Source organism: Dama dama, chromosome 5 (genome assembly GCF_033118175.1).
Source record: "Dama dama isolate Ldn47 chromosome 5, ASM3311817v1, whole genome shotgun sequence".
Taxonomy (NCBI): Eukaryota; Metazoa; Chordata; class Mammalia; order Artiodactyla; family Cervidae; genus Dama; species Dama dama.
In genome coordinates, this window is record NC_083685.1 from 12501 (window position 1) to 146953 (window position 134453).

A 134453-nucleotide genomic window follows, 5' to 3' on the forward strand; every position below is an offset into this window, starting at 1 on the left:
CTGGAGTGGGTTGCCACGCTCTCCTTCAGGAGATCTTCCTGCCCCAGGGATCGAACCCATATCTCTTATGTCTCCTGCTTTGGCAGGTGGGTTCTTTACCACTAGCACCACCTGGGAAGCCCCAAGACACATGAACATCAGTGGATTTGGGGATCCACGTGGTATATACAGAACCATTCCTCAAAGAAAACTGAAGAATGACTTTAAAATCTTAAACAAAACATGACTATACGTGTTTACAACCTTCGTGTAGCAAGGGTTTCTTCAACCTGACAAGTGCCATGGGCCGATGAAAGACTATGTGAAGAATCCTTCAAAGTCGATTTGGCAAACACAGCCTAAGTGGGCTATATTCAGTCCTCAAATGAATGAGAATGTCATTAGTAGTGGTCGTTTCAAATAAGTAGCATATGAAGCTATTTACACTTATTGTGATTCGCGGTATACCACATTCACAAATTTCAGTAACATTTGTGCAAAAACTATACATCTCACTGGAACCTTCTACATGAACTGTTGAGATCAGAGCTCTAACTCATACAGGCAGACTTTTACTTTTTAAATGATCCTGCGTGATAATCAAACAAAACACTGCATTAAGACCTAGACAGTGTTTGAGCTCTGTACTAAATGATTTTAAAGCTAGTAGATGGAATGAGCTGATGAGGAAGACTACGAACGAGTCATCTTCTTCAACTTCGTCAAACTGCTGACAGTCATACAAGTTAATGAAAAGTTAAGCCTGTTCTCATTAAATCAGTTTAAAAGAAATAGAATAATAAAACAAATTAGTAAATCTTGCTTTCTTCATAAACACTGTATTATTTCTGCACAGCTGTGTTACTGGCATTAATAGAATATCTTCAATAATAACTTGTCACAGTGAAATGGATTCACATTCTATATCTATTCACATCTATAATTGATGCCATAGCTGTTTGATACTATTGCTTGAATGAATACAACTTATGTGACTTCACAAACTACAAACTACTACTAACATAATAGGCATTAAAATGCCTTGAGTGACATAAGCGTTAGGACTTAGTAGAGTTGCTCTCATGAATAATGACAGTATTATTCACTGCAGCCATAGTACTGGAATCTGTACATTAACACCCCTGCAAAGGAAACTGAAAGGATAGAACAATACTAAAGGAACTTCATAACTATAAATTTAATCCTACCATAATCATTCAACATTGTATGTTTTCTTTTAAACTAACTTTCGTATTTGGTCTACTCTAACTTCTTCTGCGTTCACTTTATGCTATACTTATTGCTAACAGTAAAATTACCATAGGAGCTCTAATTATTTTTTGTTACTTGTAATGCTAGTGATAGAACCAAAGGCCGATATCTACATCAAACAGGAGAAATGTAATGGAAACTGTAAACAATTTTATGTAATAACATTGCCGTGCTCCTATACAGTCAAATGGACATTCAAAAGGACGTGATTTTTCTGAATGTTTATTTCAGAAAGTTAGAATTGGATGACTGCAAACAATAAAACTAATAATATATTAATACATAATATTAATACTATACAGTTGGTCATTCTTTTTCCTATTCTACCACAGCTAACTGACTGGAAGTCAGTTTAAGTAACTACTACTAACATAAGACCCTCACCAATAAGTGAAGATATATAGGAAAATCCATAATAGATCTAAAAACCATCAAAGATAAAATGATGATAAAAAAAAATACAGTAACATTTTAGTTGGTATAAGAAACAGGATGATTATGAAAGCAAAACCAACAATCATGTACAGGCCTTGGAAACCTGTGTCTGTCACAACTGTTGACTTTTATCCTTCATCTGAGGTTGTAAAAAGTGCTTTGTAAAATCCTGAGGTTTGCAGCAGTTGTAACCTCCTGAAAAGACTGCAATAAAAACGGTTTCCAGAATGTCCTGACGATTTCCATCTACTAGGCTGTGGCAAGCTGAAGGAATACATACTCCAGAGGATAGAAGACAGACAGGTTGGGAAGACTTCTACTGCACTTAGGGAGAAAGGGCATGTTGCTACTCACCCTAGTACAAGTGTAGAAGCAACACCTCAGTGATTAAACCTTTAAGGACTCGACAAATATGAGAATGACTGGTATGAATAAACCTTCAGAAGTGCCTTCTCAGACCTCCCGTCATAAGCACGACCATAATAAAACACTGAGTTTTCATGGTCTCACACAAAATTAGACTCACTTATGACTTTGCTTTGAGAGGACTTGAACTACTCATTGTTAAAGAAAAATGATCCTTTCTTCTCTGAATATTTGTTAATCATTCAGTTGGGTGTGGTGAATAAAATACTTAACGATCTAAAACATAACAATGCAATAGGCAAACCACATAGAATTTTTGTTCCCTTTCTCAAAGGACAGAATATTTTGTATTTGCACTGCTTTTATGTCTTGACTCCATGTACAATTATATATTGATATCTTCAGTTGAAATACAATAGGACTAAAAATATTGATATAATACTAATAAATCATGTTCATATGTGTGATTGTCACATATGATTCACAGGAAATTTAAATTCACAGTTGTCAACATAAAGAATTATTGTTATTTAGCTTCTTCATTAATCTATACCATGAATGAAGAGCTTTTCTCAAAATATTTCACTGAGGGAACTACAAGGATGATAGGCATAATACTATGCTTCAACTCATGGATTTCTAAGTATTGCTCACAATACAGATCTGATTTTCAACATGAGGGTTCTCTCAGTGTCCTTAAACAGCATTTGTTTTTCTGTATACAGAAGGAAAAAACTCATGAGTATCCAACTTGTTCACGTAAAACAAGTGTATGAATTGTTATCTTCCTGATGCAGGGATCAAACCCACATCACTCCCATCTCCTGCACTGGTAGGCAGATTATTTACCAACTGGACCACCTAGGAATCAATATACATTTCAGTAACCGCTGCCATCAACTTCTACTGTTCATGACCGAAGTAGGAGAAAGAACATTGGAAGAAGTACTCATAAGTCAAGGAACTGTTATACTGGGTACTCCAGTTATTACTGGGACAAGTCACTTCCTCTAATGATGATGGGTATAACTGAAAAATTATTACAAATTCATAGGATGCGAGGTCTACATGATAAACGTGTTCCTCTTATGCTACTGCTTCAGGTATGCCTACTTCAGCATGAAAGACTGAACTTAAAGAGATGCCTGCTATTCCAGCTCAAGCAACAGATAGTGAAGTGCAGATCATTGTCCTTTGTTGGAAATAATCAGCAGTTTGTCAACATGTAACATGCCAGAGCAAGCCTTGGGGTGGAACTCTAAACACAGGTTAGGCTCTCTTTTTGCCAAGCCCTGCAATAAAATACAAATCAAAAAAAGAAAAAGAGCAACAATTCTGTCAGGACTTCCTCACCTTTTCTTTCTGGATAGCAGGAAGCAGACACTGAGGCCAGATGACTGCAGGATTTAATTGTGAACTAAAACTGGGTGGGGTGGAAGCTCATCACTCTAGTAAGAATGTGGCTCAATTAAACTACTTGACTTACATTCACTTCATGTACATAGAGTTCTATAATCCTTCGTTAAGGAATTAAATAAGTTATACTTCCTTACACCTTCACAATCTCTTGGTTTACCCTAATGTGAATTCCTAGTCCAGCATTTATACAATGAGTGTTACAGGTAGGAATAGTGCATAAATGATGATGAGCAATAACAGGAAGTTTATTCTCTGTTTGAATTCTCAATTTTTTATATAATCAATCAGTGAAATATACTTACAGATGTGAATATTTTAGTGGAATGTACAAATATACATTGAGTAGCGCTATGATAACTCATAGTGCTGGCACAATAATTATCAGGACTATTATGTCTTTTTCATATATTCCTTTTGAGATTCTATTCCATTATACATTATCATAAGATATGCAATACAGTTTCCTAAACTGTACAGTAGGTCCTTGTGGTTTCTTTCATATATAGTACTATGTATTTGTGAATAATTCAAACAAAAACTGGTACACAAATATTCATAGTGACATTATTCACAATAGCCCAAAGGTAGAACCCATTCAAGTGTCCATCGGTGGGTGAATGAATACGCAGCACAGGGTATATTCAAAAGCTTGAACAGTATTCTACCGTACAAAAAAGTAAACTGAAATGGCTCGGCCACTGTGCAAGACATTACAGAAACTACTCCAAAACTAACACATGGAATAAATACATAGTTCAAGTCTAATTCATGCTATGTACCCAAAAGGTTTGGAAAAGGGGGCTGAAAAAATACATATTTCTGCAGTCATAGTCACAACAGCATGATTCACACTGGCCAAGAAACAGAAGCAATCTAAGTGTCCATGGCAGCCAATTCCATAAACAAACTGTGGTATACACACAATGGAATATGATTCCACCCTTAGAAGTTGGTAATTCGGACAATGCTACAATGTGGACAAAACTTATCATCATTATATTAAGTGAAATAAACCAGACCAAAAAAGAACAAACATTCTGTAATTCCACTAGTATGAGATATCCAAACAAGTCAAATCCAAGCCCAGAAAAAGCAGACAGTGATTCCCAGGGATCGAAGACTGTTCATGTTTCATGGACCCCATCCAGTTTCCCTTGGGGAAACTGACTTCCCATGACATTTCCAAAACCAATTATACAAATAATTGGAAGCCATATCCAATCAAATGAATGTAGACATAATTTTACAATTTACACCAACCTCACTCAAACTTCTCAATAGACAAAAAGCAAAACTGTATCTATGATACCTCAGCTTTGCTTAAAACTGTATCTAGAATACTTCAGTTTTGCTTATGAAATTTAACAACAAGGAATCGGGTGGAGAGGGAGGTGGGAGGGGGGATCGGGATTGGGAATACATGTAAATCCATGGCTGATTCATATCAATGTATGACAAAACCCACTGGAAAAAAATAATAATAATAATAAAAATAAATAAATAAATAAATAAAAGAAATTTAACAACAACAACAAAAAGAAAAAACACTAAAGTCTATCCAAAAAAGGATATAAAACATATATAACATGAACCTTATAAAATTAGAAATTTAAACTGTGAAAAACCTTATTCACAAAACTTAAACACAAGCCACAGAAAAATATATTTCCAAAATACCTATCTGATAAAGGATTGTACTCCAACTATACCAAAAAATCAGGAACAATCTCATTAAAAATCTATAAATCTGAACACCTGGCCAAAGGAAATATACAGATAGTAAATAACCATATCAAAAATACTCAAAATCATATGTCATTAGGAAATTACAAACTAAAACAACAGTGAGGTAGCACTGCACACCTATTAGATCCAGTAAACTCAAAAAAGGGGGGGGGGCACTTTTCTGGTGACTCAGGGGTAGAGACTCTGCCTGACAATGCAAGAGACTTCAGTTTAATCCCTTACCCAGGAAGATTCCCACATGCCAGAGAAACTTGGCTGGATTTTTCCAGAGCTAAACAAGGCTCACCTGTGACCTGAACACTCCACGTCTAGTACTTGGTAAACAGCTTTGAAAAACTCACACAGACAAAAACTATCACACAATTACACACAACAGCGCTACTTGTAACAGCTGAAACCTTTCAAATACCAGGATGTCTTCGGTAGATGACTGTGTAAACAAATTGGGATACAGCCAAACTGAAGGGGAGCAAATGCTACCCCAATACATGCTGCTTCAGCATGAGAATTTGTTGGACCTAAGTAACTTTTTTTCTAAGAGGACACATAATCATCTCTGAAACCCAAGTTCAAGACGGCTCTTCTGTGACTCATATTTACCAGAGAAATCTCATTTCAAAGGAATCCTGGGTATATACCAGGCAAAAGGATGACAGTCTTGCGAAACTCTTTTTTTTATCAATATGAAAAGCTAAGACGTAAATCTGTACAACAACCATACCCTTCCTTTCCTTTGGTTTTACTTTTTTTTAATATTTGTTTTTTTATTTGGCTGTGCCAGGTCGACCTTCGTTGAGGCAAGCCAGATATTTAGCTACAGCATGCAAACTCTTCGTTGTGGCATGGGAGATCTAGTTCTCTGATCAGGGATTGAACCTGGGCCTCCTTCTTTGGGAGTGTCCAGTCTTAGCCACTGGACCACCAGGAAGGCCCTGTTTTGTTTTTAGAAGATGGTATCTAAGGTGATATCTTGGGCCATTTCAGTCACTGACTCAGTTTCCTGAGTTTCTCCAAAGCACGTACACATTATTAAACTGGTTTGCAAAACAAGTAAAGGTTGTTTGCTACAACATTGTATGCTTACAAATATCTAAATGGTAAATAGCATGTTATTTATTTTTAATTACTATGAAAGAAAAAAAGAATGCAGTATTCATACATGTTACAGCATGAATAAACATTAAAACCATCTTTAGTGAATAAAAATACATATAGAAAAGGCCACCCAGATCCCATATTCACCATGTGTGCTTTAAATCCATCAAGTGTATCCAAAGAACTGAAAATCTCAGTAACACTCTAAAAAAGAAAAAAGGATGAAGATGGAAAAAAGATATATTCATACAATTGAACAATTGCTGAAAGAGGAAGTGGTGCTGTGGATTACATTATAATATAGAAACCACATGATTTCCTGATTTTGGAGGTTATGTGCTGGTTCTGCAGGAGAATGCACCCATTTTGGATAAAACACATAGAGTATTTTAGATGATGTGGAAAATGTGAGTGCTTTTTCCCATTCCTAGGAGTATGCTGTCTGTACATTTTAAATTACTGGAAGTAAATTCTGTTTCAAAACAATCATGTCAATACCACAAAAGAAAATCACATTAGACAGGCATGAAACCTTCTTATACAGGCCAAGACTTACCCAGACGAAGTTCAAGGGAAGCTGTGATGCTCACCGCCCTTGAAGGAGTCCACATGGAATGATGAAGTACTGTGGGAAGTCTACTAGTAACCACCATGTCTTGGTGGTACAACAAGGACCATGTCTTGAGTCCTCTGGATGACCTATTGCAGGAGAAACAGATTTTACAAATAAAAATTTCCACATCACTTCACAAAAAGTTTTTAGACTACATTCAGTAAAACTGAATCATTTCAGATCAATTTACAATCATATAAAATACTACAATCTACAATCCCAATCAATATACAAAAATCAGTTGCATTTCTATACACTAATAACAATCAGAAACAAAAATTAAGAAAATCCCACTTATAATTGCATCAAAAAGAATAAAGCATCTAGCAACAAACTTAACCAAGGACATAAAAGACCAGTAGTCAGAAAACTAGAAAGCACTGATAAAGAAACCAAACAAAACACAAATAAACAGAAAACTATTCCACGCTCATACCCTGGAACAATGAGGAATTAAAATGTCCACTCCATCCAAAGCCATCAACAAATACACTGACTGCAATCACAGAATAACATTCAATGGCATTTTTCACAGAAATAGAAATACTCCTAATATTAGGCTGCTAATATTGAGCAGGCCCTTAAACAGCCAAAAAGACTCTGAGAAAGAAGAACACAGCTGGACGCATCTTCCTCTCCGACTTCAAACTACATCACGGAGCGGTAGGAAGCACCACAGTGAGGAACTGGCACGAACACAGACACGTGGACTCGCGGAAGGCATAGAGAGCCCAGGAGTGAAGCCACATGTACGCGGTCAGTTCATGAACATCAAACCGGGAACGAGCGAAGACGAAAGGACAGTCTTCTCAAGAAACAGTGACAGGAAAACTGGCCACCTGCACTGAAGAACATCACTGGTCATCCTCCAGATCATCTAACAGAAATCTAACTGAAAACCCGCCGTTCTGCACATGGAGCTCTCCCCCCGCGCCCCGAGTCCTCTGAGATGGCCCTCCGGTCAGCGCTCAGCTGGACACAGGAAACGTCTACTTCGTCCTCGTTTTTCCCTCCTGCAGCGCCTCCCTGCTGCGGCACTGAGGCGAGCCCGCTCCTCTGAGCCTGGACGCAGCCCCGTTTACAGAAGCCCGAGCCCTGACGGCCCTGAGGAGAGAAAGCTCCCGCCAGCTGGTCACCGAGCCCAGTCTGAGGGCAGAGCGTCCTGCGCCCGCGGGTCAGAGGGGGCTTTGGCGCCCCCTGCGGGCCGCCGGACAAGAGCGGGCAGCCCCGCGCTCACACAGCCCAGCGGGCTCCCCCAGAAGCAGCTCTGCGGGAGTGCTCAGACTGGAAGCCCAAACCCAAATGGAGCCGAATAGCTCCATGACCCCCCTCAAAACACGGTAAGGAACAGTCAGAGCCTGTATGGAATGCGGCCACAAAAAGGATCACATTTGAGGCACTTCTAATGAAGTGGAAGAACCTAGAGCGTATTAAACAGGGAAGTCAGTCACAAAGAGAAAAACCTGGAATCTAGGAGGATGGTCCTGACGAATCTGTTCACGTAGCAGCAATTAAGATGCAGACATACAGAACAGACTTATGGACAAGGGTGGGGAACAACAGGGAGAGGGTGAGATGAACGGGGAGAGCAGCACGGATGCGTGGACACCAACCTTGGCAACTAGACAACCACTGGGAATTCGCTGTCTGCCTCAGGGAACTCAACCTGGGGCGCTCTGATAGCCTGGAGAGGTGGGAATCGGCGGGACGTGGGAGGGAGATTCAAGAGCGAGGGGCCACACGCACCCCTACGGTTAATGCATGTGATGTATGACCATCAAACCAATATTGTAAAGCAATGATCAATCAACTAAAAATAAATGTTTAAAAAAATATGGAATAAAATGAACATAAATACAAACTTTGCAACACCGTAATTCAATTTAAAAAGCTATAAAAATATTAGAAAACAACAAAAGATCTACATGACCTTTGGTCTGGTGATCAGTTCCAACACACAACAAAAAAGCCAACTTACCAATTATTAATATAAATTATTTAAAACATTGACTTTTATAATTTTATACATTTACTCTGTGGAGGACCTTACTCGAGAGAACCAAAAGACAAACTGTTAAATGAACCACTGACCACCCACCCTTGCCAAGCAACAGAGAAGAGAAAACACTTGCAGTAATCATCTTACAAAAGGAGGTCCTGGTAAGGAACAAGGAACTAACAAGCTACCACCACCAACCAGAATTCTGGAGAGGTCAAAAGGAGATGGGAGACTCCAGTCCAGAGGTCCTACCAACCTCCCAGGATGCTCCTTGCTGGAATCCATCTCCACTAAGTGATGTATGTGCCCCCAGGAAGGATCCCAATTCAGAATGACTGGCAAGAGACAAGCCAAAAACGAGTCCAATGACCATAAACCCTGAGACTATGAGGCACGTGGCAGAGCAGTTCTCTCCGTTTCCCTCACCCTCCTGCCCTCCGCCCCGGCAGCCCTTCCCAGTAAAGCCTCTCACTTGGACAGCACTCCTCTCCTCGGACAATTCATTTCCAAGTGTCAGACAAGAACCCACTCTCAAGCCCTGGAAGGGATCCCCTTTCCTTCATCAAAACCACAATCCAGGAGAAAATACCTTCAAAATGCTATCTTGTAGAGAAGGAAATGGCACCCCCTGCAGTATTCTGTCCTCAGAAATCCCAGGGACAGAAGAGCTTGGTGGGCTACAGTCCCACAGCAGGGCATTTCTGAGGGGAGGAAACAGTCCCAGGGAAGTTGAGGCGCTCGCCAAAGGCCCCAGAGCTTTTGATAGCACAGCCAGAACTGTGGCTGAGGATTCCCAGGTGCCAGGCCTGTTGATCCCGGCCTCTTTCACCAGATACATGTGTGGAAAACTAGAATCTAAAATATGCCCTGGTGGCTCCGTCGTAAAGAATCCACCTGCCAGTGCTGGAGATGCAGGTGTGATCCCTGGGGTGGGAAGATCCCACATGCTATGGAGCCCGTGTGCCACAACTGCGGAGCCTGTGCGCTAGAGCCTGGAAGCCACAACGCCGAGCTGACACACTGCAACTCCTGAAGCCCTGAGCTTGTGCCCCACAACGAGAGGAGCCGCTGCAGTGAGAAGCCCGCACACCACTAGTTATGGCCCACGTTCACCCAAACTAGGGAAAAGCCCACACACGAAGCCCCAACACAGCCAAAAATAAATACAATTGTTTTCCTAAAAAAAAAAAAAAAAATGCATGTCTGACAAAGAATCTACACTCAAATTGTCCAAGAACGCTAGAGCAAACAAGTCCATTCATAACTGGTAAAGATTGAAATAGACACCGGGCCACGGAGGGTATACTGATAGTAAACTCTCCTACAGAAACACACTCAAGATACTGGTGGGATGCATGCACAGCCCACTTTGGAAGACAGTCTGACACTTTTTTCAGTAACCACATGGGACAAGCACTGAATTCTATACATGACAAGTGGTGGAAGCCAGGTATCTTACCATTGAAATGGGAAGTTACAGAAAAACAAAAGGAAAGGTTACAATATCAATGGAGATATCATCACAAATTACCTTTAACTGAATATGTTCAAAGGTAAACTGGAATACATGTATATATTTCCATGTATTGTCAGCCGAGCATATTTACCTCCTACATGTATGTTTTAAATATCATTCTCTAATAAAAGGGAACAGGAAACGTCCCTGGTGGCCCAGTGGTAAAGAATCTGCCTACCAGTGCAAGGAACATGGGTTCAATCCCTGGTCCTAGAAGATTCCACATGCCAGGGAGCAACTAAGCCCCCATACAACTATTGAGGCTTGCATGCTCCAGAGCCCAAGTTCTGCAACCAGAGAACGTGCTGCAATGAGAAGCCATGGCACAGCACCTAGAGGGTAGCCTCTGCTCACTACAACTAGACAAACTAGCAATAAAGTCCCAGCATAGTCAAAAATAATTCAATGTTTAAAAAAATGGACAGAAGTTCTTTGAAGAAATGACTGAGACTAGGGGTGAGACAGTAAATATATGAGCCAGGGTAATCTTAAATTATAAGAAAGTAAAGACAACTATCAAGCTGTCCAAACTGATAAAAATGAATGATTACACAGTTTTTATCTGTATACACTAGCAAATAACAATCTGAAAAGGAATTTAAAAAAACAATTCCCTTTCAATAGTGTCAACATTAATAAAATACTTTGCCATAGATGTAAGGAGGATGACAAGACTGGCACACTGGAAATTATACACGATTGCTGAAAAATATCCTAAATACATGTACACATATTCCATAGCAATGGAAAAACTTAAGATGTCAATACCATGGAATGCATCTTCAATCTGAAATGAAGATTCAATGTGAATTACAAAAGGCTGAAAGTTTGTTGCTAGACCATGAATGATGACAGGATTCTTGGCCTCTAGAGGAGAAAAATTCAATCCAGGGCCAGTGACGAAGCTTGATCGCTCACAGCTTTTGTGTCATAAAGTTTTATTAAAGTATAAAAGATACAGAGAAAGCTGCTGACATAGACTACCCTCTGCTAGTCTTTAGCCAGATGTAATACAGCCACTAGCAGGCTGCTAATTAAAGGCAGTGTCTCAGAGAATGGCACCAGGCCGCTCACCCACACATGCATTGAGATAATATTGGTGGCAGGTGAGTCATCCTGGGCCATAAAAGGATTGACATGAATATTGAAAAAAGGCAGATTTCCAGAGCAAATACATAGTTTCATTAACATAGATTAGGAGAACAAGGCATGCGTAAAACATACTGGTTTGTCAAGTCGGTTCTGAGCCTTTAGGAGGAACTGACTTGAGGACAGAGTCTAGGATAAATACATAGTACATTAACATAGCTTAAGACAAACATTTCCATAAGAAAAATGCATTGCTTAGCTCAAGGTTTGAGAAAAGTTAAATTGAGGTGGAACCAGGAGTCATCACGGCAACACAGAATTTTAAGAGAAACTTCCTTTTAAATTTGTATCGAGAAGGGGAAAAAATGTAACACTAGTTTGTTTCCTCCTGCCTCTTAAGAGAGAGATTTAAAAAAAAAAGTCTCACACTTGCAGCCTATTTTCTCTGTCTGGAGACCCCTGGCCTTCCTGCCTATTACCCTCTCCAGGCCTTTAGGAAGCAATACACAAGCTGACCCTCACACACACGTGTCATGACAACGGACTCCAAGGAGCCAAAACAATCACACGAGTCTGCAGTTCAAAGGTCCTCTGGTAACCTGTGCTAAGTCACTTCAGTCACATCTGACCGTCAGAGCCTGCCAGGCTCCTCTGTCCATGGGAATTTTCCAGGCAAGAATACTGGAGTGGGTTGCTGTGCCCTCCTCCAGGGGATCTTCCCAATCCAGGGATCGAATTCCTGCATTGGCAGGTAGGTTCTTTACCACTAGCACCACCTGGGGCAAAAGTGCCTAAATGGAGATCAGGGAAACCCAGTTAGAAGGAACTCAGAGGAAAGGAAGTGAGGAAAGGAGACTCTTAGTCACACACAGAGAAGCAGGTCGTTCTGCAGGTGGAAGAGGAGGAGGAAGCAGGCTGGAGCTGTGTAGCAGATGAAAGACGGTACTAGAGCAGGGGCCCCCAACCTCTAGGATCTAATGCCTGATGATCTGAGGTGGAGCTGATGAAATAATAATAGAAATAAGTGTTTGGTCACTCAGCCATGTCCAACGCTTTCTGACCCTATGGACAGTAGCCCACAAGACTCCTCAGTCCATTGAATTCTTCAGGCAAGAACACTGGAGTGGGCTGTCATTTCCTTCTCCAGGAGATCTTCCAGACCCAGGGATTGAACCTGGGTCTCCCGCACTGCAGGCAGACTCTTTACCAACTGAGCCACCAGGGAACAGAAAGAGAAATAGAGTGCATAATAAATGGACTGCACTTGAAACATCCCAAAACCTTCCCCACCCCTGTCTGTCAAAAAACTGTCTTCCAAAAAGCTCCCAAGGTCAAGGAAGGAACTTCAACTGTACTCGGCTGTCCCAGGTTGCTGGCTTAGGGAGATGCTGAAGCAGGGGTGTCCCAGGAGGTAGAACCTCCCTTGCGTGGGGTCCTCAACAGACCTCCGATAGCCTTGGTGATGATTGGAGAGATTTGTTTCATTTTTTTAAAATATCCTTGTGGGATAAACTTAAAACTTAGCAATTCTTTTACAGTCTTCCTAAGAAAAAGTTTTCTTTCTTTACTGATCTGTGAAGTACCGTGATGATCACTCTTCTAATATACCTCATAGTGTTGCTGACACTATGGATATAATTGTGTGAAATTGAACTTATTCAATAAAAATGATGAATCATCTGCCCTGTGCCCAGCACTTTCCAAGGGTTAGGGAGTACAATGAAAATACTCCATAAGATGCACAGCTGGTAGGCACATTCTTTAAAAAAGCCTTTTACACTTCCACCAATAGTTTATTCTCAATGTCAACACTTGCCAATTAATGACCATGATGGGTAGGAAGCTCATTAAAAACCCACGAGCCAGGGTTTCTGGAAGGATATCCCATTCTCCCTTGGACAGTCCTCCACCCTCTCTGGCTCTCAGTTTCCTCATCTATAAAATCATGGATAACTGACGATAATTCATTCCTGGAACCCAAGCCTATTGAGAGGGATGGGAAATATTACTCCAAGGCCTGGATGATAGACCAGATTGAAAGAAAAATGTCATTGCTGCTTTTCAGTCAAACAGACAAAAACATTGAAGGAAGGAATTCCTGACCCTAAGGTATTTGCCTAGGTAGGGGTCTAGTCTGGGAAATTCTTACACATCAGGAGATGGCCCCGAGCTGGATTTCCACAAACAAGAACATCCATGCAGAGGACAAGCCTGCAGAGCTCTGTGCCCATCAGCCACAGGAAGAGACTGCCTCCCGACAGCCAGCAGCATTTACAAGTGACCTCCTAAGGCCTTCACCAAACTACAGCGGCACCTCTGGGTTTTCTGTTTCCCTCACTTTTCTGACTCTTTTCTTAAAAAAACACATTTCTTCACAGAATGCCACAGTGGAAGGAAAATAGGCCTTCAATTTTTAGACTTCAATTTGGAAAAAACTTGGAGCTTTTTTTTTTTTAATTAAAGCACCACATAATTTAAAATTTTTACATTCTAATTATTCAGTTCCAAAACACCACACTTATTGCACAGGGTCCCCATGGAAAGGCCCCCTCTCAGCAGGACAGCCACAGATTCCCCCACAAAAGGGCAGCAAGGTGCCCTCCTCCCTTCTTTTCTGCCTGGGTGGCCACCAGGTTTTTAAATCCATGCACCCTACTAAGTTTCTAGGGTGCAATTCGTGGACCCTTCCCTTTCTCATCCCAGCAGGTGGTCAAGGACCCGCTGGCCTGCAAACTGCCAGTAGCAGGGATGGGCCAGCCGGCAAGAGGCCAGAGTATTGGTTGTGGAGTCCCAGCAGGTGAAAGAAATCACCAGGCAGGATAAATCCCTTGGACTTCCTGGGGACCTCGCTGCAGGCTCTAGGCTGCTTGGGAAAATCGCCCAGGTCTGAGCTTTATGCGAAGGGGTAAAGCGGTAAACGCCTTGACCCCAATGGCGAGGCCTTTCTGCGACCACCAGGTTAGGGGGCTCCGAGACTGTGCCAACAGAGAGGGCGGCATACGTGGTTCCCCGCTCCACCCTGCGCCACCGAGCCCCAGTTCCCTTACCTGTGGTCCGCACCCCTCTGTCCACTCACTGGAAGCCGATGGATGTGGAACCAGGAGCCCACGAAATGGGCGTTCCCAGCCGCAATGGCGACCACTGAGACCTGGGACCCACTGCCTAGGAGCTCGGAGGAGGCGCGCTCCGCGCGCGGGGCAGGTGTGCTCCGCCCACGCCCACTTCCAGGAGGCCCCGGGCCTCGCTACTGCCGCCAGGTGAAATCCATCCAGGAGCAAGTCCACCCCACCGAGACAACCCAAGCTTTTTATCAGCTGTGAAGTGAAGTCGCTCAGTCGTGTCTGACTCTTTGTGACCCCATAGCCTACCAGGCTCCTCCTTCCATGGAATTTTCCAGGCACGAGTACTGGAGTGGGTTGCCATTTCCTTCTCCAACCCTTCCCAACCCAGGGATCCCTTCCCAACCCAGGGATCGAACCCGGGTCTCCGCTCAGCAAGCAGACGCTTTACCATTTGAGCCACCAGGGAAGCCCCACGCTAGGTACCTGGAAAGTGGGAGGAGGGCAAGGCGCACAGCGCGCCCCACGGGCCACCACCCCGACTTCAACCACCACCGCGTCCCCGCCAGCGGCCGCCCGCGGGCCTCTGCTCTGCCGGCCTGTGACGCATGGGGGGCCCCCCCACAGTGCGCCGGTCGACCGCCGCCCGGAGGTCCCCGCTGACGCCAGACGACCACCCCCACATCCCCCTGAAACGGGGCAGAGCCCTCCCCCACCACATAGCACACCTGTAGGGCCGCCCCCCGGGACCCCCTTCCTCTCCCCTCAACCACCGGGGCCCCTACCCGGTCACGCGTCCCAGGCACCCTTCTCCCCCCACCACCAAGGGCAGAGGGAAGGGGCTCCGACGGGAAGCGTGGCGCCAAGCGGGCAGGGGACACGATAGAGGTGAGAGGGCGAGAGAACCGGACAAGACAGCCGCGGGAGGGGTTGGGAGCAAGCCCTGAGGCTCGGAGGGCGTGGGGACGCGCCTGGCGACCGCGCCGCAGGCCCAGAGCAGCGGACGACCGACGACCGGGCGACGCAGACCGGTCCAGGGCCAGCGGCGGGAGGCGACGGGCAGGCAAGCGGCCCCGCGGCGGGGAGCCGCCACCCATCACACCGCACAGCCCGCGAGACGCGACCGGAGGATCCGCACCATGCGGTCCGTGGCCGGGAGGAAGGCAGTAGTGGCCGGCGCCACGGGCAAAGGCGCGTGGGGTGGGGGCCCCCTGAGCACCCCCCACCCCCAACCCTCGGACCCAACCTCGAGGAAACGTGGCGGGGAGGTCGGGCGGAAGAGGGACACCGGAGACGACGCCACCGGGAGCGGGGCAAGAGTGGCGGGGCGCCCCGGCCGGCGATGGAGGGGCGGGTGGGAAGGCGGAGGAGAGCCGCCTTTCCCACCCGACCCCCACTCTGCACGCCGCTCCGCCCCCCCCCCCCCCCCCTCGCCCCTTTTCTCGCAGCTCCTCATCGCCTACCACCAGAGAGGCCAGCGGACCCAACTGCCCGCCTGGGGCCCGCCGCCTTCCAGACGTCCTTCCCTCTCTTCTTCCCATACCGCGCCGCACGGTGGAGGAGAGGCTCAGGAGCTGGGCTGGGCGAGGCGAGGCCACCGTGCCGCCCTCGGAACCGACCACGTTAATGAGCCTTTCGCAGGTTCACCTACGGAAACCTTGTCAGCTGATCTGTCTATAATTCAGACATAAAACTATGATTACAGAAAGGAAAGATGACCTGACCTAGGATGGCCATGATATTCTATAGAACCAGAGAAAATTGGTTAAAATAAAAAAAAATTTTTCTTGGAAACTGTAAAGCTGGTTCTTTTGCATATGCAATTAAAAACAATTAGTCTGTTAAAAAGGCCTGCCTAGGGCAAAGCTTGAAGTTAACCCTTTCCTTGAAAAACACTGCCCACTTTGCCTGACACCTCAGCCTTGGGCAAATGACAACTTCACCGACCCCCCCCCCCCCAAAAAAAAGGAGGTCAAAGAGATATTTTAAATCTTAGGCGGAAAACTAGAAGATCTCTGTCTGTCTGTGTGGATTTATATATGTCTCAGTGTGAGTCTTCTGTTTTTTGATAATACTGCTGAATTTGTAAGTGAGTTCTTATTTAAATAATCTAAAGAAAAGGAAGCCCTTACAAATCAAACAGTTCTAAAAACAAACAAACAAAAAAATTGACCTAAATGAATCTTGGATTCATGTGAACTGGGAAATAGTCAATATTAAATAGCTAGTATTTATTTTTTTTTTTTTTACTATTCTAATATAGACATGTCTAAGAGTCATTAACATTAACCATAAAATGTTCATAGTACCTAGGTTTATTATAAGTTAAACATTGCTATATCGTTATATCTGTCACAAGCTTGTCAACAAAGAAAGTACCTCTAAAAATAAACCAAAAAAAAACTCCTAAAAAAATGTAAATGCGATATGAGCTTTTAGATAAACTATTAAAAATAATTATACTTTAAAATATCTGTCTATAATAGTCTCGATTGAAGGCAGAGGAGAAGGGGACAACAGAGGATAAGATGGCTGGATGGCATCACTGACTCGATGGAAATGAGTTTGAGCAAGCCCCAGGAATTGGTGATGGACAGGGAAGCCTGGCAGCCTGCAGTCCATGGGGTCGCAAAGAGTCAGACATGACCGAGCAACTGAACGGAACTGACAACAGTTTCTCCAGATTTTGGTTACCTGAGTTTCTATCGTTGTGCTAAACTAAGTGATGACAGTGTATTGAATACCTAGGTCATTTCCAAATAAATTAAGGTTCTGAAACATTCGCTACTTGACAGGACCTTCCTCTTACACAGAAACTAAAGAGATTTTTGACTATCCATGAATAGTGCTTGGTGCCATCCTAAGATGTTCACTATAAGCAAATTTATTTATTTTTTTTTAGATAGAATCACTGATACATATGTTCACCAATCTATAGAATGCCAATATAAAAGTCAGTTCTTGGTTGCTTAAGGAAAATGTACGACTTGTTATTAAAGAAGGTGTGAGGAATGAAATCACATTTTATGAAGGGAAAAGAAGTAGTTCTGACTTACAGGTGGACGTTTCAGGATGGGAGAAGCAAAGGAATGGGTACAGAACAGGATAAGGAGGTTTTATGCAAAGTGGACCCCCAGGAAAGAGTTTTGTGCCTAGTACAAGCTTGCTTGAGATGTTGAACTGCCTTTGCTAATGGATTTTAAGTTTCTTTACCTCTTAAGTGATCTGTTCTAGGTTTACCTTTGAAATCTTTTGTTAACTTTAGCTAGGTGGATAAATATTGTTTCACAGTAACTTATGTGATCCTACCTGACTGTTATAAACCCTTTTGATATTTATGAACAAACCTTCCTAAATAATTGACTTCTAGCTAACTTTGGGATGCTTCAGAGGGCCCCTGAGACCTCCCAAAGAGAGATATTAAACAACCTGAGTTCATTTGGAACGTTAAACTACATGGGAAGTGTTGTCAGAAGGAGTGATGAATCTTCTCAACTTATATTGTATGGTTGATGATACTAATATAGATATCCTAGAAATTATGTGACATTCATGAAAATCTGATATGTTCTGGTAAAATGCCATCAGTTATAATTCTAGTCATCATATTAAGGTGTTTCAAGTCACAGCAATGACCAGATTACTTTGTCAATTTCAATTTAATCAGATTTTAAACATGCCTTCTATGGTTTCACACTGATGCCTTTGCAAAAATACTGCTACTTCAAGATATATGAGAAAGACTTTTGTAAGCTTACCCATAAACAATTTTTTTGTTTGTTTGTTATCTGGTAAGCTGGTACCAGACTGGAATTTAGTCTACTCTCTAGGTTAAGAGAACACAGTTTTCTTAGAATGCAGCTTTCGATCACAGATTATTAATTTCTTTACCTTTCAGTGATTTATGTTTGTTTTTATAATCTTTTGGGTTTTTTTTTTTAACTTCGGTAAAGTTAATAAACATTATTTAAGATTATGGTGCATGTAGGATGGACCAAGCTTTCCCCACTCCTGCAAATTCTCTTAATCCCTCATATTCTTCTGATGGGACCAAGGTGTCAATTCCCTCTAGAGGGACAATCCAAGCTTTTTGTCAGCTGATCTGCCCCTGATATCAGAGTCAATTTGAGCACTAGTTGGTCTATTTAGGCATGAAACTATGACTATATAAAGGAAAGATGACTTTTTGATGCAGGATGGCCATGGTATTCTTTGGACTTCAGAGAAAACTGGTTAAAATGAAACTTTTTTTTCCCCCTTGGAAACTGCCAAGCTGGTTCTTTTAGCATATGCAATTGAAAACATCTAGGTTGTTAGGTCCGTTTTCATTCCAGTCCCAAAGAAAGGCAATGACAAAGAATGTTCAAACTGCCGCACAGTTGCACTCATCTCACACGCTAGTAAAGTAATGCTCAAAATTCTCCAAGCCAGGCTTCAACAATACGTGAACCATGAACTTCCAGATGTTCAAGCTGGATTTAGAAAAGGCAGAGGAACCAGACATCAAATTGCCAACATCCACTGGATCAAGGAAAAAGCAACAGAGTTCCATAGAAACATCTATTTCTGCTTTATTGACTATGCCAAAGCCTTTGACTGTGTGGATCACAATAAACTGGGGAAAATTCTGAAAGAGATGGGAATACCAGACCACCTGACCTGCCTCTTGAGAAATCTGTATGCATGTCAGGAAGAAACACCTATAACTGGACCTGGAACAACAGACTGGTTCCAAACAGGAAAAGTAATATGTCAAAGCTGTATGTTGTCACCCTGCTTATTTAACTTATATGCAGAGTACATCGTGAGAAACGCTGGGCTGGATGAAGCACAAGCTGGAATCAAAATTACCAGGAGAAATATCAATAAGCCTCAGATATACAGATGACACCACCCTTATGGCAGAAAGGGAAGAAGAACTGAAGAGCGTCTTGATGACAGTGAAAGAGGAGAGTGTAAACACTACCTTAAAGCTCAACATTCAGAAAACTAAGATCATTGCATCTGGCCTCATCACTTCATGGCAAATAGATGAGAAAACAGTGGAAACAGTGGCAGACTTTATTTTTGGGGGCTTGGAACTCACTGCAGATGGTGACTGAAGCCATGAAATTAAAAGACGCTTGCTACTGCTGCTACTAAGTCACTTCAGTCATGTCCGACTCTGTGTGACCCCATAGATGGCAGCCCACCAGGTTCCCCCATCCCTGGGATTCTCCAGGCAAGAACACTGGAGTGGGTTGCCATTTCCTTCTCCAATGCATGAAAGTGAAAAGTGAAAGTGAAGTCACTCAGTCATGTCCGACTCTTAGTGACCCCATGGACTGCAATCTATCAGGCTAGTCTGTCCATGGGATTGTCCAGGCAAGAGTACTGGAGTGGGTTGGCATTGACTTCTCTGAAAAGACGCTTACGACTTGTGCCTTAGCCAGACTACTCTGGGTTAGAGGGTGTTTTTGAGGAGATCTAGTGGGGAGCAAATCAGAAGGCTGTTGTAGGTGTCCTGGTATGTGATCTCAGGAACTGAACAAGGATGGCAGTGGGGATGGAGAGAAGGAGCTGCAACGGAGAAAGATATTACTGGATATGACTTCACAACTCGGTAGTTAATTACAGACAGGGGAAATGTGAGCAAGAGGCAAAGAATGACGGCAGGCTTCTAGTCTAAGGAACTGACAGCAAAGCCTGGAACCACACTTGCATGGTTGAGACTCAATCAATGAGTAACTTGTGTTCAGGCAACTTTCTCCAAGGGGATTAATTCTACCATTAAATTATAGAAATGCTGTTCCTGGGCCAAGCTCTGTCTTCATATATGCGAGTCCCTGAGCACTTTGCATTTCATGAGAATGACAATCGCTCTTTATCTGGTCATCCAGGAAGGGTGTGGGTTTAGGACCTAGGATGTGCTTGTTTTGAAAGGTGTTTAGAGCCTTGCAGGATCTTGGGCAATCAAATACCTTCCTGAGCACTGACATTTATTTCATAATTTTTAAATTTACAGTTCATCCAAATCTTGCAGCCAAAAAAAGCATGTAAAAACATCACAGAAAAATAATATCTGAAAATATCTGATTGCCTTGTGATTCACAGGGGAGAAGCCTATGAGATCTCTGAAAACTGAATTCTACATTACAAAAAAATTCTAACATTTCTGCCTGAAAAATCAGAGTATATGGAGCTATGGTAGACATTAGGAATATTCATAAATATTCACCCCATGGAGGACTGCACTTCCCCACTCCCTTGGAAATTAAGTGTGATCACTGACTATCTTTAGTCAACAAAATATGAGTCTAAGTGTCTCTGTCACTTCTGTTACAAGCTTCAAGGGCCAGCGTGTAAGTCACATATTCCCCTCCTTGCTACTGTACTTATTATGCAAAACGTGTGTGCAAATACAGCCTCCCTCAGACTGGGTCTCTGAGACATGCTGACCCAAACTGACCAAGTAGCATGAGTTAAAAGTTATCTTTAGTTGTTTTAAGCTCAGAGGTTTTTTTTTTTGGGGGGGGGTGCTTATTACAGAAGGAAAACCTAGCCTGTATGATATTGGAATTCGATTTAACCATTAATGGACATAGTAAGGTCATTAACATCATGGTGTTGTTTGAAACTGGACACTTCACATTAAAATCTAGATTTCTGGCACCTGTTGACAAAAATCTGACATGTTTATACATGGTTGATCCCTTGAGCACATCAACAAGCACGTATATATTCTCCAGCTCATGACAGCCCTCGTGACTCACCATGACCATACCTGAGCAGTCTTCCTCCCTGAGAAGGGGTGTAGATATTTGAGCTTCAACCTCTATCCTTAACTGAACCCGAATCTGAACCCCTAACCCCGAACCCAAACCCTTAACCCTAAACCCGAACCCAGACCAGAACCCTAAACCCGAACCAGAACCCTAAACCCTAACCCTAACCCCTCACCTTAACTCTCTCAGCACCTCCCATCCCATGCCTAACCCCTCCTCAGCCACTAAGACTTACAAGATACAATGCTTATACTTTTTGTAAATGTAGTATTTACATTTACTTTCCTCTCAGTTTGCCTCTCTGCCATCCCGAAGAATTTTACTTTTGTCCTTGCAGTCTGAGCAGATGAAACATTGGTTTGACTATTTTAGCTATTTGGTAAATATATGTTGTGTGAAATACTAAGGAAGTTTAACATTATTAAAACATTTCATTTGTCTAATAATGAAGACTTGTATTTTATAAGAGGTGATTAGCTGTGTACCTCAAAGGATCTTTAATCTCTCTTTACGGAGATGTGCTTAATTCATTTTGACTGGGTACTGACTCTGAGCCTGGACCCAGGGCAGCATGAGAGCAGGACACACAGGCTTCTGCCCTCTGCAGCTGCCCTACTAGTGGGGTGACAGGAGCAAACAGAAGTAGAGACGCTCAAGCCCAAGCATCTCCTCTCGTGAGAAGAGTCCAGCCATTAAGGATTAGGAAACTGGGATAGTGAGAGGCCCCTCTGAGACTACATTTGAGCTGAGTCCAGGGGAGAAGAGATGGAAGTAGAGTCTAGAGGCTGGCACTCTGGGCCTGCATGGTTGCTCACGGTGAGCATGCGGCAGAGTCGCAGGAAAGGCAGAGTCATAGCACGACAGGCTGGAAACCATCGAAGGTCTGATGTGACCTATTTTTCACCATCACTCTGGCTTCTGCACAAGACGGAAATGCTGGGCTCTGCTTAGAGGCTCTGCTGTCCTCGGAGAAGGTGGCTGGAGGAGCGCAGCAGAGTCCGGTTGTGTTCTGGAGGTCAAACTGACAGGACTGGCTGAGGACTGAGCATCGGGGTGAGACAGCAGAAAGGATCGTGGCCTCCAGGAGCTCAACTTGAGCAGGTCACTGCTTTATGGCACCTTGGCTGAGATGGGGAAGAAACAGCATTGAGGGGAATCACAGTTGGTGGTATAACACAAGTGAATTTGAGAAAAGCCAAAGGAGGAATCAAACTAGAAATTATTTATGGAACCCAACTTCCTCCCCCTCCCACCTCTTTAACACTTCTTCTTAATGCCCTTGTGCTGGACCTTTCCTTCTGGGCAGTTGTTGAATATCTGCCTGCTGGTCACACACAAATACACACAGTCACGCTGAGTCCAGCCATCCTCCTGCAGAGAAGAAACCAGTGTTCCTCTGCATTCCCAGTGCCTCTCCCAGTGCTTGATGCTTAGGAGATGGAGTGTAACAATTAATTGAATGAATAAATGTGACTTCAAATCCACTAGCCCAGACAAGCCTACAGAACTTTGTTTCTATGATTCTTGTTTCTGCCTATTTAAATGTAAACTTAATCTGGAAACTCATGGGAAATGCCTTTTTCTTTTCTTAGATTTTGACCTTTGGTGGATTTTAATGCTCAAGTCTGAGCTGTGTGTGTTAAATGCAAATATTAGTTCACTCTGAAGTGGCAGGTCACTTCACACATCAGGGTCTTTAGAGCAGACAGAGCTGGGCTCGGGTTCCAGTTCTGAGACTTAGCAGCAATGGGACCTGCTTCCTCATAGGTGGTTGTGGCCAAGCCTAGTAAGCGGGGACTGTTCTACTGTTGGTTAAATCAGGGGTACATGGTTATGTGTCTTCTCTTTAGTAAATGATACACCTTTATGGTTTGTCAAGCACTTTCTTTGGGGCTTCCCTGATGGCTCAGCAATAAAGAATTCACTTGCAAACAGGAGACGCAGATTCGATCCCTGGGTGGGTAAGATTTTCTTGAGGCGGAAAAGGCAACCTACTCCAGCATTCTTGCCTAAAAAATGCACGGACAGAGGGGCCTTGTGAGCTACAGTCCAAAGGGTCACAAAGAGTTGGACATGACTGAGCACGCACATAAAATTAGCCAAGAAAATCAGGGAAGTGGGAAGAAAACCATTTCTGGCAGAGAGAGGATCATGCACAAAGTGGAAATTCTATACAAATCAAAACTTAAATTTTCATTATCTATGTATCTGTAGCTTTAGTATCATTGCTGGCCTATAGCTTCTATGGTTGGGAGAGGGAAATGGCAACCCACTCCAGTATTCTTGCCTGGAGAATCCTGTCGACAGAGGAGCCTGGAGGACTGCTGTCCATGGGGTCACACAGAGTCTGACACAACTTAAGTGACTTAGCATGCATGCATGTATTAGAGAGGGAAATGACAACACACTCCAGTATTCTTGCCTGGAGAATCCCAGGGACAGAGGAGCCTGGTAAGCTGCTGTCTATGCGGTCGCACAGAGTCGGACACGACTGAAGCAACTTAGCAGCAGCAGCAGCTTCTGTGGTTAGGGAAGACTTATTAATTCCATTTATTATGTAAAAAATTCAAAGTGATGTTAGGTCAGTGAAAAATACAATGATGTCCCATAGAATGATTTAAATTGTGTGCTTCTTATGCAGACATATGTGCATGAGTGATTTTGCTTGTCAATATTAATGAAATAATGTAGAACTAGAAAATTTGTCAATAAAAGGATTATGAATGGGTGATCATGAAACTGTATAAGTTCTTTCATAACACAAGATGTCATATTGGAAGCCTAGCTGAAATGGTATGCCACACAGATATGCACAATTTTCACCTCTGATTTAACGTTAACAAACTTTATTTTCAACTAACGTCTCATATATTGAGAAAGACATAATGGTTATGATCTTGGGTTTGTTCTGCCCGTAGTCCCCGGTCGGGAAAGAAGTCTCCTCGAAACAATGCAACTTGCTATAGGGGAATTTATTACTGACTCGAGCCAGGGCCTCCCGCCCTCACCAAGTGTGTGAGGACGAAAGGCCCCGAGCCCCAGTTCTCTCGGGTATTTATTAGGTCAAAAAAAGCAGCAGGTAGTTGGCGCAAGCGGATTGGTTACACAGTAGGTAGTTGGGGCAAGCGGATTGGTTACACAGTTGCAAGGTAATTTTTGTTGGCCCAACGTGGGGCTTTCACCTTTCCCCTGATAGGTTCCCTTTTTCTTGCTAGGCATATGTTGATTGGCTGGCTCCAGGAGGCCTGATAATTATGTTACCCCGGGAAACCAGGCCTACTCCTAATCTAGGCTGCCTGTCATGGCGTTAGCCGTGACAGCCTCACATTTCCCCCCGTCTTTGTACTTTTCTAGAAGAATCTTTCTCTTCACCCTGTGAAATTGACTGATATTGTTGTCTCAATACCATAATTTGGATGGTATTTAGGCGCTCCCTAATAAATGAGACCAGACGGTTTAAAATGCATGGACCAAAGGTCAGTAACAATATTAATATTATGAGTGGACCCAGGAGGGTGGAAATCAAAGTGGTCAACCAGGGGGAGCGCTGAAACCAAGATTCAAACCAGCCTTGTTGGGCTTCTCGTTCTCTCTTCCGCTGGGCTAGACCCTCTCTTACTTTCTGGAGAGATTTTTTTGTACCACCCCTGAATGGTCGATATAGAAACAGCATTCTTCTCCCAGTGCTGCGCATAATCCTCCTTGTTGCAGAAACAATAAATCTAAACCTCTCCTATTCTCTAACACTACTTCAGCCAAGGAGCTCAAGGATTCTTGGAGGTGCGAAATGGACTGTTCCCGTGGTTTCGCAACCCCAAGCGGCGCAATAAAAAGAGTCAACTCCCCCACATTTTTCATTTTGGTTCCGATCTCTTCTTCCCCCCGGGCAGACATAGACAGGCACCTGTTCGTAGTACTGTGGGCCTTTCTGCTCACAGTTACAGGTGAACAGACTGAAAGAGCCATGGGCAAAGAACTTGGTCAGTTGGTGGGGACCAAACCCATTACCGTCAGCCGCCAGCACGCACAAATCAAAGGTCAGTACTGGCCACCATGTCCCTTTGGGGGCCACGTTGGAGCTCGAATTAAGCACTTCTCCAGTCTCAGGATTGTAGATCACCCAAGTCAGGTTAGCTGGCTGATGGGGGTTGTGGCTGGTTGCTCTTGGGCCGATGAAAACTGTTATCAGCAGGAGAGTTAAGAGGGCTCCCGTCGTACGAGTTTCAGTTTCAAAGGATTTGACGGGTGAGGTCTTGCCTCCCATTCTGCTTGCATCGTCTCCTGTTCTTCCGGGGTGGCTTGCCGCACGTGATTGCAGTGAACCCAGGGCCCGATCTCATCGACCTTAACAGCAGTAGGAGTGGTAAGGAGAACAACATAAGGGCCTTTCCATCTAGGTTCTAATGCTTTAGATTGGTGTCGTTTTACCCAAACCCAATCACCCGGGCCAATATTATGTGAGGGGATGGTCCCCTTGCTTGGACCCTCGTGTATCTCTCGAATTAATTTCCAAACATGGCTATGTACCTTACTTAATGCCATCAGTGTTTGCTGAAATTGTCCCAAGGTAGGGGGTGGTAGGCATTTTCTCTCAAATATAGGACACACAGGAGGGGGTCTTCCATACGGAATCTCAAAAGGGGTAAGATTCAACTTATAAGGGGTGTTACGCGCTCGAAAGAGCACAAAGGGAAGGAGGGTCACCCAGTCCCCGCCAGTCTCTATTGCCAACTTTGTCAGAGTTTCTTTTAGGGTCCAATTCATTCTCTCAACCTGTCCTGAGCTCTGGGGATTATATTCACAATGTAACTTCTATTTTGTCCCCAGAGCTTGGGCCAGCCCTTGTACAACGTGGCTCACAAAGGCAGGTCCGTTATCAGAGCCCATAGTCACTGGCAGCCTGTACCTAGGCACTATCTCTTCTAAGATCTTTTTAGCAACCACTGTTGCTGTCTCTCCCTTAGTGGGGAAGGCTTCTACCCACCCCGAGAAGGTATCTACCAGAACCAACAGATAGCGATACCCGTACTTGCCTGGCCTTACCTCAGTGAAATCTATTTCCCAGTGTTGCCCTGGCTCTTCCCCTCGGTACCTCGTTCCAGTGCGCTGCCTTTTCCCTGTCCTCATCAGCTGGCACGCTTTGCAAGCCTGGATTATCTCTCGTACAGTTGCATTTTGTCGAGGGAACCTCAGGCAGGCCGTCTGGAGAAGTGTCAAGGTCTTTTTTTCTCGCAAGTGTGTAGTTGTGTGCAGGTGTTCACATAGGTGACGACCCAGGATGGCAGGCAATATCAGGTTGTTGTTTTGATCTCGGTACCATCCATCTTTGTCATCCTTCTGGAGGGTGGTATCCTCGTTGATCCAAACGAAGTCAGGGAGGGAATAGTCGGGGACTGGCGGCAGAGTCCCCATACCAGGAGGTGGAAGTCCCACGGCTAATATGGGGGCGGCGTAGTCCCGGCTGGCCGCTTTTAGTAGGGCCCGTCTGAGTGTCTGGAAAGCCTGTTTCATTGGCTCAGTCCAAGTCCAGTTTGGGGTCTCTTTACTTTCCTCATATAAGGGCCGGGCCTTCTCAGCAAACCCCATGATCCACAGTCTACAATATCTAACAGTCCCTAAAAACTCTCTCACCTGGCAGGGGGTCTTGGGCTCTGGTATCTGCAATATTGTTTCCTTCATGGCCTGAGTTAGCCACCTTTGCCCCTGCCTGATCTTATACCCCAAATAGGTGACCTCTTGCCAGGATATTTGCGCCTTCTTTGCACTAACACGATGTCCCAAGGTGCCTAGAGTCTGTACAAGGTCACCGGTGGCACGGCTGCATGCCTCCTCTGTGGTTCCAGCCAACATAACGTCATCCACATATTGCAACAGGAAGACCTCTGGGTGGCTGAGTCCGATATTTACAGAGGTCTTCACTCAAAGCCTCATTAAACAAGGTACGGGAGTTTTTGAACCCTTGTGAGAGGCGGGTCCAAGTTAGTTGTACTACCGGTTGGCCTTCCCCCTCAGTCCACTCAAAGGCAAATATTTCCTGGCTCTGGGCCGCCAGGGGTAGGCTGAAAAAAGCATCTTTCAAGTCCAACACAGTGTACCAAGTGTACTCAGGCAGCAGACTGTTCAGGAGGGTATATGGGTTGGGGACAGTAGGGTGTATGTCACTCACCCGCTTGTTGACTTCTCGTAGGTCCTGGTCAGGTCTGTAATCCGTACTCCCTGGCTTCTTCACCGGTAGTAAGGGGGTGTTCCAAGGGGATTGGCACCGCTTGAGAATTCCGGCATCCATGAGCCGTCGAATGTGGGGAGTGATCCCCCGCCGAGCCTCTTGGCTCATAGGGTATTGCCTCACCCTCACAGGAGTCGCCTCGGCTTTTAGTTCGATGACGACTGGATGTCTCTGTTTAGCCAATCCCATTCCTGCTGTTTCTGCCCATACCAACGGGTATTTGTGGACCCACGGTTGTATATCTGGTGTTATAACCTCTGAGGGCTTAGGCACAAAAAGTCTGTATTCATCTCTTAAAGCTAGAGACAAGACATATATCGGCTGTCCAAGTCCATCCGTGACTGACATTCCCCCAGGGTCAAATGGATCTGAGCATTAACTTTAGTCAACAAGTCCCATCCAAGTAGAGGGGCTGGGCATTCTGGTATCACCAAAAACGAATGGGACACCTGGTGGGTCCCCAGATTTACTTTCTATTCCGTGGTCCAACAATATCTTTTTTGTCCCCGTGGCTCCCTGCACCAAGCTGGTTTTTTTTAGACATTGGTCCCAGTTTTTTATTTAAAACAGAGTGTTGGGCGCCAGTGTCCACCATGAAGCCAACGGGTTTCTCTTTCACATGTATGGTTACCCAGGACTCGGGGAGGGGTACCAAGTCTTGACTCCCCTAGTCACTGTCTTCCCCCGCATATAGAACTCGAGTTCCAGGGGAAATTCTCTCTCTCTGGGTTGTTCCTCTCTTCGGGTCCCTCTTAGGGCACTCATTTTTCCAGTGCCCCCGTTCTTTGCAGTAAGCACACTGATCTTTCTTTAGGGCCTGCCTTTTTGGTCTCTCTTTTTCTCCCGACGAAGTCGTTCCTCCCTTTCCTTTGGGGTCTCTCTATTATTAAATACCTTTTCAGCTGCTTTCAGTAAGTCTTGTATTGTCTGTTCTCCTAACCCCTCTATCTTTTGTCATTTCCTCCTAATATCCGGGTCTGCCTGATTCACAAACGCTAGCAGAACTGCAGCACGTGATTCCTCAGCCTGGGGGTGCATAGGTGTATATTGCCTAAAGGCTTTCACTACCCTCTCTAGGAAGGCTGACGGGCTCTCAGTGGGCTCTTGCCTTACTAAATTTACCTTCGCCAAATTTGTTGGCTTCCTAGCTGCGGCCCGCAGGCCAGCCATTAGAGTCTGGCGGTACACTCGGAGACGCTCCCTACCTTCCACTCGCTCAAAATCCCAGTTAGGCTGCAACAAAGGGAACCCCTCGTCCACGAGATGAGGCTGGGCGGTTGGTCTCCCGTCGACCCCCGGGACCCGTTTCTGTGCCTCTGCCAGGATTCGCTCCCGTTCTTCCGTGGTGAAGAGCACCTGAACAGCTGCTGACAGTCATCTCAGGTGGGGTTATGAGTGAACAAAATGGAATCTAAGAGGTTAATGAGGCCTTGGGGGTTCTCCAAAAAAGGAGGATTTTGGGTTTTCCAATTATACAGATCACTCGTGGAAAAGGGCCAGTACTGATAGGTTCGCTCTCCGTCCGGGTTAGCTGGTCCCACTCGGACGGGGAGTGCCTGTACAGTAGATGAAGGTAACTCTGGGTCCCCATGATCCTGCTCACCCCTATTTCCTCTATTCCTTCTCTGGGGTCGGGGTTCCCTTATCCCTTCTGATTCATTGGGGCGGGGGGGGGGCTCTTCCCCCCGGGGGAACCTGCGATGGAGGAGGGGCATATGGCGGGGGCCTAATTTCCGTCTCCAAGTCAATCAGGTTCCGGTACGAGGATCCCTGCAAGACCGGTTTTGGGCCCTTATTCTTCTTGGCTTCCTCTGGGGCAGTGGGGGTTTCCATAACCAGGGCTTGTACATTAGAAGAATCAGGGAGTTTGTGAACAAAAGGTTTTAACCATTCGGGTGGATCTTCTACTAGATCTTGCCAGACCATAACATATGGGACTTGGCTCGGGTGGCCCCAGGGATCAGGAGCCATAACTTTCTCTTTCACCGCCCAAATAATAGAAGGTTGAAAAGTTCCCTCTGGAGGCCATCCAACTTGGAAGGCGGGCCACTCTGCAGAGCTAAAGGTTATTAATTTACTATTTGTAACCAGTAGCGACAGATCATACGTTCTAGCCCTGACATTCGAGAAATGATCAGTCATGAGAGAGAGTGGGGTGGATTTTCCTTGCCCCATAGCGAGAGTCAGAAGAAAGTCACCAAGAATTACCACCAATAAATCCTATCGGGAGTGGTGGCAGCCAGGAGGTTGGACTTGTGGTATGCTTCGTGGAACTATTTGAGTGCCTTAGTCGTTGCACGGAAGTTTTCTTGCTGGGGGCAGGCACCCTAAGGGTTTCTAGCCCATTCCCTGACCCCCGTATCCTTTCACGGGAGTCTTCCAGTGGCAGGCGCCCTATCGGCTCTTAAGTGCCTGTCCCGTGCCCACACAGAAGGGTTTTTATTTGGCCAGATTCTCGGTTTAGAATACAAGAAAAAAGAAAAGAGTTTCACCCTCTCAGGCTCCCGTTACTGGGGCTGACTTGTTGGGAGGCCTTCAGAATCCACCAGGGAGTAGCCCTGGCCGGGACTCGTCAGTTGCCCCGACAACTGTCTGCCTGTTCACTGAAACTCTCAGAAACAGAAGTGAGGCTCCAACGCTTTATAGGAGGAAGTAGACAACGACACACCAGAGAACAATGAGACAGGAGACAATGCCAGTAGTTATACAGATGCAGAAAAACACATAGACAGACACACATCGGCTGACAACACAGAACTGGGGGGCAGGACCCCCTAAGTTTCCCTATCCTCTGGAACAAGGGTCACCTTACTGAATGGTGTCCACTGTTCCCCAGATCCGGGCTTAGGAGAGGAGGTCTCCTTCCCGCAGAGCTGGCTGCCTTCCAGCAAGCTCGCTGGCCTCGGCCTCACGCCAGCCGGAACGGCCAATCCGTTCCCTCATGAAAGCTTTCCCTCACACCAGACACCTTCCTGCTTCACAGCAGGGCCTCGGATTTACACTGGGCTTCCTGCGCCAGATACTTTCCTGCTTCACAGCAGGGCCTCGGATTTACACTGGGCTTCCTGCACCAGATACCTTCCTGCTTCACAGTAGGGCCTCGGATTTACACTGGGCTTTTCCAGACCTGCCTGAGCACTGGTGCTATTACCTGTCCTTTTTCCCCTTTGTTCCAAAGAGCGTTCTTCCCCGGTCAAGGGATCCTGGACGAGCCCCCAAATGTTCTGCCCGTAGTCCGAGTCCCCGGTCAGGAAAGAAGACTCCTTGAAACAATGCCTTGGCCCTGGCTCGAGTCAGTAATAAATTCCCCTATTGCAAGTTGCATTGTCTCGAGGAGTCTTCTTTCCTGACTGGGGACTCAGACTACGGGCAGAACAGGTTAAAACCAGTTGAATAGGTTTTGATCCCTTTTTTTTTTTTTTTTTTTTCTTGTATTAAATTTGCATATGTACACCCTTTAAACAGAATATGGTTGACGGCATCCAGTAAATTATTCTAAATGACTGGTAGCTAGCTGTACTATGGAGCATCTTCTTTGGATGCAAATGTTTCTAGAATTAAGAAAAGTGATACCATGACCACAATTACTTATGTGAATGAAATTATAAATACAATGAAATTAGACTTTGTGTATGCATCAGAGTGGTTGGAAACAATATCAGGGAATCCATGAAATGCCAACAAACTGCTCTGAGAAGGAAGCTATATTTACTCTTGCAAATATAACTGGAACTTGTATTCATGTTGCATTGTCTATAACCTCAGGATAGTTGGAATCAATATACACTTCAAGAACTGTTGCTATCAGCTTCTATTCATGACAGGAGTAGTAAGAACATGGGAAGAAGAACTCAAAAGCTTCTATTATTTAGTCAAGGAAATGTCAAACTAGATACTCCAAGTATTACTAAGTCAGTTTCCAAGTCTTCCGATGCCTATAACTAACAAATTATTACAAATTCATGGGATGTTATGGCTACATTATAAATGTGTTCATCTTATGGTACTGATTCAGGTACCCCCTACTTCAGCATGGAATACTGGATATCAGCACCAAATAGTAAATATATAGAGTGCTGATCACTGTCATTAGGAGAAAATGATCAGCATTTTGTGAACATTTGTAATGTTATGTTTAACTCTAACCCAAGCATGGCGCCCTGAAGTCTTTCCTCTCTAGGACCTGACTCCGCTTCTCACTGCTCCCTGAGGTCTTTCCTCTCTAGAACCTGACAGGGCCTCTCACTGCTCCCTGAGGTCTTTCCTCTCTAGGACTGATGCCACCTCTCACGGCTCCCTGGCGTCTTTCCTCTCTAGAACCTGACGCCACCTCTCACGGTTCCCTGACGTATTGCCTCTCTAGGACCTGACATTTTTCCTCTCTAGGACCTGACACCACCTCTCACTGCTCCCTGAGGTCTTTCCTCTCTAGAACCTGACGCTGCCTGTGACCGGCCCTGACTTCTTTCCTCTCTCTGTGCTCTGAGACTGCCCCCTTCAGGTCCTCTCCACAGACCCCCGTGCACCGCCACTCGTCCACTTACGACTCCCCACCCCAGGTCGGCTTGACTGCTCCCCTCAGGGTCCTCTCTGCGGACCACCACCGCCCCCAGGTTCTCTCCGTGGGCCCCCCCAGGTCCTCTTATTGGCCGTAATCGGGTCCCCACGTCCTCTCGACAGCCTGCCACCGGTCCCCTCTTGTCACCTGCCACTGGTCCTCGCCTTGGCCCACTGCTGGTCCTCACTACATCCTGACCTTGGTCCTCACTGCGCCATGTCTGTGGACCTCACTACGACCTGACTCTCTTCCTCACTATGCCCTTACTCTGGACCTGAATACACTTTGATTCTGGTTCTGTGTCCCGACACTTTTCCATTTAGTTCCTGACACTGCTTCTCACTTTGCGCTGACACTGGTCTCACTACATCCTGACTTAGTTTACTCTAACTCCAGATTTGGGCCCCACAGCGGCCCTAACTCTTTGCCTCACTTGGACGTGACTCTGATCCACACTCAGCCTGTCTCTGGTCCACAATTGGGCCTGACTCTAAAATAGCTGTTGAAATATGCCATACAATACCAACATAAACAGGGTGAAGTTATTTCAAACAAATACAGATCTCTTAAAAGCAAAGGAATTCAGAAGCACCTTCCAGATAAGATTTGCCAGAATGAACAACCACCAAAATGGGAACCAATCACCCTAAGCCTACAGAACCACAGAGTGCATGCCAGCGAGTTATCACACACTATCTGATTTTTGCAACACTACAAGTGCTACTTTCCAGGTTTCCCAGATTAACTCCTTGGAGCAGGACATTTGGAAAAGTCCAGTCAGGATGAAGAGAGGATCGTCCTAAGGACAGAGTTGGACTTGGCAGCGGCGAGGGCAGTCTCTCTTCCCTAACCCTAACATGACCCTGACCCTAACCCAACCCTACCGTAACCCTAACCTAACCCTAACTCTCACCCTCACAGTCACCCTCACCCTCTAACACTCATGCTAACACTCTAACCCTCACACTCACCTTCATCCTAAATCTCTAACTGGAATCTGAACCAGAACGACTACCCTAACCCTAACCCCTAACTCTAACCTTACCCCCTAACCCTAACCCCGAACCCTAACCCTAACTCCTAACCCCTAAACCCTAACCCCTAACACTAAACCCTAACCCCAACCCTACCCTAACCCCACACCCAAACCCAACCCCAACCATAACCATAACCCTAACCCCTAACCCTAACCCTAAAACCCTGACCTCTCTACCCTAACCCTTAACCCTGACCCTGAACCCTGATTCTGACCCTGACCCTGAACCCTAACCCTGACCCTCCCTGACCCTAACCTTAGAAGGTCAAATGAGACTACTAATAAAATTTGTCAGACTATTAATAAAACAAAGCAACAGATGATCCTTAACTTTGTAGCATGGATGAAATGAGATTTTGCTATAGCTGGATGGGTTCCTGTGGATTACTGTTGGGATCCTGTCCATGGGGTCACAAGAGTCAGACACATGTACTGACTAAGCCACCACCACCATTTTCATGTAACAAATAATCCATAGATTGTTTACATACTGGCGCATGTGACTTACAAATGAGAAGATAGTTAGTGAACTGTAGCCTGCCAGGCTCCTCTGTCCGTGGGATTTTCCGGTCAAGAGGACTGGAGTGCCATTTCCTCCTCCAGCAGAAAACCTTCATAAAGCTTTCGTTTCCAGCGTTACCACATTTGGGCGTGTGACAATCCTGCCTCTTTGTGACCATTCCGTGCAATAGCAACCTTAAAATTTTTGCTTATCAGTACCTAATGTGCACAAAAAATGCTGTGTTCTAAATGACACAAGCTCAAGAAACCTCCTGAGTAAAACAATAAAAACATGCAATGCAAGGCAAATTATCATAAGAAAATATCAAGAGGTAAATAAAATCTTCAAGGTTTTAAAATAAAACTACATGAAAAGTCATTCAGGTGAGTAGACACAGGAAAATCAATCTGACGATGATGAATCACCTTGGAGAAGTGAAAAAGACCAATCTCAAAAAAGTCTACAGACAAGAAATGCTAGAATGAGGTGAAGAAAAAAGACCCTAATGTGGTGCTGGTAAAATATCATTGTTAACAGTTGTCATGAGGATTTCCATAGATGAGCCCTTTTTAAAAAAGAAATAGATCTCCTATATAATCTGACAGTCCAACTCCTGGGAGTGTATGTGGAGAATATCAGATTTTGTAAAACGCATCACTGAAGTCTGCCCTGCAGCAGTACCTACAGTAGCCATGACATAGAAGTTAGCAGGCTATACAGGGACAGGTATGACTCATTTGAAAAGCCCCTGATGCTGGGAAAGATTGAAGGCAGGAGGAGAAGGGGACGACAGAGGATGAGATGCTTGGATGGCATCACTGACTCGATGAACATGAGTCCAAGTAAACTCCGGGAGTTGGTGATGGACAGGGAGGCCTGCCGTGCTGCAGTCCATGGGGTCGCAAAGAGTCAGACACTACTGAGCACCTGAACTGAACTGAATAGGGACAGGTGAATGGATAAAGAAAAAGTGGGATACAATGAAGCATGACTCTGACTTAAAGAAATGAAGTAATGCCATTCAAAGGGATAGATAAATCTAGAGGTAATCTTAGAAGGTAAAGTGAGTCAGATTGAGACAGGGAAACATAGTTTGATATCATGTACAGGTGCGAAAGAGGTACTCACAGGGAATGAACTTATTGACATGTGAAACAATCATACAGTCTTAGGCAACAAACTTATGGTCATCAATGGGGAATGGTGGGGAAAAGTGGTAAATTAGGAAGAAGGGATTAACTCATACCCACAAATACGTAAAAAATAAATGATCAGCACAGACCAACTTTTAAAAGGGCGTTAGACTAAGCACACTTTAATAACCTATGTGTTTGAAAAAAGATGAATAGATAAGTATGAACAAGATTTTGTACACCTAAAACAAACACAACACTTCTAAGTCATTTTTACTCCAATAAAAGTTACATATGATTATGAGAAGCAAAATAATTAAAGAGACAAAGCTTTCAATGGCTTCTTCTCACTTATTCTAGTTTACAGCCAGGCACTGCCACCACAACTCAGGCATGAACGCCACGTTAACAAGCAAACTAAGTGAACAGAAACACATGAATGGACAAAGAATAGGGTTTATCACAATGCAATATTACTCACCCACATAGACTGAGCAGATAATGCCAAGTCCAGTCAAGGGAAGGAAATAGACAAGATTGTAATAAGTAAAGGAGGAAGTTATGCCAAGTCCAGTCACAAGGAAGGAAGTAGGGAAGAGCATACCAAGTGAAATAAAGGAGACAGGGAGACACGTATGTCATATGAAGTCACTTCAGGTGAAATCTAAAAATGAATACAAATGAGCTTCCTGACCAAAAAGACACAGGTCAACATACATGAGGAAAAAGCCTATGTCCCCAGAAAATTAAAGAGTGGGGCAGTGAGAAATGAGCTGATTCAGACTGACAGACTACTATTTATAGAATAAGCACCAAGGACCCACTGTGAAACACAAGGATCCCTACTTAACACATAAGCTCTTGGGAAAAACCAAAAAAAGAACACATATAGATCTCTGTCTAAGCGAACCTTGTTGCTACCAGTCAAAAAGGGAAAAATAAACCCCACCCACAATATTGAAATTCCCCTATATACTCCAGCAAAAATTACAGAAGCAAACCCACCCTCAAACAAAAAAAGGAAAAGCAAAAGCTGACTCTATGCCCTTCATGCCCTGGTGACCTGGGCTGGGGTCACATTTATGGAGGCTGAGCAGACTTGGGTCCCAAGGCTCCACTGTTGTGAAGCTCGGGGAGCCGGCAGAGCTTGGCAGGCAGTGTGCCCCGCCCCCATAGTCTTTCCCCTTGATGCCACTTTGTGGCCGTTTTCCATAACAACTTGAAAAACTGAAATGATGGACACTAATGCATTGGAGAAGGAAATGGCAGCCCACTCCAGTATTCTTGCCTGGAGAATCCCAGGGATGGTGGAGCCTGGTGGGCTGCCATCTAAGGGGTCGCACAGAGTCGGACACGACTGAAGCGACTTAGCAGCAGCATCAGCAGCGATGTTCAGAAGGTCTGAGGCACTGTAAGTAACATCACCTTTCCTCAAGAGATATCCTAGCAGTGGTCACCAAAAACAATTCAAAACAGAGCAGGCATTTAAGAAGCCATATCAAGAAGCAAGTTTATCTAAGTGTGAAAGTGTTAGTAGCTCAGTTGTGTCCAAATCTTCGCAACAACATGGGCTGTAGTAGCCCACCAGGCTCCTCTGTCCATGGGATTCTCCAGGCAAGAATATTGGATTGGATTGCCATTTCCTTCTCTAGGAGGATCTCCAGGGACTGAACCTGGGTCTCCTGCATTGCAGGCAGATTCTTTACCACTGAGCCACAAGCAAAGCCCCTAAAGTTTATCTGAAAGTGAAAGATGCTCAGTCGGTTACTGACTCTTTGTGACCCCATGGACTATATAGTCCATAAAATTCTCCAGGCCAGAACACTGGAGTGGGTAGCCTTTCCCTTCTCCAGGGGATCTTCCCAACCCAGGGTTCGAACCCAGGTCTCCACACTGCAGGCAGATTCTTTACCAGCTGAGCCATCAGGGGAGCCCGAGAATACTGGAGCCAGTAGGCTTTCCCTTCTCCAGGGGATCTTCCGGACCCAGGAACCGAACCGGGGTCTCCTGCATTGCAGGCGGATTCTTTACCAACTGAGCTATCAGGGAAGCACCTAAAGTTTATTTAAGCCATGTGATTTTTTTTAAGTTTATCTAACAACCCTTAAAAAAAAGTCAAGATGTCAATATTGCAAAAAATTAGAAAAATGCAAATCAAAACAACAGCAAGGTATAACCTCGCACCAGTCAAAATGGCCATTGTCATAAACTGTGCAAACCGTAAGGGCTGGTACATCCCTTCACTGATGCTAGAAATATAAACTGGTAAAAGACACTGTGAAGGACAGTGTGGAGGTTACTGAAACAAAAAAATGAGAATGAGGTTGGAATACCCCCCTCTCACCGTACACAAACTCCAAATAATATAAAGATCTAAATGTCAGAATGGATACTATGAAATTCTTGAGGAAAATATAGGCAGGACAGGATTTAATGTAAATCACGGCAAGTTCTTCTTGGGTCCACCACTTAGAGTAATGAAAACTAAACCAAAAATAATAAAAAGGAATCTAATTAACCTTAAAACTATTTGAACAGCAACAGAAACCCTAAACAAACGACAAAGACAACCCTCAGAAAAGGGAAAAAATAATTGTAAACAAAGATCAGTTCAGCTCAGTTGCTCAGCCGTGTCCGACTCTTTGTGGCCCCATGGACTGCAGCACACCAGGCTTCCCTGTCCATCACCAACTCCTGGAGCATACTCAAACTCATGCCCGTTGAGCCGGTGATGCCATCCAATCATCTCATCCTCTGTCATCCCCTTCTCCTCCCACCTTCAAACTTTCCCAGCATCAGAATCTTTTCAAGTGAGACAGTTCTTCGCATCAGGTGGCCAAAGTATTGGAGTTTCAGCTTAAGCATCAGTCCTTCCAATGAATATTCAGGACTGATTTCCTTTAGGATGGACTGGTTGGATCTCCTTGCAGTCCAAGGGACTCTCAAGAGTTTTCTCCAACACCACAGTTCAAAAGCATCAATTCTTCGGCACTCAACTTTCATTACAGTCCAATTCTCACATCCATACATGACTACTGGAAAAGCCATATCTTTGACTAGATGGACCTTTGTTGGCAAAGTAATGTCTGCTTTTTAATATGCTGTCTAGATTGGTCATACCTTTTTTTCCAAGGAGCAAGTGTCTTTTAATTTCATGGCTGCAGTCACCATCTGCAGTGATTTTGGAGCCCCCAAAAATAAAGTCTGTCACTGTTTCCATTGTTTCCCCATCTATTTGCCACGAAGTGATGGGACCAGATGCCATGATCTTAGTTTTCTGAATGTTGAGTTTTAAGCCAACTTTTTCGCTCTCCTCTTTCAATTTCATCAAGAGGCTCTTTAGTTCTTCTTCACTTTCTGCCATAAGGGTGGTGTCATCTGCATATCTGTGGTTATTGATATTTCCCCCAGAAATCTTGATTCCAGCTTGTGCTTTATCCGGCCCAGCGTTTCACATGATGTACTCTGTATATAAGTTAAATAAACAGGGTGACAATATACAACCTTGGTGTACTCCTTTCCCTATTTGGAACCAGTCTGTTGCTCCATGTTCTAACTGTTGCTTCCTGACCTGCATACAGGTTTCTCAAGAGGCAGGTCAGGTGGTCTGGTATTCCCATCTTTTTAGGAATTTTCCACAATTTGTTGTGATCCACACAGTCAAAGGCTTTGGCATAGTCAATGAAGCAGAAGTAGATGTTTTTCTAGAACTCTCTTGCTTTTTTGATACTCCAACAGATGTTGGCAATTTGATCTCTTGTTCCTCTGCGTTTTCCAAATCCAGCTTGAACATCTGAGAGTTCACAGTTCATATACTTTTGAAGCTTGGCTTGAAGAATTTTGAGCATTACTTTGCTAGCGTGTGAGATGAGTGTAACTGTATGGTAGTTTGAGCATCCTTTGGCATTGCCTTTCTTTGGGATTGGAATGAAAACTGAATTTTTCCAGTCCTGGGCCACTGCTGAGTTTTCCAAATTTGCTGTCATATTGATTGCAGCACTTTCACAGCATCATCTTTAGTATTTGAAATAGCTCAACTGGAATTCCATCACTTCCACTAGTTTTGTTTTTACTGATGCTTCCTAAGTTCCACTTGACTTCACATTCCAGGATGTCTGGCTCTAGGTGAGTGATCACACCATCGTGGTTATCTGGGTCATGAAGATCTTTTTTGTATAGTTCTTCTGTATATCCTTGCCACCTCTTTTTAGTATCGTCTGCTTCTGTTAAATAAAGATACCCATAAGGAAATCATCTCCAGAAAATATAGTCCACTCATGCAGTTCAATATCAAAAATACAAACAACTCAAGAAAAATATGTGCCTAAGATCAAAAAAGGATATATCTGTGCTGGAGTCATACAAATTGCCGTTACGCACATGAAAAGATGCTCCCAGCATCACTGATTATTGGAGAAAGGCAAATCAAAAGTTCAATGAGGTATCACCTCACACTGGTCACAATGACCATCTCCAAACATCTCCAACAATAAACGCTGGAGCGGGTGTGGAGAGAAGGGAGCCCTCCTGTCCTGTTGTTGAGAATGCATGTTGGCACCTCCACTAGGGAGGAGAGTATTCAGGTTCTTGAAAAAGCTAAACACAGAAGTACCTTAGAACCCAGCAGTCCCAAACCTGGGCAGAGACCTGGACAAAACTAACCTTTTAAGATACAAGGGTAGCCCTGTGATCACAGCTGCACTAGGTGCCCTAGCCAAGACACGGAACCACCTAAGCGTAGAAAGACTGTTGAACAGATACCGAAGATGGGTACACACAGCGCAATACTTCTCACCGTAAAGAGGGAGGAGAGCATGTCACGTCGAGCCACAGGGGAGAAAGAAGAGACGGTCCCACCAAGGGGACTGAGGGAGACAGGGAGAGACAAGGGTCATTCACTTCCAGTTAAATCTATAAATATACACAAATGAACTTCTTTACCAAAGAGAAAGTCTCATACACTCCAAAGAGAAACTTACAGTCACCAAAAACAAAAGGTGTGGGGCAGGGAGAAATGAGCTGTTTCAAACTAACATATGCACACTACCATTTGTAAAACAAGGCACAAGGACCCACAATGTAACACAAGCAACCTCAATCAACACTCTCCAATAACCTATGTGGGAAAAGAACCTGAAAAAGAATGTAAATACGCTATATATAAATGACTCAAGTTGCTGTAGATTGAAAAAAGAAAGGAAAAAAAAAACCCACAACATTGTAATCCACCTATATGTGCTCAGATGCTCAGTCGTGTCTGACTCTTTATGACCCCATGGACTGTTGCCAGCCAGGATACACTCCAATTAAAATTATCGGATAAAAACAAAAAAAAAAAAAGTAAAGAAAAAAGTGCTGATTCTATTTACCTCAGGCCATGGTGACCTGGGCTGGATGGGAGCCACCCCCTGGAGCCTGGGCAGGCCTGGGTCCCCAGTCTGCAGTGTTGGCGGCTGAGGGAGCTGCCAAATAACAAGGCGAATATCCTGATTCGCCTTTACCCCGCAGCGAATCCCCAGGTGCCAAAGCACCACCCAGGAGCCCTGAACCTACACTGCAGCCCTCACCCCTCCGCTTGGAGACGGGATGCAGCTAGGGTGCCAGGGGCCCATCCCACGTTCACTCTGGGCCCCACCCACAGGGGCCGCAGCTGCCTTTGGGTGAACCGCGGAACAAAACTCCTGTGCATCCGCGAGGCCTGGTCTCAGCGCTACAGGCAGCGGCGGGTCAGGGAGGCGGGCTCGGCCTTCCCCAGGTGAGAAATGGAATATTTCCGGCCATATATCTGGAAATAAGGATGTCACAGTCATCAGAGATTGCAGCCCTCCAAGGTGAGCTAGTGAGCCCTTAGGGCACTCAGGAGGGAGAAGAGTACCCGCGATCTAGCAGGAGATAGACCAGTCAACCAGTAGTCTTGTATGGATGTGAGAGTTGGGCTCCAAAGAAAGCTGAGCACCAAAGAATTGATGCCTTTGAACTGTGGTGTTGGAGAAGACTCTTGAGAGTCCCTTGGACTGCAAGGAGATCCAACCAGTCCATCCTAAAGGAAATCAGTCCTGAATATTCACTGGAAGGACTGATGCTGAAGCTGAAGCTCCAATATTTTGGCCACCTAATGCAAAGAACTGACACATTGGAAAAGACTGATGCTGGGGAAAATTGAAGGCAGAAGGAGAAGGGGACAACAGGGGATGAGAAGGTTGGATGGCATCACCGGCTCAATGGACATGAGTTTGAGTAAACTCAGGGAGTTGTTGATGGACAGACAGGCTTGGTGTGCTGCAATCCATGGGGTCACAAAGAGTGGGACACAACTGAGCAACTGAACTGAACTAAACTGAAAACCACTCAATCCTAAGGGAAATCAACCCTGAATACTCATTGGAAGGACTGATGCTGAAGCTGAAGCTCCGATACTTTGGCCACCTGATGCAAAAAGCCAACTCATTAGAAAAGACCCTGATGCTGGGAAAGACTGAGGGCAGGAGGAGACAGGGGTGACAGAATAAGATGGTTGGATGGCATCGCTGACTCAGTGGACATGAGTTTGAGCAAACTCCAGGAGATAGTGACGGACAGGGAAGCCTGGCATGCTACAGTCCATGGGGTCGAAGAGAGTCAGACACGACTGACAGACTGAACAACAAGAACAAAACAGCCGTCAAGCTGCAGCCACTTTTAAGGTGAGCCCAAGGGACCTCAGGATGTGAAAAACACAGGATACTGGGCTCAGGATAGCTGAGATGTAAATGAGAGAAACTATTTCAATGAGTCCAGACTCTTGCCTCTTCCCATACATAGAGAAATACTACATTCCTTAACTTGGGATATCTGCTTCTCTTTAATTAACAGTCATCTTTTGATGTTAGACTACCTTCCCTTTGTTGCAAAACTTCTATGTAACCTGGCTCCCCTCCTCAAAGCAGGTCTCTCAGTGTCACTTGAGATGCTGTCTCCTGGGCTTTGAGTCCTAAAAGTTTCTGCTGAATAAAACAACTCTCAACTTTTGGGTTGTGAATATTGTTTTAAGTCAACGCTGCCATCCAGTGGAAGAATCCAGACCAAGCTGCCCTCTCAGGTCAGCAGAAATCCCAGGCCCTCAAAACACTTCTGCTGCCTCCATTAAACTAAGGAAATTCAAACTAAATTCAAGCCAGATATACCATGACTCCTCCAAAATGGTTATGGGACAATTAGCTGGAAACTATATGAAATGAAATTACTGTAAATACAAACTTGAAAAATTTACACCAAATTCACTCAAACTGATTAAGACATTTATAATACAAAATCATCAAAATTACAAAGAAAGAGAAGAAAATCTACATGATGCGGGGTTTGATCCGTACATCATAAGCTTTGAGTTTTAATACACAAAAAGCCAGTCCATGTGAGAAAAAACAATGTGGGCTTTATAAACTTAAAGGTGTCTACTAAGAAAGGTATTGACTTTAAAAAAAAAAAAAAAAAATGCATGGCCTGAGAGTTGCGAGTCAAATTTTATTTGGGGCAAAATGAGGACTGCAGTCCAAGAGACAGCACCTCAGGTAAGTCTGAGAAACTGCTCCAAAGAGAGGGGTGGGGGGGAGGGAGACAAGGAGGTCAGTAGATATATGTGATTTGGGTGAAGGGGAGATATGAGCAATCAAGCACATATTTTTTCAAATATGTGGTTTCTACTAGGTTTCTGCTGGTCTCATGAAGCCTTTGCTAGTCATGAGGAACAGTCACCACCATGAAGGATTTTACTGCTTTTCTAGAGATGAGGAGATACAAGAAATGGGCTCATAAGATCAGCTCCTGAGAATGTCTATCTGAAGGCTTATCCTGTTAGGTTCGCTCCCCCCACCCCACCCCAGCTCTGAGGGCCTCATTCCTGCTCTCCACCCTGAACGCCTTTCACAGAGGGTTAAAGGTCAGCAGCTGCAGCAGCACATGATTTACTCCTCGTGCAGGTAGATGGCAAGCACCCACGGCAGGTGCCACTTTGTAGTCGGCAAAGACATTATTCAGAAAGTCAAAAGACAAGACACAAACTGTGAGGAAAATATTTCTAAACCACAAGTCCAAGAAAGGATTTGGGTTCAAAATGTTGCCGAAAGAAGTGTGGTGGGGTCCAGCTACTCACCACCCAAAAGCCCCATAAATAGCCCAGGTTGGTGGAAAGGAAAGTTTGCTTTATTTCAGGTGCCAACAACTGGGGCGGGGAAGGGTGGTGGACATCTGTCCAAAGGCCCCTCTACCCCTGACAAGCAAGGGATGAGAGCTTTTATGGACAGAACTGGGGTGGGGGTGGGGAGGGCTACATGCAGAAACAGCACAGTCATCTCTAATGGTCACCTTCAACTGGTCATCAGTGGTCTGACAAGTGTCATCTTGGTTGTTTTAGGTACTTCATCTTCAGGCCCAGGGTCCATTTGTTCCCATTTCTTTGCAGTCAATTCTCAGAATTGTGGCAGCTCATGTTCTGGATTCAGCCTGATCATCATGTAGTGAACTTCTCTTCCTGGGGTTTCAGTATCTGTAAGACAGCTCATAGGATATGGCAAAGAATATTATCTATAGCCCTTGAGAAATAAGTAAAGGTCCTTGACTATGCGTAATGCCTACGTTACTATTATTTAGTCTCCTTTGACTGTTTTCCTTTGTTTCAGCATTTCTCATTTCTCTGGTGAAACTTATTCTTTGACTAAAGTTTTCCACAGACTAAAGGGAGTCAGGGGACATGGTGGGGACGAGCAAGGACCATACGGCCCTGCTACATTTCAGAAATAGACAAAAACCTCTAAAACAAACCCATGCTAAAAAAAAAAAAATGGGTACGGATCAAACAGACACCTGGCCAAAAAAAGACTTACACATAGTAAAAATCATACAAAAATTATACAAAAATATCATACTACTAGGGAATTACAAATTAAAATCATGAGATATCACAGCACACCTATTAGGACTGCTAAACTTCAAATATATGACCATATCCACCGCTGGAGGGTGAGGAACAACAGGAATCCCCCTCAATGCTGGTCGGATATAGGTACAGCCACTTCATAAGACAGCTGGGCGGTGTTTTCTAAAGCTAAACGAGACCCAACAATCATGCTTTCAGTTTTTAGTTAACTGCTTTGAAAATCTATCTCCAAATTCAAACAAGAATGCAATTACACCCAGCAGCACTATTCATGATAGACAGGGTACAGAGCCGGGCCGCAGGGTAAGGGACGGGGCGGAGGGTAAAGGGCGGGGCGACAGAGTAAGGGGTGGGGCGGCAGGGTAAGGGGCGGGGCGGAGGGTAAGGGGCGGGGCGGAGGGTAAAGGGCAGGGAGGCAGGGTAAGGGGCGGGGCGGCAGAGTAAATAGTGGGGCGGAGTAAGGGGCGGGGCGGGGTAAAGGGAGGGGCGGGGTAAGGGGCGGGGCAGAGGGTAAGGGGCGGGGCGGCAGGGTAGGGGCGGGGTGTGAGCGGAGCGGCAGGGTCTGAGCAGGGCGTAGAATAAGGGACGGGGCCCCTGGTAGGGGCGGGGCCAATGCGGGCTGCTCCTCGGAGCCTCCTCCAGGGCAGAGCCGGCCTCCTTCCGGTGAGGCGAGAGCTGGCCGGGGTTTGTCTGGAACTGTCGTGAAAGGGGGCGTGGCGCGCCGCGGTGTGCTCTGACGTGACAGGAGCGCGACGCTTGCGCGGCGGCCGGCGGCGCGGGCGCTATGGAGCGCTGTTCTGGCTCCTTGGAGGAGGCGGCGGACGGGGCCCGGCAGCAGGAGCGGCACTACCAGTTGCTATCGGCGCTGCAGGGCCTGGTCAAGGAGCTGCCCAGGTGCGCGGCCGCTGGGGCGGGCAGGCTGGGGGTCCGGGCGAGCGGGCCGCGGGCTCACCGCGCTCCGCCCGCAGCTCCTTCCAGCAGCGCCTGTCCTACACCACGCTCAGCGACCTGGCCCTGGCGCTGCTCGACGGCACCGTGTTCGAGATCGTGCAGGGGCTGCTGGAGATCCAGCACCTCACCGAGAAGAGCCTGTACAACCAGCGCCTACGGCTGCAGAACGAGCACCGAGGTGCGCGGGGGCGGGGGCGGCCTGCCCGGGCTGCTTGGTCTCGGGCGGAGCCCTTACCCGGGTTCCGTTCGGCAGCAGCCCCTGAAATCGACCTCATTGAGGGAGCGGGGCTTGATGGCATATGGGGTCCAGTCAGCTCCACGTTGTCAGTTGCAGTGTCACCTTCGCGCGGGACCCCCAGAGATGCTCTCACCCACTCCCAGGCGGGATCCGTCAGCCCGTGAGCAGCTCTGGCTGCGCGTAGCCCCGCAGCGCCCGATAGGGCCCGTTCCCTCTCCAAGGTGCATCAGGTTCCCATGCACGGAGCCCCGAGGCACCCTCTGGGCCCTGAAAACTCGTCCCTTGGAGCCACACGCTGGGCAAAACCTCCTGAGCCTTGGCCCCTCCCAGGCATCCCTACAGGGGTGGGAGGGGCCTCCGGAGCCCCTTCCAGCGGGGTGTGCCGGGCCGCTTTTCTGGCCCCCTCAGATTTCTCACCTTTGTCGTTTTATTTTTACCCAACTTTATTTTTAAAATAAACAGGAAAGTTGAAAGTACACTATAATGAATACCCATACGTTCTCCAGCTCCACTCAGTAATTAAAGTTTTGACAAGATTCTTTTTGTCCATCAATGTATGCAACACCGCCGACTTCCCCAGAAGCCCTCAGCATTCCTCTAGAGCAAAGTTTTTAATAGCAGCGATGCTGGAATCTGTGGCTGGACAGGTCTTCATGGTTCTTTGCAAAACATTAAACAGCATCCCTGGCTTCTATACTAGACGAGAGTGGCACCTTCCCCCAGAGCCAACAGCCAAGAATGTCTCCGGACATCCTTGGGGTCAGCCTTGGTCCAATGTTAGAACCAGCGATCTAGAACAAGAACACAGCTGTGTAACCACAATGGATAGAAATCAGTCATTCCAGGGTGCGTTCTGATGTTCAGACACACCAACACTTGTCTCTGATTATCCACTGACAAGGATCCAGTGTGTGGTTGTGCATTGCGGTTTGGCCTCTGCTTCTGAAAGAATTCCCACCATTCACTGTGGTGCTGACTTTTTGAAGAGTCCGGGGCATTCTGCCTTAGAACATCCCCACTCTGGATCTGATGGACTGCCTCATGCTGACATCCTCCCTCCCTGTCCACCTTCTGTGCTCCCTGTGACCTGGACAGCGTGACGATATGTGCTAAACGTTTGTGGCAAAAGTGCCTCCTGGTGATGTGAGGTCCCTTCCCTGTGGGGCGGGTTTGATGGACGTCTGTCCCCGGATGAGTGTATCTGTCAGGAATGGATGTTGGGTTTTGTCAAAGCTTTTTTTCTGCATCTTTTGAAATGATCAAGTGACTTTTTGGTGACTAGAGTGAATTAACAGTATTTTTTAAATTCCTGGGATAAACGGTGCATTTTTTAAATTCTTAGGATAAACGGCATTCCTGGGATAAATCCTACTTGGTCATCATATCCTTGGGCCCCCTATGGTCTGTGCCACCCTATTCCCTTGGGAGCTGTAGACAGGGTGTGCAGGGTGGCTCCGCCCCTCCGCCAACCAAGGACAGCAGAGGAGTGACTGCTGTACCCTGGAGCAGAGGTCATCCTGCTTGTCCTCCTTTCCTGGGCCTTTGCCTGCGTGGTCTCTGGGACATCTCAGTGGATATCCCACAGATGATAGGCCTGTCACGCCGGATTCCTGGCCTGTAGCCATGTGGGCCTAGAAACCTCCAGCCCGCAGTCTCCCCCATCCCCCATCTTCCAATTCCCTGCGCTCAGGCTGTGGCCCTGGCTCCACCCTCACCCCACATGCCTGGCCTCCCCCTCCTCTAGGAGTCTGGAGCCCTGCTGCTGCAGACCACCATACCCTGGGTGAGAGCAGGCCCGAGTGGGCTGGGGGCTGCGTGTCCGGAGCTCCGCCCAGCATCCGGTGCAGGCCTCTACCACATCCCCACCACTGGCCTGCTGCCTGTGGTGCTGGGACAGCCAGAACATGCCTTCACCTCACCCCTCCTCACCCTTCGCCACCTGACGGTGCCTCTCTGGTCTCGTCCTCTCCCAGTGCTCAGGCAGGCGCTGCGACAGAAGCATCAGGAAGCCCAGCAGGCCTGCCGGCCCCACAACCTGCCTGTGCTCCAGGCGGCCCAGCAGCGTGAGCTCGAGGTAGGGGTGTGGGCATGGGAGGGGCCCACCTGCACTCCGCTGACAGGGCCATGTGGAGGGGATCGGAGTGGTGTGGGAGCCGACCTGGGCTGGGCCGCAAGGGCCTGATGTGCCTGCGTGTTACTGTTTGGATGGGTGTGCTAAGCATGGGTACCACAAAGGCCTGACGTGCCCATGTATTGCTCTTTGCTGGGGGGTGTACACTTGGCATGAGTGAAGAGTGTGTGGTGCCCCCACCCCTCCACGTGCTCCCCCAGACCACAGCTCCTCAGCCTGGGCCTTTGCAGGGCAGGTGTGAGTGGGGGCCACTGTGCCCCACGTCCTTGGGGATGCGAGGACAGTGGTGGGAGGATGGAGCCACCAAGTCCTATTCCCAGATGGACAGGAACAACCCAGAGGCCCACCCACAACCAAGAACCCCCAGGGGAGGGTGCATGCCCAGACCTGCACAGGGTCCCGAGGCAGCCCCAAGCCAGGGCATGCAGGAAGGAGGTGCTGAGTGGGGCGGTGGCAGCTCTAGTGGGAGGAGACATGCAGAGGCTAAGAGACGGTGGTCAGCTGGACAGCCAGCAGAGGTGGGGCCAGCATCTGGCCGTTCATGGGGGTCAGTGCCAGGTGGCACCCGGCAGATCAAAGGGAGGACACCTGGCAGGAGGTGGGAAGAAGGGTGTTGGGAACAGGGCTCTGTGTGGGAGGGTCATAGTTGCAGGTGCAGTGCATACACCATCCTTACTTTTGAAGCTGGAGCAACTGGGGAGGGAAGAGGGACCGGAGGTGGCAGGCCAGGAGTGTGTCTGTGACATCGGTGGGCGGGCAGGAGGCTGAGCCCTGAGCCGCCCTCTCCATGGCAGGCAGTGGAACACCGGATCCGTGAGGAGCAGCGGGCCATGGACCAGAAGATCGTGCTGGAGCTGGACCGGAAGGTGGCAGACCAGCAGAGCACACTGGAGAAGGCAGGGGTAGCCGGCTTCTACGTGACCACCAACCCACAGGTCAGTGCCGTGGGCCTCGCCTGGCACAGCCCAGGGGCTACTGGTCCCCAAAGGCCACATCGCCTCTGGGGGTCTAGCTGGTCACTGGGGGGGGCCTCTGCCACCGGAGGACAAGCCAGCTGCCTGCAGGGCATCGCCCACCTTGCTCGGAGGCCCACTGTGTGCCACATGGCCCTCATCTGCGGTTCCCTGCATCCCTGCGCACCTCTGTGTGTGCCAAGCCAGGGCTGCTGCAGACCCTGCTGCGGGCCGAGTCCCAGCTTCAGCCCCTTTCTGGCAGGCAGCGGCCAGACTTCCCACAGGCTCCCTGCCCGGTGCCCCCTCGGCCCTGATGGTCGCCTCGAGTGCCTGGGGAAAGGAGGCTGCTTCCCTGGGTTCTGCCAGGGCTGAGGAGGACCCCCTGGGCCCATCTGCACCCCAGGAGCTCACCCTGCAGATGAACCTCCTGGAGCTCATCCGGAAGCTGCAGCAGAGGGGCCGCCAGGCAGGGAAAGCAGCCCTGTGAGCCTGGCCGCCCGCAACCACTACCCGTCCCAGCTGGGAGTACCACCCCGCCCCGCAGTGACCACAGGCAGCAGATAACCCCATGGCACTGGTCTTCCTGAAGCCTGGCCACCACCCTCCCAGCAGCCTGCAGGAGGGGCACCCTGTGAGGAGAACCCAGGTGGACCACGCTGCCCCTGCCCCCCACCCTCACCCCAGCTGGTGAGGGCGGGCAGGCAAAGGGCACAGCACGCCCAGCTATCTGGCTGCCTAGCCTGGCCTCCCTCTCGGCCCCTCCCTTGGTAGGTGCAGCCCGAGAGGGACAGGTTTCCAAACTGTGTGTGACCCCGAGAAATAAAGCTGCCTCAGCATGGCCTGCACATGGCTTGTGTGACACTCTGTGGAGCCTGTCGTGACCAGGCCCACACAGCCCTCATCTGGGGGCTCCGTGGTCTACAGAAGTTAGAAGATGCCCCCACCCCCCACGTCACAGGGACCCCTCACCAGCCAAGTCCCAGGGCACTTGGGCCACAGCCAGCCTGCTCCGTGAGTTGTCAGAGCAACAGGAGTCTGGTATGGGTCACTGGGGGGCAGGGGTGAAGGGCATGGGGCAGGGAGGGTCTCAGGGGAAAGACCAAGGCCCGGCAAGCATGAAACCTGCCCATTGGAGGTGCTATCTATCTGCATTGCTCTGAGCCCAGCTCTGGGGCTGGGGTCGGGGGTGTCCAATGCCCTGCCTGGCCGGGTCTGCATGGGGTGCCTGAGGCTGGAGTGGCTGCGCCTGACCCTAAGGCCTCTCAGGCCATCAGAGCCACTCCCTCAGCCGCAAGCGAGGGCTCGATGCCGTAGAAAAGTGGTTTATTGACAGGCCAGCTTCCACAGCCAGCCGCTGCCCAGCATGGGGCTCACGGCGCCAGGGTTGGACTCTGGGGAAGGTGGTTCTTAAGATCCAAGGTCGTGGGGGTGGGCAGGCAGTTCTTGACGGCTCCTAGCTCCTCTGGCAAGTGTGGGCCTCAGCCTGCACCTGGCTGCCCACGAGCAGAGCAGGGATCTGCAGGCTCTCCCAGCTCAGGGTGTAAAAGGTGATCGGGGTGAGGCTGGAGTTGGCCGGAACCCCGGGACGTCGCCGCCTGGGTGTGGGTACAGGAAGCCTAGGCCGGCTGGTGGAAGAGGCTGCCGGTGCAGAGCCTCCGCTTGAGCTCCTGCCACAGCAGCTGCCGCTCCCGCTGAGCCCCCTTCATGACCCCGCTGTTCTCTAGGGCGCGGCGGGACAAGTAGGGCAGCACCTCCATCACAGGCCCGTAAGGGACATACTTGTACACCGGGAAGCCTGCCTGGCCTGCACGCAGGGGAGGGATTGGTGAGGCCCCGCCCCTGGGGAGACCCAGCCCCACCCCCGAGGCTACCCCCGCGCCCGCACCCAGTCCCACCCCTGAGGACATCCAGCCACGCACCTCGACTCCACCCCCAGAGGCCCAGCTCCGCCCCTTGCGCTACAGCCCCGCCCCGTGCCATACAGCTCCGCCCCTGCACCCTGGAAACCCAGCCCCACCCCTGTACCTCGCCCCGTCACCAAAGAAGCCCAGCCCCACCCCCGGGAGGCCCAGCTCCTCCCCTCTGCGTTACAGCCCCGTTCCCAGAGAGACCCAGTCCCGACCCCGGGGAGGCCCGACTCCGCTCCTCTGCACCCGGCCCCACCCCCAAGGAGGCCCAGCTCCGAGCCCGCTCCCCAGCCCTGCACGCGGGAGGCCCAGCTTCAGCCCCACCCCAGGGAGGCCCCTCACCCAGCGGGAAGCTGATCTGGTCGCACATGCCCAGAAGCTGTCCAAAGTACACCTGGCGGTCGGCGGGGTGCAGGCCCAGCTCCTCCATCCTGTAAACGGGCAGAGTGCGGGCTGAGCCCCTCTCCCCTCACCCTGAGACCCCTACCTGCAGGGTAGGGTGAAGGGCATAGGCTCTGTCCTGCCTACTGCAGGCCTCCACCCAGCTGCTCCTGCCGCGGGCCAAGGCCACCAAGTGTCCCCTTCCCCAGCCAGCCTCCCCTCCTGCTGTGCTTGCCCCCAGCTGCCCAGAGAGGCAGACTCACCCAGCGGCTGGCCCTCTGTATGGCCTGGGAGGCCCTCAGCCCTCCCACCACACCCTCCTCAAATCCTCGGTACCAATACTGTGTTCCCAGCCCCGCAACCCTGCCACCAGCCCCTCACCCTCCCCTCGCTGGCTGCTCTGTGCACAGTGCAGTCACCAGCCACTGGTGGCCACTGAGTCTCTGGAGGATAGATGGTCTGAGTTGAGATGCACTGCACACATCAAACACACATGGGCCTCTGAAGACAGTGTGCAAACAGAATGCAGAGTATCTCACTGCTTTTCTGAAAAGGTGTTTAAGTGGTGCTATTTTGGGTATGTGAGGTTAACTGAAATGTATCAAATTCAACTTCTGTTTTTTAAGTTGACTGCAAAGCATTTGGGATTAATGCCTGTGGTTCACATTTGTCCTAGTGCCGCTCAGACACAGGTGGGGGCCCCAAGCTTGGTCCACACCCTCCCTACTCTCACTTCTGGTCATAGGATCTTAAAAAAATCCCGAGTTCGAAATACCTATGCACTGGTGATGCCCACACTGTACCTCTGGCTCCTGACCAGGCAGATCTGCAGCTACCACCCTCCCTCCACCTGGGTCCTCACACTCACCCAGGCTGGGCCTGTCATGGGACCCCCATCCCATCCCTGGAGCCCACCACCCTTCTCACCAGAGCACCCAGCGCACCTCACCCTGGACATCCACACAAGGGGCATCCCACAGACACTTCTCTCCCTCCTCTGGGGCTGGGCTCCGAGGTCGGGCCCCAGTCTGGGAACACGCACGTGGCATCCTGTGAGATCTGCCCCTCCCAACCCCCCCGCTGCAGCCCCTTCTGTGCCAGCCCATGCCCACAGCTGTGTGACTGCAGCTGCCCCAGCACAGGAGAGGCTCTCCATCCGCCCGGCGACACCTGAGCTGGGCCTGACTCCCTCTGGCCCACAGAACCATAGCAAACATCACACGGGCAAAGGCCTGCTATCTCCAGGGCTTCCGGAAGCCTGAGACCACCTGTGGAGAAGCCTGAGCTAGCCTGCTGGACATCCGACCTGGGAGCCAGTGTCCTTCGCTGCCCCGGCCACAGATGAAGCTGTTCAGGGCCAATGGGACCCCAGCTGACCACAGATGCAGGACAACCCCAGGCCAGGCCCGCTCACCCTGCTGGCTCACAAAACACTGTGCACAGGCCCCCGAGCTGTGGGTGGGCTCATGACTTGGCCAAACCTAACCCAGGCTCTCTGACAGGGTCCCTAACATGTGGCACCAGAGGCCACAGCACTTCCCCGGGAAGACCAGCCCAAACTCTTCCGGGCCCAGGGCCTCTGGAGCAGGACGCAAGACCCCAGCCTGCTGCAGGGCAGAGGCTCCCCCAGAACGGCCTGGCCAGGCTGCAGGGCCTGGGACGGCAGGGCACTCGGGTCAGGGAAGCCACGTCTAGGGTCTCAGGACCGGGCCAAGATGGGAGGCCAGACCAGCTCCTGTGGAACGATCCTGAAGTTAGGAGAAAGGAGGCCTTCTGTGGACAGTTACACCTTGAGCAGTCTCATGGTCCTTGCCTAGTCAGGCTGAGAGGACCGGCCTGGGACCAAAAGCTGAAGTGCAAAAGGGCAGCCACAGGTGGCTGAGACTGCAATGGGACCTAAGGATGTGGGCGCCAACAGGGCCTCTGTGAACGCTGTCAGGGGGGACCATGAGCACAGAGGGACTAGTCTCAATCAAGGCTCCAGCACAAAATTGTTTTAAGCCTAAACAAAAACCAGCTTTTAAAATTTGCAACTCAATCCTGTGTTCCTTCCAAAGTCAAGGAAGCCAGAACTCATCTCCTCTGAGCACAGAAGGGTGCCCCTGGCCACCTCACATCCAAGGACAGGGCGGGGTGTCCAAGGAGGCTCCAGGGAGGGAGAGAAGAAGGCAGAACAGCCCACCCGGCCAGGATGCCAGTCGGACCGCCCCACACCAAGGAAACACCTGACCTCCCCCACAGGACTCCAGAGGCTGCCCTGGCCACCCCGTGGCCTCCACGCTCCTGTTCCCAGTCAGGCAGTTTCAAGGGCAGGCATCAGAAACCGTGGCTCTGAGCTGCAGATTCAGGCTGCAGAAAAGCAGCCCTTGGCAGGAGAAGGCCAAGCAGGACATTGCTGAACCGCTCAGGGCAACCAGTCACCCCAGGCAGCACCAGCAAGTGCCCCGGGCACACCTCGGCCCCTCCAGTACCCAGGCCTTGGCTAGGGGTGCCCGCTGTGGGAGAGGGGCCCGCCTTGCTCCTGGGGAAGGCGCGGGCCAGCCAGGCCACCACGCACCCAGCTTCCTGTGGGGGGAGGGGAGGAGCCAGAACCCCTGGTGGGGTCCAGGTTCGGTTGAGATATGAGATAAAAGAACATAGGACGAGGAATCTCCCATGGTTAAGACTCAGCACCTTTACTGCTGGGGGGACAGCTGTGATCCCTGTTAGGGAACGAAGGAGTTTCCCCAATGGCTCAGCGGGTAAAGAACCCACCTGCAACGCTGGAGACACAGGAGACTGGGGCTCAATCCCTGGGTTGGGAAGATCCCCTGGAAGAGGAAATGGCAACCCACTCTAGTATCCTTGCCTGGAGAATCCCATGGACAGAGGGGCCTGGCGGCCCACAGTCCATGGGGGTCACAAAGAGTCGGACACAACTTAGCGACTGAGCACTGCACTGAGGAACTAAGATCCCACAAGTCACGAATCAATGCCCAAAATAAAAAGGAATGTATTTCACCTCATTCCTATCTGTGACTTACAAGGCTACCCCATGGGGACACAGACCACGTTAAATCCCAAGCTCAGTTTAAAGTGCTGCGGAGCTGTCTATAAATGAGGTGACACGTCTCAGGTCGCCAACATTTCACGCTGTGTGAATCACCTGATGACATTTATTTTTAATCAGAAACCTGAGGAAGTTGGGTTTTAATGCTAAAAGCCACAGGAACTACAGGCAGCCTTTCTGCTACTGCAGCGAGATGCCCAGCCAGGCCCAGGAGGTCCAGTGGCCACAGATGTCCCCCGAAATCCCCACCTGCCTCATGCTTCCAGCACAGCCCAGGGCATGGGGGGGGGGGCAGGACCCACCTGCGCAGAGTAAAGCGCACGGTGTCCTCGTTGTGCGAGGCCACCATCACTGCGGCCCTGGCGTTGTGCTTCAGCTCCTCCAGGACATAGTCCAGGCACCTGGAGGGGGACGCGTGAGCCAGGCCGCACAGCCCCCCGGGGGCAGAGGCCACGGGCCAGCCCGGGGTTCCGGGACCATGGGGAGAAGCAAGTGTCCCACTCACCTGGGGTCGTGCGTCCAAGACCACGGAGGCTGGCCCCCCGAGACGCCCGGCCCGCCCCTCACGCCCAGAGCCCTGCCCCCTGGGAGCCGGGCGCCACCCACCTGTGGTACACAATGCTGGTGGCCTCGTACGTGGGGTTGATGGGGTCCTCGTAGCCCACCTCCAGCGCACGGGCGCGCTCCTGAGTCATGTACGCACCACGCACCAGCTTCGCCCCGAAACACCAGCCCTCCCGGCGAGCCAGCTCCACGTCCAGGGTGACGTTGTCATAGGCATCCTGTGGGCCGCGCCGGAGGTCAAGGACGACTGGGATGAGACTCCCTCCGGCCTGTGTCCCCCAGCGGAGCCTCCCTGGGGCCTGGTGCCCCCAGCGTGTAGCCAGCAGCTGTGGTCACTTGGCGGGGGCTCTGCAAGCTGTCAGCGCCTGCCGGGACCCCACCCACCCACTCGCCCTGTCCCCGAAGCCCCGACGCTGACCCCTGGCCCCTCCAAACACCCAGCTGGGCCCCGAGCGGCCACCCAGGGTTTGCACTCAGGGTCCCTGAAGCACATGCACAAGTCTGGGCGGGGGCCCAGAGCCTGCGTTAGACTAGACGCTTGGAGAGAACCAGGATGCAAAGGGCCGGAGAAGACAGCCACTCAAAACCTGGGGGTTGAGGCACTTTAAGTGGACTCAGAAAGCTGCCCCATCCATGTTCCTGCAGCCCCTCATCCCCAGCGTGGGGCAGGAGCACACCCTGAGGTAGCACTGGAACGTGTTGAAGATGAGCGGCCTCTCCACGTTGAATCTGCGCTGCATCTCCAGCGTCAGGCGGCTGATGGCTGGCTGGAAGTAGGTCTGCTCCGCATCCACCATCAGCCGCACACCCGCCTGGCTGGCTTTCTGAAGGACGCAGGGGAGGAGGTCTGTGTGGGCACAGGTGAACGAGCACCCCCCTGACCCTACCGCGTCCCGGGCGCCCCCCCAACCCCAGCACGTCCGGGGCACCCTCCCGACCCCAGCACGTCCTGGGTGCCCCCCCAACCCCAGCATATCTGGGGAGCCCCCATCCCAACCCCAGCGCATCCAGGGCACCCCCTGACCCCAGTGCATCCAGGGCACCCCCCGACCTCAGCGCATCCAGGGCACCCCCATCCCGACCCCAGCGCATCCAGGGCACCCCCCCGACCCCAGCACATCCCGGGCGCCCCACCTTGGCCAGCACGTCCATCCTTTGCAGCATGCGTGTCATCTGCCGCTCCTCCTCCTCTGTGAACCGTGACAGCAGGGGCTCCAGTTGTCCCGTCTGGGGGGCAGGGCCATCTGGTCAAGGCGGGCTCCATGCCTGGGCCCCTAGGCCAGCACGGCCCACTCCCACGGGCACCCTATGCCCTGTGCCCCAACGTCCCGGGCCTGGTACCCTGGCCCCGCTCCCCACCCTGCCGTGTCCAAATGTGAAGGCCAGTGGCCCACCCAGGGTCCCCAGCCACCAGAACTGTGCTGCCCCTGGGAAGCTGGCTCCTGTGCAGGCCCAGCCTGCATCCAAGGAGTCTGACCCCACACGAGGTGACACCTGCGCCTCCCCGAGGAAGCCCCAGCTCTGTGCATGGGGCTCCCCACAACGACACTGTGGGAACCGTGAGGCGGGGACTGGCTGGCCGGGGCACGTCACCTGCATGTTGGGGACCACCAGGTGCCTGGAGAGCTCGGTCCTGCTGTCGATGAGGCTGCACCAGTCCAGCAGGTCCAGCGTGCTGGAGGAAGAGGTATGCCCGTGCCCGCCACACACCCAGGCCCCACACCAGCCCCCTCCCTGCGGGAGCGCCCCCACACCAACCCCCTCGGAGCCTGCCTTGAAATACAGATACAAATGCAAATAGTACATCCTCTGGTTATGAAACAGAAGTGAGACACAAGACCCTTCAGAGGATCTCAGCTGCCCTCACACTCCACCCGCCTGCCCGGCAGGTCCGGGACAGTGGGGTGTAGCACCCCCACTCAAGAACCCAGACAATTCCCTGGGAAGCTCTGGGGTTCGGGGTTCCCATGACCTAGTGGAGAGTTAGCAAGAAGATTGGGAGAGGCCGTTGAGGCTCAGCCAGAACCCCGCCTGGATGCAGGCAGCCACCCCTGGGGGACCTCAGCAGGGCTCCGCCTACCCAGACACGCCCAGTGTCTCCGCAGTGAACCAGTCCTCAATCTCCGCCCGGGACGCGATGCCCATCTTGACCACGCTTTCCTGCAGAAGCAGGGAGCATCAGTCCTCCCCGCCCTGCTCCTGGCCCCGCTCACAAGCACCTCCTGCCCTGCTTGCTGGCCTGCAATGATGCCAAGCTGACCTCCTCACACCAGCACAAGACCCGGCTACCTTCTGCCTCAGGTCTCTGCTCCACAGACAGCCTCTCCCTGCTGCCCACCACCCCCCAAGGCTCCCCACATGCCTGCCCCACCCCTGCGGGGCCCCCCTCCCACCCAGCGCCCCGCCTGCCCTAAGTCCCTCCCTGCCTGCACACAGGCCCTGGAGAAGTGGTAGGGCTCAGACACAGCTGGGCCTCCTGGGCAGGGTGCCTCGCGGCCCACCTGCCCACAACCACCAGGGAGGGGCGCCCACCTGCAGCGCGGCCACCTCCAGCTTCGTGTCCACGGCGGCCAGCCCGGCCTTGCCCTGCTCAGCAGCCACATGGTGGAAGAAGCATCTCCACTTAGTCAGCACGTCCGAGAACTGCAGCTGTGAACACCAACCCTGAGCTTCCACCCAGGCGCCCGTGAGCCCCTCCCGGGACCCCCTGCAGCCCAAGCCCCCAACCCCACCTGTGCTCCAGGCTCCCAGCCTGAGCCCCCTGAGTCTGCCTGGGTGCGCCCAGAGCCCAGGCACCCACACGTGAGTGAAGGCACCTTCACTTAATGCTTGCAGTGCCCCGCGTTCATACCAACCCTCTGCGGGTGGGCGGGGGGTTCTGACACTCACCAGAAACTGCGGTCTCCCCAGCGCCGTGAGCTTAATGGCTGAGAAGCCATCCTCGCTGGCTCCGCCTGTGAGAAGCCACAGGAAGAGCCATCAGGCCTTGGGGGCTGGGGGGACCCTGAGCCCAGAATCTGTGCCACTCCAGTCAGGACATGTCTCAGCAACATGCAGGAGGCTGCAGGTGGCGGGCGGGGGCCACACCTTCTATGGGTTACCCACGACACCCAGCCCTGAGACTCCCAGAAAGCGCTAATGATCTCATTCAAATGATCCACCCAGTGAGATGGTCGGTGGTACCAGCACACCCCTCCTCCCAGGAGGACACCTATCCGCCCTCACACCCAGGCCCTCGGAATCAGCTCTGGTGGCTGCCTGGCAATTTCAGGTTGCGGGAGCGGCAGTGGGAGGGGAGGGCCCTTCGAGGACCCAGACACCTAGGCCGGGTGACCAGCCAGGGCAGAAGGACACCAATCCCGCATGGCCTGTGAACGCCCTGCACACAGCTGCCCCTGACGCCACCACAGGCAGGCAGGCCACTCAGCGGGCTTGGAGCTGGCCATGTGCGGTCAGGAAGGCGGGGGGCCAGGGAGCGAGGGAGACCTGCCCACGCTCGCCCGCCCAGTTCCTCTCCGGTGGCCTCAGCACCCAGGGCTGCCCGAGGGCACACAGAGCACAGACTTGCCCTCAGAGCACCGGCGGGAGGCAGATGGCACTCCACCGCCTCTGTCCATCTCGTCTGGCTGCTGGAAGCCCACGATCACACCTCTGTTCGTCCGCCCCCAGGCCAGAACCAAGGAGACGCCCTGAGCCCTGGACACCAGGCAGCTGCTGTCTGTGCAACCAATCAGGCGCCCGATGCTGACCCCGGCAGGCTGCCTCTGGGTGGTCCTCACTCCTGTCCCTAAAGTGTTCACAAAGTGTCAGGGCCCTAACAGGAGAGCTGCTGGGGACCCACTGGATTTCCGAGACTAAAGTACACTGAGGCCTGTGTGTCTTCCGGCTGAGCTCACCTTGTGAGCGGGTGGTCCTGCCCCGGGGCCACACAGGGCAGCATCTCCATCCCGGAGGGGGCAGCCGCAGCCCCTGGGACGGTGCTGCCCTCGGCAAAGCCAAACGCCATGTGACGAGATCCAAGCCCCCCGACAGGTCCGCATCTGGGCACCTGGGGCCAGCCAGGCTTCTCAGGAAGCAAGGGGCTGGACTAGGTGTGTGAGCCCAGGCCGCCTCCCGACCTCGGCCACCGAGACACGGACCGAAGCCTGGGTGAGCACTCCAGCCCCCTCCTCGAGCTCGCCCCCCAGCGTCCCTGGAGCGGGGGCCAAGCAGGCCTCACCTGAGGCCTCGATGCAGCGCAGGAAGATCTCCATGTGGCTGTCACACTTGGCCTCACTGGCGTAGAAGTAGGTGCGGGCACTGGTGACCCCGTCCCTGCGGTCCCCGAAGGCCCGGTGTGCCTGGAACTGCTTCTCCCTCTTACTGACACCTGGGGGCAGGGGCGCCAGCCTGAGTACCCCGCCCCCACCGCCCTACACATGACCCCTGCCGCCGAAGCTGCACCTGCTTTACCTCCAAAGCGGCCCATGCCTGCTCCCTGACTCAGCCCGGGTCACACCCAGGCCAGGAAGGCAGAGCCCAGACCCCCAGGAGGGCCAGGAGGGCATGTCACCCATCCAGGTACCTGGGGACATGGGCTGGAGCTGCAGCAGCAGCCCTGGGCCCCAAGCCAAGGGGTGTGTGCGGGGGGGAGAGAGCTCACTCCTGACTGGCTCCCCTAACTCACCATGGCCGTCACGCTCCAAGGCTGAGGAACAGGACCTGCAGGTGGAAGGGGACGGGGAGGGTCAGGCCTCCACTGAGGAGGGCAGGCGGGGGGCAGCTCGCCTGCCAGGTGGGAACGCCCTGCCCCACCCACCCCACCCTCCAAGGTCACCTCCTCCGAGCCTGGCAGACCTGGCTATGCCGACCAGCCCCGCGCCCCACAGTCTCCACCCCCCACCCCGGGGAGCCCCTCCCTACAGCGGAAGAGGGGCAAGCGAAGCAACACACAGCCCAAGGCCTGGGTGGGTCCTTCCCGAGAGGAAAAGGCCGGGCCCCAACCAGAGAGAGGGTGGCCGCCAGCTTCCAAGCAAGGCCACACAGCCCTTCCCCCAAGGCTCTCACCCACCCACGCAACGCAGGGTTGCTTTCAAACCTGCAACCCGAAGGCGTGTTTCCAGCGCACACCCTCTCTTGGCCGCCCCGGCCATCACACCTGAACACCCAGGTCCTCCCGAGGGCAGGACCCTAGGCCACCCTGGAGGAGGCACCGCAGCTGTGGCCCAGCAGGGTGGAGGGACGCCACGGCCCCCATCCACACCGAAGCTGCGGGGGCTCAGGCCTGCTCCATCAGCGCCCAGTCCAGAGTCCACCTCTCAGGCGACCGCCTGCCACAGAGGGGACACCATCGCTCAGAGGGCCCCAGGGCCGGGGCCGGTGACATTCCCAGGTAGTGGCCGGCCGTCTGCCCTCCAAGCCCCAGCCAGGCTCCAAAACCACAGGGAGCAACCAGCCACACGGCTGCATGTGGGGCCAGGGCCCAGCCTGAGCAGACAGCACTGGGGGGACAGGGCTGTGGTTCTGGAGCAGGCAGGCGAGGGGGTGGGGCCTCCGGAAGACAAAAGGGGCAGTTGACAGGCTGGGGGGAGGGGTGTCATCTCAGCATGGGGAGAAGGGGGAGCACACTCTGTGCATGCACACACATGCACACACATACACGTGCACACACATGCAGCCATGCGTGCACACACATGCAGACACACATGCACACACATACATGTGCAGACATGCATGCACACGTGCAGACACACACATGCAGACACGTGCACATACACGTGCAAACAGCCATGCACCACATGCACACACAACACACAAGTGCAGCAGTGTGCACATGTGTGTGAACACATGCAGACATGTGTGCCCACATGTGCAGACACACATGCAGACACGCACACATGGGTGTGCAGGCACACACATACATGCATGGCCCAAGATGTGGATGTTAGGTAGTTAGAATAGGGAAAAGGAGTCCAGAATGGCAGTGGCTAAAAGATCTGGAATGGAAAAGCCCAAAAAAATAGAACAAAGAAAGGTCCGAGGACTGGAGTGAGAACCTCAGGTAAAACAAACAGCACTCCTGGCTGGCCCAATTTACACAGGACAGGCCCAGGGAGAGAAAAACATAAAAAGAGGAGCCAAAGCTAGCTCTCTTGCTCTCTCGCGCTCTCTCCCTCTCTCTCCCTCCCTCCTCCTCTCTCTCCCTCCCTCCTCCTCTCTCTCCCTCCCTCCTCCTCTCTCTCCCTCCCTCCTCCTCTCTCTCCCTCCCTCCTCCTCTCTCTCCCTCCCTCCCTCCCTCCTGTGTGCTGGGGTGCTGGGGTGCTCTTCTTGTCTTTGGATCGACGCGCCCTCATACCTTGAAGATGGATTTTCCTGTTATCTTCTAAATAAAATACAGCTGTAACACTGAGCTGTAACACTGATTTGTCTAAGAGCTATAACACAGTCCGTTTGAGACCTCAGAGTTATAGCACGGTCTGTCCAAGACCCTAGAGCTGTGACACGCCCGAGGGGGCTTTAATGTCCGTCACCCCAAATCTTTGTTGTGACGAGACAAACACCGAGGAACATACACTCGCCTGACCTCTATGGTGCCGTGACTCACATTTAACCTGGCTATAACAACCTCAGTGAAACTCCTTCAGTAGAAGCCAAACACGAAGAAAACCCAGCGCAGGGGAAGGCCCATCGTGCTGGAAACTGGGACAGCGGAAAAACAAATTCAGCAGAAAGCTCACGCGGCTCAGTCTCAGATTCCAGAAGACCTCTGGTTAAGGTAGGAGGTCCTCACTCCTATGGCTGGAGGGACATGCCTAACAAAATCTTAATTCCTTTACAATCTCTCATTTCTTGTTTCCTTGAACCCCACCCCCACCCCACCCCCCTCGAACAGGCGGGCAGCAATGGGTGCAATTGAGGGACTCTGGAGAATACTCTCTGGTATGTCCCAAAGGCACTATCTGCTGGGCCCCAGTAGCTGTTACCCAAGCCAGTGGGGGTTCTTCTGTCCTTACTCTTCTTTGTGCCAAGGATCAGACCAATGAAAACTGTGAGCGCCGGTCAGATATTTAGCAAGTTTTCCAGCAGGCTATGAAGGGGATTCCTTGGCACATTTTTCCCACTGTTTTTTCCTCCTGTCCATCCAGCTCTCTCTCCCGGGACTCGAGCCCGACCAAAACCCAGGATGCCCGGCTTCAGGACCTAATGAAGCTTAGGCTCTAGTGTCTCATTGCAAAAATTCAGTGAGAGACAAAGCGATAGGTAAGAGGTAGATTTGTTAAGATTCAGAGACAGAAGTGCTGCGCTTTACAGGGTACAGGCCCTGGAAAGTGGCCTGGCTAGGTTTTGCGAGCGGGGTGAATTCATATGCTAATGAGCGGGAGGATCATCCCAGCCATAGGGGAACCACCCACTCCTCTGTCTTTTGACAGTGACTTGGAGCTGTTCTGCCACCTCTGGGTGTGTCTTTGGCTTACAGATTGGGGATTAAGGTTTACTTGAATTTGACTTGTTATCTTGGACCCAACTGATTTTAATTGGTTTACATTGTGCCCTTGTGCTAAGTCACTCTTTCCAGGGTTGTGCTCTGCCCCCTTTCCCTCCTGTTTCACGCTCCTTCCCTCAGCCCCATCCAGGCCCACAGTGTCGCCTCTACAATCTTCTAGAGGGACCACCAGAAAATAGCTGGCCTTGGGAAGGAAGTACTGTATAACATCCAACCCCTTAATCCTACCTAGTACTGGTCACGCTGGAGACCTTGGGGATGCCCAAACTCCAGTCCGGGGGTCCCAGGAGGTCATCACGCCTTGACCTGCCTAGGGATCTGGTCCTCGAAAGGTTGTCATGCCTCAACCTGCTTGGGGATCCGCCAGTCCCAGGGGTCCCAGGAGGTCATCACGCCTCGACCTGCCCAGGGACCAATTCTCGGGAGGCCGTCATGCCTCGACCTGCCTGGTGATTCGATCTCTAGGAGGCTGTCATGCCTCAGCCTGCCTAGGGATCGGCACCCTGACCTGGGGACATCTGGCTCTCAGGTTGCAACAGTTCTGGGTAGGATAAGCTTCAGAAAAACTCACCCCTAAGGAAGTCCACCCATGGAAACAGAAGGAAGCCTATTACTTGTGAGACTGTGCCCAGTCTCTCCTGAGCCCAGTGAGAACCCCATTGCCTTTCCGGAAAGGCTAAAAGAGGCCCCCCAAAAGTTTACCAACCTGGACTTAGACTCTTACGAGGGACAAGTGATTTTAAAGGACAAATTCCTGTCCCAGTGTGCATCAGATGTCAGAATTAAGTTACAACAGCTACAGCAGCAGGACCCTGCTTCCTCTTTAGATGAGATGGTCCAGACAGCCACCGATACCTTTTATAACAGGGAACAGGAGAAGGAGGCCAAGGCCCAGGAGAGGGAGAGAAGGAAAGAGACAAGACATGCCCAGATGCTGGCCACCCTCCAGGGAAGCCCTATGGCACACCCTGATTCCTTGAAGGACAAGGCACGAGGCAAATGCCTAATCTGTAGACAGGCGGGGCAATGGGCCAAAGAGTGTCTGAACCATGACAAGTCTCCTAGAACAGCTTGCCACAAATGCCATCAATTGGGACACTGGGCGGCACTCTGCCCTCGGGACCCAAGAGCCTCAAGGTCAAGTGCCAAGCCTTCCCTCACAATGGTTCAAGAGGACTGAAGCAGCCCGCTCCAGCCAGCCCACCTGTCATAGATAACCATCACGGCTGGAGCCAAGGGTGCAACTGGATGTGGCAGGTAGGTCCGAAAATTTCTTGGTTGACATGGGGGCTCCCTACTCTGTCTTGATCTCCTACTCCGGAGCCTTCGCCTCCCAAACCTGTACCATTTTGGGTGCTACAGGAAAAACAACTACTAAAAGATTCACCCAAGCACTTCTTTGTTGCTGGGATGGACAGATATTTTCCCACCAGTTTCTGGTGGTCCCTGAGTGTCCTACTCCCTTATTGGGAAAAGATATACTCACTAAACTGGGGACCACCCTTGTGATGGGAAGCTTTTCAGCCCCTAGGGCCCTACAGCTTCTGGTTACTACTGAAGAACCCATTACACCTTCTCCAATAGACAGGGACCAAAAACTATGGGAAGACAAAATTAACCCCCAGGTGTGGGACCAGGGGATTCCTAGACAAGCCCACCAAGCTGAACCGGTCATCATTGTCCTCCGAGATCCCACTCGGTTTCCTAACCGGAACAAAATCCTCTCAAAAGAGAAGCTCAGGAGGGACTACAGCCTTTAATAAATAAATTCCTTGCTTGTGGGCTATTGGTCCCCACCAGTTCACCATGTAACACCCCAATCCTCTCAGTAAAGAAAAAGGACGGAACCTGGCAAATGGTTCAAGATCTCCGGATCATAAATGAAGCTGTAGTCCCCCTCCATCTCACAGTACCCAATCCCTATGTAATCTTGGGAGAAATCCCACCCAGTGCGAAGTGGTTTACAGTCTTGGATATCAAAGATGCATTTTTTTGCATACCACTGGCTAAAGAATCCCAATATCTTTTTGCCTTTGAGTGGGAGGTCCCAGGAGAAAAACACCAACAGATGACTTGGATAGTATTACCTCAGGGGTTCAGAGATAGCCCCCACCTGTTTGGACAGGCCCTTAGCCGGGATCTCCTAGATCTGGACCTGGGGCCTAATGGGAAAATATTACAATACGTAGATGACCTACTGATCTGCTCTCCAGATGAGAAAAGTGCCCAACAACATGCAATTCAGGTTCTAAACTTTTTGGCAGAAAGCGGATATAAAGTCTCCCGTGCTAAGGTACAGATGGTCGAGACAAAGGTCACTTACCTGGGATACCAGATTACACATGGGTCTAGAAGGCTGTCCTCTGATCAGGTACAAGGAATCCTCCAGTTGCCCCTCCCCCACAACTCAAAAACAATTGCAAGCTTTCCTGGAGCTAACTGGATATTGCAGAATCTGGATACCCAACAATGGTCTAATTGTCCAGCCCTTATATGAAAGCTTGAAGGGACGAGATGATTCAATCCCACTGATGTGGGGAACTCCTCAAAAGAAGGCAGAGGCTACACTAAAATAGGCCTTAACTCAGCCACCTGCCTTAAGGTCGCCAGACCCAGAAGAAACATTCCAGCTTTAAGTCCATGAAAGAGAGGGAATAGCCTTGGGAGTGTCCGAGCCCCAGCCTGTGGCTTACTTATCCAACAGACTCGATCCAACCGCCTAAGGCTGGCCCCCGCTGCCTTCGAAATCTTGCAGCTATTGCAATCATGATATAAGATGCTTTAAAACTCTCCTTTGAGGGCAAACTAACTACTTTTACCAGCCACCAAGTAAAACAACTCCTAAATGGGAGAGGCCATTTATGGATGTCTGATCAAAGAATCCTCAGATATCAAGTAATACTGATGGAAAATCCAGGCCTGACTATATCCCCTTGTGTGGTTCTTAACCCAGCCACCCTCCTGCCTACCCCCAAGGGCTCTCTCCCTTTTCACTCTTGACTAGAAACCTTGGACCACTGGACAAAACTCCGAGAGGGATTGTCAGAAGATCCTCTGACCAATCCTGAGGAAATCTGGTACACTGATGGAAGCAGCTTTGTCTTGGATGGAAAAAGAAGAGCTGAATATGCAATAGTCTCCAATTTTGAGATCATAGAGGCTAAGCCTCTGCCACCAGGTACTTCAGTCCAATTAGCTGAGCTCATAGCCCTGACTCGAGCTTTAGAGCTGGGAAAAGGAAAAAGAATAGCCATTTATACTGACTCCAAGTATGCCTTTCTGCTGCTACATGCACATGCAGCTATTTGGAAAGAAAGGGGCCACTTGACCACCCAAGGGTCCCCAATGGAATATGGTGATCAAATCCTTGGGCTCTAGGAGGCAGTCCATCTGCCCACAGAGGTTTCAGTCTCCCACTGTAAAGGACACCAGAAAGGGAGCACAGAAGTGGCACGAGGGAACCAAGCAGCTGATCAGGCAGCTAAGAGAGCAGCGTTACAGAACCATGACCTAATTGGGATTGCCACCTTAGTTCCACAGACTAACTTGCCAGAAACTCCTTCATATACTGAAGGTGAGACTCTTAAAGCTAAGAGTGAGGGCTTTCAAGATCATATGGGGTGGTTCCAAAAGGAGGGACTCCTTTTTCTGCCTGGGAACCTCCAATGGAAGTTGGTTAACTCCTTACATGCCACCACTCATTTAGGGGAAAAGGCCCTCCAAAGATTACTAGAAAGGTCCTTCAGAGGAACAGGCCTCCAAATGACTATAGGGCAAGTGGTCTCCTCTCGTCCCACTGGCCAATTAAACAACCCCCAAGGAGCTCAAAGACCCCAGCTGGCCCACCCTGTCCAACGACATGGGACCCATCCAGGAGAGGACTGGCAGATGGACTTCATCCAGATGCCAGTTTCTCAAGGGTATAAATACCTATTAGTCATGATAGATACATTCACAGGATGGATTGAAGGAAGGCTTTCCCACCCGGATTGAGAAGGCTGAAGAGGTAGTAAAGAAAAAAACTACTCCATGAAATCATTCCAAGATTTGGTCTGCCCAGGTCATTACAAAGTGACAATGGGACATCATTTACTTCTAAGGTCACCCAAGGGGCCTCTAAAGCATTGGACATTACTTATTATCTCCATTGTGCCTGGAGGCCTCAGTCTTCAGGAAAAGTAGAAAGAGCCAACCAATTCTTAAAATCAGCAATGAAAAAGATAACCCAGGAGACTTCCCTGGGATGGAAAGAAGCTTTACCAATAGCTCTCCTCCACACCCATATTGCCCCTAAGGAACAGGTTGGTCTTAGTCCTTATGAGATGCTATATGGGAGACCTTTTGTTTATGTCAATGACCTCTTCCTAGATCCAGAGATTCAGACCCTCCAGTCTTATACCATGGCCGCTGGGCAGTTCCAACAGGATATATGTTTGTGGGGTATGAACCAGGACCCAAAAGATTCTAAGGAGTCACCACTCTATGCTCTGAAAAGATGGGTCCCCAAAGGCTCAACTCCAGCCCACATGGAAGGGCCCCTACCCTGTAATACTTTCTACCTCCACAGCAGTCAAGGTACCAGGACATGACTCCTGGATTCACAAGTCAAGCCGTGGAAGAAAACAGAAGGGGACACTCAATACACCTGTGAGCCCCTGGGAGATCTCAGATGCCTATTCAAAACTACAAATGAGCGCCATTCTAATGAACAACCCCAAAATCTGGTCTCTGGGGATAAGATTTCTCAGGATAACTCTAAAGAGCCAACACAGCTTGGCAGGGATAATACTCCAAAACAGACAGGAGATAGATCTTCTGATCCCTAAACAAGGAGGGACTTGAGCCATCCTGGTGATGTAAATTTGAAATTGGCTAATGCCCCTACTAGTCCTTGCTATGCCATATTGATGCTGCTTATGATTGTTCCATGTACTGTCAATTGTCTAACCTGTCTTGTCTCTGCCCAGGTCAAGCTGCAACATGCAGCGCCAGTTCAACAAAGATATAAAACTACAGCCGACCATGGAAAATATCACTCACTCTTAGATGGACACCGCTATAAGGACTCTGAGGCTTGAGACTAGCAAGAGGGGGAGGCCCAATACCCCTTGCCATCCCAGTTCATAGCCAGTAAGACCTCAACGTCCCTATTCCTAAAGAATTGGGCCTCCCATCTCTTGAGGGGGGAATGTTAGGTAGTTAGAAGAGGGGAAAGGAGTCCAGAATGGCAGTGGCTAAAAGACCTGGAAGGGAAAAGCCCACAAAAATAGAACAAAGGAAGGACGGAGGACTGGAGTGAGAACCTCAGGTAAAACAAACAGCACTCCTGGCTGGCCCAATTTACATAGGACAGGCCCAGGGAGAGAAAAACATATAAAAAGAGGAGCCAAAGCTAGCTCGCTCTCGCTCTCCCTCTCCCTCTCTCTCTCTCTCTCTCTCTCTCTCCCCCTCTCTCTTCTGTTTCTCTCTCTCTCTCTCTCTCTCTCTCTCCCCGCCCCCGGCACGCTGGGGCACTCTTCTCTTCGAGTCTTTGGATCAACGTGCCCTCACGCCTTGAAGATGGATTTTCCTGTTATCTTCTAAATAAAATAGAGCTGTAACACTGATTTGTCTAAGAGCTATAACACGGTCTGTTCGAGACCTAAGAGTTATAACACGGTCTGTCCAAGACCCGAGAGCTGTGACACGCCAAGGAGACTTTAATGTCCGTCACTCCAAATCTTTGTTGTGACGAGACAAAAACCAAGGAGCATACACTCGCCTGACATCAAGAAGGGAACACAGTGTACCAGGAAGGGGCAGGCACAGGACAGAATGGCAGGAATGACAGGAAGTCCCGGACCGCGCCCTCAACCATCTCTAAGGTCAGCTCTACGTCAGGAGATTTGCTGGCTGGATGCCTTACAGGAAAAAATTAAAAGTGTGTGTGTGTGGGGGGGGTGATCCCCAGGTGGCACAGTGGTAAAGAACCCGCCTGCCAGTGCAGAACACTGCGGAGAGACATGTTCAGTCCCTGGGTGGAGAAGATCCCCTGGAGAAGGAAATGGCAACCCACTCCAGTATTCTTGCCTAGAGAATCTCATGGACCTGTGTGGTGGGCTGCAGTCCTCAGGGTTGCAAAGAGTCGGTCACGACTGCACGACTGAGAATGCACACACACATAAGAGGTGAGGAGAGACCACGCTGGCTACCCCCACACTGAAGGAGGAAACAAAACAGGCTCTGTCTTGAAAGCAGGACTCCATCTTGGGCCGGACTGTGGACTTTGAGCTGTATGCCCAGTATCTATGGAAACGACATACCACTGGAAAACCAGGCCCCAGGGCTCTCCATGCCTAAAAGAATACCCTAATTATCTGTGTAACCGAATAGTATCATACATTCTATTATGCTTATTGGGGTATGACCACAGGCCTATTGATAATTGTCCACTGTTAACTACCTAGGCTTAAGGCATATGAATCACAGGGTAACTTTAATTGTATCTTTCTTTTTCCTTTTTCAGACTAGGTTCAGGGAAACTTATACACTCAGGGTATATAAGGTTTTCACAAACATGGGTCGGGGTCCTTGGCTAAGAGGAGATTCTGCCTTGGGTCTGCCAGTGTAATAAACTGCACTCCACTATCTGCATTGTCCTTCTGAGTGAGCTTGTTTCCCAGAACGCGTGGCTACACCACCACCAGCTCTGCCCTGATTAAAGGCGGGAGGCAGGAGAGAAGCATGGAAGAGCCTGGCGGCCCCAGGCCCTGATTCCAGGCAGCAACCAAGACCCCGCACACAATCCTGGCCACGACCTTCACCCTGGGGACCCAGGCCAGGCCTGGCACAGCCAGGACAGACATGTCTGCCATCCACAACGTCCCAGCCACTGTCACAGCCCATCATTGGGAAGAAACCTCGCCCTCGCCCTCTCCCCGGCCCTGTGGTGCTCAGCCTGCTGGGGGGTGCCCTGGGGGGCTCCTCTCCCGGACCAAGGACCCTGGCCTCCACCTTCTAACAAGTGTTCTGGGAACCACCGTCCCACCCTGCCTGGATGGCCGCTCTGCCTCCCACCTCCCACCCTGGGAAGCCCCCCAGGCCCCTCCTCCCGGCGGCAGGGGTGTCAGCATCATTCCCGGGGCAAGGTTTAGGGGCCTGTAACCGCTCCATTCCCCCCGCAGGAGCTAGATGGCTGGATGTCGGATCAGCACCCATGAGCCCAGCTCTGCACCCTCAGCCTGACCCCACCAAGCACACGGGATGGCCTGGCAGCTGCAGACAAGCTGCCACGTGAGGACAGGGAGGGACCGCAGCTCACGGCCCAGAGGCCAGCCAGCAGGGCTCCGGCAGGACCAGCCGCCCAGGGTCACGGGCTCCCTGCCCTAGAGAGAGCTGGCCAGCCTCCCAGCGATCCCCTGCAGGGCGAATTGCCCGGGGAAAGGAGGCTTTTCATACCAGAGAAAGAACTTCCATTGTGAAACCACCAGCCCCCACCCAGACCCAGTGGGACGCGGCCCATTAGTTATTCAAAAGGTAGCTCCAGGCAGCCACCAGCCACCAGCCCCCAGGAACAGGGGGTGCAGAACTGGAGAACCCCGCCTTCCCGACAGCAAATTGAGAGACAGGGGCTTGGCTCCCCAAGCCAATCCAGCAGCAGCTCCGCTGGGACATTCCGTTCCCAGGGCTGGAGTCTCCTATGACCCGTCCCCTCCCCGCCCCTGGTCAGAGAAAACACCAAACCTGAGATGGGGCAGGCAACTCAGGGAGCCAGTTCCCCAGCCTCACTGGCTCAGGCACAGCTGCCTTCAGGACTCAGCTCGGCCTGGCCTGGAGGGGAGCAGAAACCAGCCCAGCAACCAGGCAGGCGTTCTGCAAAGCAAGGGCTGGATCTGCCTGGGTCTCCAATGGGGGGCCTATCCTGTGGCCCAGGAGCAGGGGGTGGGGGGTGCCCACCTGTCCCCACACCCCCTGCCCAGAGAACAGACCCCTGCAGCCAGTCAGTGACCTAAGCAGGAGCCACTGGGCTGGCCCGCCACATGAAGCCGGCACATTCCATTTTCCTCGGATGCCCCCCCCCCCCCCCCCCCCACGGGCAGGCTCCACGCCTACCAGGACAAGCCCAGCTGCTAATCAGGAAACAGTCTAAGGGGCTAGGCAGAGGGACGGCCCTGGGGGTCAGAATCCTCAGAAGAGATGCTTCACCAGGAAGCCAGAGGACCACCAATGCCAGTGTGATCGTCTGTGCCACAGCCACTCAACTTTGCCGCCACCCCCCAGAGGGTGACAGCAACCTGAACTTCATATAATTTTCACGAAACACAAGGTGTTACTCTTGCTTTGCTTCAACCATTTAAAACTGCAGCCATGATCCTTAGCCTGCAGACTGTCCAAAACCAGGAGGATCAGACTAGGGGCCAGGGTTGGCCAGCCCCAGCCTCGGGCACACAAGGCCTTGGTGAAGGCTCAGGCCATCTTCCTCATGGGACAAAGGCCCAACCCCAGGCAGGCCCAGGAGGGCTGCAGAGGTCGGGCGGCCAGAGCTCCCCTGGCGGTCCCGACCCGTCCCGCCCCCGGGGGTCGCGTGGACCTTACTCCATCTCCGTGCGCTCAGCCTCCTCGGGCGTCAGGTCCTCCTCCACACCGTAGTCCAGGATGGAGCCCACGCCGAAGGCCCTGTTGTGCTGGATCAGGGGCCGGATGGACTCCTGGTCCTCGCCAGCCACAAACTGCCCGTAGAAGGTCATCTTCATCAGCGTGTTGAACAACCTTTGCCCCAGAAGTCTCCTGGAGAGATGAAGCAACTGGAAGGCAGAGGGAGCGGCTGTCTGGGGCCACCTGGGCTCCCGGCCCCCAGCAGGACTCCCTGCCTCCTTCCCAATCAAGCAAAGCCCTGACAAGCTCCCCAGGGCCACACATGGCTCATGTCCCTGGTTTTACAGCCACGCCACTCAAAATGGTTTGCTTCCCGCTCGCAGGAGCCGGCCATCCCCCACTCCTCGTCGAAGTTGGCCGGTCCCTGGCACTGCTCTGATCCCCCTCCTGCCCTGCAGGCTCACAGGTGACCCTGGAGGCATGTGGCAGCCACCTGACCACCACTGGGTGGATACAGGAACTGGCGGGCCTCTCTGGGAAGAGCAGCGGTGAGTTCACAGCGTTGTCTGTATCCACGCCTCAGCTGGGGATGACAGGGACTGGTGTGACTTTCTCGGAGGCAAGCACCCAGAGTTTTCAATGTTTTGCTCACTACTTATTCCAAGTCCCTAAAACACTGCCTGGCAAGGGGCCGGCCCCGCAGTGGGTGCTGAACAGATGAACACACAGAACTCCGAGTAAGCACGAGTTCCGCTGGAGGCAGCATAGGGCAGAAATGAGCCGGGTAACCGCCCCCAAGGGTCCAGGAGACGACCGCCCAGGGCAGGCCAGTGGGGGCTCAGCACAGTTGTGCGGCCACCGCAGACCAGCAGCCCAGGGGTGCGGGCCCCAGGGGAAGACAGCCATCCCTACCACTCAGCTTTCTCCTCTACCCATCCGCACCGCACCCCAAATTCCTGCCATCTTCATTCAAATGGGCTGAGCAGGTGCCTTCTGCCCAGCGCAGTTCTAGGCTGAGTGACAGAGGAGGGGCTCCCCTCCTAGTTGCGGGCAGACCCAGAAGGTGGGAGGGGCAAGGTCCTTCACAGGATTCAGAATGGCGGCAAGGGGGTGCTGGACAGGGCTAGAGGGGGGCTCTGCCAGGCAAGGAGACGATGAGGCGGGAAGGAATCAGGACGGGGGGCCAGGGGTGACTGCTGGAAGACACACCCACCACCTGTCCAGGAATCGCTATGCCACCTCCAGCTCCAAGACTGGGACAGTCTATGGTTTCTCAACCCCAGTGAATAACAGAACCCCACTGTCTTGTGGGGATCAGGCCTCGGGGAACATCTCCAGTCCAAGCAAAAGCATGGGTGAGTCACAAGCCTTCATCCCCAAACCAGCGTCAAACGGCGCACACCACCCCAAGGCTGACACAGCTGCCCTGAGCTTGGTGCTCCGACAGACACTCAGGGGGCCACACGGCACCCTAAGGGCAAAGGTTTCTAGGCCATCACCTCTGCCCGGTGGCAGCCTCTGCCCAGTGTCTGACTTTATTGCGTCTCATTGTTTTTATAAAGATCGGAAATGGAAAGTGAAAGCACCCAGCTGGGAGCGGGCAGCCTTCTCCCACCTCCCAAGAGCCCCGGCCAGAGGTCAGGGAGTCTGTGGGCCTGGGCAGCCTCACGGAAGGGTAAGTCAGGTCTCAGACAAATCCCAGTTCACCCCAGAGGCAGATGAGGCAGAATCAGGGACCTGAGAGCCAGCACTCAGCTGTGGGAAACCCCTGACATCATACATGCCGATTCTGAGGACTGTCAGAAACACGGAGTGGACGTGGGCCGACTGTCTGCTGTTGGGCTGGCAAGCTTGCCTGCCCAGGGACACGTGGTAAATAATCTAGGCTGTGCAGGCCACACAGTCCATCCCAGCCACCCAGCTATTGTGGAAGAGCCCCAGCCAAGACTCACTGAAGGAGCAGGAGCAGGGCTGATGCTGAGGTGTGGTCCAGGGACCTATCGGTCCCCTTGTGCCTCTGTGTTGTCAGGGGCAACAACACTAAAGGCCCCACCAGGTCTCACCCTGGCACAGGAGAGGCCAGCGATGGAAGCACTGGGGCAGGGCTGGCGGTTTGAAGCCCAGAGCAAAGCAGCCTGTAAGCTCGTCCTGTGCCCAGTGAGCCCTGTAGGCTCATCCTGCTGCCCAGGGTGCCCTGGGGTGGCTCCGCCCGAGACCAGGCAGCCCCACCTCTTCCCCAAGTAGCAGCATCCTTCGTGAATTTAGAAACTTGCACCAGGAACGCAGACACTGTAAAAGACTCAGAGATGCCTACAGGTGAGGACGGGTAAGGCCAGTTCTCTCACCTCCCTGCCCACGCCCCTTCCCCCAGGCTCTCCCCCGCTGCCTCATATCCAAGCATAGAGGCTTTCATCACAGAACACCTGGATATTCTAAACCATCCTCAAAAAGGCCTCCCTGTGGGCAAGTGCGGGCCCCCACTGGGTCCGGAGCCAATGCCACAGCGCAAACTGGGCTCCTGCAAGCTGATACTCCTTGGGGCAGGAGCTGCACAGACCTGCGCCGGCTGTGCAGGAGGAATTTCTGCTGCAGGCCAGACTGCGAGAAGGCCCAGGTCTGGGAGCAGCCCACAGGCCCACAGTCTAGTCTCTGCCCCGTTTCCTCCAGCACCAGGCACCAAAGTCACCGTCACCAGCAGGACCACCAGCAAGGAGGACAGTAGGACAAACCCCTCAGAGGTGGGGCAGAGCAGCATGCACCGTGACTGGGCTCCGTAAACATGTCCCCAGGGCACCGGCAGAGCGCCAGGGGAGAAGCCACCTTGCTCTCCAGGCACCCACAGCACGGTCCAGGGGCACCAGCCCCGGCAGACGCCCGAAGGACAGCAGAGCTGGCCCGTCCCTCCTGTCGTCCCCGCAGTGCCCGAGGACTCCAGCTGTGTGGGCTTCTCTGTGATTTTGAACCTAGCCCTTCCAGAGCCACCCAGCTCTAACTCTGCCTTCACCACCCACCCGTTGTGGCCTCACTTTCACCTCTGCCCAAGGTGTGGCTAGGTGCTCCTCCTGGGTCCAATCTCCCTAGTCTCTCCCTGGAGCCAAGGTGCCCTCCACACAGCCTCACTGAGACGTCAACACCACCTGCATGCAGAGCCTTCAAGACCCTCAGCGTCAACTGGACCCTTGCTTTTAAACTGTTCCCAGGGTCACCCTGGCCAACAGCAGCTAAGACACTTCTGCTTTTTAATTTCCCAAATCCTTCACACTTTTCAAAGTCATTGTGCTCAAGTTTCGAAAGTCAGATATTTGAGCAGCTTCCCATTCTCTCTCAACACTGTCTGTTCACGGTGGCCATGTGTGGGGACCCCAGCTTCCAAGAACTCTGGGGTTCCAGGCTATGAGCCACACACGGCCAGGCTCCCTTTTCGGCAAAGCAGATGACATTCAATTTTAATCTCAAGTGAACACTGTGTATTACTGCAAGCACTATACAGCTTAAACTTTAGACTGGTTTTTGTTTTTAGTTGCTATGGTGAAGAATTTGCCTGCAATACCTGACACCTGGGTTGGATCCCTGAGTTGGGAAGATCCCCTAGAGTAGAAAACGGCAGCCCACTCCAGTATTCTTGTCTGGGAAATTCCATGGACAGAGGAACTTGACGGGCTACAGTCCATGGGGTCACAAAGAAGCGGACACGACTGAGCGACTGAACAAACACCCAAACTGACATGTAATAAAATTCACTGCCCGAAAACCACGTGCAGGAAACACCTCCCTTCCTAACTTCCCGGCCACGGGCGATGCTCCAGAGTACCTGCTCTCCACCTGAAACCTTGCAACGGCTCCCAGACGGGCGAAGGTCCGCGGGGCCCGGCCGCACCCCTGCCCCGCGCCCCCGCGGCCCCGCACACCTGCTCGTGGCGCGCCAGCAGCGCCGGCGAGGCGCAGAGGCGCAGCACCAGCAGGCTGCGCACCAGCTCCCAGCTGCGCCGGCTCCGGTACGCCTCCTGCGTGTTGCCGAAGTCCACGGCGGGCACCGGCGGCCGCGCGGTTTCGGCCGGCCCGCGCCCGGGCTCGGCTCCCGGCCCCGCTGCGGGCTGCTCTCGGGCCGCTGGCGCGGTAGACAGCGGGGCGCGGCGACAGAGGGCAGAGAGCTGCACCCTCGGCGCTCGACTGAGACCCATGGCTGCTGTCCTCCCACCCCGGGGTTGCTTAAATAGGCGCCCCGCCCCGCTCCGCCAGGCCCCGCCTCTTCAGGCCCCGCCCCCGCCAGGCCTCGTCCCGAGCTCCGCGCCACGCCCCTCCCCGAGGCTGCGGCCCAGCCAAGCTCCGCGCCCGGCCCCGCCCCGCGCTCCGCACCACGCCTCTCCCCGAGGCTCCGCCCCCGCGCCCAGCCCCTTGGCAGGTCCTGACCAAGGAGCCACTCCACGTGCACCCGAGCCCCGCCTTCTCAGCCGGAGGCAGAGAAGACCCCGCCTGCTTGGCTGACCACCCTGGCTTCTCCTGCACACGTGCACACATGCACACATGCACACCTGGGCTTTGAGACGCCGGGTCTGCGGAGAATCCGGGAAGGCGAGGGTGATGCTGCTTCTCCTCCAGTGTAAAGGCGCTTTGGGAAACACTCCCACCGACCGGTCCTCTCTCCGGCCTAAGGCAGGAGCGTGGAAGGAGTCTTGCCAACTCCGTTCTCTCCCGCCTTCCCGGTCCCACCACCCACCCAAGGGGCAGGCGTGGACCACCAGACTCCCCTTGGACGCCCTGACCTGCCCAGCACTTGGGGACTGCGTGACTGTGCAGCGGTCCTGTGCATCGCAGAATCTTAAGTAGCACCATTCCAGGCTTCTCCGTGCCAGACACCAGCAGCACCCCTCCCCCAGACCTTGCTAACGTCCCCTGGGGACCCCATCATCACGCCCACATTGATGGAGGCTTCTCGACTTTGTCACTGGCCTCTTCCCCGCTTCCCCCTCTTGGAGCTGAAGACAAAAAGGGAGAGACACGGGGGATGGGCGAGTCAAGGCGCAAGGGGCAGGGACTTGAGGGTCCTTCCATCAGCTCAGAAACTTAGCTCCCCTGGGGCTCCCCTGGGGTCCAGGAGTGGAGACTCCACACTCCCAGAGCAGGGGGCCCAAGTCTGATCCCTAGTCAGGGAGCTAGATCCCTCATGCTGCATCTGAGACCCAGTGCAACCAAAGAAAGCAATATTTTTTTTTTAAAAAGAAACTAAGCTCCCCAAGAGTAGCCCAGCAACAGACTGTCCCATTTTCCTTTCACGGATAAGCTTCCCTCCTCCCCAAAACCTTTCAGGGACTCCCTATTGCTATCCGTACAAGGCTGCTGGCTCAGCTGGGGTCATCGGCCCCCAGAGGCCAGGGCCCCCTACTCCCACCTTACCTCTCGCCATGCTGGTCGGTCTGCCAGGCCCTCCTCTGAGCTCCGGGTCCTGTGAGGGCTGCCCGCTGCTCTCAGCCACCTGTGCCCGCCGCCCGCCCCTGCACCCAGCCCCCTCCTTCTGTCGCCCTCCTCCTCAGGGCCCGTTAGCAGGCACACACATCCCCAGCTGGGCACTGACTGGACCCCAGCTCCCCCCTCTTGCCCTTGACACTCAGGTACCTGTGTGCCCCCTGCAGCTGCCTCTTGATGTGTCTTTATTGAAGGAAAGAGCGTGTCTGACGTGGGAAGTCTGACGCCGGGCTCCAGGCTGGTGACAGGGTTGGGGACTCATCCTCTGGGCCCCGCCCTGAGCCCTGGGTTGCCCTGGAGTGCGTCCAGCCCTCGCCTGGCACCCTGGCTCTGGCTTTCCATGCAGACACTCCGCTGGTGCCAGTCTCTCCTCGGCTGGACGCACCCAGCTGGTCCAGGCTGTATTCCCCCAGTAACACCTGCACCCAGTTACCAGCAAAGGACCAGACTCCCAGCCGTCTGGCCAGGACGAAGTGCAGCTTGTGTTAGGGGCCAGGGTGGGGGGTTCGTTGGCATCCTGGGGTCCCACAGCTCACCGCGCTGAGAGTGGAGAAGACTGATCACACACACACTTGGGCAAAATGACGGCACGTGTGAAATGCCAGGTCCTCTCACAGGCTGACCTTCCTGTGCCCCCGTCCTCCAACAGCTCCACCCTTGCTCTGACTCAGGAAATAGAGGGTAGAGTCCAGGGCAAAACACAGCTGACAAAGGAGAAGTCCAGGCAAATCACAGACCAGGCGGCACAGACGTGTGGCCATCAGTGCTGGGCCTGGCACCACGCCCTGGCCACCCGGGGCCAGTCCTCCGGGGCCTGCCTTCCGCACGGGGGCCACGCTGGGTTCGCCGTCCGACATCACCTCTGGGTTCCCACCTTCCAGCTCTGGTTCCCATCGCCCAGTTAGCTGAGGCAGATCTGAAAGGGTCAGACCCCTGGGATCTCAGTGGTGCGGCCATACGGTCAGCCCCAGGGAAGTGCCCATTGGAAAGGCCGAGGGCTCCGGGAGGGAGCAGCTGGGTGATGACTCCAGTGGGCGGCCAGCCCAGCAGCTCAGGACACTCGCCCACCCATCTCTGCCACATCATGTGCCCGGCTCTTCCCAGAGCACATGTCCTCTGGGAGTCTCCTGCTCCCTGTTGTCTCCTACCGATACCTGGGGATCACTCTGTTTCCACTTCTTCGGTGAGCAGGACATTGACACTCTGTCAAAGTTACTATTTTGCCAGCTGCTTCTTACCCACGTTTCCTGAAATATTGGTCTGCCCAAATCACAGCTCCCTGTCAGAACTCACTCTGATTTATGACAGTTTGCTGCTTTGCTCTGCACCCATTTCTACTGATATATTGGCTCTGTCTGCACACAGAGGAATTCATTCACATTTGTTTAATTTGGGGTTTGTCTTCCTCTTATCAACCTGTACCAAACAGTGCCAGTATTTGCTCCCTCAGAATGTAAATTCTATCCTGGGTACATCATCCCCTTATCCACTCCCTGCTGGCACTCCCAGATTCTGCCCTAGCTCTCTTTCACTCTGGGATTTGTCATCTTTCTCAGCTACTAAAATGCAACTGCATCCCCTGATGTTAAGACTGTCTGCTCCATCCCAGAACACACTGCTGTGTTACGTGGGTGTCACTCTTCACCCCATGGCCATTCTGTCTGGTGACTTTCAATCACTCGTGCATGCGTGCTCCATCACTCGCTCAGTCCTGCCCAACTCTTTGTGGCCCCATGAACTGCAGCCCGCCTCAGTCCATGGGATTCTCCAGGCAGCAATACTGGAGTGGGTTGCCATTTTCACCTCCAGGGGATCTTCCTCACCCAAGGATCAAACCCATGTCTCCTGCATTGGCAGATAGATTTCCTTACCACGGAGCCAGCAGAGAAGCCCTTCAATATGTGTGAGGAAAGGCATTCAGGTTCCCCAACCCCGATTCTTTCTCTGTAAAAACTGTCTTCTACATGCTGGCAAGCATGGCAATCACAACCTTCCACCCGGGGAGCTATGACTGCTGACTGGGTTTATGCAGGAGAAACTGAGACCCAGCGGGGAGGAACAACCTGCCTAGGGACCACTGCAGAATTGGAAGGAAGGGTCACCACACCAGACTAGGGGTCTGCAGGCCAGGGAGGCACGCATGTAGGACACCTGCCCTGGCTCGGGCCTTGAAGGGGACCTGCAGCCCCTGGTATCAGCAGGGAGGGCGTGAGAACGGAGCCAGGCTCCTAAGCCTGTGCATCCAAGGTTGGCGAAGGGCCTGCCCAAGGAGGGCCGTAGGCTCAGCTACAGACGCCTCTAACAGGACAGGGTGGGCGGGTCATGTGAAGAAAGACCGGAATGACATGGCAGGGGAACAGCAGCCAGTGGTGACCCAGGTGGCCATGGCTCTGGGCCAGAGAAGGTCTGGGACCTCTTCCGCCAGGAAATGAGAGTAATAGTACCCCCACTCCACCCCCGCTGTTGGGGTCACTATTAAGATTCAGTGGGTTCTGAGGGCATTTAGCATAAGCCCCGGGCCCACCGGACAACCCGGAGCTCTGCTCTCCTAGCTGCAGATGGCCCCTGGGAGGGCTGGAGAAGCCTCAGAGACCAGGTGTCCCACAGGCCAGGGGGACCCAGGGGATCCCAGGGCTTGGTGATGAGCAGGTGGCAGGCAGGCCTCCTGTGTGCAAGGGGATACCCTGCCCCCATCCGTCCTGGGGCTGTGGACCTAGAAGTGCCCCTCACCCAGAACTTCCTGCGTGCTGGTCATTCCCCGGGGGTGACGGCTGGGCACCAGTGCCTGGACCTTGTGGGCGGCCAGCAGGTCCTGGGCCGAGTCTCAGAGGCAAGGCCATCCAGCAAAGCTATGATTTCGGTCCCCTCCACTGCAGCCCTCCCTGGATGCCCCCCACACCCCATGAGTCTGAGCAGGATGTGAGAGATGCCACCTGGTCCCCTGGGGTTGACCAGAAGCCAGGACTCGGTGACACTGGGCCAGCAACACCCTTTGTGTGCAGCCCAGTGATGGTGACTCCTAGCCCCATCCAACTCCTCCGGGGGGCCCGCCTGGCCTCTCCAGGGATGGGGGTGCTGCTGGTGACAGCCACTCTAGTGGTCTCTGCGAGTGCCTGGGCCCAGTGGGGTCTCCTGGGAGGGGGGCAGCAGGACAGACATAGCCTTGCTCTTTACATGCCTTCCAGCTTGGAGCTTTTTATCCCAATAAGCAGGGTGACTTCTGTGATTAAAAAGCTAATTTGAGGGACTTCCCTGGTGCCCACAGAGGCCATGGAAAGGGGTGAAAGTGGGGCAAGAACAGGTGAATCGAGGAAGCCAGGGCTGGGTGACTCTCGTCTTTTATGGTAATATCTTCATATCAATTGCCCTTTTTTATAAAGAGTCACCATCATTTTTTGCAAAAGTAAATGTGTCATAAAATAACTGTGTAGCTTATACTGTGGTGCGTAATAATCAGGGCGGGTCAGAGACGGACACGTGGGCCCCTGGCCGGCCCCTCACCAGCTCCCTGCACCCCAGGCTCACTGGGGCTCTGTGGAGGTTGGTTCGGTCGGGGTGCAGGCTCGGGCCTGGGCTGTCTCCGGGTCACTGTTCAAGGTCCCCAGCTCTTGTCTGGATCCATCCCTGTGCACGGTCAGCAGTTCTACTCTAGCTGGGCCAGGAGCCCGACCACTGCAGGACATGCAGGCCCAGGTGAATAGCGCCCCGGGTTCCAGCCTGCTGGCACTGCTGCCCCAGGTTCCCACGAGGAAGGTGCAAGGACTTGGGGCCCCCAGCAGGTCCCTGCATGCCCGAGCTGTGGCTGCTGGTAGTGCCTTAGCCCAGCATTGATCTTCCCTTCCCGCTCCCGCCACACTTTGAACTTTGGACTTCATACTTTGGACTCCGGTCCCAGCTGTGCTTACCTCCACAGGCTCCGCATGCTGACCTTGGCCTCCCCGCCCCCGGCAGCGCGCACAGTCCTCCTGTGCGATGTGCCACCTCCTGGAGAGGCCAGCGTGCAGCCCAGGGCACAGATGACCCAGCCCCTGACCATCCACGCGGATGCCGTGTGGCAGAGAGTGGTGCACATGGGCCTCCCCTCCTCAATTACTGTGCAAACATGCGTGAGGGAGACGGGGGGGGGGGGGGGGGCCATGGGAGCAGAGAGTTCTGTGCTCCGTCTGCTCTAGGGAGGCTGCAGGGATGCAGGAGTCTCTGGGGGATAGCTGCCTTCCTCCTCTGGGGCACAGAGTGGGGAACGAGGTGCCCACCCCAGGTGAGCCCAGCAAGCTCCCCAGGGCCCAGGCCAGAGCAGGCTGCGGGGCTCGGTGGGCAGGCTCCACCTCCAGGCCATAAGGATATCAGCTGGGGGGTCCTGGTGAGGACGGGGGCCGGGAGGTGCAGGATGGCTGATGAGAAATGCAACACATACACACATTTACACACACACACACACACACACACGTGCATGCATACACATACACACAGATACTCATACACACACACACACATTTACACACACGCATACACATGCACACACACACACATACACACATTTACAAACATACATATGCATACACACATACTCATACACATATATATACACACACATTTACAAACACACACACATACACATACATATACACATGCAGACTCACACACACATACACATACATGCACATGCACATACATGCACGCACATACACACATGGTCGTATACTCATACACACATACATACACATGCATGTGCACATACATGCACACATACACACATGGTCATATACATATACACACATACACACATTTACACACACATACACGTGCATATACACACACATACTCATACACATGCACACTCATACACACACACACATCCTCATACACACACACATACACACATTTACAAACACATACACCTGCATATACACACACATACTCATACACATATACATACATACACACATTTACAAACACATGCATGTGCATATACACACATACACATGCATATACACACATACTCATACACACATACACACACATGCTCATACACATACACACATACTGATACACATACACACACATACTCATATACACATACACACATTTACACACACATACACACATATACATATACATACACATACACACATACTCATATACACATACACACACGTACACACACACAATACTAAAACAGAGTCCTGAGGCGCCCCAACTTCTGCCTTAGTCCCCCTCCCACGGTCCAGGAGCCTCTCTCTGGACCACCAAGGCCTTACCCTCAGCCCCTCAGAGTACTTCACGGGTTTTGAATACTGCCTGAAGTTTTGAAAAAGCTGGTTTGCTTTCTTTTTAACACGCTTTATTTATTTACTTTTGGCCATGCCAGGTCTCCGTTGCTGTGCAGGCTTTTCTCTAGTTGGGGTGAGCAGGGCTATCCTTCTTTGAGGAGTCCGGGCTTCTCATTGCAGAAGTTTTTCTTGTTGCGGAGCACAGGTTGTAGGGCACGTGGCCTTCAGTAGTTGCGGGCAGGCAAAAATCCTGGAGTGGTAGCCGTTCCCTTCTCCAGGGGACCTGCCCGGCCCAGGGATTGAACCCCGGTCTCCTCCTGCACTGCAGGCAGGTTCTTGACCGTCTGGGCTGCCAGGGAAGCCTGAAGCCTGGCCCTTGCACCTCCTGGTTTGTTTTCTTGGGGTCCAGGCCCTTTGAGCCTGCTGGGGAGCTGAGGGCCAGGGCTGGCCGGCAGAGGGCAGCAGAGGACTGTGGAGCTGCCTTACAGACGGCCCGCCCCACTTAGGAACGAACAGAGGCCCTGGACAGCCCGCGCTCGGCCCCTTCCCCGCACAGAGCAGAGGCCCTCTGCCCGGCCCGGCCGGCTGGCTGTCAGTGTCACCCCCGGACCTCCCGTCCCGTCACTGACTTTCCTCGCTGCATTCACCCGCTCTGTGCCCGTCTGCGCCCCGTTTCACAATGCCCACTCATCCAGGCTCAGTGGCCTGAGGTCTCCAGCGGGCGCAGGGAAGGGGGCCACGGCTCCCAGCCTCGATGGGAGGGCCAGAGACTGCCTGGGGAGAGTCCGGCCACACGGGGTCCGGCGGGGAGGTGGCATTGAGGCCCGAGCGGCATTGAGGGGTCCTGGCCTGAGCTTGGGCTCCCTGTCTCTCAGACCTCACCTTGCTGCCCCTCATCTCTGCAGGGAGCTGACGTGGGATGGGAGTATCAGACGACTGTGGTGGGAGGACCTCCTCCTCGGTGGGGCTGGCGGGGGTCGGTGGGAGCCGAGGGGCAGGTGGAAGCCCAGCCCTTTCTCTGAGCACCAGGAGCAGCTGGGGCCCATCTGGGCAGGAGACCTGCAGGGGTGGGCGGTGGGCACAGCCCAAGGTGGTCTAGGAGGGGGTCGCAGTTCGAGGAGCACAGTTCCCCAGGCCCCCTGAGCTGGAGGGTCCCCTTCAGAATGGGCAGGGTCCCCTGGGGAGAAGGAGCCATGAGCTGGCCGCCAGCCCGTGCGGCCCACCCGAGCCCACCCGTGCCTTCCCTTTCCGTGCGGTCCTACCTGGCTCCCAGGAGCCCTTACTCCCCGTCCCTGGGTTCAGATCCCAGAGTTGACGCTTGGGTCTCCCCCAAACCGACGCAGAGGCCATGGGGAGACCCAAATCAGTGCCACAGGGAAGGTGGCAGCCCGGCTTAAGGGGAGCAGTGTGAGGGATGTGAGGGGTATGAGGGGTATGTGAGAGGTTTGAGGGGTGTGTGAGGGATGTGTGAGGGGTGTGAGGGGTGTATGAGGGGTGTGAGGGGTGTGTGAGTGTTGTGTGAGGGGTTTGAGGGGTGTGAGGGTTGTGTGAGGGGTTTGATGGGTGTGAGGGGTGTGTGAGGGGTGTGAAGGGTGTGAGGGGTGTATGAGGGGTGTGAGGGGTGTATGAGGGGTGTGAGGGTTGTGTGAGGGGTGTGAGGGGTGTGTGAGGGGTGTGAGGGTTATGAGAGGGTTATGTGAGGGGTTTGTGGGGTGTGTGAGAGGTGTGAGAGGGGTGTGAGGGGGGTGTGGGGGGTGTGGGGGTGTGTTGAGGGGTGTGAGTGGTGTGAAGCGTGTTTGAGGGTTTTGTGGGGTGTTTGAGGGGTGTGAGAAGTGTGTGAGGGCTGTGAGGTTTGTGGGGGGTGTTAGGGGTGTGTGAGGGGTTTGTGGGTGTGTGAGGGGTGTGAGGGGTGTGTGAGGGGTGTGAGAGGGGCATGAGGGGTGTGTGAGGGGTGTGAGAGGTGTGAGGGGTTAAGGGGTGTGTGAGGGTTGTGTGAGGGTTTTGTGGGGTGTGTGAGGGGTGTGAAGGGTGTGTGAGGGGTGTGAGCAGTGTGTCAGGGGTGTGAGGGGTGTGTGAGGGGTGTGTGAGGGGTGTGTGGGGTTTCTGAGGGGAGTGAGGGGTGTGTGAGGGTGTGGGGGGTGTATGAGGGGTGTGTGGGGTGTGATGGGTGTGAGGGGGTGTGTGAGGGGTGTGAGGGGGTGTGTGAGGGGTTTGTGGGGTTTCTGAGGGGAGTGAGGGGTGTGTGAGGGGTGTGGGGGGTGTATGAGGGGTGTGTGGGGTGTGATGGGTGTGAGGGGGTGTGTGATGGGTGTGAGGGGGTGTGTGAGGGGTGTGTGAGGGGTGTGTGAGGGGTGTGTGAGGGGTTTGTAGGGTGTCTGGGGGTGTGAGGGGTGTGAGGGGTGTGTGGGGTATGTGAGGGGCGTGAGGGGGTGTGAGGGTTGTGTGATGGGTGTGAGTTGTGTGGGGTGTGTGAGGGGTGTGAAGGGTGTGTGAGGGGTGTGAGCAGTGTGTCAGGGGTGTGAGGGGTGTGTGATGGGTGTGAGGGGTGTGTGAGGTGTGTGTGATGGGTGTAAGGGATGTGTGAGGGGGGTGTGAGGTGTGTGTGAAGGGTGTGACGGGTGTGTGAGGGGTGTGAAGGGTGTGTAAGGGGTGTGAGGTGTGTGAGGGATGTGTGACAGGTGTGAGGGGTGTGTGAGGGGGTTATGAGGCGTGTGTGAGAGGTGTGATGGGTGTGTGAGGGGTGTGACGGGTGTGAGGGGTGTGTGACTGGTGTGAGGGGTGTGAAGGGTGTGTAAGGGGTGTGAGGTGTGTGAGGGATGTGTGACGGGTGTGAGGGGTGTGTGAGGGGTGTGACGGGTGTGAGGGGTGTGTGACAGGTGTGTGACAGGTGTGAAGGGCGAGGTGTCCAGTTGTGATGGGAGGAGACGCCCGCCTGCCCTAAAGTTCCCTGAGGCTGAAGCAGCCGGCACAGAAGGGCGGGAAGCGTGGTGCGGGTGAAAACTCGCCTATGGCGCGTGGTGCTAGACCCGGACTCCCGGGCACAGGGGCCCGCGGCTTCCCCAGCAGCTCGCCCAGACCTGAGTGGAGGGGCCCGGGTGTTTTTAAAAGTGCAGGGAAACCCCTGCTTCCCGGGGGTGGTTTCTGGGAGGCCCCCAGGTCTCTGGGTCAGTATCTCCCCCAGCCCGTGTCCCTTGCACGTGGCCGCTCAGGGACGGGTGTGAGCGCTGAGGGGCGCTCGGGGCGGGTAGGGCCGGCAGCTGGAAGCGGGGCTCTGACGGTGGGTGCAGCGGAAGCAGGCAGGACGGCCGGCGGCCCCAGCCTGACGTCGGAGGGGGCGTGCACCAGTGGCCGGGGGCGGAGTTGGGGGGGGTCTGCGGGGGAGTCCCGGCGTCCCGCCCACCCTAGATTCTCCCAGCTCTGCCCTGCCTCGGGGCCTTCGCTCTTGGGCTGGGCCCATACCAAGCTCCTCCTCTGAGAGGCCCTTAGGTGGCACCTGAGTTCGGCCACACTGCCGCACCCCCTGCGCCCGTTCTAGCGAGCACGACCTGCAGACTGGGGTGCAGGGGACGGCGGGGCTTCCTCCGCCCCGGGCCTCTGGGCCGCTTTTCAGGCTGGGTGAGCGCCGGATGCTCGCTGCGGCCCTGCCCGTGACTGATTTCCCCCCGTGACTGATTGCTCTGCCCTCTGGGACGGGCCAGGGGACCAGGGGCTGTGCGGGCAGGTGCTGGCCGCCACAGCCTCCAGAGCTCGGCCGGGCCCCAGCCGGGAGCAGCCTCGCTCCCTGCGTTCTGTCCCCGTAAATGAAAGGCCCCTTCTCCTTCTCCTCCCAACCTCGCGCTGCCGCAGCCGGCTCGCCCGGCCCTTTGTGCCCGCACGTTGCCATGGAGACGGGATTCAAAGCCCTGGCACTTCAAGGCTTTCCCTCATGTCCCTGCGGGCGGCTGGGGGAAGCCGGGATGCTGACGGCTAGTGCTCCCTCCTCTCCGTCCCGTGAAACGCTGGGCTCCGCCACGACCGGCTCCCGCCGTTTCTACCAAGATCTTATTCAGAGCGGGGCATCGCAAGGGACACCAAGGCCTGGCAGCCCCGGCTCCCGCGGTCTCTCTGCAGCCCACGAGGCGCTGGGCGCGTGGGTGCCGTGGGGTGTGTGCAGTGGAGTGGACGTGCCCTCCTCACTCCCGGGCAAAACTGCCTTTGCCCAGGGCACAGCTGTGGAGTGCCCACAGGGTCCATGAGGCTCAGGCCCCTGCACGCCCACAGCAGGCACGGCCCGGGGTCCCTGATGATGCCAGGCCACCTGCCCACCCCCCGTCTGCACGTCCGCTGCGCACCCCTGAGTCTGAGTCACTCCATTCACGATGTCTCGGTCTTTCTCCACACCCTGAACACCACTCACACTTGATCTCCCCATAGTCCACCCTCTAGTCACCTCCTCAGACTCATGCAACTGCAAACGTCCCCAGCAGAACTTCCCAGTTGCGGCCACTGCCCTCCTGAGCCTTGGCATGGTGAGGAGAGCTGACCCTTTGGGGTGTCACCTGCTCACTGTGGCTCTCAGGGGCATCTGGGACAACCTCGAGGCTCAGTGGTCCCCTCCGCCTGATGGAAGCAGCCATCGGCCCTCGGACACCTGTCCCCAGATGTCAGGGTGGGGGGCTAGGCTCTGTGGGGGCCTCACAGCTTCGGAGGAGACCCTGACCCTGTGTCCCAATCCAGGCAGTCTGGAGAGGTCAACCCAGCAGGGACTTCACTGGCCGCCCCACGCCCCATGGCAGGCTGGCTGCTGAGGGCCTTCGCGGGAGTTTACGGTGGGGGGACGGGAGCCAGGCTGCTCCCCAGGCCCCACAGGGCCACGCACTGCACCTGCAATCCCTGGCCTGGGTGCCTCGGGCCCACAGTAGCCCTCACCCCCACAGGGAGCGCCGAGGGGGCCACGGTCCCCCGTCTGTGACCTAGGCCAGGCCGCGGCCACGTCTGCACCGCACTCAGCACCCAACACGCGTGCGGCTGTGACCCATGCTCCTGGGGCTGGACTCTCCCTCCAGGGAGCCCAGGTCCCCCACACGGAGTCTTCCCATCCTGGGGCCTGGGTGGGGCACAGCCTGCTCCCCGAGGGGTGCACAGGAGGCGCTCCTGACTGGGCAGCTGAGCGGCCTCTGCAGGCAACTCCCCCAGTTCTCAGCCCCTTCCCGCTGCCATCCCGCCTCCATCAGCCTCCACTGAAAGGATGACCGTTTCCCCCGAAAGGTTCTGCCAGGCCAAGATGAGCTGGTGAGCAATGGGCAAGGAAGACCGTGCTCGGCTGCAGTAAAACCAGGTCCCACCTGGCTCTGGTCCCCAAAGCTCAGCCTTGGGGGCTGCCCGGAGCTCTGGCAGGTCAAGCATCCCCTCACTGTTCATGGGTATGAAGTGGGTCCCTGAGGAGAGGACAGTCAGTCTTAGCCGCCGCAGCCCAGCACTCGGGAGCAGCCACCTGCCTCTTCCAGGCAGCACTCCTGAATTACCCACCTCTTCTCCAAATGAAACTGTTGTCTCCGCACCTCCCATGGACAGCCCCACATGGCATCTGCAAAGCTGGGGACCCTGCCAGGGAGGCCGCTCCCCCCACAACCCTCCTGCCTGCCCCTTGCTTGTTAATTGCACCTCCTGAGAAGTTGGTGTCACCCCATTTCAGCAACAGGGGCCTGAGGCTGGAAGGGCAAGGGCCTGCCTGGGGACACGCAGCCAGCTGGTGGGAACCCAGGGTCTGCTGGCCCGTGATGAGTGGGCATGGCTGGAGTGTGACACAGCAGTGTGGGCAAAGTCAACAGGACCCCCGGGGACGGGCGGTGGCCCTCCTAGGGGGGGCTGGGGGCTCAGGGTCTCCGCGCCCCTGTCAGTCTGGCCCTGCAGCTGAGAAGCAGGGCCGCGGGACGACAGATAACCTAAGGCAGGTCTTGCTAGTCCCACGCCAGTGAGGACACGGGCAGATGGCGGGGCTCCTGGTGCGGGCTCCACACGCCTGGGCACCAGGAGAGCCCCTGCCTGCTGCCCACCACAGCTGGGGCGGGGGGCACTTGGGCTATTTGCAGATAATGATTTATTTTCTGTTGTCACTGGATCTCCAACCTGAGATGTGGATAAAAGGGGTCCAGGAGTGTATGCCCCTCTCACTCCATCTCCAAGCATCTGATGGCCCAGCCCCACCTGTGGGTGACCCCTTCACCCCCTCACCCCCAGCCCTCTATGCGGGTGTACCCTTTCTCACAGGACTTCCCTTGTAGTGCAGTTGGTAAAGAATCTGCCTGCAGTGCAGGAGACCTGGGTTCAATCCCTGGGTCGAGAAGATCCCCTGGAGAAGGGAATGGGAACCCACTCCAGCATTCTTGCCTGGAGAACCCCATACACAGAGGGGCCTGGTGGGCTACGGTCCATGGGGTCGCGAGAGTCAGACATAACTTAGCGACTAAACCACCCCCACCTCTCTCACAACATGAGTCCCTGAGCCTTAATGGACTCTGTTTCCCTGTCAGAGGGTCAGGCGATGGCATCTCGCTGTCTTTTTTTTTTTTTTTTAATTTTTGGCCACACCATGTGGCATCTTGGACAAAGCACGTGGGATCTTAGTTCCCTGACCAGGGATTGAACCCACAGCCCCTGCATTGGAGGGTGAAGCCTCAACCACCGGAGCACCAGGGAAGTTGCTTATCTCACCGTAGTTTACATTTGTATTTTTCTTGAGTCAGTTTGAGCCTGTTTTGATGAATTCATTTCATATCTTGATTTTTCTCTTGAGTTGTTGGTCTTTTCCTCATTGATAGGTGAGAATTCTTTAAATGTAACAGAAAGTGGCTTTTTGTGAGGTGGATCGCAGATATTCCCACAGTATGCTGTTTATCTTTTTATCTTGTGTCCCCCACTCACTGCCAAGCATCTGCCTTTTATTTTTATGAGGTTGGATATATCCATCTCTGGTTTTTGTATAATTCTTGGAATGATTCAATTTACAGGGTTTTTTTTTTTTTCCTTCTTCTTCTAGTAGTTTTATGTTTTTTATACTTTTTAAAGCTGTAGTCCATTTGGAACTTATTTTAGTATCAGGAGTGGGGTAGGGAATCCAAACATTTCCCCCAAATGTCTGTTTAGTTGTCCTAAAATGATGTATTTGTTATATATTTTGAATTATTTATTGGATAATCCGTTTCTCCTCCTGGATTTCACCTGCTCCCTTCTCACATTCGCACTGAAGCCTCTTTCTGGGCTTTCTCTCCCATCATCTGACTGTCCATGGGCTGTGTTAATTACTGTGGTTCTAGAGAATATTTTCGGATCCCACATGGCCCGTCTCCCTCGGTATGCTTATTTTAAAATTTTTCCTGGGTTTCTTTCCTTGCTCAGAATTACTTTGGCAGTGCCTCCTGATTTACCCAGAGAACCACCAGTCGGCACTGCAGCCGGGGCCCCTCCCCGACGCACCCCCGCGCCGGGCCACCGCCCTTGACCTACGCCCGCGGCCCCGCCCCCGGCCCGCCCTCGCGCAGAGTGCGCAGGCGCGGCGCTGTCCAGCGTGCTGGACCGCGATTCGGCCCCTGCCCCTGGGAGGGGAGCTTGCCGAGGGCGCGGCTCGGGCGCAGGACCTTTCTGGGTGTCCTCTCCTGTCTGTGGGAAGGGGCACGGTTCTGGCCGAGCCAGGAAGCTCTGTGGGCCCAGGCGTGGCCCTGTGCTCACATGCAGAGCCGCCCACCCTGTAGGACAGACTAGAGAGACCCAGTGGCCAGAGCAGGTGGGCGGCACTGGGCAGGGGTGTCCAGGGCGAGAAGCCGAGGCCGGGGCCGGTGGCTCTGGCCACTCTGCTGACCAGCCATTCCGGAGGGGGCCGGCAGAGAGGCAGCAGCCAGGGCGCCCTCGGACAGACCCTGCAGCCTGGAACCTGTGTGCTGACTGGAGCCTCCCAGAAACCCCACCCTCAGGAGTGTCAGGAGTGGCAGCCCAAACCCAAGGCCAAGGACCCGATGGAGCAGCAGATGGCTCCATAGCAGGGTCTCCCCTCACCTGCGCTCAGCGGTCCCCCAGGGCCAGGCTCAGTTCCTGGAGTGTCTGACCTGGGAGAACCTCCCCCCTGGGAGGAACCAGCCCCCTGACCGGGAAGGCTGCACCTGGATGGGTGAGGGGCAGGGGTCCAGAGCAGGGGCTGGGCTGGGGGACAGACCTTGCGCGTCCTGGGGTAGGCTGGGAGAAGTGCCTCTGCGGCTGGCAGCAAACCTCAGCCAGCCTGGCCTGTCAGCAGGAATCCTGGCTAAAAATACCCCGGTCTCAGAGGCCTGCCTGCTGCTGCAGCCGCCTTGGAGCCCCCTCCTCAAGCCAGACATTGCACACGCGTCCTTCAGCCCCAGGGGGGGGGGGGGGGCCGCGGGCAATAGGGCCTGTTGAACAGATGAGTAAGCTCGGAACTGCATCTGGTGAGTTCCAGGCAGGACCCCAGTCTCCAGGACTGGTCACTGAGGCCTGTCACTTGAAGGCAAGGTCTGGGCCCTGTCCTGCTCCCTGCTTGTGACCCTGGGCAGGGGGCAGGGGACAAGGTGAGGCTCGCTCCAGAATAGGCTGGGGTGTGGGGCATGGCCCTCTGTCCTGTGGCTCCAGGGTGAAGAGCCATTTGCTGGGGGCAGAGCCTCGGGACCTCAGGCTGAGCCCCCAGGCAGGGTGTCGGGGCGGTGGGTGAATCCCAAGCTGTCTCTGCTTCAACTGCCTGCTCCATTGGACATCAGTCCCTTTGGGCTTCTGGGTGACCCCTCCATACAGAAGTGACCTCAGGACAAGGCTTTCCCTCCAGAGCTCAACCTCCTGTGAGAGTGAAAGGACCTGAGTCTGGAGAGACTTAAGGGTATCTGGAGTGGGCCTCCAGTGTGTTTGTTGAATGACTAAATGACTGAAAAAGGGAGCGGATGAAGGCATTGAGGGGAGGAGGGCCAGGGGCTTCACAGTACACTCCAGGGGAGCGTGCTGAGCTCCAGCTGGACTGGCCCTACCCTGCCCTCAGCCCCTCCACCCAGAGAATGGAGTCAGTCTTCACGCCCCATGGACTGCAGCAGCCCAGAGAAGGTCTTGGGGTCCAGGGAGCCCCAGAAAAAGCGGCACTGGTTGCTCGCTCAGCCAGGGTCAGCCCCACAGGAGCCTCTCCCTATGGCTCCAGGCGGGACTGCACGGCCCACTCTGCCCTCCACTCCTGCCCACCCCACCTGGCAGCCCCGGCCACCTTCCCCAGCCTGCTGGGTGCTTGTGGACCCAGTGCCCCCTCCCCCGACCCGGTTTTGACCGCACATCAGGCTCCTGGTGTGAACAGCGGCTCCCAATTTAGCTGTCACTGCCGGGTGGGTGGCTCTGGAAGGATCCGCATTCCCTGCAGGCGTGGGGGAGGGGCGCAAATCAAGCGCTGCCGCCTGGGGCGAAGCCTGGGGACCCTGCCTTCCAGAGCGCGGCCCCTGCACAGATTCCAGGCTCCCCGGGGACCAGGAGTGTCCTATTCAGGCCCCAGCCTGGCCCCAGCTGGAGCCCAGGCAGGGACCAGCCACCTACACTCCCTGAGATGGGATGCTGTGCCTGCCCGCAGGGAGCCCTGGGGACTCAGCCCAGCCTGGGAGTCAGGAGAAGGGGCAGGCACAGCCGGGGGGGGGGGGGAGGGGGGGCGGAGGGCAGGGGCCAGGGCCACGGCTCCACATAGCCCCTTCCCGGGCCCAGGCTCCCATCCCGGAGACTGGCCACGGGACTGGGGACTGGGGCTGCATGAGGGCCACCATGGTGTCATGCACACACCTCCCGCGGGTGGAAGGAGCACTTCCTGCAGGGTGAACCCCTGAGGCCGCGCTGTGGAAGGAGACCTCTGACTGCTGTGGAGGTTGGAGACATTCGGAGCAGGGCAGGCCCAGTGGGATGCAGAGGATGCGGCTGCCGGGACTCGGGCTGTCACCCCTTCCCTGCGTGGCCCCAGCAACTGCTGTGTGTGTCTTTGATGAATAAGATGAGGAAGTGGATTAATGGTGGTCTAATATCAGCAAAGCTGGGCAGAGGGACTCCTCAGGGGCACAGGGCTGATGGTGACAGGAGCCAGACCACCCTCTGCAGCCCTGGGGCCGGGGTGGGGGACAGGGAGCATCTGGGTGAAGCAGCGGGAGGGGCTGCCAGGATGTGGGTCTACCCAAGTCCCCTCAGCCTCCACCATCCTGTCTGTAAAGTGGGTGGCGGTGGTGGTGTCCACACCACAGCACAGAAGGGGATGATGCACTTAGCAGGCCTGGCACAGAGTTCCTCTGGGCCTCGGGCAGGCTGCTGCCCTCCACTGAGAGGCCAGATGGCAGGCCAACACCGCCCAGCTCCCTGGCACAGGGATCACACTCCCAGCCGCCCACTCAGTGCCAGGAAGGGTCACATTGGAGCAGCACTTGGGCAGAATCAGGTCCTTCCTTGGGTGACCCTGGGTGGCCTGACGTGCGTGCAGCAGAAACCATGCCCGTGCTCCCATCCCTCCCCAGATGGCCGTCAGGGGACCACATGCCCATGAGTCCCACACCAGCTGCCAAGCAAAGCCACCGCAGGACTGTCTCTGAAGGATGGAACACAGTCCCTGGGCACTTCCAAGCAGGTTCAAACCCATCACCCAGTACCAGCCATGATGGAAGGGTCCCCTGGTCCAGGCTGGATTGTGCCAGAGGACCTGGAGGCTTGAGGGAGGCTCTTGCATGCCCTCTCAGGGATGGAGGCCAGGAGGCATCAGTGTCCACCTGCTGCCCCGCGCTCAGCGAGGCCAGGGCCTGGGATGAGGTCACACAGCCTCTCCTGCCCGACAGGCTGATCTCGGCGGCTGGTCCCCAGGACGGGGTGGAGATGAGGCAGCCAGGAATGTGGCCTCACCAGAGGGGCGGAGTGGGAGAGCTGACAGAGGCCATTCCCTGTGTGTGGTGACTGCGGGGCCAGCTCAGGCAGAAGCTCAGCCCAGGTGGGGTGACAAGCTGCACAGCCCTGAGAGGCAAGGTGTCCGCAGCCTCCAGGCCCCAGAGACACGTGTCCAGAAAGCCTGGGCAGCTCACATCGGTGTGGCCTGGACCACGGCCTGTCATCTCTTCATCCCCGCTGGGCAGCCCAGCGGCTGGTCTGCAGAGTGCGACCAGGCCCTTCCCATGGCATCTCCAGCTCCCACCCCAGTTACTGACCCCCAGAAGTTGCAGCACATCCCCCAGGCTTTGTACCCACACCCTTACCACATTCCACCCCCCCAGCCTCCTGCTGGAGGTGGGCTGACCTGCCACCCAGCCCTGCCCAGCACCCCCTCTCCCTGCGGTTCCACACCCATCTCCCCGCTCCCCAGCCAACACCCATGGCCCCCACACAGGGGTCATTTCCCAGGCTGGGCAGCCCGCGAGGAGGGCGCTGGCCGTGGTGCTGACCTGGGAGACACAGGACCTTTCCCGCAGTCCACAGCGGCTTGCAGGCCTCAGCCCACTCCCACCACACAGAACTTTGGCTGCATGGTAGGCCCAAGCCCCAGGCCAGAAGAGCCAGAACATCCAAGTTCAGTGGGTAAAACGTGTGGCCCCAGAATGGGTGACCCCTACTGCTGCCAAGAAGGGTTTCGAATCTACAGGCAGGCGGGGTACAAGTTTTAGCAGTGGTGGGCCCACCTGGGGATCTAGATAGTTACAGCCACCCAGGAGCACGGAGTCGAGGTCCACACTCACCCTAACCTCAGAATGACGGCCACTGAGTGTCACATGGCCAGTTCTCTGGTCTCAGGTGGGCCGGATGGGAGAACTTCCCGGTCTGGGAGCTGTTGCCACGTGCAGGGGCCATGGGGGAAGGGCTGACACCAGGGACAAGCCTCTGCCTCTTGCAAACCCTGTGAGCCCAACCTCAGGTTTCCCGCCTGTACAGTGGGGGGACATGCCTCCGCGCGGCAGCAGGAGTCACTGGTGGCACCCAGCATCCACTGGGGAGGCAGCTGTGTGTGGGTGGCTGGGGGCAGGCCCAAAGGCACCAAGGCTAGGGGTCCTGACTCCCGCTTACCTCCCATGTGTCTGGGAATTGAGGGTGCTCCACAATGACCTGGTAAGCCAAGCCTGGGACAAGGGTGACTGGGGCGCAGCAGGCAAAGGTCGGTGCCACAGGCAGCAGCCGGAGGGGTTCAGGCACAAGCAGTGGTGTCCAGCCCATGAGGCTGCCTGTGACTCTGTGTGCAGACGGGAACACTGGACTCAGAGAGGTCCCACCTGCCCTTGGGAGGCCAGCAAGCCTTGCTCCCCCGTGCTCTGCCGACCTCTCCCAGGCCACCTCTGCGGTCAGGAGGGAGGCAGATCTGATGGGGAGGCAGAACGTGCCGGGCCTCCCAGTCATCAGCCCCTCAGCCTCTGGGGGACACTAGCTGGGTCCCCAGGGGGACTCCCAAGCCCTCAGCCAGGATGCTCCAGCCACAGGGAGGACCCAAGGCCACCCTGAGCACAGGATCCCAGGGCCCCCCTGCCAGCCAGTCCCCATCCACGTGGCCCTAGGGCAGCCTGCAGGGATGCTAACCCGGGGGGCTGGCTGAAGACTCAGGAGAGCTTCCCCCCAACAGAGGAAGGCGGGACAGCTGTGCAGGTGACCCCGGAGTGTGAGAGTGCATCACTGGGTTCTCTGGCCCTAGAGTCTAGCCTGACTCTGTGCAGGGTTGGGGGGCACCAAGCAAGTAGGCTCTGTAGAGGAGCTCCTGGGCGGGAAAGGACATCCAGGGGAGGGGATAGGGGGGTGGGGGGGGGGAGACAACTGTGGAGGTAGGGGCAGGCCTGAGCCTGAGCCCCCTCCCTGAGTCACAAAGACAGGTGGAGCCCTAGGACTTCGACGAAGCTTGAGTCTGTTTTACAACTGAAAAATGGAGCAAGGCTCCCCCAGCAAAGGGCTGCTGGCGGAGGGGGTTGGCCTCCGGGGTTTATTGAAGCGAGGAAGGGCGTCGGTCACGCCGAGGCGCACCCCGTGTTCCCCGGCCTGCGGACAAAGCCCTGCAGGGCAGCTAGGCGCTCGGAGAACCCCAAACGCCCCGAGCTCGGGCCGCCACGCCCTCGACCCGAACCCCTAGCCGGCTCAGCCGGGCCGCCATCCCCGCGACCGCCTGCAGGGGCCGCCGCCTCTTCAGAAACGCGCCGCCTTTGTCCGGGCCGCGCGGCGCCGCTGCACCGGGCGGGCCGAGCGCCTCCCTGCCGCCCAGCCCGCGTCCCCGGCCCACGCCCCTCCCGCCGGCCCGGCCCGGCCCGGCCCGGCGCGCGCAGGTGGGCGCCCCGCCCGCCGCCAGGCCCCGCCCCGGCCCGCCCCCGGCCCGCCCCGCCCGGCCCGGCCGGCGGGGACCCGGCGGAGCGCTCGCGCGTCAAACCACATGATCCCATAAAACATTCATCGGCTCCCGGCCCGCCGCCCTCGCCTCCGCGCCGCCGCCCGCAGCCCAGCCGACCGGGCGGAGCGCGCAGCCTCGTCCCGCGGCCGGGCCGGGGCCGGGCCGGAGCGGCGGCGCCTGGATGCGGACCCGGCCGCGGGCGGACGGGCGCCGGCCCCGGAGCGACTTTCGGTTTCCCACGCGCCCCGCCCGACCCCTACGATGAAGAGGGCGTCCGCCAGAGGTGAGTGCCGCGCCCGGGCCGGCCGCGCGCGGGATCCGGGCGGCCCTCCCCGAGCCGCGGGGCGCGCCCGGGCTGCCGGGTGCTGCGGAGGGTCACCGCAGTGCCGCCCGGCCCCGGGAGGGCGGAGCCCGCGGCGGCAGGAAAAGTTGCCGCTTGCCGGGAAAGTTGGCGGCGGCGACGGGGCCGGCGGCGGGGCCAGGGTTGGGGGCTGCTGTCGGAAAGGGTGGGGTCCCGCTTCGGAGCGCCCGGCCGCGAAGGGGTTAACGAGCAGGTCTGCAGAAACGCGGGCACCCAGCAGGGGCGGGAGTGTCCAGCCGCCCCCCTCCTCGCGCCCCGCGGACTCGGCTCAGGACCTCTGGTTTTTCTGGGGTCAGACGCAGCGGGATGATGGGGGCGTCGACGACAGTAGAGGGCGTGCGGGGCGGGGCTGACCCAGAGCTGTCCCCCCCTAGGGGGCGGGCGAGAAGAGGTGCATGCAAGCACCCCCCATCCGCAACCTGAGGGCCCCTGAGGGCTGCGCGGAGCGGCAGGGGACGTGAAGCGACTCGAGCGCCCCCTCTCTGGCGGCTCCCGCGGGACCCTTCCCCTCTACCTGGTGTGAAGGGCTGGGGGCGGGTGGGGCATGCGTTGCTTGGAGGGTGCGCCCCTGGTCTCCCCCACCTTCGTGTCCGTGGTGCCGCAGGCTGCACACGTTTCTGTGCACGTGCTCATGTCCACAAGGCTGCACACTTGCACACGCATGTGCACACGCGTGCCAGGCTGCCCCGCGTACACGCGCGCACACGCTGTGGTGCACATCCGCCCCCGCCCGCACGCCCACGGCCACGCGTGCATATAGCACGCGCGCTGTGGTCGCCTCGGTGGGAGCACGCTGGGCGCACAGGAGCACGTGTCCTGGCCAGGAGGCCGGGCAGCGGGAACTCAGCGGGGGGGAAAGGGCTGGAGGAGCCGCCCGCGTCCAGGGAGCCTCGGGGCCCAGCCGCGGAGCCTGTGCGGCCTGAACTCCATGTGCGTCTGCACGTGTGTCTCTGTTCGCATGACCGCGTGTTCCTGCGAGCACAGCAGCGTCTGTCTCTTCCACTCCCGGCACAGGTGCCCTGTGTGCCCAGGCAGGCCATGGCCGGCTTCCCCCGACCCGGATCTGTAGCAGAGCCCCGGGAACCGTGTGCTGGGGGCTAGTTCAGTGCCCAGCCCTGGGCTTGAGGCCAAAGAGCTGTCTGATTGCCCCCCTCCCCCCAGGCTGGGGCAGAGCTGGCTGATGGGGGCTGGGACCCACCTGGGCGGGGAAGGCCCACTTCACACCTCGAGGTCAGTGCCTCAGTGCTGTGACACACAGGCCAGCCCCTGGCACACCCCGGAGTCTGCCACTTGGTCCGGCTCAGGGTAAGCATGTGCCCACCCCACAGCTGACCCAGGGTGACCTCATGAAGGCTCTGTCCCCAGTGGCTGGTGGTCTCCACAGCGAGAATCCTCTGGGTGAGGGGTTCTGTGGTGGGTCACCTTCCTCAGCTGCTAGGCTGGAGGACTGAGGTAAGGGTGTAGGTTTCCCGCTCTCACCGTGGTGAGCAGGACCCCAGGCCAGGGCTCAGAGAAGTGGGGCCACACCACCCGGCCCCCCTCCAACAGTGTCTTTGTCTATAGAATGAGGACAAGCAGCTCGTCCCTATAGGCTGCGGGGTGGGTCCCGTGATGGGGCAGGCAGTGGGGACTGGCTGCTCCTTTTCTCAGCCTCAGTCTTCCTATCTGTAAAGTGGGTACCCTCCCCACTCCTGCTCCACTGGAGGTGAGGGAGGAACCAGCGCCCACATGAGGCAGGAGGCTACTCACAGACCCCAATTCCTGGGTGTGGAATGGAAGGAGAATCAGGCCCGGATGTGGTCCCAGCTCCGCCACTGGCCATGGTGTGACCTTGGGTGTGTGGTTCACCTCACTGGGGACATGGGTCAGTGATCAGGCCTCCCTCAGGAGTAGCTGGGGACATGTAAAGGGTGAGGCCCCCACGGAGTGCTGGCCCCGGTGCTTCTGCCTGCAGCCTACTGAGAACACCACCACCCCGCTCTGGTCTGCAGTTCCACACAGGGAAGTCCTGGAACCTTGCACTGCCAGCAGGACGCTCCCCACTAAGATGGGGAACAAAGGCCCATGGATATCCCTGGGGAGCTGGAGAAGGGAGGGGCAGGTGGGGGCAGGAGGAAGAGAGGGCGCTGCAGGAGGGGGACGTAGCCATGTGTGTCCCCCACGCCGGGCTGCTGAACCCCGAGCCTTGGCTTTCTGACATGACGACCAGTGCCAGCTGGGGGCCCACGGTCAGGGCTGGCTCTCCGCGTGGTCGTGGAGGAGAGGTGGGGCCAGGAGTCTCAACCAGCAGGAGGTCTTGTGGGGGGGTCTGTGGGAAACATGCTGGGGCTCCAGGAGGCAGGGGGGAGCCCCCCCCAGGGGGGCCGTTTTCCTGCTCTCCTGGGCCTGTAGCCAGAAAGTCCCCACAGAGCCTCAGTCTGTGTGTGCACAGGGGTTCAGGAGCCGGAGGGGAGACTAGGAGTGTCTCTGGGAGTCGGGGGTAGGTGTGAGCGGCTCCCCCACCCCCGGCCCCGTCCTGGCCTTCCTGACTGCTCTTGGCTCTGCACCGTCTGTGTTGACCTCAGACCCCCAGGCCCACCCGCTCCTCCCCTCCCAGCGGCCGGTCCCCAGGCCCCGCCTTTGCCCCTGGGTGGTCCCTCACTGGCTCCCTGGCTCTCCTGGCGTCAGATGCCCTCTGAGCCTGGCAGCTGAGCGCCGTGGCCCTTGCCCGTCTTGAGCTGCTAGGACTGAACGCTTTTGAAGGACAGGTGACCACGGAGCTGGAAGCGTCCGCCCAGGCCGGAGGGCGGGCAGCACCCACAGCCTGCATCTCCGCCATCGCTGGAGCCTGTGGGCCTGGCCGGGCGTCTTCTGCTGCAGTTTCTTCCTTGGTCGCTGTATCTTAAACTCTGCGCACGATGGGACCCGCTCCTGTGTGTCCGGGTGTGCGGGTGAGGGTGAAGCCCTTTCCGAGGACCTGCCTTCAGTCGTGTGTCCTAAGCGGCCTTGGTCTCTCACCGCGGCCGCTTGTGCAGCAGGACACGGAGACCAGGTGCAGACACCATGGAGGGGCCCGGGGGTGTGGCCGTGTGCCACCGCCCCCCCCCGAGGAGGCGGGGCCTGGCCCAGCCCCGCCCACCTGCCCGGAGCCGGGCTCCGAGGGCCTCTCACGTCCGGCCTGCTGGCCACATCCTGGTCCAGCCCTGGTGCCCCAGGCGCCATGGGCCGGCCTCTCCCCTGCCCACCCTAACCCAGAGGTGGAGCTGAAGGAGCCAGGTGGCCGCACTCACACCGGGCACGTGGCGAGCCCCAGCTGGGCCCTGGCATGTGGAGCCAGGCCCATGCTGACAAGGGGAGCCCGGGACAGGAAGCGGGGTGTCCCGAGCTGACTCAGCTTTGTTCAGGCAGCCGCCTGGTGCCCCCGAGGGGGGAGGGTGCTCCTTGGCCCAACGCCATCACAGAACAGGCTCCAGGGGATCTTGGTTCCACGGAGTGTTGGGGGGACTGGACGAGCGTTTCGCGGTCAGGTTTGGGACTGGCTGGGTAGGAGGTGCTGACGGAGCTTCTTTACTGCAGGGCGTCGGATGGGCAGAGCCCCTCTGACGGGCACCCTGTGTAGCACACTCAGGGCCTGCGGTGCCCAGGAGCCCGCTTTGGGAACCAGTGGCTGAGATCCAATGGAAGGGCTGGGAGGGGGACCTTGGGGCCCCCACCCAGGGCCCCAGGGAGGGGAGGCCATCCCACACAAGCCCTGCAGCCACACACCTGGTGGGTGGAGGGACTGTGCTCTCCTGGCAGCAAGGCAATGTGCAAATTTAACCTTTGGGTTTATGGCTCTATTTCTTTGCAGCAAATGTCACGGGAAATGTCAGGCTGAGGCTGAAGCTGATGGGTGAGGGGCCCATCGAGGAAAGGGGTTGGGTACTGAGGGACTCGGGCCATGGCAGGGCCCTGGGTCCCTCACCTCCTCCAGGGAGCCCTCTCAGATTGCCCCTCAACTGCTTGGTCCCAGCACAGTGTCCCTGTTCTGTCCCAACCCTTGCAACTTTGCTGAGATGGTGCCTTTATTTACCTCCCACCAGAGCCCAGATGGGACAGGCTCGGGGACCTGCCAGAATTCTCCTCGGCCTGAAGTCTGGCAGCCGTTGGATCAGCCCAGGCAGGACCAGCCTGCTGTGTGACCTTGGGCAGCAGCACCCTCTCCCGGTCACCAGAGGCCTCGTCCGTGACCCACGGCGGCCAACACCCGGCCCGATGCCTTCATGGGTGGGAAAATGCCCTGAGTCGGAGGTGTGTGGGGTGCTGGGGTGTGTGTGAGGCCCGTGGGGGCAGGGGGCTGGCTCATGGCGTCCTGTGGCTGCTCCAGGCAGAGAGTAGGTGCTCAGCACACACAGAGAGGACTTGCACGGCGGGGTGGGGCTTGAGGCCAGTGGGCAGTCTGCAGCCACTGGACCTGCTGGCCTCCAGGCCGGCCGGGCAGGGCCAGCTCTGAGGCCTCAGCCTGGCCTGCCATGGAGTGCCGTCTGGGCCGCAGCTCTCAGGGGGTTGGTTAACAAATGTCCGCTGCTTCCAGGCTGTGTGCCAGGCGTGTGCACATGAGGGGGATCTCGGGCCCCTGGGCTGCCACCCCTGGCAGCTCCGCACCTGTTTCCCTCCACGTGCCTCCCTGGGGGTCTCGGGCTCCCCAGCTTCAGTCTGTCTGGTGGTCATTGCCCTGTACCACGCATCCCTCCACCCCTACATCCGGGCCCAAGGCCCAGCGTCCTGGCCACCTCCCGCTACCCTTCCCCAAGGGCAAGTCCAGTGTCAAGCCGGACCCCTCCCCGCCCGCCCCCTGTATCCCTCCTTGGGGGTCTGCTGCAGACCGGCCCACTCCTGGGCCTGTGGCCACAGATGCCCACGTATCCTCGCCACCATCTCATCTTCCTTTCAGGCTCTGAGACGCTGTCCTAAACATGCTGCCAGCCAGGTCCCTCCTGCCCTGAACTCTCCCGTGTCCTCCCCCAGCCCCGCCCCCAACGACGAGGCCTGCTCTGGGGGTCTTGTTCGGGAAAGTCTCTTCCACTCCAGCTCCCGAGTCCCAGCATCTGGCACTCACACACCTGCCTCCCCACCGTCCACATCTCCAAGTTCAGGCCAGGGCTGGTGTTGGGGCACAGGCTGGGGTGGGTGCAGGAACGGTGGCATGGCCTCAGGAGTGCCCTGAGTCAGCATCCAGGGCCCCGGGCACCGGTGGTCTTTGGGGCCAGTGGCTGTCGGGCACGGGCTGGGTGCCCAAGGTGGCCCCAAATAAAGGGTACAGGTCTGCAGAGGATGCCCACCCATGGGCAGTGTTCTCCTCAAGGGCCGAGGGGGACTGCATGGGGAGCATGGGCTTTGGCCCGGGCCAGCCGTGCCCCGGCAGGCCCCTCGCTCTCTGGGCCTCCCTGCCACTCCTTAGAAACTCCAGGTTTCTAAGGGAGTCAGTGGAGACTGCTGCCCAGGGCCCCACTGGGGGCTGGACTGTCCCAGCTCTTGGGGCCCCTTTCTGCTCAGCTGGGACCCCCCTGCCCTGCGCTGGGCCATGCTATGGGAATAGAGACTATGATGGCGCTGCCTGAGACCCCCACGTCCTGCCCTGCCCCGAGGACATCGGGCGGCGCTCAGGCTAGATTGTGGGGTCTCCCCACCCATATGCCCCATCCGGGCCCCCACCCACCTGCCCGCCTGCCGCATGGCAGCCTCCCCTTGGGATGGTCGGTTTGGCCTAGCAGCTGAGGCCAGACTTGGGGAGCACCCTCCTCAGCCCTGCTGGCAGGGTGAGCTGTGCCCCACACTTCACACGACGTGAGGGGCAGGGGGACCCCCGACAGGTCCCTGAGGGCGGCTGGCTTTCAGCTGCATCCCCGGCAGGTGTCCCATGCAGGGCCGCAGGGACCTTGAGATTCCTGTGACATATTCAGGCCCTCGGGTCCTGGGGAGACGCCCGAAAGCCCATGAGGGTCCCCAGAGGAGCTGGTGTGGGAGCTGGTAGGCTGGTGACGAGCCTGAGGCCTGGGCCCCACTGGGCCCCTGATGAGGCCACACTGGGCCCCCATCCTGGCCCAGAACCGGGGACTCCTGGCTCAGGAGGGCAGGGTCGGGGGGGTCAGATGAGTAGGGGGGCCAAGAGGGGTGCAGGGAGGGGTGCGGGGAGCTCGAGCTGGACGGACAGGGCCGTGGGGGCGGGGGTGGCGAGCTCCGAGCTCCCACTGGCGGGCACAGGGCCCCTGGCCAGATCCAGGCCACGTGTCATCTCTCGGCCTCAGCCCCGGTTTCTGCCACGCAGAGGCTGACACAGGGACAGGTGTGACAAGCGTCTGGCTTCCTGTGCGAGAATCAGCAAAAGAAAAACTCTCCCCATAGAGACGTTCCTGCTGCATCCCTCCCCAACGTCACCGAGAGGGCCCGTCACAGCCGAGACAGATGGTGGCCCTAGGGACCGCACTCGTCACCTGCTCCTGGGGCGGCGGGCGGGGCGGCCGGGGGGGTCAGTGCCTCTCCGGAGCCCACCCTTCAGCACTGGGCCTGGTGGGCGCTGGGAATCGGGGAGGCTCCCCATCCGACCCCTGCGACCTGTTTCCTGCCAAGCGGACAGCTCGGACGTGGGGGCAGGGGCCACTGTCCCCATGTTGCCAGGGCTGGCTGTCTGCGCTCTTCGGCTGAGGGGACGAGTCTGCGGAGGGTGGACCACCGGGCGGGGCCCTTGAGGGGCTCCCGCTGTCAGGACAGCCTCCCCTGCACCTCCTCCTGGGCAGCCACCCCGTCCAGTGTGGGCACATGAGCCCAGATGGACCAGCGGAAAACATGTCTGACTCGCCCTGTTCGCGCCTGCGGCCCAGGGTTGGGGGCAGGGCAGAAACAAGCGAGGAGACTGTCGAGGTGACCGTGGAGGGGGGGTGAAGAGCCCCCACCCACGGGGGTCTGTCGGGCTCACAGCCTCCACCCCCCCACTCACAGACGACAAACCTGGGTCTGAGAAGCCGAGGTCGCCGGAGTCCCCGGGCTGAGCAAGGAGAGAGGACATGAAATAAATTAGGAAAAATTTGGGGGAAAAGGCAAACATGTGTGTCAGGCTGGGCAGAGCGTGGAGGGCTGGGCCGGAGGCAGGGAAGCCGGCTGGGAGCCGGGTGGGTGAGAGGCAGGGCCTCACCGGGGCCAAGTGGTGTGATGTGCAGGTGGCCCCCGGGTGCCCAGCTGCAGGGCGTCCCCAGCAACGCCCAGGGCCTCCCGGGGCTGCTCCCCAGCCCCTCGGCCTCAGGCACTTCTGGGCCTGGGAGGCAGGTGGCGGAGGCCCAGTGGGGCACCTCTCCCGGGGGGCGGGTGCTCAGGAAACCAGGCCAGCCTACCGGCCCCACCCCGGGGCGCCTGGCACAGCGGCCGAAGCGCCTTGACCTGCTTCTCCATGAGCAGCAGCGCCCGATGCTCCCACCCTCACTGGTGAGAAGCCGCCAACGAGCTCCATCCCAAATTGATTTCAAATAAGGCAGAGTTATCACACAATCATATAGGAATAATTTATCACTCGTCAATAAAGGAGCAATTACTTATTCACGTCACCCACCCCTCCCACACGCCAGGCGTTTGGATGCAGGCACGCGACTGGGGCTCACGTAGAGGCAGGAGGAAGGCCTGTCCGCGCTCTGCCAAGGTCAGCGGACCCCCCACCCCGAGGCCCCGGGGGTTTTTCCCCCTGGCTCCCCTGCTCCTGAGGGTCCCCAGTCTGGGGTCAGGGGGTCAGATCTGTGACCCGGGAGCACCCAGGGCAGGGGACTCTGAGAGGCCCAGCACACGGATGGTCTTCAGGCTAGAAGCCATCCCTCTGAGAGCCTGGATTTCCGAGGCCTCGGAGCCAAGCGCCCGATGCTCCCTGGAGACCGGGGGCGTCCTTGGCCACCCTTGGCCGAGCAGCAGCTGAAGAGCAGCCAGCCGCCCGCCGCGCGGAGGCTTAGGGAGCGTCAGTCCCAGTTTCTCCCCCGCCCCGCACCTTGGAGACGCTGCCGCTAACCCACGTTCCTCTTCACCTTCTGGCAGAGACACTTTATTTTCTTCTTTTTATTTATCTCTGTTTCTGAGGTTTCACTGCCAAGCCTGCAGTCTTTTTAAAAAGATAGCACTGTGGTCGGCCGCGTCTTGCTCAAAGTTAAAGCCTGCGCCGGGCCCTGGGAGGCTGGTCCCGGGGCTGTGGTGCACAGTCCTCCTCCAACCCAGCTGCTGCTGCTGCGTGCCCCGTTCTTCCAGATGGTTACCCCCACGTGTCCGTGGCTCCGACCCCAGTCCCCCTTCTCCAGCACGCTCGCCAGCGAGGCTGCCAGTTGAATGCATAACCAGTGTTTCCTAACCCGGGTCACACAGATGCTCGTCACCACATGGCCACAGGGGGCGACCCCTTGCTCTGGCATGGCCCTTTGTTTTTCCTGGAGTTTACAGCTGACTTTGTCTTTTGCCCTTGTCCCAGGTGCCACCCTCTGGGGCCTACTCTGCTCCACGGCAGGCACTCTGCTGGTGGTCTGGTTTCTCCCCAGGGTGGGGGGAATATCTCCCTCCAGGCCTTCACCTTGCCATCCCCTCCTGGGCCGGGCACACAGCCGTCCCTTCCCAGCTGCCCCTGACTGCCCTTCACCACCCAGTCTTTCTTGGGGTTCGTGTTTCCCTGTTTCTGGATTCACGTCCAGTTTTAGCTGAAACACATTCCACTGTCTAAGAAAGGCCCAGTGAAGAACCAGTCTGTGAGCCCTCGAATGTCAGCAGGTCTAAGCCGCGTGGCCCACTTCAAGGTGAGTCTGTGGCCGTGTTGCGGTTCCTCTCCTGACCCTGAGGCCTGAGGTCGTACCACGAATGTCCCACGTTGTGCCAGGCACTCGCCCGAGGGGGTCTTCAGCTCTGGGAGGTTCTCAAGTAGTATTTCTCGGATAACTTTCTCCTCTTATCTTCTGTTTTTCTTTCTGGAGTTTCCTAAGACAGGTGCTGGCTCTGTGTTCATCTTTTTCTCTTCTGTTTTTTTTGTTGTTGTTCTTCTTTCTAGAAGACTTCCTTGACCTTGTTTGCCAAACTTTCTATTGATTTTTGGTAATTTTAGTAGGTCTATCTTTAGCTCCCAGGATTGTTCTTGTTTCCTGATGGCTCTTTTTTCATAGCACCCTGTTCTTGTTTTATATCCTCTTCTGTCCCTGTGAGGACACTGGTTGGATTTCCCTAGTTTTCATCTACTCACTGCACAGTTTTTGCTTCCTCTAGAATCATTTCCACTTTTGTCAGCATTGGCACCTCTTCTAGACACCTGGTTTTCTGGTAATGTTTACTGGGGAGGCATGGAGGTGGGTGGGGTGCTCTGTTGAGAGAGGGGCCTGTCGACTGGCGAGTGTGGGTGATCAGGCAGGAACCACTCTGCCTGTCCCAGAGGCCACGGCGGAGACCAGAGCTACCAGACCTTGGGGTCCACCTCAGGCAGCCTGCGGAGTGGGATGCCTGAGCTGAGGAGGCAGCACTCGGGGGGTCAGGGAGCCCAGAGCCTGCACTGGGAGGGGGGCTCAGCGGCTCACCCACTGCAGGGGCTGCTTCCCTGCCCAGCTGTCTGGGTCCTTTGGGGCTCAGGGCCTGCCCTGGTCACCTGGTGTGGCAGGCGGGGGTCTTGGACGCTGTGCCCGGTCACCTGGTGTGCCCCAGCAGTTAGCATCCTGCTGGCTCCCCGTGGTCACTGCCCCTCCATCAGGCTCTGTGCCCACGCCTGAGGTGTGGGGTTGACGGTCATCTCCTCGCTGCACTGGGGGCATGTATCTTAGCCCCCAGGAGTTAGGGGTGTCAGTGCCTTGGGTGTTCCCAGGAGGCCCACTGGTGCTGGGTGCATGTGAAGCTAGGGTGCCAGGGTGGATGGACAGGTCCTCCCTGGGAGCCAAGCTTGGCCACGAAAGCCCTGCACAACCTAAGGCCCCGATGCTGGAGTGCTCGGTGCTGCCTCCCGTCTGCCCCGGGCCTGGGGGGCGGGGAGAAGGTCTCTCCTCCTCTGGGGCTCAGGGCCGGGTCACACGGAGAGTGGGGCAGTTGCTGGCCCACCAGCACCGTGCCATCCACTTGGTGGGAGGAGGGGACAGAGAGTCGGGTTTGACATACTTCCTCCAACGTCAGGATCCAGGCCCTGGCTGACAGATCTTCCCATTTAAGGACAAATAATAAAAGTGGGGCACCTTGGTCAGGAAAGGGGAGATGCCATGGCATGCAGGGCCTCCTTGCCAGCAGGCCTCCCCGGAGCCTCCCGTGGACACACAGCCACCCGAAGGCAATGGCCTTGGCCGGTGGCAGCATCTCGGGCTGAGGGTCCAGGCCCCCCACTTGCCTCTAGCCGGGGTGCTCCGTGGGCCTTGCTGCTTCTCCCCACCATCTCCCTTGCTGGTTGCTGCCCCACCCAAGCGCTGCCGCTCAGTTTCAAAGCCCCCAAGCACCCCGCCCAGGGTAAGCCCGAGTCGGGGCACAAACAACCCCGGTCGGGAGCATTTGGGAGGACTTGGCCCTCCTGGGACAGCAGAAGCAGGCTCCCAGTCCAGCTTCCCCTCGGGTCAGCGGTGCCCACAGTGGTCTAGAGCCAGGACAGGCTGATCCCCAGGGTGAGCAGTCCAGGGCCTCCAGAGCCCGGTGTTGTCTTTTCAGAGCCGAGTAAGTCCCGCTCTGCAGACGCCGCCGCTGGCCTCATCACCAATGCCAACAAGGGCCAAGGGCTTGGGAGCCGCTGACATGATGGCCCGTCAGCTTCTGCCACCAAGGCCAGCCGACCCCTTGGCCCGGCCCTGGGGCTCCTACATCTGCCCGTGTCACCTCGTCACAGCAGCCCCAGGGCCATCCAGCGGGCTTGCCTCTGAGTCCGGATCACCCAGCCCCCAGTAGCACACATCGAGAGAGGGTGTGTGTGTGTGTGTGCGTGCCCACAGTGCACGCCCAAAGTGTGGGCCCCGGGCATGGGCTCCCACACTGCAGTGGCCTTGCCGAAGGCGGCCAATAGGGCTTCACGGAAATAGTCAGCTTCGAGCTGGCCACAGAGGCAAGGTCCTGGGAGGACAGGGGAGGTCGGGAGCCAGCCCTGTTGGCCCTGCCAGTCTCGGAATTTGGTCTGGGACAGGAGAGGGCAGTGGATGGCATCAGGGCAGGCTGGTGGGCCTGGAAGTAGCTGTGTGGCAGCAGGTCCCAGGCCCTGGTGTGGGGCACGCCCCGTCTTTGAGCCCCCCTGGGGCAGGGGCATGTCGGCCAGCGGCCAGTTTCTCATTAGCATCCTCTGGGGACGCGAGCCAACACTGGCCACTGCATTGCATTAGCACAGGACCCTGACGAGCCAGTCGTGCGGACAGAGATCCCCAGGTAATTAGGCAGCCAGTGTTTGCTGCGGGCCTGATGGTGTGCGTGGTGGGAGGAGGAAGTGCCTGCTGAGTCCCTGCTGGGAGTCGGGCATGGCCTACTCGAGCGGTCCTGGGGCTGGACCAGGCTTCCTCTGTCTGTCATCAGTGCCTCCCCTTCCCCCCGCCCTGTGGGGCCCCGGGGCCAGGGCCGGGGAGGTGGGCGCCATGGAAGAGCATGTGCCTGGACAGGGCGGGGTCCTGAGCCCGTGCACCCCGCATCCTGCCCGTCAGAGGGTGCTCTTGGATCCTCACTTGGCGGTTGGCTTCAGTGTGCCTCCCTCGATGTCTGCCTGCGGCCAGCTGGGCTCTGTGGCCCCGGCAGCCCCCAGACGCTGTGTGGTGGGGTGACAGGTCAGGCAGCGTGCACTCTGCACCCAGGCCTCCCGGTTCCATGCGGCCAGGCCCCCTCCCTGTCACCCTCTGCGTAACTGCCTCCCAGGTGCCGTGTTGGCTGGAAATCTGGGGTTTGAGGCGGGGCTGCTGGCTGAGGCCGTGGTGGGAGCTTTGGCTCGCTGCAGTTCAGGCAGGCCTTTCAGTGCCCGGACCCCCGAGACTGGGACGCCTGCCAGTTCCTGGGCTGTGAGCGGGTGCCCCACCCACCACCCCCGAATCACCTGTAAAACAGGCAACACGTTAGTCCCCTGGAGACTGCCGGGCCCGCTCACCCCAGGTCTGCCCGTCACAGGCTCTGCCCACAGCGGGCCTGTCTCCCCCACTGCTTGGCCTGGCGTTTGGAACCGCTCAGCCCCGTGTCCAGCACCCTCCTGCCACGGTGGGTCACCTTGCCCGCTAGGGATCGGGCCAGCCCATGCACCCCCGCCGCCCACCCCTGAGCCAGGCAAGGGGCCCGAAACGGCCCAGCCACGTGTGCTGCGCTGAGCGTGTCTGTGCCTGCCGGCCGGACGGAAGGTAGGCGGTGAGGATGAGAAACGGCGATGACCGAGGGGGACAGATGGGCGTCGGGGGTGGCGGTGAGCCCGTCGCGGGGGGAGCCGGCAGGGATGGGACGCGTGCAGCCACGCTGGGGAGCCGTGACCCTTGCGCGTGGACGCCACCCCCACCTGAGCTATTTCTGGCCTGGCTGAGCTGGCTGCGGCCCCCTGTTCTGCCTTGTAACCATGGTTGGTGACGTGACCCCCTGTGGGATGTTCTCAGTGCTCTAGAGGGTCCTGGGCGGATGCTGCCGGAGCCCACCACAGACAGCCGACCCCAGGCTCCAGGACCTGAGGCCAGCTGCCCACACCTCCAAGTCTGGCCCGCTCCGGCTGCGGCCACGCCAGCTGCCCTTTGGGCTGGGACTGCTGGTGCCTCTGGCCCCTCCTGGCCGTTCTGTGGCTCCTTGTTTTGCCCACGTTTCCCCAGGACCTGCTCTGAGTGGCAGCAGCTCACAGCTTAACCGCTCACTGCCTCAGCTTCCTAATCTGAAGGTGGGCTCACACACTGAAAAGAAAACAGGTTCTCACGTGACTCCGACTCAGGCCTTTGTGTACCAACTGGTGGGCCCTCCTGACAGCCTGCAGAGGGGGTGTCACGGCCGCCCCATCACCACAGGGAGGCTCTGGGCCTCAAGGCTGGCAGCCCTGAGCCATCTCTTTGGTGCAGATGGCCTTGGAGGCCACACCAGGCCTGACACCTCCCAGCCTCCTGGCCTTGTCAGCAGCCAGGAGGAGAGACCCTGAACAGCATCTGGTCTCCATGCCCCCACCTCCCAGGCCCGAGGGGCTGGAACCACGGCTCCAGAGCAGACCTGGCCTAAGCTGGAGGTGCCCCTCTGCGGGGAGGGCACCGGAGAAGACCCCAGCCATTCTCTGCAGAGGCCCTGGGACAGGAGGGTTTGGCTCTGGAGGAAGCTGAGAGGGCCTGCTGGCCTGGCATGGGACCCGGGTCGTGAGGCTTGCAGGGGCCTGAGGGGGCCTGGTGTACCGTGCCATGGTTTCTGTGAATGAGGCCCATGCGCAGAGTGGTTTTCTCACCTTGTGTGCAGGAGGTCAGCTCCCACTGGGGTCCAGTGGGGCCGGTGCAGTGGGTGGCCAGCTGGAGCCTGGGGCAGGATTGAGGAGAGAGAAAGGAGAGGCAGGTGAGCAGGGCGCAACCTGAGGGCGTCTGATGGGGGCAGACCTGGAGGCCTGAGAGGCCCGGACCGCGGAGGCCAGCAAGGAGGGGGTTGGGGGGAGCATTGTGGGACAAGGGGATGGGCTGGGAGACAGTCTGGGGATGGCTGAGGGACGGGGGGTGGGGATGCCTTCTAAGGTGAGAGGGATTAGGTGAGTGGTGGGGTCCAGGCCCTGGGGCGTGGCCAGGGGCGGCCTCCCACTACCTGGTGGGGGCTCCCGTGTTCCAGGGCCTCCGCCGTGAGTATGAACACATGACCCAAAGTTGGGCTTGATTATCTCATAAAGAGATGCCCCCTCTGCTTGCTCAGCAGAGGGGTTGCCATGGAGACCAGCGGGCAAGCCCCAAGGGGGCCAGGCCAGAGCCAATTACCGCGGCTGAGGCGAGGAGCGGGCCCACTGCCGGCTGCTGTGCTGACAGCAGGGCCCGTGCAGAGGGACTGACCCTCAGAAGTTGGTTTCCAAAAAGCTGCCGGCTGGGCGAGAGGGAGCCATGTCTGTATGCCTGATGCCTGCCTCCTGGCAGGACCCAGACACGTGGCCTGTGGCCTATGGTCCTCTGGAGGCCCCGCATGGAGACGGCCAGTGCTGGTGGTGAGCTGACCTCAACCCAGACAACTTCATGGACCGTGGCTGCCAGCCTGGGAGGCACGGGTCAGGGGGCAAGGGTAACAGAGCTCAGTCGGCAGGCATGGGGTGGGTTGGTCACAATGGCATGGCCCAGCCGTGGTGGTGAGGTCCAGAGTTGGCCTGATGAAGGCCTGCCCCCCCGCCTGGCCCCCACCCCAGAGAGTCCCCTGCCACAAGGTTTCAGGAACAGGAAGTACCATTTTTATAGCACAGGCACATTCCGCGGTAACAGCAGTGGGAGGCCACAGAGCTGGCCTCACCGGGCCTTGCCTCCCAAAGGAGGCCTGGAAGGAGACAGTAGGGAGGGGATGCCAGCTGAGATGCCACCCGGTGACCTCCTGTGTGCTGCCAGCCCAGGTAGGGGCATCCAGGGCTTGCAGGAGGTGGGCCTGGGGCTTCCGTGTCCCCAGCAGCCAACAAACGGCCCAGCCCCAGTGGACACGCCCAGCCTGCTGGGCCTCTGGGCTTGGGGCAGATGTCAGCACTTGCCCAGGCAGAGAGGACCCAGGAGGGGGCGGGAGCCCAAGGTCACAGTCCTGGGTGGGGGAAGCTGACCCATGGTCCTCTCCTTTCTCCCTCCCGGCTCCAACCCCAGCACTTAGCTGGCCTCAGGTCTGCAGAAACCTGCTCTTAGCTGGCTGCCAAGGAAGGTGTTAGCTGTCAATGCAGGTGTTAGCTGTCAACGAAGGTGTTAGCTGATAACTCAAGTGTTAGCTGATAAGCCATAACCCTCCCAGGGGGATTCACATTTTAATAGACTCACTCCTGAGGCAGAAAGAACCTCTGCATTCAAAGCAGAGGCTCTAATGGTGAGGTGACAGGCAGGGAGCCCAGTGGTGGGCGTGTGGCCCTGCCCATGAGCCCAGCCTGGGGACAGCACCCAGGAGCGCTCTCCCACCCACTCCAGGTCTTGGGTGAGGCCCTGTGATGGGGGAGGGAAGAGGGGGGCTGCATCCCTCTGGCTGGGGTGGAACCCCTGGGAGAGTGTCTGGGCATAAGGGTTGGGCGCAGCTGGACTGGAGTAAGCTCCTTGCCCAGGTAGGAGATGGAGCAGAAAATGAGGCGGAGGGGAGGAGGCGGCCAGAGGTTCACCAGGAAGCATGCCTGCCCCCAGTCCTGGACCTGCCTGCCCCTGCCCCTGCCCTCAGGGCTCCTGATCCAGGAGCTGGTGGGGCAGTTTCCTGGGTCCGGCTGTGGGACCAGACCCTGGCTGAAGGCCGAGGGGCTGCAGCTCCCAGCTCCCTAGGTGGTGATGCTCCCTAGGGGCTCTGGGTCACATCCCCACCCTTCCTGCAGCCCGTGAGGACCTTCTTGGGGTGGCTGATGCTGCTGCAGAAGCTCTAAGAAGACAGGCCTAAACGTGAGCCGTAGCCCCAGGCTCGCGGCATGAGTGGGGCCCACCTGGTGTACCAGTGTTTGCCAGGGGCTTCTCTCCCCGCCTGGCCTGTGAGCTGCTGGCGCTAGGACTGCGTGCAGGCCCACCGGTGCTCTGGCGTCTACAGGTGTGCATGTCCATCCCAGGAGGCCTTCCCGTGGACCCCGAGTGGTGGCTGCGGCGTGGCAGCTCATGTATTTGAGTCCCAGGCGGCAGTCAAGATCTCCCGCGGAGCTTGAGACCGCTGGCGGGTTTTGGGGTGCAGCAACTTCCTCATGGCAGGTGGAGCAAGGATCCCCGCACTGGAGGTCCCGGGGCAAAGCTCCTCCTGCAAACCCCGCCCTCGCTGGTCCCGCCCACTCACCGGGGCAGAGCCCCTCCTGCAAGCCCGGCTCTCGCGGCCCCGCCCACTCACAGGGGCGGAAACCCTCCTGCAAACCCTGGCCCCGCCCCGCCCACTCACCGCCCTCCGCTCTGCCCGCAGGAAGCCAGCTGCTGGCCTGGGTGCTGTGGCTGCAGGCGTGGAGGGTGGCGGCGCCCTGCCCAGGCGCCTGCGTGTGCTACAACGAACCCAAGGTGACCACCAGCTGCCCGCAGCAGGGTCTGCAGGCCGTGCCCGCCGACATCCCGGCCGCCAGCCAGCGAGTCTTCCTGCACGGCAACCGCATCGCGTACGTGCCCGCTGCCGGCTTCCGCGCCTGCCGCAACCTCACCATCCTGTGGCTGCACTCGAACGCGCTGGCCCACATCGACGCGGCCGCCTTCTCCGGCCTGGCGCTCCTGGAGCAGCTGGACCTCAGCGACAACGCGCAGCTGCGGTCCGTGGACCCCGCCACGTTCCGGGGCCTGGGCCGCCTGCACACGCTGCACCTGGACCGCTGCGGCCTACGGGAACTGGGCCCCGGCCTGTTCCGCGGCCTGGCCGCCCTGCAGTACCTCTACCTGCAGGACAACGGGCTGCAGGCGCTTCCCGACGACGCCTTCAGCGACCTGGGCAACCTCACGCACCTCTTCCTGCACGGCAACCGCATCCCCAGTGTACCCGAGCGCGCCTTCCGCGGCCTGCACAGCCTCGACCGCCTCCTGCTGCACCAGAACCGCGTGGCGCGTGTGCACCCGCACGCTTTCCGGGACCTCGGCCGCCTCATGACGCTCTACCTGTTTGCCAACAACCTCTCCGCGCTGCCCGCGGAGGCCCTGGCGCCCCTGCGTTCCCTGCAGTACCTGCGGCTCAACGACAACCCCTGGGTGTGCGACTGCCGTGCGCGCCCGCTCTGGGCCTGGCTGCAGCAGTTCCGCGGCTCCTCGTCAGAGCTGCTTTGCAGCCTGCCCGCGCGCCTGGCCGGCCGTGACCTCAAGCGCTTGGCCGCCACTGACCTGGAGGGCTGCGCCGTGGCCACGCGGCCGGCCCCTCCCGTCTGGACCGGCGGGCCTGCCGACGAGGAGCCTCTAGGGCTGCCCAAGTGCTGCCAGCCGGACGCCGCAGACAAGGCCTCGGTGCTGGAGGCCGGGAGGCCCGCCTCGGCCGGCAACGCTCTCAAGGGACGAGTGCCGCCCGGCGACGGCGCTCCGGGAAACCGCTCTGGCCCGCGGCACATCAACGACTCGCCCTTCGGGACCCTGCCGGGCTCAGCCGAGCCCCCCCTGACCGCGGTGCAGCCTGAGGGCTCCCAGCCCCCTGAGTCCCCCACCACAGGCCCGCGTCGGCGGCCAGGCTGTTCCCGCAAGAACCGCACGCGCAGCCATTGCCGTCTGGGCCAGGCGGGCGGTGGGGGCAGTGGGGGCGGCGGGGCCGGCGGGGTGGAGGGCTCGGGCGCCCCACCCGGCCTCGCCAGCGGCCTCGTCCCCCTGGCTCTGGCGCTGGTGCTGTGGACGGTGCTCGGGCGCTGTTGACTGGCCCCCGAGCGCAAGGCCTCTCTCAGCAGCTGGGTGTGTGTACATACGGGGTACCCTCGCGCCACCAGCCAGCCGGCCTGCCGCCCTCCCTGGCAGCGCCGCCCACCGCCCACCCGCCTGCCCTCCCCAACTCCACCCGTCATGTTTACAGGGCAAGGCGGGGCGTTTGTTCCAGAACGCCGCCTCCCGCCCGGAACGCAGTATAGAGAGATATGCATTTTATTTTACTTGTGTAAAAATATTGGACGATGTGGAATAAAGAGCTCATTTCGTAAGCTGTGGCCTCTCAGGCTGGGGGGACCTGTGAGCCGGGGAGGGGGGTGAGCTGGGAAGTGACACCCCGCCCCCTTCACAGCACCGGGAGGCCCAGGAAGGTGGGGGCGTCCGCTGCAGGTGCTGCGGTCTGGGTGGGCAGCGAGACCTCTTTCTGCCCAGCACTGTGCCAGCAGGGATCTGGGGCGCTATAGCCGCCGCCCCTCCCAGCCACGCTGGCCTTAAGGCCGACCCCCGTGTGCCTTGGCCCCCTCCCTCCTGGCTGTCCTAACAGCGGTGTCTCCAGCGCAGACCATGGCCAGCAAGACAAGGCTGCCTTTGTGGGGCCATCTGCTCTGGGTTCATACGGAGTCCCTAGCAGTCCCGGCCTCCCAGTGTCACCTTGGCTGCCCCCACCAGCTCCCGTGTGGGTTGGGGGCTCCCAGAGGGCCCTGCAGGTAGGCTCGGGTGGCCCTGATGGAGTCCTGGGCGGTGAGGCCCTGCAGAGGCTGTGTGCCACCCTCACCCCTGGGCCTGGGTGCTGACGGCAGAGCCAGAGCTGGGCCTGCGTTCCGCACGCCCACACCATTCTGCACACACGTGCACGCACAGGCCGGGCAGGGACCACACGTGTGCACACATATGCACGCGCACGTGTGCTTACACGCAGCACGGGCAAAAATATCAACATGCACGTTTTCCCAAAACCTGGGCATAAGGACTCGAACTAGAGAAGCCATGTGGCCACCCCGCCCTCCCCTGGGGGCGGGGCCTGGGGAGTCGAAGCGGGAGGAGCATACAGTCCACAGTCAGCTGGGGTTGGGGGGGTGGGGGCCGGGGCCTGGGGAGGCTAAAAGGGAGGAACACACAGTCGGCTAGGGTGGGGGGTGGGGGTGCGGCTAGCGTTGCCGTGGAGCCAGCTGGCCGTGGGCGCCGCTGGGGCTTCAGAACGTGGGGGAGGGGCAGTGGACCGGGTGTGCTCAGCAACCAGCCCCTGCTCCCCCACCCAGCCCCTCCGCGCCCCTGCTCGGGGCTCAGACCCCCACCCCTGCCCCGACCCAGGGCAGAATCGGGCTGCTGTGTGGAGGGGGGCTCTCTGTCTCCCATCCGGCCCCTTCCCCTCCTCGGCTGGGTCCTCCCACCACCTTCCTGGTAGCCAGGAAACTGCAGAAGCCCATTTGCACAGAGCTTGGAGGCGCACCTGAGCTCCTCACCTTGCACACCTCCTGGGATGGGGTGGACATTGCTTCTCACTGAGAGGCACCTGTCTGCCCTTGGGGCACTCCTAAGGCTGACAGTGTCTGTTCCCACCAGCTGGCCCTCAGGTGGGAGCCAGGAGCCCCCCATGTGGCCTCCATGGCCACATGCTCCTCCTGCTGCTGCCTGAGCCCCAGCCCGTCTTCTGGGGGCCCCATGTCCTCCTCCCGGCCCCCAGGACAAAGAAACCCAGGCCACAGCGAGCAGGGAACTGGGACAGGGCTAGCCAGGCCTCCGAGGGTGAAGCAGGTGAACTGGGGACGGGGGTGCGATCTTGCAGACTTTGTCCCCATTCTGATTTCCCAAAAAAGCCCATCTGGCCACTGAGAGCACAGTGGAGACTCGTGGGTGGGCACACAGGTCTGGCCAGGCCCAGGTCAGATGGGGCCCAAGAGGGATGGGCATGTTTGAGCCGGACCCAGCAGAAAGCAGCGGTGGGCAGGGATCCCGGCCCTGGTGCTGAGCAGCCTGTGCCCGAGGCGGGGGTGCCCGGAGGAGCAGCCCCCGTTCTCAAGGCCTAGGAGACATCTGGGCGGGGGTGTCGCGTGGGCTGTGCAGGCTGAGCTCAGGAGAGGGGCCCGGGCTGGAGGACAATTTGGGAGTTGTGAGTTTGGGTGATATTTACAGCCCAGGAAGCAATGACATCACCGCTGGCACTGGGCCCGGGGCAGCAGGCTCAGCTCCTGTGTGTCTCTCCCAGCCCAGACCCCTGCCAGTCAGTGGGTCCCCGGGGGTCAAGCCCACTGGACACTGGGAGCCAGACAGGGCGCTGATTCAAGCCACGAAAAGAGCACTGAGTGTCCACTGCCCCAGGCTGGCTGCTGGTTTGCCAGGGTGCTCCTGGCCCTCATCCAAGGGTGGCAGGCCGGCCACAGGGCAATGGCGCACGGGTACCTTGCAGCTCACAGACCTCCCCGTCCCCACCCGGAGTGGTCAGGGCAGGGCGGCCCCTGGGGCCTGGGAAGGACAGGGCGGCCTGCCTGCGGGCCTCTGGGGGCCGAAGGGCCCCGGGACCACCGTGTGCTGCCGCCAGCCTGCAGGGCTGGCCCAGGTCCCCAGACAAGAGCACCTACCCCAGTCTATCTGGTGCCCAGGGCTCCACACAGTAATTGGAAAAAATATTAGGATAATCCTTGAATTAGTTATGAAATAATAGAAGCAGCAGAACGTTCAGCAGCTGATGGTGGACCGACGTCCATGGAGACCGAGAACATGTCAGGAGTGCATTTACGGGAAGAAAGCGTTTATTGGCGGGCAAGCTGGGCCCCGGTGCTGCAGGGCGGCTGCCCTCCACAGGCAAGGTAACCTAGTCCCACCTTGACCCCCACAGAGCCTCTCTGCCCTCAGGCGCCGCCCTGAGGCTACCCTGGAGCCCTGCACGCCCGGCCCAGCCTGTGCTTGTCATGTGGGGAGGGGACAGCAGCATTCCAGACACAGCCCTCCCCACGAGGCCAAGCTGGAACCCTGGGGGAGTGTAGTTCCCCGACTACTGCCCACCCAGTGTCCAGACACACAGCGCCATGGGGTCCTCCTCCCAGCACCCTCTGTTCACATCAACACTCAATTCTGACATTACCCGCTCCACCAGGAAGCCCTTTGAGATCCCCCCAGGCTGATCCCTCCCCAGCCAGGTGGTCGTGGAGGTCCTGGAAGGCACCCACAAGGCCCAGACCTAAGGGTCCCTATGGCTCATGGAACCACTATGAGGGGGGCCCAGGCCAAGCCAGCACCAGAGGGACTCCTGGGTCACTGAGACAGCTGCAGCCCCCGACAGAGGGCGGACGGCCCATTCCGGCCACACCATCTGCGAGCCGTCCCCCCAGCGGATGCCCCCCCAATCCCACAGGCCTGTCTTCTGGGCCTTCAGAGCTCGCATTTGGATTCCCGGGCTGTGCCAGCCACGGCGGGGCTGCTGGGGCCGTGGCCAGAGCACCCACCAAGCGTCCCTTTCTTCCTGCAGCCAACAGCACCCTGGGCCGCGTAACAGGAAGCAGACGGGCGCCCAGCCTGCAGCCCCCGTGGGAGGCCTGGGGTCCTTCATGCCAGCGTTTCCCAGGCTGAGAGCTGGGGGCCAGCAGGGGTGAGGCTGGACTTCGGGCGTCCTCCCCTTCGGCTGCCTGGGACGGGCAAAGGGAGGCCAGCTGTGTGGTCTGGCCTGCGGAAGCCCCCCAGGGCGAGCCCAGCTGCCCCCCCAGGAGAGGCCTGGGGCCCCAGCCCCTGCTCTGCAGGGAGCGCTAATTAAACCCACTGCTGACAACTCGGCGGGCAGGAGGCTCTGATCTGTCATCACGAAGGGCTGTGCAGAGATTTGTGGGCCATGACGGAGTATCCATCTCAGGCAGGGAGGCGGACCCTCCCCTCCGATGCGGGCCCAGGCTGTGGGGGTGCCCACCGGGGACAGAGAAGCGGTGATGTGAACCATGGGGTTGACGAAGGCTGGGCAGGGTAAACAAGGCCAGCCCCCCGGGAGGGTCTGGGGTTGGAAGCCAGCGACCCCAGGTCAGGGGCCACATGATGCACACAATTATTTGTGAAAAATGATGGAACAGAGACGAACAGTGGGGTGGGTGCAGGGGTGCCAGGGGCTCCCAGGATGCAGTTGCTATGCCGAGTCGGGGGGTCTCCAGGCCTCAGGAGCTCGGTGCAGGGTGGAGGGGTGCCGCCTCTGAGAACCAAGGGTGTACTTCATGGCTGAGCCACCCAAGGGGCCCCTCTGCCCCCCAGGAGCAACTGCAGCCACAGCTGGCCACCTCCAGGCTCTCACCCAGCCCCGTTCCTGACTCCCGCCCCTCCCACCCCAGGGTCCCTGTCCTGTCTCCCCTCTGCCGGCAGTCCGGGCAGGGCTGAGGGCCCCTTCACAGACCCGTCCACCTGCTCGCCATCCACACACACTCTCCACTCTTCCCTAAACAGGCCTCACCGCCGGGGCTAGGGAGGGGGCCCAAGGCTCTTCTGTCACCAGGTCAGCGTCACCAGGACACACACGGCCCTCCAGCCCCAGACCCCCAGAACGGCAGGGGCACAAACAGGCCCCAAGGCCACGTCCTGGGCCAAGCCTGACTCCCAGCCTGACAACCCAGGCCGGGCCGGGGCTGCTGCCTTGCCCACCCTCATGCCCACTGCTGGGTCCAGGCTGTTCAGGGGACCCAGCCGGGCATCCACCTTGTCTGCTGGGGACAGACACACCCAAGGGGTGAGATGGTCCCTACCCCGATCTCCCCACACAGGTGAACTGGGTCCAATGACGTTTGCGGGTCTCCTGCCCATTAGGCGCAGTCTGTGAAAACCAACCCCAATTAACACCACCACACAGAAGCACCCAGTGCTGCGCTCCAGAAATAGGACGTGAGCCCAGGTGAGAAATACGGGAAGTGAGGGGGCGCCTGGCACCCGCCGTCCCCACAACGATGTCTCCAGGAGCCGCTATGTCCTCGCCTCCCGGGCAGTCAATGCAGTGTCCGGCTCACAGCGGTCTCCACCCCATGAGTCTTACCGATGCTCCAAGACCCAGATCAGAGACTACCTCCTCCTGGAAGCCGGCCCTGACTGCACCCACCAGCCCCAGAGTCTGAGCCCTCATCTGCCTGCGGTCGGAGCCCTAGCCGTGTTAGGTCTGAACTCAATCCAACCCTCGGTGGCCGGGGGGGACCCAGCCTCCTGCCTGTGATGAGCCAGCATTGGGCCTGGGCTGCCTCTTGCCCCCACCAGAAGGCCTTCCTTGGTCTGGAGAGGGGGGGTGGGAGCAACCACGATGCCTGAGCAGCACCGCCTTCTTGGGACCACGGGGCAGCCTGAGGCAGAGCGGAGCTCCCAGGACAAACAGTGCCACGCGGGGGCCTAGGCCTCTGCCAGCTATGCGACCTGCCGCCTGCCTGGTCATGGAGGGTCTGTCTCCTGCAGCCTGGCTGGGGCCCGGGCTCACCTGTCACCTGTAGCCGGTGAGGGTGGAGCAGGGTCTCCCCAGGGAGCCCAGTGAGGGGTGCTGGGTTGGGCAGGGTGCGGCTGAGGGCAGAGGGAGGTGACCGGGCGCACCTGGAAGGATGCATCTGAAGGGTCTGCCCATCCCACAGCCTCTGGGGTCCCCAGGCCCCCGTGAAAGGCAGCTGTCTTTCCCGAGCCGTCCCATTTCTCAGCCGGCCTCCAGCTCAGCCCACAAGCTAGAGACACCACAATGAAGCATTCGACTTGCAAAGTCGGCCAAACGGTGCTGATGAGAGGACGGGTTCACGTGGGGGGTGTGGGGACCTGAATTCAGGGCACCCAGATCTGCCTCAGCTGCAGGTGAGAGTGCAGGAAGTGGGGCTCAGGGGACGCCCCGTCAGCCCAGCCCCTGCCTGCTCAGAGCCAAGGCCGCAGAACGCTGTGATCAGGGAGGCAGCCGGAGAGGAAGGTGCAGTGGCCCCCCTGCCACAGGCCCAGAGCCCAAAGAAGTCCCAGCCCTTCCCTGGGCCCTTGTGGGGGACCTGGGTGGGGGTCTTACTCTGGGGGCCCCACAGACTCCCCCGCCCCAGCCGGGACTCAGTGGCTGTGCTCTGCGTGTGGGCCCCTCGGTCCCGAGAACAGCAGCTCGCCCCCACTTCCGGGTCCCCGCAGGGACTCGGAGCTGGCAGGGTGGGTCCAAGCGGTCAGAGAGCTGGCACCTCATCACAGCCTGAGCTGGGCGCACGTGGGGTGGCCCGCGGGCAGTGTGGGGGGCTTTGGAGTCAAACGTCTCCTCAGAAAAGGCTGCAGGCATGCGGTTGGGGGCAGGCTGAGGACAGACCTTGCTGGAACTGCACCTACAAACCTCCTGGAGCCCTGGACCCCTCTCTCTGGAGGGCGATGGCAGGAGGAGGGGCCAGGGTGGGACCCTGCTGAGGCCACTGCCTCCCCAGAGTGTCCCCATTACAGCAGGGCCACGCCCTCCACGTGCCTGCCCCTGGCTCGCCAGTGATGGCTGTTTGTGGCCGGCTGCCAAGTGCACCGCCCAGAGGGAGCTGAGCAGGGACGCCCCACCCAGGAGAGCCTTGAGCCCACCAGTGCTTTCCAGGTGATGCCATGTGGGCAGCGGGGGTCCCTGGGCCCAGAAGGCCCCGATGCTCCTGTGTCCCGGTCGGGGGCACTGTGCCCAGCACCAGCCCCCTGTGCCCCCGGCCGGGCAGGCAGGGCAGCAAGTGGGCTCCCGGGGGAAAGCTCGCGCACCCCAGCCCCCAGCATGGTCACCACCGTGTGTGCTGTCCACCTGCCGGCTCGGAGCCCTGAGGGCGCCCCTGCTTTGGGTGGGCCCGCCCCACCTGCCCCGCCCCACCTGCCCCGCCCCACTCTCCCCTGTTTGGGCCTTCTCCCTGATGTGACCTCACGGGCGCCTTGGTACCCACTCTGTCCACATCGGCACGATCTTTGCTCACTGGAGCCTGGCACTGCAGAGAGGCATGTGCAGCCCAAATAGTTTCTGGTCCGTGGGCACTGGAGGGGCATGGGCCCCAGGGTGGGGGGCAGCCTGGGGCTGGGGGAGCTGCCCCGACCTCCCCAACTCAGGCCACTGGGCCGAGCCAGCGTGGACAGTTATCATCGCGAGGTGGCAAGACATGAGAGCCCAGGTGCTCCGTCCAGAGGGAGCACAGTGGCAGGGAGGTGGCTGAGGTGAGGAGGGGCCGACAGGCTGCAGATCCAGGGGCCGCCCCACCAGACTGGGCCTCGTTTTTCCCTTCTGTGAAATGGGGTGATAGGGAGACCTCCTCGGGGAGTCCCCAAAGGGCCCCCGGCCCAGGTTCCTCTGCTCAGCAGTGGATGCCCTCCAGGGACCTCGCAGCATAGGCTGGGTCTGCGAGGAGCCCCTCGACATGTCGCGCGTCTGAGGCTCTTCTCGTCCATCCTAAGGCCCTATCTGTCACCCCACGGCCCTCGGCCACCCCTGGCAGATGGGCTGCCCAGGCCTAACTGTGTGACCCTGGGCTCAGCCCCCCAGTTTGCCGGGTGCCATGGGCTCTGGACCCTCACTGGTGCTCAGTGCTGGGCCGTGGTGAGGGGCGGGGGGCACCCTGGTAGCCTGACCCCAGTTCGCCGGGGGTTAACACTACCAGCTGCTGTGGAACCCCAGGCAGATCCCTGACCCCAAGGGCAGGCGCTGCAGTGACCACGGGGCGTGGTGGAGGGGGCCTGGGCCGGGAGGCCCACCAGCCTCCAGTGTCCACGGCTGGAGCCTCCCGAGGACTTGGGGCTTCTCTGGAGATGGGCCCAGAACAGGTGTGGGGGGAGTGGCCCCAGGGCAGCAGGAGACCCCAAGTGTGTGCGCACAGTCCTGTTCTCAGAGGTCCATGGTCTGCCACGGCCATGCTCCAAACCCAGTGAGTGTGTTCTGAACGCCTACCCTGTGTCCACACAGCTGAGGGAGGCGGGTACAGGTCTGTGGAGCTGAGCGAGCTTGGGTGTGGCCCACGTGGGGTCCAGGCCTTGCACCTCCAATGCACGCCCTCTGGACACAAGCTCCCCCCTTGTCTGGCCTGTGCTCACAGCCCATGGCCTCAGGGGGCCTCCCTGCCTCCCCAAGATGGGGCCCAGGGGGCTCCTATGGGACATGGACCCGGGGCCTCTGAGACGCCTCAGGGTCACGGGCACTGCCGCGATGACATGGCCAGCCCGGACGGCATCCTCCGTCCATCCTGAATCTGGAGCCCCGCAGGGCCCGTCCTCACACGAGGAGCCACAGGGAGGCTGGATCCGCAAAATGGACACCCCAGGGAGCCGCTCAGACACACTGACTGTAAACAGCTGTTAGTTTCTTGGAGAGCAAAATAAATTGTTTTAACAGCAGAGCCGTTATTCTTCTCTGTGCAGCTTGGGGCTCAGGGCCCTGGGAATTCCACACCATGCTCCAGCTTGCACCCTAGTCCCGCCCCTGACAGTGAGGCGGCTCAGCCAGCCCAGATTCTGGGTGAGTCTGTCCGGCCTGGGCTGCTTCCTGAGACCCGCAGGAGCCCGATTCTCTACCTGCTGCAGGGACACGGTCACTGTCGGGAGCGTCCCCTCCTCCCCTCCATCTGCACCCTACCTGCACCCCACTCACCTGCACCCCACACCTGCACCCCACCCACCACCACGGTGCTGGGGCCTCTAAGCAGGCCCTGCCTTGGGGACCACACCACTAGGCCCACGCCCCGGGACACTGTGAGCTGGGGCCGCACCAGGGGCCGCGCCTGCCCAGGGGCTCCGGGCAGGGGAGCAGCTGTCGGGGGCTGGTGATCACTATCGCAGCCCTGACACCAGCCCATGGCTCCTGCGGACCCCGCTCAGGGTTCACAGCCAGTTTGTGTGTGTCAGTGAACACGCCGCATGAGAGGCACGCCTGTGTGCCCGTGAGGTCGCGGGGTTGGCCCGCCTGGGAGGGAACCCGGCCTCGGTCTCGGCCGGAGCTCCCCTTCCCCCAAGACCCTGCGCGGCACTCTGGCCTTCAGGCGCACAGAGTGCTCCTCCAGGGCGCGGCCATGAAATGCCAGCCAGCTGGTGACCCCTCTCTGGGTTGTCCGCCAATACACGGTCCCCCGCAGGAGGCTTGTGCCCTCATCACCCAGCTCTAGAAAGGGCCCTGGGGTGGTGCCCTGGGCTGGGCAGAGGGTGCTGGCCGGGGAGGGGTCTGTGCAGGGGGAGGCCATCTCGGAGCCACGGGCAGAACAGCAGCTCAGCCCACCAGCCCGCCCTCTGCGACCGAAAAATGTCCTCGGGCTGGCCGTGTACTCAGCGCCTGCTCGCAGCACCACAGCCTCAGTGAAGACAGGAAATCCATACTGGGCTGAGTGATGCTTCCAGCGAGGTCAGACCTGCTGTGGGAGTGGGGAGGCGGACGGGGGGCAGGCCAGGCTGCCCACCCTCACCATTCACAGGCTGGGCCCGCACCCTCATGCCTCCTGAGGCTGACCTGGGCCATCCCAGGGCCAGGTCCCACCAGGCTCCACTGGCCCTTGGAGAACCCTGGGGTCAGGCCATCGCAAGTGAACAGCAGGTCACAGGCACCACGCCATGGCTGCCCCAGGACGGGGGCACTGGGACGGGCCCTGGCAGCCTCCTTTCCCCAGCCCTGCCCCCGCCCACTCCAGCACTGGCAGAGCTTCAAAGGCCGCTGCTGGGTGCCCCCCCCCCCCACTGCTGCCCACCCGAGGGCACAGCTCATCCCCACAGCGAGCTGTCACCGTGGATATCACCTGCACCACCCGAGGCTGTCAGTGCTGCTCAAAGTGCTCCTCTGGCCCCCGGACCCTTCGGCCTGGAGAGGTGGCCAGCAGGATCAGCATCCTGTGCCCCCCAGGAGACCTACCTGCCAGGTGTGAGGTCAGGCTGCATGGTATCGGGGCTCAGTAGTGTTTGTGAATGAATTGAATGAGTGAGTCCATGAGTGAGTGAATGAATGAGTGAGTGAATGCATGAGTAAATGAACAAATGAATGAGTGAGTGAGTGCATGAGTAAATGAATGAATGAGTGAGTGAATGAATGAGTGAGTGAATGAATGAATGCATGAGTGAATGAATGAATGAATAGGATAAAAGGACAAATCCCCAGGGGTCCTCTGGCCCCAGGTGGGGGCCCGAACCTGCGCTCTGGGCCCCACACCCAGGGGCCCCGTGGAGGGCTCTGGGTTCAGCTCTGTTCCAGGCTCCTGTGGTGCCTGCTGCCCGCTGCAGGGCGCCCGGGGCCTCCTGGGTCCACCCACTGCCCTGGGGGGCAGGATGTGTGGTGCGACCTCTGCAGGGCAAAATCACGCTCACCAAGCATTCCCATCAGTACCTTTCCCACCCAAGAGTCCGGCCCTTCTGACGCAGTGGCCGTGGGCAGTCCTGGCCAATGGCCTGCAGACAGAGTGGCTGGGCACGTGGAGCTGGGCACCAGGCCAGGGGCTCCCTCTCGCCCTCAGCCAGGGTCCAGCGAGGTCCCAGCTGGCGGGTGCCCATCGGCCTGGGTGGGCAGATGATTTTGACCAGGGTCCCCCAGCAACAGCAGGTTTCGTGTCAGCAGGAACCCTCTTCTGTTGCTTTACGGTTAGAGCTGTTTGTTATGTCAGCATGTGGTGTCCATTTGACTGATACAGGGTCAAGCCCTGGACACAGAAGTGGGAGACAAACAGGGTCTGAGGCTGCTTGGGGAGGCGTAGATGTAACACCCCCTCCTGGGCAAACATCTGCAGGCTTGAAGCCCATGAGGTGGAATCTGACAAGCCAGCCTGCAGCATGGGTGTGCAGCCACGGCCCCTGGGCCTTGCCGGGCAAGGACGGGCCTTGGGCTGTGTGTCAGTGAGGTTGGCCTCTCCCTCGAGAGCCAAGGCCCGGTGGTCCGGCCTGGCTGGTGCAGTGGGCCGTGCACCCAGCTGTCCTGGGGCCTGAGTCATCCGGCCTCTATCCCCCTTCCCTCCCGCCCCAGGTCAGGCCTCACCCCACTCCCCTGGCCGGGCTCTAGAGGGGTGGGGGTCCTGGCAACCAGCACCCGCCGGTCACTCCTCCAGGCCAGGCCATCCCTCTTAACCCCTGCTGGGTCTGGAGCACTCAAGCGGCCTGCCTGGCACACAGCAGGTGCTCACTAAGCAGCCTTGAGGGGGTACCTGGTCCCCCATTTACGCAAGGGGACACCGAGGCTCAGGCCCCCTGGCCCAGCCCTCAGGCCAGACTTATCAAGGAGCCCCAGGACCCCATGGAGGGCATGTCGCCTGCAAACGCATGTTTTCATTAGCAAGAAATGAATAATTAATACCACGGCGCCTTTGAAACTGTTTTGGTTTTTATTTTAAATCTTTTTTCTTCTATGTATAGAAACAACATTTCCGTTAGATACCAAATTTAGTCTTTCATAAGCACTATTTAACAGTTACTTATTCCACTCTAGGCTCCCTGGGGTGGCCTGACAGAGGCCTGTCAGCCCCCTCCCTGCCGCCCAGCCTCCTGAGCACACAGTGGGGTGGAGTGCACCCTTCCTGGAGCGCGCCCCCCACCCTGGGTCCTCTGTCGTCACCCCCCACCGGCCTGGGCTGAGGCGATGGGTGGGTGGAGCCCAGCGCCAGGTGGCCTCGCAGAGTTCCAGGTGCAAGCAGGGTGCCCCTGGCAGAACAGCACGTGGCGGGCGGGCCCAGCGGGCCTTGGGGACGTGTGCCCCCACTCCCTCCAGGGAGCCGGCAGCCTGGACCATCAGCTCGATGAGCGGGGAGGCAGCAGGCAATGATTTCTGGGCTCTGGGAGTCCATCTTCAAATGCCACTATGAGAGGATTTTTTCAACTACAAGCCAGGGAGAGTGCAATCAGTAGAACAGCCTCTGAAAGCTCCTCCCCCTACCTGAGGCTCCGCTGGCCCAGGGCCATGATGCCCCGTGTGCCCACAGATGGGTCAGGGGTGGACATCACGGCCCGCACACCTCCGTCCCACCGCCCGTGGCTAGAGTGCAATGCTGAACAAAAGATTTGGGGTGTAGACATTTTTCTTCTTACAAAACGTGGTCATTAATTTTTTAGAGTGTGCGATATTGTCCTCGAGAAAACACATGAAAAATGAGTCTTCTGCTCCTAATAAATATTTTCTAGATTAAGTATCTGTAACCCTATCAATTATTTATCTCCATATATGGAGAATACATAATTTGTAATAAAATGCAGAAAGCGTTTAATTTTTCTGCACAATATATGAAATTGAGTTTTTGACTAATACACAAATAAATTGACTCTAATCCCTCCCTGTCACAGTGTATGGTATTGTTTTAGGTATAAATCTCTTAACTTTATACATGTTTTCAAAAAATTAATCTCCAATATTTAAGGACAGGCATAAATCTCCATAATGGGGTATTTCAGCATATTCCCATTTGTAAAGCCTATCATTTCCACACGCCCCGCGGTCATCACCAGCACACACCAGAGTCACACCAGGGCGCCCCAAACACTCGAAAAAGCTCGCCGTCTACAGAACACACGCTGAGCTGGCTGTAGGAGGTGCAGGCCAGCCCCACGTTGCCAGCCAAGGGCTCAGCGAGAGTCCAGGCACCCGGCCCGGTCCTTGACGGGCAAACAGGAGGCTGCACCACCCCTGCAGGCCCCCCACTGGAGCAGGCGGCAGATGAAGAAGCAGGACTAACGCCTGTGGCCCCGAGGAGACATGGGCCCCAGAGAGCCCACAGGGGTCAGCGGTGGGGGAGGGGGCATGCATGGTCACTTCACAGTGTCAGGGTGCGAGAGGGGCCGCCTGACCTCCGCCGGGCCGGAGTGGGGATACAGACTGGGCCAAGGAGCAGAACGCACCCCCTGTCGGACGCTTCCATGGGGTTTCTCACCCTGAAGCACAGGTGGGTCCACCCGGTCGGGGGGTACAAGCCCGACAGCACTGGGGCCTGGGGTCTGGCACGGGGACCCGTCCTTTGGGAAGGTTCACCAAGGAGGGGGCACGGCCCCAGGGGCCTGGGCACTCAGTCCTGGGGCCACCTGGAGTCCGGCCGTTCTGGAAGACATCCCTGGGCCTGGGGGTTTCACAGCAGAACCTGGGCTCCAGGCCCGCGGAACTCCATGTGGCAGTCCTGTTGGCTCCGGGAATGGGCTGCGGGGCTGCAGGCCCCCGGGGCTCAGGCTCTGTCTAGGCGCCGTCCACAGCTTGCTCCGCAGGAGGTCGCAGGAACCCCTTCCTCACAAGTGCCCAATCCTTGCAGAACCAGAGAGGCCGTCGCATGTTTGAAAACTGAGACTCAAGCCCTCGAAATCAAGAGCAAGACATCCGCCCACCCGTTGCTGCAGGACACAGAAAGCCCAGGTGCCAGGTGGCAAAAGGCACACAGCAGACACAGGCCAGACACGGACAGAGCGAGGCGGCATGGCTCCAGTCACACGAGGTCCCTGGGGCCGTCAGAGTCACAGAGGCAGGAAGCGGGCTTGCCAGGCTGTGGTGGGACAGCATATGTAACGGGCACAGGGTTTGGAGATGACTGCTGGTGGCTGCAGGAGGGCCTGAGCGTCAGCGCTGCTGAGCCACACACCTGAAAACGGTTCAAATGGCAAGCTTTGTGTTACATCTGACCACATCAAGGGACTCCCCGGGAGGCTCAGACAGCAAAGAATCTACCTGCAGTGCAGGAGACCCAGGTTCGATCCCTGGGTCAGGAAGATCCCCAGGAGGAGGGCAGGACTACCCACCCCAGTGTTCTCCCTTGGAGAATTCCATGGACAGAGAGCCTGGTGGGCTGCAGTCCAGAGGATCTCAAAGAGTCGGACACGACTGAGTGACTAACACACTTTACCACATTGAAGATAAAAAGGCCGTCTTCCCTCTAGAAACCCCCCTGCCTTGTAAGTCTCTGTGCCGTTAACGCATTTAAAATTCATAAAAATAGTCCGGGACTCCATTCTAGGTTGAGGCGCAGGATCACCTGCTGAGGATGTCCCAGTTACACAACCTCTGTCTCCGCACACGGGTCACCGCGGCTGCAGGACGGAGGCCCAGGTGGGCCAGCACCAGCTCCCCCGTGGCTGCTGGAAGGCGGGCGCCCCAGCGGGGAAGGGCCCTACGCGGTCCTGCCAGGGAGCGGCCATGCCGGGGTCCTGGCAGGTGGGGGGCAGCGGTCAGCACCCTGTGACCCAGGGCTCCCCATGCCTTCTATTTTCTGCATTCTGATGCTTTGTCACACTCCTCACTGACCCTGGAGCAACTGCCCCCCACCCCGAGCTAGCCAGCTCCCAAAATCTCATCCACAAACCAGCCAATCCAGAGCCCCACCCCGGGTTTCCCACACTGCAGGCCACGTCCCCCGTCCCTGGTCACCCAGGGCAGGGGCCAGACAAGCAGGGACACCCCAGCATCCCGAGGCTGCTCTTCCGGCCTCCCTGTCCTTCCAGCAGGAATAACAACAGAGGCTCCTACTGCAGTTTCCCCGCGTGGCCCCCTCCCCTTGGGATCCGGGAGGAACAGCCCTCTTCCCGCCGGCGGCGGTCTCCTGACCTGCTGGCTTTGCTGTTGCTGCTGTTCAGTCGCTCGGCCATGTCCGAGTCCTGTGGACTGCAGCATGCCAGGCCTCCCTGTCCTTCACCATCTCCGGAGTTTGCTCAGATTCATGTCCATTGAGTCAGTGAGTAATAATACCTGAGTAATATTAGTAACAAGACCTACATTTAAAACAGACAACCCGCCAAAACGTGTCAGGGCCATAGAGGGGTGGGCAAGGGTATGGGGACCCCATCCCTCTGGGCCAGCCCCCCCTCAGGTGGGGGCCCCCCAGGGACCACTGGCTTCCCAGGATGGTGCATACAGTGGGCACAGGGCCCTGGGCAGTGGGGGTGGGAGGACAGCCCTGGGTACTGGGGGTCACGGGGCACTGGGTACTGAGGGTCATGGGGCCCTGGGTACTGGGGGTCACAGGGCCCTGGGCACTGAGGGTCATGGGGCCCTGGGTACTGGGGGTCACAGGGCCCTGGGCACTGGGGGTCATGGGGCCCTGGGTACTGGGGGGGTCAGAGGACAGCCCTGGGCACTGAGGGTCACGGGGCCTTGGGCACTGGCGGGGTGGGTTGGATCAGGTGGATGCATTCCCCTCATTTCAGTCCACTGGGTGGGAGTGTGTTGAACAGTAGGGGCTCTGCCCAAAGTCCTAGGGAGCTGAGATTAGGAAGTGGGGGACCCCCAGAGCCTGGGGTCCAGGACAGGCGGGGTTGGACCAGAGCTAGGATGGAAGAGATGCTGGGGACAGGCACCTCCTGCAGGTGCACCTTGCCCGGCCCGGGGACCACTGGAAGCCAGGCTTTCTGTGGTCAGTAACTGCCAGGGGGAGGGGCAAGACAAGGGGAGGGAGAGGGTGGGGAGGGGGAGCGGGAGAGGGAGGGGGCCCCAGCAGCACAGCGGGCATAGCTCAGGGAGGCCACCAGGAGGCCAGGCTGCCAGCTGGACCTCGGGGACCTGGGCGTGTCCTCGGGCCTCCTACCTCTGGGGCGGCCCCTAAGTCTGTCCAGCGGTGCTCAGACCTCAGAGATCTGGCTTCACTGGACACAGGCCAGGTCCACTTCCAGATGCCGCCGCTCCCAGGCTCGGGATCCCCCCACCAGGCCTGAGGTGCCTCCGAGACTCCTGCCCCTGGGAGTGGGGCCCAGCTGGGCAGGGGCACAGAGGCCGGGCCAGGCCCAGGCTGGAGGCGACAGGTGCGGGCAGACACAGCCGGGCCCCCGGAGGCCCTCGAGCTACAGACCGGTCACTGAGGGAAGGACAGGCATGCCCAGCATGTGAGATAAGCCCCAGCTTGGAGGACAGCAGCCTTGCCCACCAGGGAAGCAGGTCCCCAACCCTTAGATGGGCGTTCAGCCTGCCGGGCGTGGTGACACAAGACAGGCAGCAGCTGGAAGCCTGCAGAGATGCTGCCCCATCCAGGGAGGGAAACTGAGGCTCCAGGGACACAGGTCTTGACCGAGGAGCCAGGACCTGCTGTAGAGCCTCAGAGGGGACACGGCTCTCAGAGCAGGCTCCCTCACTAGGGAGACGAAGAGGTCTGTGAAGGAACCCAGAAATGGCACACATCACCCCAGCAGGGTCCTGGGGAACGGAGGACAGGGGGCTGCTGAAGCCAGGGGACCAAGAGCCCCAGAGGGCCCAGTTGCGCGGGAGGTGGGGTTGGCGCCCAGCTCCCCCTAGGCTCAGATCCACACCATCAAGGACAGCCAGGTGCCCTGGGTCACTGCAAGGCCTGCAAGAAGATGGGCATCGCAGGGTCCAGGCTGGATACACCTCCCCATGCCAGGCCACCCGCCCCAAGCCTCAGGCTACCCTGTCCTCCTTGTCTGGAGCCTGGGGATGCGTCCAGACGGCAGCCACAGGCAGGGTGGAGCACAGCCTAGCACCCACCCTGTGTGCTGGGGCCCAGTCTCGTCCATAGCCGCCTTGGCTGGGCTCCCAGCCTGTCCTCGCTGGTGCTGGTGGTACCCCAGGGCTGCAGGGTCAGCAGTGCCCCCAGACAGTTGTCTGATGAGCCCAGTAGTGCCCTGTGTGCCCGGGCACACAGCTCTGGGGAGGGTGAGGCTGAGTCACCCTCCACCTCCTGAGATATCTCATCGCCTGACTTGGGAATCACTGAGAGCTCTGCTTCCAGCCTTCATCCACCTAGTCTCAGGAACAGAGAGGCAAGCACTCCAGCCAGTGAGGGCCTTGGACGTCAAACTCCTGGGTCTTCCCAAGGATGCTCGTGCTCGGACAGTCTTGCATCCTGGGAGACCAGCCCCAAGCAAGGTTTGAAGGTGACAGGGGGCGGCCCATGTCTCCCCACCCAGGGATGCGGCCAGAGGCTGCAGGCAACACCTGGCCACAAGATAGAGTCTGGGAGTGGCAATGGCAGGGCGGCTGCAACCCAAGGACGGGGTACAGGAGCTTGAGCCAGGCCAGGGAGGCTTCTGCGGGGCCAGGGGTCCAGCCCAGCTCCCAGCCCAGCCATCAGGTACCCACCAGATGCCCGTCCCGCAAGCAGAGGCCCTGCCCTGCATCCCCCGGGGCCCATGATGGCCCCAGGACCCGTCCACCGGCCCCGGCCGTCAGTCACTATGCACCCCCCAGGCTGGAGCCGGCTCCCTGAGTGACAGCAATTAGGGCCGAGGCTGGCAGAGCGGCCCACGGCCCCCCCAGCCCCTGATGCGGGCGGCAGCAGCTCCCCCGGGGGCCGCGCTTGGATCTGCTATAAAAATGGAAACATCCCCTACGTGAAACACAAGCTGGCGGGCGAGGAGCCTCCACTGCGAAATCTCGCACCAAGAAGGGTGGCGGTGGCCAGGGGTGTGCCAGGCAGGAAGGCAGCCTGGGGAGCCAACAGCCCCTGGTCGGGGGGGGTTGCAGGGGCAAGGCTGAGCCCCACCCCCACCCCCACCCCCGGCCAGACAGCCCCACCTCAAGCAGCCGTTTCCCAGAAATGCCAATGGAGCCAGTGCCGGGCTTTCCACGCCTGCCTAGAGCTGCTGGAATAGTTGTGATGGAGGTGGGCATGCTGGCACGGAGGGGTGGGGGTCATCCAAGCCTGGAGGGGTGCTCCCCACCCCCCAGCCCCAGAGGCATGGTGTCCCCAGTCCAGTCCTGCTACCCGGTGGGACAGGCCTTAGCCACGGCGTCTAGGGCCAAGGGCAGGCTGGAAGCTGGCCAGGGTGTCCAAGAGCCAGGGGCCTCAGAGGAAATACACAAGCCAAGCACACAGGACCTGGGCCTGAGTACCCCGGCCACGGTCGGGCTGGCCCGGGGCGCCCTGGGGCCCCCATCCGTAGCACAGCCCTGGGGTGGAGTCACCCCTCTCCTGGCCAGGGTCCTCCGTGTCAACCCCCCCGAGCTCAGCCCCTGGCTCAGCAGTTCTGAGCTCCCTGACGGCTGAGTCAGTGCCGGTGAGCTCCCACAAGCTGGCAGAGCCGTGTTGTGTGTGCGAACCCTCCAGGTTCACAGCTCAACCCAGCACCCACTTGCTCTGCAGACAGTGGGCTGCAGGCCCTGGGCGGTGTCCTTGGGGGGCCGGCTGTGGAGGGCCTCCATCTGCTTTCTGTGGTGTGTGGGCAGGGGCTCACAGCAGGCCCGCCCTTTTGGCACTTTCCACATAAGGCACCAGTTTTCATGAGACCCAGTGGGGGGGGGGGGAGCTGTGTCCCCCATACCCTGCAGCCCGTGCCTAGCTCCAGGCTGGTGAGGACTGCCCATCTGAAGGCCACTGGCCTCTGGGCACATCACTACCCAGGGCCGCGAGCCGGGCATTATGGCCTCAAGACAGCCCAGGGCTCGGCCGCCTGTCCCGTGGGCTCAGCCAGCTTCTGGAGCCCACTCCTGGGATGCAGAGGCCATGGGGATGCTTAGGTTCAGAGGTCAGGAGGAGGCCGCAGACAGGACAGGGCCCATCCCCCTCAGATCTTGGCCCCGAGACCCCCAAGGCCTGGAGACACCTGATCCAGGGGTGACTGGGGCTGGGAGGAGACAGGCAGGGGTCACGACCTACCTGCAGGACCCAGTGCTGGGGGCAGATGGGGTGGGTGGGAGCTGTCCACAGAGCCCCTGCTTGGGGGGCACAGCCGGGGGACAGCAGGCCCCTCACCAGCAGTCTGGGGATCAGGCGGGCCCTGCCCAGGGGTCCCTGTCGGGGCTGTGAAGGCTTCTGTGCCTTTCCAGCCAGTCTGACGAAACCCTGAGGGTGAGGGAGAGCCCTGGGAGCCCCTAGCGGCTGGGAGCTGTGACGGAGCGATGGACCTGGCGGGCCTCTCTTCGGGCAGGGGCCACCAGCCCCTCCAGGCTCCGGGCAGAGCGCCGGGCCGGAGGCAGCGGGGAGGCTGGGGACCATGCTGGGCTTGGCTGTCTCTGGCAGGGCCCTGAGGTCAGCTGCGCCCGCAGGGGACACTCGGGAACCTGAACTTCAGGGGCCCATCCAGGAGCGTGCAGAGGTGTCTGCTCGGGCCAGGGCCTGCTCCATACCCTTCCCTGGTCACAGACAGTCAGCTGGTCACCTGAGGGCAGCCCCTGCCCAGGCCTGCGCTTCTAACCACCTCTCACCCAGTCCACACCTCGGCCGCCCCCGAGCCCTCAGAGACAAGCAAACAGGTTTGTAGACTGGCACTGGGTCTGATCCGGGTCTGGGGCCCCCACAGCTGCCCACCTGCATGTGCATCCGTCTGTCCGTCCATCTGTCCTGAACACCAGCTCAGGTAGGCAGTGGGCTGTTGTCCCTGGAGCCCTGTCCCAGAAGGCCTGGCCTCAGGGTGCCCACTGCCCTCCTTGTGACCCATGGGGCCCATGGGGAAAGTCGGGGGCCGCGGTCTTCTGGACCCCCCTGAGGACAGCAGGGAGGGGCTGCTGGAGACTGCTAGGTGGGTGGGTGTTTTCTCACCCAGGCGGGACAGCAGCCTGGATGTTAATCGGGAGTCAGAGGGCTTCCGTGCTTCCTCACTCTCCTACGTTTGCTCTGCTGGTCGGCTTGCCAAACCACACCCAGGCACGCCCAACAGGCACCCGTCCCCAGGCGTCACCCCGGCCAGCTGGGTCACCTCAGCAGGGCTTTCCTTGGGGGGCAGTGCTGGAGGGGGTGTCTGTAATGAGTTCAAGCCTCAGAGACCCTGAGGTCAATGCTGCCAACACCACCCAGCAGCCCCCAGGCCACAGGGCCCTGGAGCACCTGCCCCCTGGACGGCCCCTGAGCTCAGCCTGCTGAGGTCACGCCTGGCCCTGGCTCATCCACCCGTCCTCAGCCCATCATGAGGTTGGGCACAGTGGTGACAACACCCTGGCCACTCAGGAGCCATCCTGAGCCCTGGCCTGGGAGCCGTGCTGCCCAGGGCTGCCTGAAGGGCCCACAGGGCCACAGCCGCATGCTCAGGCCCCGAGACAGGCGCGAAGTGGGGGCCAGCCTAAATGGATCCATGCCAGGCCCCCTGCCGCAGAGGGCAGGCGGCGGGCGGGAGCCGTGGACTCCGCAGAGAGGAGGACGTGGGTCTCGAGCTGGCCAAGGGCACATGCTGGGACCCCGCACATCCGGCCCAGACTGTCAGCGCCGCAGCCATGAACCTGTGAAAACCGCCACCCCCTGCCGCAGGGCTGGTCACACGCTTGAGTCGGTGCGTGAGCAGGCGAGGAGTCCCCCGCCGCACACACCCGTCACAAAAGCACGGCCACTGCACTGGCCTGGGATCGGCCCAGGGTCCTCACCCAGCCAGAGGAGGGGGGCGTCACACAGCTGCAGGGCTGGAGCCAGCCCCTCTCAGTCCCCGGGGCCGCCCAGCCCAGAAGATGATCGGCTGATGGAGAGCAGCATTTAAGTGCCCAGGGGGAAAAAAATCAATTCTCCCGGTTCCACTTTAATCCATCAGTTCCATTGCTGATGAATTTCCTGGTGCCCGGAAGACACAGGTGGCCCGGCTGTGCTGGCCTCAGTCGCCCCCTCACACAGGGGTCCACGCTCACAGCCGCCCTCCAGCAGGGATCCCTCCAGCCACCCATCCCAGGCTCAGCTGGGAGAGTGGGGGCCTGAGAAGCAGGAGGGTGCCCCTCCCCGACACCCTCCCCTCTGGCCCAGGCCTGGACACCACACAGAGCATCCAGGTCCTGGACAGAAAGCCGGGCGGAGCCCCCGGCCCACCCTGCCCAGCCTGAGCCCCTGCCTCCCCAAGGCACGGCTGTGGGGCTCTAACTCAGGGTGAGAGTCGGGCCCCAGCTCCAGCCCACCCGCCCAACCTCAGCCCCTCATTGTGACCCAGAGCACTGCCACCTCGACGGGGCCTGGATTAAGCATGTTGATTCGGCTGCCGCACCTGGCACCGCAGAGGAGGAAGCTGGCAACAGGGGCAGTGGATTAGACAGCAGTCAATATTTGCGGAGTCGAATTGAATCTGTCACCCGCGGGCTGTGTGTGTTCTGGTTGGTTTTGTGGTTTCTGCTGCGGGCGGACAGCCCAGCGAGGAAGCCCTTGAGGGGCCCGCTTGGAGCCTGACCCAGGTGAGGGCAGCTGGGCTGGGCTGGGGGAGGGGAGCAGAGCCCAGGGTGGGGAGTCAGGCTGAGGGGCCTGCCCTGTCCACCCTGTGTCCTGCTGGCCCTTCAGGAGAGGGGTGCGCTGGTCTGGCAGGGAAGGGACTCCAGAAGACCCAGGCCCGCCTCCTCCCGGGTGGTATGCTGGCCAGCGCTGCCCACCTCCAGTCCCCAAAACCCAAACGGGATTCGCTATGTTTGGACAGCAGCAAAGCTGCTTACATCTGAGCCAAGAGAGCGCTAGGCTGCGTGAAGGAGGACCTGACAGGACACGGCATGAAAACGGTGCTAAGTGACAACAAAGTCAAGGGCACAGTCTGCCTGGCTCGGTCCAGCCCCAGGGACCCCGGGGAGCAGACACCATCTGTCCAGGCCGCCAGTGCCCAAGGCCACACGTGGGGCCAGGGCACCTGGCAGAGGGCGAGGTGGTTCGGGTGAAGTCCGCTACTGCGTCCAGGACCCGGCACGTGGGGGCGGGAACGTGTGCTTCCTTATCACGTCCCTCCAGCATCTGGGGAGGCGGAGGCCCTGCGGACCAGACCCGGTCCCTGGCCCTGAGCGCAGGCCTGGGCCTGCAGGGGACACTGGCGGGGCGGGGGGAACGCAGCCCGTGGGCAAGGCTGACCCTGCAGCAGTGCCCAGGGGGCCCGTTCACCTCACCCTCCGGGCCCCCGCCCCGGGCGCCATAGGAAGTAGCCCACTGTGAAACCGTCCAGATATGTGGTCCCCAACAGCCGGCTCAGCAGGAAGGAGGGCAGGGCACGAGTGGACCTCAGTGCAGCCTGGGCTCCTAGAGGCCCCCATCCCCACCTGCTGGCTGCTTGGGAGTGCTCTGCCCCCAGGCAGGGGAGTGGCCCCCAGGCTGCAGGAGATGGTGGGGGAGGGGGCAGCAGAGCATGGGGATGAGGGCAGGGGTGCCCGGGGTGGGGGTCTCCTCAGGGGAAGCAGAGGCCAAGACTGCCTCCAAGGAGAGCTGGGGGCCCCACACCCTGTCCCCACGGCTCACGCAGCCGAGAGCAGAGCCCAGGGCGGGCAGAGACCACATCCAGGCCCAGTGGTCGGGGCGGGGGGGCAGGCAGTCACCAGGCTGCCAGAGCTGCGAGGTTGCTGGGTGGTGGACGGGCACCAGGTGGAAGGGGCGGCCGGCTCCGGCCATCTGAGCTCTGCCCCAGGGCCCCAAGCCGGAAAGCGGCGGGGCCCACTCTCAGAGCCCCTCCCTGTGGATCGTTTACCTCTGGGGCTCAGGGCAAGACCGAGCTCCAAGTCATGGAGCTTCCTGGACGGCGGGCCCAGTGCCTACCAAGCAGAGCTGCCTGGCCACCCAGTGCTGAGTTAGCCCCCACCAGAGTCTCCCGACCCCCCCCCCCATGACAGGGTCCAGGAGGGGCCGCTCCATCCCCACAGTTAGCAGCAATAAGTGACCAGCCCCCCACGGCCACCCGGCCTGCTCACTGGCCCCCACCCCGGGGACAGGGGACCCAGCCAGCCGTCCCAGGAACGTGTCACAGCCAGTCAGACATCGGACAGTCAGACATCGGACAGACTGGCCCTCCCCGCAGGACTGACCCCGGCCACCAGCCACCACCCAGGGCAGCTCCCTGCCTCCCACCCTCGGGCGCACGTCCAGCTTTGGGTGCCCCTGGGTTCCTGCCTCTGCCTAGGCCTCAGGCCCTGCACCCCCAGCAGACTGGCCCCCCATCTCCCTCTGGGCCCTGGCCTGACCTCTGAGAGCGTGCC

General features: G+C 56.6%; 3 protein-coding genes across 4 annotated transcripts; 2 read left to right on the forward strand and 1 right to left on the reverse strand.

Moving 5' to 3' along the window:
- Positions 1-44447: 44447 nt before the first annotated feature.
- Positions 44448-48838, forward strand: DGCR6L (DiGeorge syndrome critical region gene 6 like). Its single transcript, XM_061141293.1, has 5 exons — positions 44448-44612; positions 44687-44847; positions 46881-46981; positions 47833-47973; positions 48395-48838. The coding sequence occupies exons 1-5, from the start codon at positions 44503-44505 to the stop codon at positions 48476-48478; spliced, it is 597 nt and encodes a 198-aa protein (XP_060997276.1). The 5' UTR covers positions 44448-44502; the 3' UTR covers positions 48479-48838.
- Positions 48839-48974: 136 nt separating this feature from the next.
- On the reverse strand, positions 48975-74015 carry PRODH (proline dehydrogenase 1). 2 transcript variants are annotated; one of them, XM_061141292.1, is made up of 14 exons: positions 73858-74015; positions 69950-70158; positions 58559-58593; positions 58112-58261; positions 56782-56846; positions 56425-56541; positions 55973-56052; positions 55486-55567; positions 55027-55119; positions 54570-54716; positions 53935-54110; positions 53631-53729; positions 50241-50329; positions 48975-49795 (listed from the first exon to the last, which is right to left on the reverse strand). In XM_061141292.1, exons 2-14 carry the CDS (start codon positions 70105-70107, stop codon positions 49608-49610), a joined length of 1479 nt encoding a protein of 492 aa, XP_060997275.1. In that variant the 5' UTR covers positions 70108-70158; positions 73858-74015; the 3' UTR covers positions 48975-49607. The 2 variants fall into 2 exon arrangements, with proteins under 2 accessions (XP_060997275.1, XP_060997274.1); XM_061141291.1 differs by lacking the exons at positions 53631-53729; positions 73858-74015.
- Positions 74016-94255: 20240 nt separating this feature from the next.
- On the forward strand, positions 94256-111763 carry RTN4R (reticulon 4 receptor). Its single transcript, XM_061140794.1, has 2 exons — positions 94256-94295; positions 110355-111763. The coding sequence occupies exons 1-2, from the start codon at positions 94274-94276 to the stop codon at positions 111761-111763; spliced, it is 1431 nt and encodes a 476-aa protein (XP_060996777.1). The 5' UTR covers positions 94256-94273.
- The last annotated feature ends 22690 nt before the right edge of the window (positions 111764-134453 follow it).

Excerpts from the sequence above, each read along its gene's own strand:
- DGCR6L (XM_061141293.1), top strand. The coding sequence starts at position 44,503 with ATGGAGCGCTGTTCTGGCTCCTTGGAGGAGGCGGCGGACGGGGCCCGG. Across the intron at positions 44,848-46,880 it reads GCTGCAGAACGAGCACCGAG|TGCTCAGGCAGGCGCTGCGA; the intron begins GTGCGCGGGGGC and ends GTCCTCTCCCAG. Across the intron at positions 46,982-47,832 it reads CCCAGCAGCGTGAGCTCGAG|GCAGTGGAACACCGGATCCG; the intron begins GTAGGGGTGTGG and ends TCTCCATGGCAG.
- PRODH (XM_061141292.1), bottom strand. The coding sequence starts at position 70,107 with ATGAAGATGACCTTCTACGGGCAGTTTGTGGCTGGCGAGGACCAGGAG. Across the intron at positions 55,120-55,485 it reads TGGTGGTCCCCAACATGCAG|ACGGGACAACTGGAGCCCCT; the intron begins GTGACGTGCCCC and ends CCTGCCCCCCAG. Across the intron at positions 50,330-53,630 it reads GTGCGCTTTACTCTGCGCAG|GATGGAGGAGCTGGGCCTGC; the intron begins GTGGGTCCTGCC and ends GCCCGTTTACAG.
- RTN4R (XM_061140794.1), top strand. The coding sequence starts at position 94,274 with ATGAAGAGGGCGTCCGCCAGAG. Across the intron at positions 94,296-110,354 it reads GAAGAGGGCGTCCGCCAGAG|GAAGCCAGCTGCTGGCCTGG; the intron begins GTGAGTGCCGCG and ends CTCTGCCCGCAG.